This window comes from Mytilus galloprovincialis, chromosome 3 (assembly GCF_965363235.1).
Source record: "Mytilus galloprovincialis chromosome 3, xbMytGall1.hap1.1, whole genome shotgun sequence".
NCBI classification, from domain to species: domain Eukaryota; kingdom Metazoa; phylum Mollusca; class Bivalvia; order Mytilida; family Mytilidae; genus Mytilus; species Mytilus galloprovincialis.
The window spans coordinates 17,782,089-17,926,267 of record NC_134840.1 but is presented as its reverse complement, the minus strand read 5'-3'; the positions used below and the strand labels follow the sequence as shown (position 1 = coordinate 17,926,267).

The window sequence follows — 144,179 nt, the reverse complement described above, 5'->3', positions numbered from 1 at the left end:
GTTTCTATTTCATTATTGGATTTTCGTTTCCTTATTCGATTTTCATTTCCTTATACGATTTTCATTTCCTTATTCGGTTTCTTTTTCCTTTTCCAATATTCATTTCCTTTTTCGGTTTCTATTTCCTTTTTCGATTTTCATTTCCTTATTCAGTTTCCATTTCCTTTTTCGATATTCAAATTTTGAAAAATTTTACAAGTCCAAACTGATTTTTTTTTCTCCTTCAAAATTTTGTTTCGTCAAAATTTTTTTCCTCAATTTTTTTTTTTCCTCAAATTTTTTTTTCCTCAAAATTTTTTTTCCTCAATTTTTTTTCCTCAAAATTTTTTTTCCTCAAAATATTTTTTTCCTCAAAATATTTTTCCTCAAAAAGTTTTTTTCGTTTCCTTATTCGTTTTCTTTTTCCTTTTTCGATTATTTATAGTATAACTAATCGCCGTATTTGTATATCAAAAATAAGACAACGCGTGACCGAACGACGCATGGATTAAACGAGCTGATATTGATGTCTCGGGATGATACGAAATATGATACGGATTTTGCCATGTATTATACGCTTTATCATATGTTTCAACAGAAGAGTATTATATGAACTGTTTTCTGTTCCATAGCACTGGGTTACCTTCAGTTCTACTTCTGTCTTGTTTCAAAGGCCTTAAAAGAACTGCTCAATTACTAATCCGAAGAACCTTGGTTACCTTACAATTTGCGTGCTGTTGTTTTAAAAATACTTTGTTTATTTTTGTATTTTTTATAGTTGCATTTAGTGTGCCAAAAATATGAAAACTTGACGTTCGTGACGTCACATACAATATGAAAACGACGTTCGTGACGTCACATACAATATGAAAACGACGTTCGTGACGTCACATACCAAACAATGACGTCATTAAACAAAATTTTGAGGAAAATTTTTCATAAGCAAAAAAAATATCCAAAACTGACTTTATGTAAAAAAATAAAAAAAATAAAAAGTAGGGGTGTGATAAAGGGTAGGGGTGTGATAAAGGGTATGCGATAAAGGGTAAGGGTGTGATAAAGGGTATGCGATAAAGGGTGCGCACCAAAGTTGCGCGATACGGATTAAACAGCAGGCTATTTATCAAACATGCAAAACTACTGTATTTACTACTAAACATATGATAAAAGGATATATTGACCTGAAAGAAGTATATTGACTGAGAACGTAGTCCGAGGTCGATATACTTCTTTGGGTCGATATATCCTGTATTGACCTCATACAAAGGCTATATTTGTTATATTATTAATTTCCGACCATATTTGTATCAAAATCGTCATTTGATTTTGTTGGAATTTTATAGATATCATATTGTCTCCTTAACAATACAAAATATTAGTTGTTATTTCAATTGCTTTTTTTTTGTTTGTTTGTCATCTTAAGTATTTGAAGATTTTTTCCGTCAAATAATCGATCACAGATATCATCTGTTTCAAAACGTTAAGATCGTTTAACAATATCCTGAAATTCAATACATGACGTCACAAAGTTTATCGGTTTTTATATTTTCTAAAAATAACCGTGCAATATGCTTTTTGCCGTACAATATGCTTTTTGCTATCCGCCGTTTTCTCTCTACCTTCGAAAATATAGTTTAACATGTGACTATCCCTAAACGAATCAAATTTGTTAAAATATACAAATTAATAATATTATTCCGTATCATGTCTTTGTGACGTCAAATACGTTGACCCGGCCTTAATAACTTTGACCCTGACATATCAGCGACGTCATAATGTTTGAACCGACGTTAATAACTTTGACCCGAACTTATCAAGTCATCTTTTGTGTGCTGGTGAAACAAAGAAAACACTTCCGAAACACGCAAATATAGCCCGATAAATCGATTATCAGATTATCTGCATATTGATATTGTAAAATATCAGCTGCTTGACATTATATGAAGGCTAGTTGATCTCGTTCGCTACGCTCACTCGACAAAAAGCTTCATATTATGTCTCGCAGCTGATATTTTACGATATTGTATGACGTCAGAGAGTGAAATAACCACGTTTATTTCACATGTGAAATTATCGGTTTTTATTTAACTGGGAAATCAATGTAATTCATTGCAACCAATGTAATAACATTCCTTATTCGGTTTCTTTTTCCTTATTCGATTTTCATTTCCTTATTCGGTAACTTTTTACTTATTCGGTTTCTATTTTCTTATTTGGTTTCTATTTCCTAATTCAATTTTCATTTTCTTATTCGGTAACTTTTTCCTTATTCGATTTTCATTCCTTGTTCGGTTTCTATTTCCTTATTGGTTTTTTATTTCATTGTTATAATTTTAGATTTCCATTTCCTTATTGGGTTTCTATTTCTTTATTCAGTTTCTATTTCCTTATTCAATTTTCATTTCCTTAATACTCTTTATCGTTAAAAAGGGTTCACCAATTCAGACAAAAATGAGATCTTTCTAGTATACAATGAAAAACGAACTGGAAAGTCTATATGAGACATCAAAATGTTGTAACAGTGGCGGATCCAGAAGGGGGTTTCGGGGGCTGGAACCTCCCTTTTTCGGCCGATCAATGCATTTGAATAGGGACATATAGTTGGAACCCGCTCCCTTTTTAAAATGGCTGGATCTGCCCCTGTATAAGATGTGCATTTATATAAGCTGTTTCGTAAGAACAAATGTCCCTACGTAACAATACATGATAGATTATGAAATGCCAGCGTATTCCCGAGTTTGATATTACATGCCCCGTTTTTTACTCCTTTTACAGAAGCGACAAATGACAACCTCAGTAGCCAGGTCAATAATTTTCTATATATAGATCGGAATTCCTTCTAGTTATTTAAAAGACTCTGATTAATATCGGTTAGGGAAATTTTTTCCGGAACTTTATATAAATAAAAAAAGAATAGGATATAGATAGAAAGTATCGTGACTAAGTGATGAAAACATCGGGTTATTCAATGAAATATGACTTATAGTGGAGGGGGCATTAAGTTTTTCCAGCTTTGTCTGTGTGTATGTCCGTACGTCAAAAAATTTGTTTTTGTTCTTTTATCTTGAGTTTGCCTCAACAAAATGTTAAGAAACTTATACACAATCCGTATTACAACAAAATACAGATCACATTTGAATTTTGGTGGCGTCATTTATACCATTCTAGGGTTATGCGCCTGAACAAATTAAAAAAAAAATACTGATTTTTGTGTTTCCGTTTTCTTTCATAAGTTTGCCCGACATCAAAATCAAGACATATACACAATACATTTGCAGTAAAGAAACAGCGTCTTTATTGCTGTTCTCTTGACAAATACATTGAGATCTTTTACACAGAGAAATCACAGAGAAAAACTTATGGCTTTTTCTTAACTATTTTTAAAAGAAATTCCATGTATGAACAACCTGAATACCAAAACATATATATATATATCAAAATTAAAATACTCTACGTTGTCTTTTTTTATTTTCTCTGGACCTTTGCTATTCTTCATCCTCTGATTAAAGATATAACAAGTTGATTGTGCAGCAATGACCATTAGAGGGGTCACGGAGGACCTAAATGACAAAACACGCGTGAAAATTATGGAATAGCCAATTTTGAATAATGAAATGGATATTTTGAATAATTGAATGGAATGCTGTTACCCTTCAGCCCCGAATAATAGATAAACCTTATAACTCATTCGTAAGCTTATTAAGAGAGGAGCAAAAGGTATATAGTCAATATGTTCCGCAACGCATATAAGAGGAGTACCGACGGACTTAATATCGAAATACGCGTGAACATTGAGAAATAGCTTATTTTGTATAATGGAACGGACTGCTGCAACCCGTCAGCTCATGATTACGATAAAAATTATACACCAATAAAAAGCTTATTGATAGAGAAATACACTGATAATAAACAAGATGTGCGGCAATGACCATTAGAGGGGTTACGGAGGACCTAAATGCCAAAACACGCGTGAAAATTAGGAAATAGCCAATTTTGAATAATGAAATGGATATTTTGAATAATTGAATGGACTGCTGTGACACTTCAGCCCGTATTTACAGATAAACTTTATACCTCATTCGAAAGCGTATTAAGAGAGGAACAAAAGGTATATAATCAATATATTTCGCAACGTTCATAACAAACGACATTGTGTGTACTCGATTATGCTTTCAAACAACCGTTGCAAGTAGTAACCGTTGCAACGAACGGTTTGTGATTAAGATTTATTTCCCTTGAAATTGCACAGACATAAACAAGCTAAAAATAAAATATTTTCATATTTTTTTCAAATAATCGCCTGTTATACAGATACAACAGTTTAAATTGAATAAGTTGGCAATTTGTTGAAGTAGACTTTCAAAACCATGATAGAATAAGAGCTATTTTAACATATAAAATCGGCCTTATTGAAAATGTATATTATGATAAACATAAATACAAAACCTTTTTCAATACAAATGTGTAACAAGGACTGTGAAGGTCTTATAAATTCACAATTCTAATACAACATTTGGATGTTTTAATAGCCAGTGAAGGTCGTTGAAAACTTCTAGATGTTGTATTACAACAGTGAAACAAGGACTGTGAAGGTCTATTAAATTAACCAATTGTGAGTTTCCACTTAAACATAGTACAACATATGCGTACTGCATACGCGAAAGCTGAAACTATGCATTTTATTAGAAACAAATACATATTTAAGATAGATTAAGTCCGATGCCTCGTGTTAAGAGAAAGTCATGCTCTTTGTACGTTAAGAACCCTTACAACAACTCTTTGAGGGGTTCGTAGGTTACCTGATGCAAGGCAAAATTCATGTCCCTATCCAATATACCCTCATCTTCCTGTGGCAGTCAAAATTTCCCTAATCATCATCCCGGATGGCCTCAATTATTACGAGACCTACCTATTGTATTTATTGTTAAATTGTTCTCGTCCTGAATATTCATGAAATATTTGCCACTGAACGTTGAGAAACCAACAATCAATCAATCAATATATTTTCAGCATTTTCAAAATAAATCGTAATACACACGTTTGCGATATTTAACCAATAAAGGTGGAAGGAAAGCTTCAATTAAAAGATCGTTTATAAGATATTTAAAGAATACAATGTCAGTACAATTTAATTAATAATTATTCTAGTCTTTTTAATTCTATGATGATTAATTATTTAGTCTAGGATGCATAATTTCGTTTATTATTTGTTTTTGGCTTTGAACTAGCTGTTAATAACTGGAAAAACTCTCAGATATGTACCAGGCCATGTACACTCTGTGTTTTAGCAAGGTGTATTTCTATTTGTATCTCATGATCTGAGTTAAGTCAGGCTTAAGTCTTTTTCAACTGATTTTTATAGTTCGCTCTATGTTGTACTGTTACACCACTGTCAAAGTTACATGTTTAACGCTGCCACATTATGTATGTATATGTGCCTATCCCAAGTCAGGAAACTGTAAATTAATTCAGTGGTTCTCGTTTGTTGCTGTGTTACATATTTGTTTTTCGTTCATATTTTGTACATAAATTAGGCCGTCAGTTTTCTTGTTTGAAATTTGTTAGCACTTGACATTTCGGAGACTTTTAAAGCGGACTATGCGGGATGGGCTAATGTTGAAGGCCGTACGGTGGTGACACTGGTCTATTATAGTTGTTTATTTCTGTGTCATTTGGTCTCATGTTGAGAACACATGCACTTGCCTCAGACAAGTGAGGGCCCTCATGGGGTTTTTGATTATGTGATTACTTGGCCGTTTTTTTAATGATTATTTGATTATTAAGCCAAATATTTCATGATTATTTGATTACCTAGGACTGTATTTTTAGTTTATGATTATTTGATTACTAAAGATAAGCAAATATTTCATGATTATGTGATTATATTAGCAAAAAAATGGTGATTATGTGATTACTAGGACCCCCCATGAGGGCCTCACAAGTGCCTGTGGTGGAGAGTTGTCTCGTTGGCAATTATGTCATATCTTCCTTTTTATATTGGTGTTTTTCATCGACGACAGAATAGGCAAATATGTCTTATTTATCAATAAATTGTCAGTTACTTTTATTTGGAATGCATTTCAAGAAAAAAGTCTCAAGTTGTTGATAAAATAAAATTTCTCACTGAGTCAAAGCAAAATCTCAGGTTTCCAATCATCTAAACAAAATCTTTTGATGAAACGACTGAAATTTATTGTTTAATATTTAATGTCTAATTTCAAAATCATGCAAGAAATAATTATACAATGAAATTAACACAAATTTGACACGTTAACGAATATAGATAAGAAACAAAAGAATAATACCAATACCAATCACAAACGCAAATCTATATTTAGAATATTAAAGTCATGTCAACTCAGTTCGTTTAAGGTCTGTTTGATTCATTCTCTTATGTACCACTAAATAATTTCATAGGGAATCATAAACAAAGTGTTCTAGAAACGTTGAATTCGTTATCAAATAAAACGTGAAGCTAGTTTTTTTGCTGATATGCATTTCAATTCTTTTGATGTTATCATGATGAATGAAATGACCTCATTCATTAAATGATTTCTCCAAAACAGCACCAACCGTTGAGTTACGTACCAACCGTACCAGATACGTAGCAAATCGGGAAACCTCTAGTAGAAGAGTACCGACGGACTTAAATATCAAAATACGCATGAACTTTGAGAAATGGCTTATTTTGAATAATTGAACGGACTGCCTTAACCCATCTGCTCATATTATACACCAAATTAAAGCCTATTAGCAGCCGATCAAAATAGCAGCCACTTCAGTTTTTCAAAATTTGAATATCGAAAAAGGAAATCGAAACCGAATAAGGAAATGAAAATCGAAAAAGGAAAAAGAAAACGAATAAAGAAACGAAAAAAAGTCTTCTGAAAAAAAATTTGAGAAAAAAAAAATTTTGAAAGAAAAAATATTCAGTTTGGAATTGTAATATTTTTTTAAAATTTGAATATCGAAAAAGGAAATGGAAACTGAATAAGGAAATAGAAACCGAATAAGGAAATGAAAATCGAATAAGGAAAAAGAAACCGAATAAGGAATGATAATCGAAAATGGAAAAAGAAAACGAATAAGGAAACGAAAAAAAATTTTGAAGAAAAACTTTTCGAGGAAAAATATTTTGAGGGAAAAAAAATTTTTAGGAAAAAAAAATTGATGAAAAAAAATTTTGAGGAAAAAAAAATTTGAGGAAAAAAAAATTTTGAGGAAAAAAAAAATTTGAGGAAAAAAAATTTTGAAGGAAAAAAAAAATTCAGTTTGAACTTGTAATATTTTTCAAAATTTGAATATCGAAAAAGGAAATGGAAACCGAATAAGGAAATGAAAATCGAAAAAGGAAATAGAAACCGAATAAGGAAATAGAAACCGAAAAAGGTAATGAATATTGAAAAAGGAAAAAGAAACCGAATAAGGAAAAAGGAACTGAATAAGGAAAAAGAAACAGAATAAGGAAATGGAAATTGAATAAGGAAATGAAAATCCAATAAGGAAATAGAAACCGAATAAGGAACTAGAAACCGAAAAAGGAAATGAATATTTAAAGGAAATAGAAACCGAATTAGGAAATGAAAATCGAATAAGGAAATGGAAATCGAATAAGGAAATGAAAATCCAATATGGAAATAGAAACTGAATAAGGAAATAGAAACCGAATAAGGAAATGAATATTGAAAAAGGAAAAAGAAACCGAATAAGGAAATGCAAATTGAATAAGGAAATGAAAATCGAATAAGGAAATGAAAATCCAATAAGGAAATAGAAACCGAATAAGGAAATAGAAACCGAAAAAGGAAATGAATATTGAAAAAGGAAGAAGAAACCAAATAAGGAAAAGAAAATCGAATAAGGAAATGAAAATCGAATAAGGAAATGGAAATCGAATAAGGATGATAATCAAAAAAGGAAAAAGAAAACGAATAAGGAAATGAAAAAAAAATTAGAAGAAAAACTTTTTGAGGAAAAATATTTTGAGGGAAAAAAAAATTTGAGGAAAAAAAATTTTGAGGAAAAAAAAATTGAGAAAAAAAAATTTTGAGAAAAAAAAATTTTGAGGAAAAAAAATTTTGAGGAAAAAAAATAAAATTTGAGGAACAAAAATTTTGAGGAAAAAATTTTTTTGAGGAAAAACAATTTGAAGCAAAAAAAAAATTCAGTTTGGACTTGTAATATTTTTCAAAATTTGAATATCGAAAAAGGAAATGGAAACCGAATAAGGAAATGAAAATCGAAAAAGGAAATAGAAACCGAATAAGGAAATAGAAACCGAAAAAGGTAATGAATATTGAAAAAGGAAAAAGAAACCGAATAAGGAAAAAGGAACCGAATAAGGAAAAAGAAACCAAATAAGGAAATGGAAATTGAATAAGGAAATGAAAATCCAATAAGGAAATAGAAACCGAATAAGGAAATAGAAACCGAAAAAGGAAATGAATATTGAAAAAGGAAAAAGAAACCGAATAAGGAAATGAAAATCGAATAAGGAAATGAAAATCGAATAAGGAAATGAAAATCCAATAAGGAAATAGAAACCGAATAAGGAAATAGAAACCGAAAAAGGAAATGAATATTGAAAAAGGAAGAAGAAACCGAATAAGGAAAAGAAAATCGAATAAGGAAATGAAAATCGAATAAGGAAATGGAAATCGAATAAGGATGATAATCGAAAAAGGAAAAAGAAAACGAATAAGGAAATGAAAAAAAAATTAGAAGAAAAACTTTTTGAGGAAAAAAAATTTTGAGGAAAAAAAAATTGAGGACAAATTTTTTTTGAGGAAACAAAATTTTGAGGGAAAAAAAATTTTGAGGAAAAAAAAAATTTGAGGAAAAAAAATTTTGAGGGAAAAAAACATTTTTTAGGAAAAAAAAATTTGAAGGAAAAAAAATTTTGAAGGAAAAAAAAATTCAGTTTGGACTTGTAATATTTTTCAAAATTTGAATATCGAAAAAGGAAAAAGGAAAAAGGAACCAACTTGTGTCTGGTATGTTATTTAAAGTGTTTATAGGTAGGGCTTCTTAACTTGGAGAATTTACAACTTCCGTATGCATGTTTGAAGACAGTATGTTAACCCCGAGATTTTAGAGGGAAAAACATGTGAACGTCAATGATTGATTGAAGTATAGAAATGTGAAAATAGGAAGATGTGGTTTCATTGCTGCAAATGAGAGACAGGTCTCGATTAGAGACCAAATGACGTGAAAGTTAACAACTATAGGTCACCGTACGGCCTTCTACAATGACGAAAACACATACAGCACGTTACGCTATACAAAAGCCTCGAAATGGCAAATGTAAAACAATCCAAAGAGAAATCTAACAGCCTAATTTATAGACAAAACAACATGCAAACAAAGAAACATGATACACAGCAACAAACGACAACCAATGAATTACTAATTCCTGATATGTTCGTTGAGACTCCATCTCGTCTAGCAGTAAAAGTATGCTGAAAAAGAGGTGCGTCCTTTTTGATTGCTTGGATTTATTAATACGCATCTACGTCCGATCGATTCTCTTACGAAAATGCCATTATCTTTGCATGTCAAAGAACCCTTGACACAGCTCCTTCGTGGGTCCATATATGGTCTTTTTCGATTCAAAGAAATGCCTCTAAAAAGCTAATGTACCCTGTTTTCTTCAAAATTTCTCTCCTTCAACCCGGTTTCCCCACTTATACCTGAATATGCACGATTTTTTTACACTCAACGTTAAACAAACAACAACCAATTAATCATTTGTTTTAATTTTGTTGGTTGCGGTCTTACTTAGATTTACGTATAAATAAACCGAATGTTAACGTCTCCTTTTAATTGGAAATTAAAGATTATTATTAGTTAGATCACGTTTTTCATATTTTTGTACTCTATCCTTCATGAAACTACTTTTGTCTATACGTTTGACTGTGTGAGTACAGAGTTCACAAAACACAAGGGTTAATAAAAAGTAATTCAAGGTTGTTTTCTATCGTACAATTTCATTTTCGCTACGACAACGGGAAGGGGATGGGGTCTACTCATCCCTTATTTGAATCTACCATTGATTTTAACAATGGTTATGTAATTCTTTAGGCATAAAAATGGATATTTCAAACAAGTATAATTTATAATCCTGGATCATAATTGTAACCACAAAAAACATCAATCACACGTTGTCAATGTTCTGTCCTGGGGGCAGAAGACGTTGTAAAGATGGCCTCATGACATTCACCGGTATATCTAAGGAAGTATTTGAATCTGCACCATACTGAACGTAAGTTTTCATCTTTTCATCATTATGTTTTCATCTGTTTGACACCATTTTAACATCGATTTGATTTTTCGTGTAAATTATATAAGTTGTACATATGAGATATATTTATGCAATCCTAGTCCAGTTTAAACAACAAAACATCAAATCAGAAAAAGACACGTGGACTTACTAGACTTACAAAATGATAACAACTATCACAATTCATTATTAACATGCATGCATATAAAGAAGGTGGTTTTTATTTAACAGGTATATGTTTATAGTTATGAAACAAACTTATTTTTTTACAAAACCATAGTCATTTTGCAATCTTATTAAAATTAAATCTCTCACTTGCTCATTTTTTAATGCTTGGTCGCTGCCAAGGCTGGTAGAGAAATTGTCCATATATTTTACTCTGCACAACACTGAGGTACTTGGTGACTTGGTTGTCATCCCCCTTTTTCGCCGTTTAATTTATTTCAGTCTGTCATTTTTGTTTGTTTCTTCTATTAAAACAAATGTTCAATTATTTAAATACATATAACTAAAGAGTTTGGAGCAGAAATGTTTGAACTAAAACTACCCTCTCACTTCGCCATAAGGTAGGCAGTGGAAAGGCGATAAAGACGTGTATTTTTTTTTCAACAAGCTACTGTTTCAACATCCAAAAATGTTTATTAACAAATTTATGAAAACAAGGCAGTCTTTGTAGCCAAAATACGTTGAAAAAGTAAAGGAAAGGAATTTAGCCGAAAACGAAAAAAGGGGGGGGGGGGGGAGGGGGGGCGTAAGTTATGCAGTCAACAAGTACCAAAGTCTAGTTTAAATTTTTTTTTAAATGAAAGAATGAAATGTGACAGAAGCCTATTATATGTAAGCAAAATGTAAATTATATCTGCATTTACAGCCATTTTTATTTTTTTGTAATCTAGGGAAATGACTTCCAGCATCATATTACTAGTGCTCCTTGGTGTGTGCTATGTTTTAGGACATGGTAATCATGGACATGCTCCCCCTGCCCCAGGGGCTACACCACCACCAGCGAATACCATGGGGTTCCATGACACATCGTTAACACAGGATGAAGCGTAAGTAACCTAACCTGTCTGAATGTGTTGTTAAATCATCTCTTTTCAAATACATTATCTCAAATGTAAAGATGGAAGAGATTTGAAATTCGCCTTTAATTTCGTTGCAAATACATTCGACATGGTATAGCCTCTTTAAATCATAATGTCAGTTCAATGATAATTCCATTCATCAGAAATTATCTACTCGCGAAAAAGGATTGAAAACAAAATTGGAAAATTGACATATATAAAATTTTTATTCAACTTTTTCCTTGAATATGAAATATAACATTTTTTTCTTTCAGTCATATAAAGGAACATTTAAAGGATGAAATTGATGTCACAAAGAAAATGACACCGCAAGAATTGGAATTCCATTATTTCAGGTAATTCACTACTTGCATAAATCATTTGACACGGGACTTTACGCTATAAAAGCAATCAATATATTTTACAAGGAGACAGTTATGTTAAGAAGTTATACACAGCTTAAAGATTTATTCAAAACCGTTTATTTGGAGCTCGGATATTTCTTATTGACTATTATGAACAACAGAAAAACTGTGTGCTGAGCCTCATCCCAAAACTTAACCATACCAATAAACTAGTTACATCCTAACCCCCTTATGTAAGAAAAAACCAATGGACAAGTCGTTAAAGTTTAATCAATGTTAAGGACGGGTTTTAATGCAAAGCAGCCATAAAATGTTGTTGATTTGTACAAAGAGGGATGTGGAGTATACATATATATATAAACTTTGCCAGAAACAAATGTGCCACCACGATTAAAACTAGTAAACTGTATATGTGGACGTATTCCAGTAACAGTGAGCACCCAAATGTTATACGGTTATCAAATTCTATATATATAGTTTAAGTCTCTCAGCAGTCAAAACAAGCAAGATGAACACGAGGGTGAACCGGAGCCGTAGTTCCATTACATTCAAAACAGGAATTAAACAACAATCAAACTGAAAGTCTATATACATCTTTGAAAAAACACACAAAACATGTACAGAACTTAATCGGAACAAGAAAAATAAGCATAAACCAAAAACCTAAAAAAAAAATCAAATAAACCTTGCTAAATCAACCCCCGAACAATATTTAAATCGCTTAGAACGCTGTGTACGGCTGACAACATATTTTTGTTTAAAATTATTTCAACCTTTGTTTTAATAATTTTCTGTTATTTATTTTAGATTACATGACACAAACAATGATACCAAATTAGACGGTCTTGAGATCATGGCGGCTCTAAGCCATATTCAGCATATGTTTGAGATACAGCCGCAAGAGAAACAGGGAAAAACAGAAGCAGAAATAGAGAAATTGCAAGCGGAAAGGAAAGCTGGTTCACTTCAGTATTTTGCAGGTAATGTTTTACTTCAAGGAGTAATTGTATCATTGATAAAAGTCATGTTGACATAGAATTCCTTTATTGAACTAATCATGGGCCATGTTTCCAAGTCTATTCGACAACGTTTGCATTGCTTTTTTCATTGCTAATCTAAAATTCACAGCCCATTACGTCCTTTGCTTTGTTTAACTATTTGATAAAAGCTATACTTGAAAAAAATAATTTCGATTATTAGTCAAATAGTGAGAACTATAAATTTTAATCAGATCCCATTAAATGTACAGGCAAATAAAAAGGCAATTTGTAGAATCAGGGGTAAACGTATTTAAAAGTATGAGTCACTAGTGCAAATCTTGAATTTTACATTTTGCCACTGTTATTTCAGATGTTATTGACAACGTTCTGAAAGATGACGATTTCAACCATGATGGCTACATTTCATACCCAGAATACATGTCAGCAAGAAAACGTGATTATATCAAACAACAACAAGAAATGGCACATCATAACGAAGTGAATATGCAACAACAAGCTGCCATGCAACAGCAACAATACCAACAATACATGCAATGGCAACAACAACAACATCACCAACAACAACAGATAGGTGGCAATGTACAACAATTTCAACAAAATCCTCAACAATATAACCAACAACAGCCGCAGCAGCAACAACAACTACAATACAAACCAAATCAACAACAACAACAACAGCAGCAGTTTAATCCAAATCAACAACAACAGTTTCAACAGCCACAACAACAGCAACAGTTTCAACAACCAGCAGCATCAAACCTGAAAATATAACCACGTGGTCTGATTTGGTTGAATGAAGTCTTTCGTATGAGTGTTGGTGTGAATGAGCTGTAAATGTATGTGATCTCATTGAAGTATTTATGACTGTTTAGTGAATTTTGAACATTCCATACCATATTTGATAAATGTTGCATCTAGTATGACTGTGCGACATTTGTTTGACTCTTTAATCTGCTGAAACTCTACTAATCGTAAAATAACAGTATACTTAATATTCTCATAGTTTTGGGAATATTTGGGGAATTAGTACGCTGGATTCGGAATTTCATTATAAAGTTACAAACATTTTGTGCCATCGTATATAAAGTATCTGTTCAGCTGTGAAATAATAGATTCCAGCTTATTTTAATTAGTGATCATAAGGATAGCTAACACCTTATACTTTAGAAAAATGTTAGATGATCTTTGTTCTTTTTAAGTTAGTGATTATAAAATTTACAAGAGAAAGCTTTATAATATATATTGAGCTATTCTGAAGAGCATGCAGCCTATATTTCCTTAAGCATAAGTTATCGATAAATAGTGCAAATGTTGTGACATATAATTCAAAAGCAACAATTAAACATTTAAACTTTGTGTCGATTAGATAAACCAAATAATCAAAGCTTTGAGCGCAATTATTGAAAATTTCATTATTACTAAATATGTATGAAAAAAAACCTTGATTTTTTTTAAATCTAAATATCGAGTTGGCGAAGTTTTTTTCGAACGCGTTCGTTCTTGTCCATATGTTTTATACTTTAAGATCTTTTAATGTTGTAAGTAATACTGTTGTTTTTATTCTGGAATCGAAATCAGTCATTCAATTGTACAGAATTTATTTATGATCATCTGTTGTAAACTTAATAAATTATTAACAAATTAATCTACAAAGTTTGTTTTATTGATCAACTTTCAAAACTTAATTTCAGGACGTCATAATTATATAACCATCTAAACTAGACTTACCTTCACCATAAGATGCTCAGTAAAAGTTGGGACAGCCGTTCAGTTGTTGTCCATTTGTTTGATGTGTTTTATCATTTGATTTTGTCATTTGATTAGGGACTTTCCGTTTTTAATTTTCCTCGCAGTTCAGTATTTTTGTGATTTTACTTTTACAGACGAATAGCTGTCATATTAAGATCTACCGTGAAACGGACAGGTTGTGAAGTTGAGAAAAGCTTCTAGTGCCATGAGTTTAGACGCACAAAGTAAAATAAATGCCTTATAAGTCGAGGTATACGATACATTTTCGATCCCTTGGTGAATTTTTGGCGAAAATTTTATATTAGCTATTTTCATCTAGTTAATTGAAACAAGGATTTGTATAGTACTATACAAATCCTTGATTCAAATAGGTAATAAGATCTAATAAGGAATATACCTGCATTTGCTACTTCTCGACATACATACGTTTACTCAAAATTTCGGTTTCTTGGATATTTCTATCCTTTGTGACAGACCCCTTCATTTCAAAAGATAAAAACAATGAAGCGGTTTTTATGCCCCACCTACGATAGTAGGGGTGCATTATGTTTTCTGGTCTGTGCGTCCGTTGGTCCGTCTGTCTGTCTCTGTTCGTTCGTTCGTCTGTTTGTTCGTCCGTCTGTCCCGCTTCAGGTTAAAGTTTTTTGTCAAGGTAGTTTTTGATGAAGCTGAAGTCCAATCAACTTGAAACTTAGTACACATGTTCCTTATGATATGATCTTTCTAATTTTACAACCAAATTAAACTTTTGACCCCAATTTCACGGTCCACTGAACATAGAAAATTAAAGTGAGTTTCAGGTTAAAGTTTTTGGTCAAGGTAGTTTTTGATGAAGCTGAAGTCCAATCAACTTGAAACTTAGTACACATGTTCCTTATGATATGATCTTTCTAATTTTACAGCCAAGATAAATTTTTTACCCCAATTTCACGGTCCACTGAACATAGAAAATTAAAGTGTGAGTTTCAGGTTAAAGTTTTTGGTCAAGGTAGTTTTTGATGAAGCTGAAGTCCAATCAACTTGAAACTTAGTACACATGTTCCTTATGATATGATCTTTTTAATTTTACAGCCAAGTTAAATTTTTGTCCCCAATTTCACGGACCACTGAACATAGAAAATTAAAGTGTAAGTTTCAGGTTAAAGTTTTTGGTCAAGGTAGTTTTTGATGAAGTTGTAGTCCAATCAACTTGAAACTTAGTACACATGTTCCCTATGGCGTGATCTTTCTAATTTAATGCCAAATTAGATTTTTTACCCAATTTCACGGTCTATTGAATAATTGAACATGTAAAATAATAGTGCAAGTGGGGCATCCGTGTACTTTGGACACATTCTTGTTGTAGATATTTTAAAGATATAAATCATGGGGGCTTGAATTTATACTGATTTTACCACTTTTAAAGTTTTTCTATAACTGTTTTTTTCTTCAAAAAACCTGAGATAACTGTAATATGTGTTATAATAATCTCAGAAAAAACACATATGAAATAATGGTTCAGGGGATAAAATTTCTTTAGATAAGGAGTCTGTTGACAATCTCTGCCACAATGGCTGATTTGTTTCTTTGTTTCTCTCAATTATAATTGACGAATAAAATGCATAAAGATCTTATTTTACTAAACATTTACTATAATGTTACTATATATATATTTTTAGCTCACCTGGCCCGAAGGGCTAAGTGAGCTTTTCCCATCACTTTGCGTCCGTCGTCCGTCGTCCGTCGTCCGTCGTCGTTGACTTTTACAAAAATCTTCTCCTCTGAAACTACTGGGCCAAATTAAACCAAACTTTGCCAAAATCATCATTGGGGTATCTAGTTTAAAAAATGTGTCCGGTGACCCGGCCAACCAACCAAGATGGCCGCCATGGCTAAAAATAGAACATAGGGGTAAAATGCAGTTTTTGGCTTATAACTCAAAAACCAAAGCATTTAGAGCAAATCTGACTGGTGTAACATTGTTTATCAGGTCAAGATCTATCTGCTCTAAACTTTTCAGACAAATCGGACAACCCGTTGTTGGGTTGCTGCCCCTGAATTAGTTATTTTATGGAAATTTTGCAGTTTTTGCTTATTATCTTGAATATTATTATAGATAGAGATAAACTGTAAACAGCAATAATGTTCAGCAAAGTAAGATTTACAAATAAGTCAACATGACCGAAATGGTCAATTGACCACTTTAGGAGTTATTGCCCTTTATAGTAAATTTTTAACCATTTTTCGTAAATCTTAGTAATCTTTTACAAAAATCTTCTGAAACTACTGGGCCAAATTAATCCAAACATGGCCACAATCATCATTGGGGTATCTAGTTCGATAAATGTGTGGCGTGACCCGGCCAACCAACCAAGATGGCTGCCATGGCTAAAAATAGAACATAGGGGTAAAATGTAGATTTTGGCTTATAACTCTAAAACCAAAGCATTTAGAGCAAATCTGACGTGGGGTTTAATAATCTATTAGGTCAAGATCTATCTGCCCTGAAATTTTCCGACAAATCGGACAACAAGTTGTTGGGTTGCTGCCCCTGAATTAGTAATTTTAAGGCAATTTTGAAGTTTGTGCTTATTATCTTGAATATTATTATAGATAGAGATAAACTGTAAACAGCAATAATGTTCAGCAAAGTAAGATCTACAAATAAGTTAACATGACCAAAATTGTCAGTTGACCCATTAAGGAGTTATTGCCCTTTATAGTCAATTTTTTACTATTTTTCTAAAATTTTAGTATTCTTTTAAAAAATCTTCTCCTCTGAAACTACAGGGCTAAATTAAACCAAACTTGGCCACAATCATCATTTGGGTATATAGTTCAAAAAATGTGTGGCGTGACCCGGCCAACCAACCAAGATGGCCGCCATGGCTAAAAATAGTACATAGGGGCGAAATGTAGATTTTGGCTTATATCTCTGAAACCAAAGCATTTAGAGCAAATCTGACAGGGGATAAATTATTTATGAGGTCAACATTTATCTGCCCTGAAATTTTCAGACAAAACAGACAACCTGTTGTTGGGTTGCTGCTCCAGAATTTATAATTTTATGGAAATTTTGCAGTTTTTGGTTATTATCTTAAATATTATAATAGATAGAGATAAACTGTAAACAGCAATAATGTTCAGCAAAGTAAGATCTAAAAATAAGTCAACATGACCAAAATTGTCAGTTTACCCCTTAAGGAGTTATTGCCTTTATAGTCATTTTTAACAATTTTCATGAATTTTTTGTAAATTTTTGTAAATTTTTAGAATATATTTTCCACTGTTATTACTGGGCCAAGTTCATTATAGATAAAGATAATTGTAGCAAGAAGAATGTCTAGTAAAGTAAGATCTACAAACACATCATAATCACCAAAACACAATTTTGTCATGAATTTATCTGTGTGGTTTCATATGCACATAGACGAAGGTGAGCGACACAGGATCTTGAGAGCCTCTAGTTTTTTCTGCAAAAAAAAATATGATAAATTGATTTTTAAAAAGTCATTCAGGGGCAATAACTCCTAAATGGATGCAGCTAACAATTTCGATCTTGTTAATTTATTTGTAAATCTTATTGTGCTTAAACCTTTACTAATTACAAATTCTATATTTCTGTAATAGCTTCGAAAAAAAAGAGAAATGAACAAAATCCATCTTAAAAGGCCATTAACTCATGTAAGCATTCCGCAATTTACAGTTTTGGCAAGGTTTACTAAGAAGATTTTCAAATTTTTCTAACGCTTTTGCTTTTACAATTTTTATGCCCCATTTATGGGCATTATGTTTTTCGGTCTGTGCGTCCGTTCATTCGTCTGTCTTTCCCGCTTCAGGTTAATGTTTTTGGTCAAGGTAGTTTTTGGTGAAGTTGAATCAACTTGAAATTTGATACACGTTCCCTATGATATGATCTTGCTAGTTTTCATGCCAAATTAGAGTGTTGACACCTATTTAACGTTCCACTGAACATACAAAATGATAATGCGAGTGGGCATCCCTGTACGTTGGACACATTCTTGTTATCTATTATATTTCCTGCAGAAAAAAAAGAAGGTGAAAGATCTAGATACTTCATACTTTTTATATAGATGCCTTATGTAATGAACTTTCCGTTTGTCATATGTCCATTGTCCTTGACCTTATTTTCATGGTTCGTTGACTTCTTGAAAAATAGTTGAGATTTTTTGTTATGTTAATTTTTCTTTTATTATGAGTAATTGAATACTAGTAACTATAAATAGTATGTGCTTATTTTACAAGGTCCTCGTGTCTGCAAGACAGTTTTTATCTGACCTCGACCTCATTTCATTGATTAATGAACAAGGTTAAGTTTTCGTGATCAATTTCATATCTCAGATACTATAAGGAATATGTCTTCTTTATTTTGTATGGAATGATTGTAAGGTGTACATGTGTCATTTGACTTTGACCTCACTTTCATGGTTCAGTGGTTAAAGTTATATTTTGCTTATTTTTTTCAAATATTATTTTTTTTTGCAATAAGTCCACTAATTTTGGTGTTTGGAAATATTTTACGATGTACAAGTCAGTCTGGAAGGTTTGATTTGCCCTTGGCCTCCTTTTCATGATTCATTTCTCAGTGTTAAGATTTTATGTTTTGGTCTGTTTTTCTAAAATTACAAGCAATAGGTCAAATATATTTGGTCTATGCAATGATTGTAAGGTGTATGTCTGTCTGGCATTGTCATCAGACCTTGATCACATTTTCCTAGATCATTGGTCAATGTCAAGTTTTCAGGGTTAAGTTTGTTTGTTAATTGGTGTATTGAATGATTGTAAGATGTACATGTACTTCTGACCTTGACAACATAATCTTGGATCATGTTTAATTTATGTGGTACTTGTAGTAATGGTTTATATTTAGGACTAAAGGACTATCAACATAAATGCAATGGTCAGTAAAGCAGGCGAGACATTTCAGTGTGTGCACAAAAAATATTCAGAACCATGCCTTATAGGCAATAGGCTGTAAGGAGTCATCAGACGATTTCACCTATTTGAGTTATTGGCAAATCTAGTCTTGCTAATCAAATTTACCTACTATGAATTCGTAGGTATAACTAGAACTACATAGACTGAGGAAACTTGCATTTTTGTGGATATTTAATTTTGTGGTTTTTGAAGTAAATGGACATTCTAATGCAACAACATTTGTAACGTTCATTTTGATTGGATAACGTCACTAATTTTCATGACATCAATTGGCAATTGATGCAATGGATTGTAAGCTTGACGATATATGACAATTCTAAATACATCTTTTAACGTTTTTTTCTGTCAGTTTCATTAGAATGGAGATAACAATATTGTATTTTAAGCTCCGATGGCATCAATAACTTCTAATGCGTCGCCAGCAATCATAATTTGCGACCATCAAATCACCAATTGATGCTGTCGGAGCTTAAAATACAATACAGTTATCTCCTAAATGGATATATCTCATCATTCCAAACATAATTGCCACGTCACATTTTCGCTATTTATAGCGGTTTTCATGATAATAGACGAAACTTTTTACCCCTATGTTCAATTTTTAGCCATATCAGTCATGTTGGTTGGCAGGCAGAGTCTTAAGACACATTTAAAACTAGAGGCTCTAAAGAACCTGTGTCGCTCACCTTGGTCTATGTGAATATTAAACAATGGACACAGATGGATTCATGACAAAATTGTGTTTTGGTGATGGTGATGTGTTTGTAGATCTTACTTTACTAAACATTCTTGCTGCTTACAATTATCTATAACAGTACTTTCTGTGGAAAATGTTATTGAAATTCTTCAAATTTTAAGAAAATTGTTAAAAATTGACTATGAAGGGCAATAACTCCTTAGGGGGTCAATTGACTATTTTGGTCATAGTGACTTATTTTTAGTTCTTACTTTGCTGTACATTATTGCTGTTTACAGTTTATCTCTATCTATAATAATATTCAAGATAATAACAAAAAAACAGCAAAATTTCCTCAAAATTACCAATTCAGGGGCAGCAACCTAACAACCAATTATCCGATTCATCTGAAAATTCCAGGGCAGATAGATCTTGACCTGATGAACAATTTAACCCATGTCAGATTTGCTCTAAATGCTTTGGTTTTTGAGTTATAAGCCAAAAACTGCATTTTACCCCTATGTTCTATTTTTAGCCATGGAAGCTATCTTGGTTGGTTGGGCGAGGCACCAGACACATTTTTTAAACTAGATACCTCAATGATGATTGTGGCCAAGTTTGGTTAAATTTGGCCCAGTAGTTTAAGAGGAGAAGATTTTTGTAAAAGTTAATGCAGGACGACGACGACGCCGGACGCCAAGTGATGAGAAAAGCTCACTTGGCCTTTCGGCCAGGTGAGCTAAAAAGAGAGTGGTGGCCATACAGGACTCTTTTAACAAGAACTGTTCGAGATCAACTCATCGCTACTGGTTATCGTGCGATAAGACCATTTCAAAGACTTTTGCTAACGAACAGACACACAGTTTTGCTAACGAACAGACACACAGTTTTCCGTATCCAATGTAGTGCAGAGCTCGCCAAAGTTGGAAATTAGCATCGCGGAGGAAGATCCAATGTTCAAATGGAATTCGGTTCATCTTCCTTGGCCCGATTGTAGCCCGGATTTGAACCATATCGAGCATATTTGGGACACTATTGGGCGGAAAATGCGTGAAAGGACACCCCAGTTCAAACACGTCATGAAATAAACAATGCCCTTCATCAGAAATGGTTGCTGCTTCCTTAGCAACAAATTAGTCGATTTATGGCAGGAATCAGAAGACGTTTAGATGCGGTTATCCGTTTGAATGGAGGCTGTGCACAAAGTACTAATTCTTTGGCGTATAACGATCAACCATGATGTGAACAGTCATCTGAAGATTAATTTTGAAATGTCTGACATTGTAAAGTTCGACTACAGTAAAAGTTGTAAAATGCATTTTTTTGTTCTCCTTGTCATCAATTTCAGTATGACATTTTGAGGGGGTTTCCAAACTATCAAAACAAAATGATTGACGTGAGGGAATGATACTCTGGACAACCCCATTAGGGAATTGACGGCTTGAAGCCGTCTTTCCCGAAAAAATGTCCATAAAATGCCAAATAAACTTTTCAAATATCAATACATTTTACTTATAATTTTGTTTTAAACTTTTCCTATTTTTCTAGATTACTCTAATTATTAACTTGGATTATCATTTCTCCAACTGAAGGTCAGTGGTTCTCTCCTAACACTTCAGCTTTCTCCAACAATAAAAACAGACTTTCATGAAATAGCACATCAGTCCTGAAAGTGGCTATAAACACCAATCAATCAAACAAATATGACTGTAAAAAAGTTCCAAAACTCTCTCTATATATATAGCTAGTTTCCCTGTAAAGCATTCAAAACAATACATTAGCATTATATTGGAGTTTTTTTCTCTCTGATACTCGGCATATTAACTATGAGGCAATCCAACATATCTTTAATGTATTTCATTATAAACAGGACAAATAAAAATGCATATCACATAAAATACAATATAGTAATGACTAGCACTAAAACCAAAGTTATACTTTATAGTTATTTCATGTAAAAGTATGGAAAATACAGTTGTGAAACTATTAACCAGTTTTCTTCAAGTCAAGAAGTATATTTTTTGAACGTTTTCAGCAATATATTATGATGTTACTATGGCAATGTTATAGGTTACAAAAGGTGCCAAAAAGTGAAAACGACTTCTTAGTTCTAAAATAAACATTTGAGGAATGTGTTTCAAAAATGATAATATCTAACTTCAATATAATGCTCGAAGTAAGTTATTTCTATCAATTCAGCTAAAAGCTTGACATGTGTTTTAAAAATGATTTATTTAGAAATAAAAAACAGTAGTTTGATGATTTGGAGCTTTCTCGACTATTTCCATGTATTAAATTGATTGATTGTTGGTAGCTTAACATCTATTTTATGCAGTTAACATTGATACAATAATAATACACAAAATCTGCTTTCTCCGGCAGATGACTTTATCAAGAAAAATCATTCCCCAGTTTTATTCCAAATAAAAGGTTTTATTTCATTCTACTTTATTGGACGTGGGTATGAATAATGTGCACTAAATATAATTAAAATAAACACAAAATCTATTTCAACCTTATTTGAATACAACTATGTAGCTTAATAATACAAATATTCATTAAGTAGTTTGTATATAACTAAATAAAATGTTAAATCTGTGATGAAGTTTAAAGGGAATATCAATATAAATTGGCAATATAACACAGCATATGGATTAGATTTTGTTGTTATTCTTCAGTTTTGATGCTTCAATATACCGGTATACTATATCTATCATATGTAGTATACATGAAGTATAAAAAAGATAAGAATCTAAATTGTAAAATCTCTACATTTCATAAATGAAAAATTAAAGTATGGTTAGATTGAATCACAACCAGTTTTGTAATATGTTACATACAGAATAAGTCTAACATCATAATGCTATCATTTTTCTACAATGAAATAATTTTTCATTACATATTCATAAAATAATATACTCTTTGTTTTGAAGTCAAATAAATAAATACAAGAGGCTGTCACAACGACAGCAAACCGGATTTATTAATATTTATTTGTGTCCTGGCAATATCACAAGAACCATTACTGATGAATGGTGAAAGTGAAAATCGTCAATATCAAATTTGGCCTCCATTTTGTCATCAGTATCAACATATTAAAATTTGAAATCTTAGATTGAATGGTTCATGAGTAAATGCAACAACGTGAATGGAAACACCATTTTACAATCTTTCAAGAACCATAACGCCTGAACGGTAAAAGTCAAAATCGTCATTATTGAACTTGACCTCTATTTTGTCATCAGTAACAACATATAAAAATTTCAAAAGCTTTGGTTGAATGGTTCATGATAAAATGCACGGACACGACTGGAAACACCATTTTTCAATCTTTCAAGAACCATAACTCCTGAACGGTAAAGGTCAAAATCGTCATTATTGAACTTGACTTCTATTTTGTCATCAGTTACAACATATTAAAATTTGGGAAGCTTTGGTAGAACAGTTCATGCATAAATGCACGGACACAACTGGAAACTCCATTTTTCAATCTTTCAAAAACCATAACTCCTGAACGGTAAAAGTCAAAATCGTCATTATTTAACTTGACCTCCATTTTGTCATCAGTAACAACATATTAAAATTTGGGAAGCTTTGGTAGAACAGTTCATGCGTAAATGCACGGACACGACTGAAAACTCCATTTTTCAATCAAAATCGTCAATATCAAATTTGGCCTCCATTTTGTCATCAGTATCAACATATTAAAATTTGAAATCTTAGATTGAATGGTTCATGAGTAAATGCAACAACGTGAATGGAAACACCATTTTACAATCTTTCAAGAACCATAACGCCTGAACGGTAAAAGTCAAAATCGTCATTATTGAACTTGACCTCTATTTTGTCATCAGTAACAACATATAAAAATTTCAAAAGCTTTGGTTGAATGGTTCATGATAAAATGCACGGACACGACTGGAAACACCATTTTTCAATCTTTCAAGAACCATAACTCCTGAACGGTAAAGGTCAAAATCGTCATTATTGAACTTGACTTCTATTTTGTCATCAGTTACAACATATTAAAATTTGGGAAGCTTTGGTAGAACAGTTCATGCATAAATGCACGGACACAACTGGAAACTCCATTTTTCAATCTTTCAAAAACCATAACTCCTGAACGGTAAAAGTCAAAATCGTCATTATTTAACTTGACCTCCATTTTGTCATCAGTAACAACATATTAAAATTTGGGAAGCTTTGGTAGAACAGTTCATGCGTAAATGCACGGACACGACTGAAAACTCCATTTTTCAATCTTTCAAGAACCATAACTCCTGAACGGTAAAAGTCAAAATCGTCATTATTTAACTTGACCTCCATTTTGTCATCAGTAACAACATATTAAAATTTGGGAAGCTTTGGTAGAACAGTTCATGCGTAAATGCACGGACACGACTGAAAACTCCATTTTTCAATCTTTCAAGAACCATAACTCCTGAACGGTAAAAGTCAAAATCGCCATTATTGAACTTGACCTTCATTTAGTTGTCAGTAACAACATATTAAAATTTTAAAAGCTTTGGCCAAACGGTTCATGAGTTAATGCACGGACAACATTTGATTGCCGCCCGCCCGCCCGGCCGCCCGGCCGCCCGCCGAGCATCCCCAAATCAATAACCGACATTTTTGTCACAAAAATCCGGTTAAAAATTCTGAATAAAATTTTAAACAATATCTGTTTATACATATTCTACTAAAAAATTAGGTTTAAAACATCCTGGCATGCATGTTGGGATAATTTTGTTTTTAATGTATCACTTTTTCTCTTTGTTTACTGATTTATCTAAAATGGTTGGGCACATTCAGGACAAGAAGTGTATACAAAATGATTTTTTGTTACCTATATCAATTTTTAAATAAAGTTTATTGTACTGACATTAATAAAAAAAAATCAACTCCTTATATACACGTTTTGCAAAATATAAAAGGAATCTTCTTCTTCAAAGATAACTAAAACAAAACAATATTGTCACTACATTTGTTTGTTTTCACCTATTCTTTGGCAAAAAATATATAAAGCTCTTCAGCATGCATTTAAAAAACTCAATAAAGCAAAAATAAAAAGCTGCTTCTCTAATGCTTTGATTTCTTCCTGAAACCAGACTGCAGTACTAACAGTACCAATATTTCATTCAAAACGTAAATCTTTTGTTGCATCACATGGCTACATGAAATCTGGGTTAACTGGTAGTATTATTGCCTTTTCTAAGGACAAGCTGTGGGGAGGGTTTTCTGATAGTATAATTTCCTTTCCCAACATCAAGCCCTGAAGAGATTCCAGTCAGATGGCCATTTAAGTCATGATCTTTCTTTTATAATCAGCAATTGTCAGGTTCACCGGAGCTTTCCTCATCATCAATTGGATCTAAAGGTTCACTAGTCAGCAGTAATCCATGGTCATATAAAATTGATGCTATGGCAATCTGCAAAATGAAAATGGAGAAAATAGTAATTAAATAAATTAAATGCAATATTAAAATTATACTAAAGGACATTTGATAAGATCAGTTATGTGACACCTAAAATTGTAAAAATAGTAAACTTCTCCAATTGACCAGTTGAGCTTAAAAGTCAACAGGATCAATAAACATTAATTTGCCTTGTGATTGATTGATTGTTGGTGTTCATTGTCACTTTCAGCCCAATTGACTATATGGTGGTAGTCAGCTTTTGTTGGTGGAGGAAGCTAGAGAGCCCAGGGAGAACCATTAACATTCAGCAGCAAAATGAAAATCCTAATTAATTAGGATTGGAGTTGAATGCCATGTGCAGGGGTTAGAACTTAAGTCAGTGTTGACAGGATGGGGATACAGTAGAAAAAGTATATTAACCACACTGTCACTGAGGCACCATTTCATTTTGATAAATAAAATTGAGAAAGGAAATGGGGAATATGTCAAAGCGACAACAACCCGACCATAGAGAAGACAACAGCCGAAGGCCACCAATGGGTCTTCAATGTAGCGAGAAAGTATGCTTACAGTTATGTCTACAAACAAATGCCACCATTCCAACCTTCTCTCACAATTTTTTCTAATGAAATCTTACTTTTTCATCCAATGTTCCTAAAGGAAGACTGTCAACAGCAACATACTCAGGATAGGAGTGGAGGAGGTACTCTACTGCAGGTCCAGCCTGAAAAATATAACAAATATGTATAGGGATACTTTCAACAGAGACATACTCAAGATAGGAGTAATTGAAGTACTCCATGCCCAGCCTCGTTTGAATTGGGGTTTGCTCATTGTTGAAGGCTGTACAGTGACCTATAGCTGTTAGTTTCTGTGTCATTTAGTCTCTTGTGAAGAGTTGTCCTATTGGCAATCATACCACATCTTCTTTTTTATATATCCTGCTATGTGGTGCTTACAAATATCAGCTTCCTTAAGGAAATTCAGTTTAGGTGATAATTTACAGTCCATCACATATGCACTATTTTTATTTCTGTTATCTTTTTATTAGTATCCTTCAACATTCTATTCATGAATAGACACCATTCCCAGTTTATCTTCAACAATGGTTTGTTGAGATATCAGATATAATTATAATAGTATATCTCTTATGGATGATTTGGGGGAAAGAAGTCCAAAGTTTTAAAAGAAGTTATGATAATGGTAAAATGATTAGTATTGTTACAAACTGTGACAGTTTTAAATATTAAAACTATGTAAATAAAGTGATTCCAAATATCAGATGGCTAACTATAGGTTTGTCACTAGTAATGTAGATAGGTATTTGCTCTTATACTTCTTTTTTAACTTACCTCTGCAGATATTTCTATATATTGTGGATCAGATCCATGGTAGAGACGAGAATTGTCAAGTGAATGATAAATCCTCACATCATCATCCTCTGTTAGTAACCTGGAAACGATATTAAACCATTTTCAAAGTTCAGACAATTTTGAAAAAAAGGCCAAAACTTAAAGTTTATATATTATATTGATTACCTGGCAGTTGTATAAAAGACTCCTATTTCTGTCAGATTAAGAAAGGGTTCATGGTTCTTTGGTATATTAATAGGCATAACTTATATGTATACAGTATATTTCATACAAATATACTCATCAGATGACAGAGAAGTATCATACAGAGAATTTATCATCACAAAAATTTTGTTCCAAAATCGAATTTCAATTGATACAAAGGTTATGTTTTTCCAGACTTTACAAATAAGTATACTTCTTAACTTTTGAAGAGTAAAATACTATTACAGACTAACTATTTAGTACAATTTGTATAGTAGCAGATCTAATTTTTTTTGGCTTCTTCATAGTAAATTACATTCCACCTAACTTAAAAAAAATAATACCTAAGAACTCCTTTACGAATAATTTTGATCTGTGTATCAGGTTCCATTTCAGCTGTACCAACAACACAATTCTTACTTTTCTCCCATCGTTCTCCATCACCATGGACACTACAAGATTTTTCAGCTGAAAGTAAAAAACGATTTTATTGAAAAACTATGACAGATTTCCCTCTTGGATAAAGTTTTTCAGGATATCAACTGAATTTCAACATGAATGCAGAGTTAATCCAATTCTGGTCCACCAATGTTTAAAAATGTTTTATGTTGTGTAATGCCAAGAATATCAATAGAGTTATCCCTCTTTATACGCAACTTGCATTTTTTGATAATTGTGGTTAATCCGACTTTGTTTTTGTTTTACTCATTGTTTTTACACTTCCTGCAGCATGGCCTGATAAATTTTTGTACGAAATCACGCAGAATACTATCATTCTCCTTGTCCCTTGGTGAATTACGATGTAAGTAATAATGCCATTATGTCCCATATATTCTAGTTAAAGCTATTATTAAGTGATTTGGGGTATAAGTCATGAGAAAGCATATATAGAAACAGCGTACATTCTACGAACGATGACACTTGTGTAAATATTCATGTGTGAACTTTGTAATGTTTTATTTGTATCCGAAAACAGTATTATTTGGTATATTTCGAAGTCATATGTAATTTTATGAAGACAGCAATTTTTGTACAACTCTAGTCAAGTCAGTTTAGTACATTATCCCCCCTGTTTTTGTGAATTGTATTTTTCCATTGATATGAGTGTTTTCAATCATAGATTTTGGTATTTTATAACTACAGTTGGTAGTTTACATGTTAGTTATGAGTTTTTATTTTTTTATATTGTAGCTTTTCACCAAATGTATGTGGCTTCATGATCTGTCAGCTCCTGACACATTGAATGTTTTTATTGAATAAATGATCTACATATATATGGTTTAACTCTCTGCGCCCAAGGCAGAACATGTTGTCTCAAAGAGAACTGCCTCCAGGAAGATAAGAATTTTTGGCTGTACACATATAAACTGAAACCTGAAAAACATTTATGTAGCTACAGATCTTACACTGACTAATGAAAAGAGTCAATAAAATAAATATATAGATTGTCCAAAGTCTATATAGTAAACTTTAATACCTTCAGACAGTACAGGTGGTAAGCTATCATGTATGTAATGTTTAGATAGCTGATCACAAGCTGAGTCCACTGGTGCGTAACTGATCAATTTTGTCATCAACTGCTGAATCTTACGTAAAAATACCTTTCTTTGGGGATTATCCTGAAAAATATATCAAAAGTTAATGCAGAAAAGATAATACATTTATAGAGAATAATTGTATCAGTACTTCTTATCTGGAATAACTTGTAGACTCATTGTATAGATGACAAATCATTTTGCAAAGAATATTATCCATATCTACTTTTAAGGTCTAACATTACAACCATTATTTTTCTAAGGTCTAAGGTTGGTAATCTAGTAAACTAGAGGCTCTAAAGAGCCTGTGTCGCTCACCTTGGTATATGTGCATATTAAACAAAGGACACAAATGGATTCATGACAAAATTGTATTTTGGTGATGGTGATGTGTTTGAAGTTCTTACTTTACTGAACATTCTTGCTTCTTACAATTATATCTATAATGAACTTTGCCCATTAGTAACAGAGAAAAATATTTGGTAAAAATTTACATAAATTTACCAAATTAATGAAAATTGTTAAAAATTGACTATAAAGGGCAATAACTCCTTAAGGGGTCAATTGACCATTTAGGTCATGTGGACTTATTTGTAGATCTTACTTTGATGAACATTATCGCTGTTTACAGTTTATCGCTATCTATAATAGTATTCAAGATAATAACCAAAAACAGCAAAATTTCTTTAAAAATTACCAATTGGAGGGCAGCAACCCAACAACCGATTGTCCAATTCATTTGAATATTTCAGGGCAGATATATATTGACTTGATTAACAATTTAACTCCTTGTCAGATTTCCTCTAAATGATTTGGTTTCAGAGTTATAAGCAAAAAACTACATTTTACCCCTGTTCTATTTTTATCCGTGGTGGCCATCTTGGTTGGATGGCCAGGTCATCGGACACATTTTTCAAACAAGGAACCTCAAAGATGATTATGGCCAAGTTTGAATTAATTTGGCCCAGTAGTTTCAGAGGAGAAGATTTTTGTAAAAGATAACTAAGATTTACGAAAAATGGTTAAAAATTGACTATAAAGGGCAATAACTCCTAAAGGGGTCAACTGACCATTTCGGTCATGTTGACTTATTTGTAAATCTTACTTTACTGAACATTATTGCTGTTTACAGTTTATCTCTATCTATAATAATATTCAAGATAATAACCAAAAACGGCAAAATTTCCTCAAAATTACCAATTCAGGGGCAGCAATCCAACAACAGGTTGACCGATTCATCTGAAAATTTCAGGGCAGATAGATCTTGACCTGATAAACATTTTTACTCCATGTCAGATTTCCTCTAAATGTTTTGGTTTTTGAGTTATAAGCCAAAAACTGCATTTTACCCCTATGTTCTATTTTTAGCCGTGGCGGCCATCTTGGTTGGTTGACCGGGTCACGCCACACATTTTTTAAACTAGATACCCCAAAGATGATTGTGGCCAAGTTTGGATTAATTTGGCCCAGTAGTTTCAGAGGAGAAGATTTTTGTAAAAGATTACTTAGATTTATGAAAAATGGTTAAAAATTGACTATAAAGGGCAATAACTCCTAAAGGGGTCAACTGACCATTTCGGTCATGTTGACTTACTTGTAAATCTAACTTTGCCGAACATTATTGCTGTTTACAGTTTATCTCTATCTATAATAATATTCAAGATAATAACCAACAAGAGTGCACACGCTGAAATGTCTCGCCTTCTATACAAATCATTGATATTATGTTGATAGTGCTAAGTATAAAGCTTAGTTTTATTACAACTGTCTCATAAACTTAACATTAACCAAGATAACTGAAAAAAGACCAATGAACCTTGAAAATGAGGTCAAGGTCAGATGAACCATGCCAGGCAGACATGTACAGCTAACAATGCTTCTATACAACATATATAGTTGACCCATTACTTATAGTTTAAGAAAAATAGACCAAAACACAAAAACTTAACACTGTGCAATGAACCGTGAAAATGAGGTCACGGTAAAATAAAACCTGCGCGACTGACATAAAGATCATAAAATATTTCCATACACCAAATATAGTTGACCTATGGCATACAGTATTAGATAAAAAGACCAAAACTCAAAAACTTAACTTTGACCGCTGAACCATGAAAATGAGGTCAAGGTCACACGACATCTGCCCGCTAGACATGTTCACCTTAGCATCATTCCATACAACAAATATAGTATACCTATTGGATATAGTATGAGAAAAACAGACCAAAACACAAAAATTTAACTATAACCACTGAACCATGAAAATGAGGTCAAGGTCAGATGACACCTGCCAGTTGGACATGTACACCTTCCAGTCCTTCCATACACCGAATATACTAGCCCTATTGCTTATAGTATCTGAGATATGGACTTGACCACCAAAACTTAACCTTGATCACTGATCCATGAAATGAGGTCGAGGTCAAGTGAAAACTGTCTGACAGACATGAGGACCTTGCAAGGTACGCACATACCAAATATAGTTATCCTATTACTTATAATAAGAGAGAATTCAACATTACAAAAAATTTTAACTTTTTTTTCAAGTGGTCACTGAACCATGAAAATGAGGTCAAGGACATTGGACATGTGACTGACGGAAACTTCGTAACATGAAGCATCTATATACAAAGTATGAAGCATCTAGGTCTTCCACCTTCTGAAATATAAAGCTTTTAAGAAGTGAGCTAACACCGCCGCCGTAGCCGCCGTAGCCGCCGCCGCCGCCGCCGGATCACTATCCCTATGTCGAGCTTTCTGCAACAAAAGTTGCAGGCTCGACAAAAACAGCAAAATTTCCTCAAAATGACCAATTCAGGGGCAGCAACCCAACAACGGGTTGACCGATTCATCTGAAAATTTCAGGGCAGATAGATCTTGACCTGATAAACATATTTACCCCATGTCAGATTTCCTCTAAATGCTTTGGTTTTTGAGTTATAAGCCAAAAACTGCATTTTACCCCTATGTTCTATTTTTAGCCGTGGTGGCCATCTTGGTTGGTTGACCAGGTCACGCCACACATTTTTTAAACTAGATACCCCAATGATGATTGTGGCCAAGTTTGGTTCAATTTGGCCCAGTAGTTTCAGAGGAGAAGATTTTTGTAAAAGTTAACGACGACGGACGACGACGGACGCAAAGTGATGGGGAAAAGCTCACTTGGCCCTTTGGGCCAGGTGAGCTAAAAACTAAGTCACTTTAAACAAAGTTCTTACGTTATCTGTTATGACTAAAAACATAAGTTTGTCAACCAGAGAAAAAATTGTGATATGTTACTGTAATTAGTACATCATTATTCAATTAAAACAAAATCTGCAAAAGCTACAAAAACAAGATCAGTGATATTTACAAAGGCCATAAGACAAAGGTCAAAAGTATGTAAATCTCAAAAAAACTTGTATGTGATCTGCACCTTACAATACCAAACAAGTGATCACTTACTATATCAGAATTAGCTATTCCCATGACATCCATGTAATCTCTTGGAAGACCCTTTCTAAAGTCCACATCCTCTTCAATGGCAACTTGTAAGGCTCTTGGCATTAACTGAAATGCAATAAGTAATATTTAAACAGGCATTAACTGAAATGCAATAAGTAATATTTAAACAGGCGTTAACTGAAACACAATACATAACAGTTTAACAGGGGTTACCTGAAACACAATACATAACAGTTTAACAGGGGTTACCTGAAACACAATACATAACAGTTTAACAGGCGTTACCTGAAACACAATACATAACAGTTTAACAGGGGTTACCTGAAACACAATACATAACAGTTTAACAGGCGTTACCTGAAACACACTACATAACAGTTTAACAGGCGTTACCTGAAACACACTACATAACAGTTTAACAGGGGTTAACTGAAACACAATACATAACAGTTTAACAGGCGTTGCCTGAAACACAATACATAACAGTTTAACAGGGGTTACCTGAAACACAATACATAACAGTTTAACAGGCGTTGCCTGAAACACAATACATAACAGTTTAACAGGGGTTACCTGAAACACAATACATGACAGTTTAACAGGGGTTACCAATACATAACAGTTTAACAGGCATTACCTGAAACACAATACATAACAGTTTAACAGGGGTTACCTGAAACACAATACATAACAGTTTAACAGGGGTTACCTGAAACACAATACATAACAGTTTAACAGGGGTTACCTGAAACACAATACATGACAGTTTAACAGGGGTTACCTGAAACACATTACGTAACAGTTTAACAGGGGTTACCTGAAACACAATACGTAACAGTTTAACAGGCGTTACCTGAAACACAATACGTAACAGTTTAACCGGCGTTACCTGAAACACAATACGTAACAGTTTAACCGGCGTTACCTGAAACACAATACGTAACAGTTTAACCGGCGTTACCTGAAACACAATACGTAACAGTTTAACCGGCGTTACCTGAAACACAATACGTAACAGTTTAACAGGGGTTACCTGAAACACAATACATAACAGTTGAACAGGCGTTACCTGAAACACAATACATAACAGTTTAACAGGCGTTACCTGAAACACAATACATAACAGTTAAACAGGCGTTACCTGAAACATAATACATAACAGTTTACAGTTTAACAGGCGTTACCTGAAACACACTACATAACAGTTTAACAGGCGTTACCTGAAACACACTACATAACAGTTTAACAGGGGTTACCTGAAACACAATACATAACAGTTTAACAGGGGTTACCTGAAACACAATACATAACAGTTTAACAGGGGTTACCTGAAACACAATACATGACAGTTTAACAGGGGTTACCTGAAACACATTACGTAACAGTTTAACAGGGGTTACCTGAAACACAATACGTAACAGTTTAACAGGCGTTACCTGAAACACAATACGTAACAGTTTAACCGGCGTTACCTGAAACACAATACGTAACAGTTTAACCGGCGTTACCTGAAACACAATACGTAACAGTTTAACCGGCGTTACCTGAAACACAATACGTAACAGTTTAACCGGCGTTACCTGAAACACAATACGTAACAGTTTAACCGGCGTTACCTGAAACACAATACGTAACAGTTTAACCGGCGTTACCTGAAACACAATACGTAACAGTTTAACCGGCGTTACCTGAAACACAATACGTAACAGTTTAACAGGCGTTACCTGAAACACAATACGTAACAGTTTAACAGGCGTTACCTGAAACACAATACGTAACAGTTTAACAGGGGTTACCTGAAACACAATACATAACAGTTTAACAGGCGTTACCTGAAACACAATACATAACAGTTTAACAGGGGTTACCTGAAACACAATACATAACAGTTTAACAGGGGTTACCTGAAACACAATACATAACAGTTTAACAGGGGTTACCTGAAACACAATACATAACAGTTTAACAGGGGTTACCTGAAACACAATACATGACAGTTTAGCAGGGGTTACCTGAAACACACTACATAACAGTTTAACAGGCGTTACCTGAAACACAATACATAACAGTTTAACAGGGGTTACCTGAAACACAATACATAACAGTTTAACAGGGGTTACCTGAAACACAATACATAACAGTTTAACAGGGGTTACCTGAAACACAATACATAACAGTTTAACAGGGGTTACCTGAAACACAATACATGACAGTTTAGCAGGGGTTACCTGAAACACACTACATAACAGTTTAACAGGGGTTACCTGAAACACAATACATAACAGTTTAACAGGCGTTACCTGAAACACAATACATAACAGTTTAACAGGGGTTACCTGAAACACAATACATAACAGTTTAACAGGGGTTACCTGAAACACAATACATAACAGTTTAACAGGGGTTAACTGAAATGCAACAAATAAAACTAAAACAGATATACAAATTACCTATACTATAGACTATCTTCAAATTCATAAAATTGAGAATGAAAATGGGGAATGTGTCAAGTAGACAACAACCCAACCAAAGAGCAGAAAATAGTTGAAGGCCACCAATGGATCTTCAATACAGCAAGAAAATCCTACACCCTCAGCTGTGCTTCAGCTAGCCCCTAAACAAAAAATATGTACTTGTTCAGTGATAATGGGCGTCAAATGCCTTTTACTGTAGATCAAAATGCTTTTATGTTATTACATTACAACAAGAAACCATTGGGAAAACCAGGGTAACTTATTCATAGCACAACTAAAAATTGATCTATTATAACTTGCTTCTTATACTGTAAAATATAGATTCCTTAATTCTACAACTTTGAACAAATTTTAAAGAAATTATTAATGTCAAATGAAAAATAAATTTTACCTTTTCCATAAGATCTCCCCAGGTATTTTTCTGGAAACAGGAAACAGTAATATGCAATGAATGTGTATCTTCTAAAGCTTTACCCTGTGAAAATAAAAAGGAGGGTCATCTATATTCAGTTTTATGTAATATTATTTCTCAATTCTTTTTCTTCAAGAGTAATGCTTACAAAGTGTAACAGGCATTCAAATGGATAAAGACTTTTAATATGACCCTCAATCAATGGATAGAGAGGTACAACAAATATGAAATGACAGATACTGTGTAATTTCTCATAACTGTAATATTAAATTTATTTTTTAACAGCATGTTAATTATGTTAAAATGCAATTTTGATATTGTGTACTGAATTACTTCCCTTGGGAAGTATAACAATTCACCAAGTTCTAGTACCTACCTGATGAATTACTACCCATGGAAAGTAAAACAGATCACCAGGTTCCAGTACCTACCTGACGGATTACTTCCCTTGGAAAGTAAAACAGATCACCAGGTTCCAGTACCTACCTGATGGATTACTTCCCTTGGAAAGTAAAACAGATCACACCAGGTTCCAGTACCTACCTGATGGATTACTTCCCTTGGAAAGTAAAACAGATCACTCCAGGTTCCAGTACCTACCTGATGAATTACTCCCCATGGAAAGTAAAACAGATCACCAGGTTCCAGTACATACCTGATGGATTACTTCCCTTGGAAAGTAAAACAGATCACCAGGTTCCAGTACCTACCTGATGAATTACTCCCCATGGAAAGTAAAACAGATCACCAGGTTCCAGTACCTACCTGATGAATTACTCCCCATGGAAAGTAAAACAGATCACCAGGTTCCAGTACATACCTGATGGATTACTTCCCTTGGAAAGTAAAACAGATCACTCCAGGTTCCAGTACCTACCTGATGAATTACTCCCCATGGAAAGTAAAACAGATCACCAGGTTCCAGTACATACCTGATGGATTACTTCCCTTGGAAAGTAAAACAGATCACCAGGTTCCAGTACCTACCTGATGAATTACTCCCCATGGAAAGTAAAACAGATCACCAGGTTCCAGTACCTACCTGATGGATTACTTCCCTTGGAAAGTAAAACAGATCACCAGGTTCCAGTACCTACCTGATGAATTACTCCCCTTGGAAAGTAAAACAGATCACCAGGTTCCAGTACCTACCTGATGAATTACTCCCCATGGAAAGTAAAACAGATCACCAGGTTCCAGTACCTACCTGATGGATTACTTCCCTTGGAAAGTAAAACAGATCACCAGGTTCCAGTACCTACCTGATGGATTACTCCCCTAGGGAAGTTAAACAGATCACCAGATTCCAGTACCTACCTGAGGGATTACTCCCCTTGGGAAGTATAACAGATCACCAGGTTCCAGAACACTTAATGGATTACTCCCCTTGAAAAGTATAAAAGATCACCAGGTTCCAGTACTTACCTAATGGATTACTCCCCTTGGAAAGTATAACAGATCACCAGGTTCCAGTACCTACCTAATGGATTACTCCCCTTGGAAAGTATAACAGATCACCAGGTTCCAGTACCTACCTGATGGATTACTCCCCTTGGAAAGTATAACAGATCACCAGGTTCTAGTACAACATCCAATATAGGTTCTCCTATATCATCCTCAGAAAAGTTACCTGAAATTATACAATATTATAATTATACCAAATTCTTTTTCTTACAGCAAAGTTTTAATTTACAACCACTAAGGCAAAAGTATTAAAAACAAGAATGTGTCCATAGTACATGGATGCCCCACTCACACTTTCATTTTCTATGTTCAGTGGACCATGAAATTGGGGTAAAAACTCTAATTTGGCATTAAAATTAGAAAGATTATATCATAAGGAACATGTGTCCTAAGTTTCTAGTTGATTGGACTTCAACTTCATCAAAAACTACCTTGACCAAAAACTTTAATCTGAAACGGGACAGACAGATGGACGAACAGACCAGAAAACATACTGCCAAAAATGGAACATAAAAATTAGTGCACAAGAAAGGAAAAGTAAATTCATACTGAAAGTGTTAAATGCATATTTTATATATGTAATTGTTAAATGAATTCAATAAATACATACCACTGGATATTCTTGGCAATGTCTCTGCATCAGACCTGGAAAATAAACACATTCAATCTTATTTAACATATCATTCATAGATTCAATCAAGTAATACATTTTTTATGACTGAGACTTATATCATAACTTGTTTTTCAAGATTTCAAAATGTTCCAATATCTATTCTCCCATTAAGATATACTGAGGCTCTTATTAGGAGATTTAATGTTTAATTCAAGTAGCTATGGTTTTACCCACTACTCGGAAGGGGACGATAAATTGCTGACCTGTGTGAAGAGAGAGCCATATCTCTTGCACCTAAAAGACACCCTTGCAGATTTTGAAAAAGAGTAGGCTAATGCTGCTACAAGGCAGAACTCGCACCGCAAAGTGGAAAGGGATTAATATAAGTTGCAAAACTTGTTTCCCAATCAACTATAAATAAATATGTTTAAATTAAACTAACCCACTACTAGGGAAAGCAAAACACTGAATAATTGTCTGTAATGTATTACAATACCAACCTAGGGCTATACAATCGCCAGTATTTTTTGCCTTCTAATTGTAGAATAAATGCTTCTATATCATCATAATGTGGAGCAAAGCCTTGTGTTCCAGGTGGTGTCAAATACCTAAAGCAAAAATTATTATTATATAAAATAAATATATAAGTCTTAGATGAACAGGTTTTTTTTATTAGCTTTTATTGGCTTTGAACTAGCTGTCAGTAACTGTGAGTACTCTACCAATTCCAAAATGATTTTTTGTAAGGGTATCAATCTGATGAGTTTAGACCTTTTCAACTGATTTTGATAGTTTGTTCTTATGTTGAACTGTTACACCACTTGTGGTGCACTTTCAAACTAGTTTTACCCCACCACATTCTGTTTGTGCATGTCCTTAGTCAGGACCCTGTAATTCAGTGGTTGTTTGTGCATGTCCTTAGTCAGGACCCTGTAATTCAATGGTTGTTGTTTTTTGTTGTTTATCATATTTGTTTTACTTTTAACATTGTTTAAGGCTGTTGTTTTATTGTTTGAATTGTTTTACATTTGCCATTTTTGGGCCTTTTATTGCTGACAATGCAGTATGGGTTTAACTCATTGTTGAAGGCCCTACAATGAGCTATAGTTGTTTATCTTTGTGTCGTTTGGTCTCTTGTGGAGAGTTGACTCATTGGCATTCATACCACATCTTATTCTTATATACTAAATCTTATGATACATAGTTTTATTATTTATAATAAGGAAGTAAAATATAATGCAAATGTTAACATGGCAAACAATAAGCTTTTTGAAATTTAATTTCAGGTCAATTATACAAAAAACATTTATTATAATTCCTTACATACTTCCTCACTTTAGAAAAATATAACGGCAAAGTTCTGTCACAAAATACCAGATAAATGTAAGGACTTACACATTGGCTCCACAACAGCACCCAAAATATTCTTGTAAAACTGATAATAATTTCCAAACATTTCTGGAATATGTTTGAGGGTTTAACATTCTAACTGAGCAACCATTCTGTAAAATAAAGTTTTTAATTATCTATAAAATTATACAATAATAATAATAACATATAACTGTTCATACTGTATAAAGACTAAAAATAAATAGGTCTGTTTTCTGCCAAACACATATTTTTTAATGACAGTTTTCCTAAAGCATCATTAAAAATTCAGAGTTTTTTGGTTAAGCCCTGTTAAAGTCATGAAAATTTTCCTATATAGTCTATTTAAAATATATATATAAAAAAAAAAAAATACAGGAGAAGTAAACAAGTAAATTGTTTTTTGTTGTTCTTTATTTTGGGGAGGAGGACTTATGGACACTAGCTTCTGCTAATTCAATGTTACTTGATAGAAATCTATAGGAGGCACACATATGGCATAAATCTTAAGGCTATTCCAGAAAATATCAAACAGAATTTTTGGGGCAATTTAATTCAATTTTTGTTGGTTTAATGGTATCTGTTAAAAAGAATATTTGTCCATAGGGTACTATTCATCACACTCTCTATACATCATCTATAGCTCATTATGAACCATGGAATCTGATTGTCCTAATTTGGCATCACATTCTTAAGAGCATGTGTCCTAAGTTTCAAATTTCAGTTACCTGATAAAAATCCCATACAACAGGAGCATGGGCTCGTCCTGCAGGATTGTGAGTTTCTCGTTTTCCATCAGTGAATGTGGTCACATCTAAATTCACACCAAAGTGAATATTCTCCTGAAAAATATAATAATGCATTGTCATCAAAATGCTATTGATAAGATGTTGGTACATTCTTAGGACATAAATTCCAGCCGATTGCATTCAGTTGTGGATAAAGGTAATATCTTTGGTTAGCTTGCTTGCTAGCTGAACCGTGAAGTCATTATTAAAAACTACCCTCCCTTAATAGTAGACTAGTCCAACAGATAACAATCTATTTGTCTGTAGGAATAGGCTACTAATAAACCATGGTCTAATAATGACTTCATGGTTCAGCTAGCAAGCAAGCTAACAAAAGATATTTACCTTTACCTACACACTCAATGCAATTGGCTGTAAAGAGATTGTGTTTTAGAAAGAGTTTTATGCTTTGTTATGTAGCATTTAAACATTGATCTATGTGTGATTTTATATTTGTAAAATAACCATTAATCAATTATCAGAACTAATCCCTATTGCAATGAAAATAAAAAGCTGCGCCATGAGCCCATGATACGCCTTTTGTCTTGTGTGTAAGGTTTATGCAATAATCATCAATAGTTTCTGAGATACAGTGCAACATGTGAAAAAAAACCTTTTATAACAAAAAACTCAGTAACTCTAAAATAAAATTTTGAATCAAAACCAAAAAGTATAAAGATATTAAGATTAATATAACAAAGAAGTGCGCAAAGTTTTTTAAAAGCAATAATCATTAATTGCTTTTGAGATATGGCGCGACATGTGAACGCCCCCTTTTTTTTACACAAAGAACTCAATATCTCTAAAATAAACCAAAAAGTATATAGATCTTTAGATTAATATAACAAAGAAGTGTGTAAAATTTTTGGTTATAATCATTAATCCTTTTTGAGATACGGTGCGACATGGAAAAAAAAACTCCCCTTTTTTACAAAATATTCAATAACTCAAATTTTTTTTTTAATCATTACCAAAAAGTATACACAACTTAAGATTAATATAACTAAGAAGTGTCTAAAGTTTTAATTAAAAATCATACATCGTTTTTGGGATACGGCGCAACATGTGAAAAAAACACCACCCCTGTTTTAAATACAAAGTCCCATAACTCAAAAAGTTTTATTTTCCCCAAAAAGTATACAGATCATTTAACCCTCATGAGAAACAACTATATTAAGTCTCATGAAATTTGGATAAGTTGTTCTTAAATTACAGAGCGACATGTTTACGCTGGACAGGCGGACATTTGTATACCATAATACATCCCGTCAAAATTTTGACAGGCATATTAAACTAGAGGCTCTCAAGAGCCTGTGTCGCTCACCTGTTAATGTGTTTACTGATGTCGGCCATCTTCGTTGGTAGGCGGGGTCATTAGACACTTTTTTTTTAAATAGATACCCTAGTACAATGTATTATGATTGTAGCGAAGTTTGGTTAAATTTGGACAAGTCGTTTTAGAAAAGATTTTTATACAAGTTACAAAAATGACGAAAAGTTGTTCAATATTGACTATAAAGGGCAATAACTCCTTAAGGGGTCCTCTAACAATTTTGATCATGCTGACTTATTTGTAGATCTTACTTTGCTGAACATTATTGCTGTTTACAGTTTATCTCTATCTATAATAGTATTCAAGATAATAATCAAAAACTGCAAAATATCCTTAAAATCACAAATTTTAGGGCAGCAACCCAACAACCGGTTGTCCGATTCAACTCAAAATTTGTGAGGGGATATGTCTTATTCTGATGGACATTTAAATGTTGAAAGATTTGCCCTAAATGTCTTAGTTTCAAAGATATAAAGCAAAAACTGCATTTTACCACTATGTTCTAATTTTAGCCATGTCGGCCATTTTGTTTAGTAGGCTGGGTCATCGGACACATTTTTTAAACTATAAACCACAATGATAATTGTGGCCAAGATTGGTTAAATTTGGCAAAGTAGTTTTGGAGAAGAAGATTTTTAGAAAAGTTACAAAAAATGACGAAAAGTTGTTAAAAATTTACTATAAAGGGCAATAACTCCTTAAGGGGTCAACTGACAATTTTGGTCATGTTGACTTATTTGTAGGTCTTACCTTGCTGAACATTATTGCTGTTACAGTTTATCTCTATCTATAATAATATTCAAGATAATAACCAAAAACAGCAAAATTTTCCTAAAATTACCAATTCTGGGGCAGCAACCCGACAATGGGTTGTCCGATTCATCTGAAAATTTCAGGGCAGATAGATCTTGACCTGATAAACAATTTTACCCCCGTCAGATTTGCTCTAAATGCTTTGGTTTTTGAGTTATAAGCCAAAAACTGCATTTTACCCCTATGTTCTATTTTTAGCCATGGCGGCCATCTTGGTTGGTTGGCCGGGTCACGCCACACATTTTTTAAACTAGATATCCCAATGATGATTGTGGCCAAGTTTGGTTTAGTTTGGCATGGTAGTTTCAGAGGAGAAGATTTTTGTAAAAGATTACTAAGATTTACGAAAAATGGTTAAAAATTGACTATAAAGGCCAATAACTCCTAAAGGGGTCAACTGACCATTTTAAATATGTTGACTTATTTGTAGATCTTACTTTGCTGAACATTATTGCTGTTTACAGTTTATCTCTATCTATAATAATATTCAAGATAATAACCAAAAACAGCAAAATTGCCCTAAAATTACCAATTCAGGGGCAGCAACCCAACAACCGGTTGTCAGATTCATCTGAAAATTTCAGGGCAGATAGATCTTGACCTGATAAACAATTTTACCCCATGTCAGATTTGCTCTAAATGCTTTGGGTTTTGAGTTATAAGCCAAAAACTGCATTTTACCCCTATGTTCTATTTTTAGCCATGGCGGCCATCTTGGTTGGTTTGACGGGTCACGCCACACATTTTTTAAACTAGATACCCCAAGGATGATTGTGGCCAAGTTTGGTAGAATTTGGCACAGTAGTTTCAGAGGAGAAGATTTTTGTAAAAGTTTACGGACGACGGACGACGGACGCCAAGTGATGAGAAAAGCTCACTTGACCTTTCAGGTCAGGTGAGCTAAAAACTCATGTAACAGTTATTTTCAATTTTTTAATTATGTGATATTCTAAATCTAAGTGGTTGGCTAAGTGGCAAGGTTGGCTAAGCAGTTCGTCTATAGTTATGACTTGTCTGTCAACACTGAGGTTGTGTGAATTCTATTCCCATTTTGATCAGGTGCATTCAACTCTTGATCTTAATTGACTAGGATTGTCGGTTTACCATGCTGTAGGGTGGTGGTTCTCAGCTTTTTTTTACTTTAGGGGTCCCAACCCATTTAGAGCTATACTAAACTATCTTAAACCCCAAACTTTACCCTAACCCATACCTATACCTAACACTAGCTGTAACCATAAAAACTAACCCTAGCCTAAAACATCTCATAGCCTAACCATAACAATGAATGAACTCTTACTCTAAAGTATGGGGACCTTTAAGGTAAAAGAAGGCCTATTGTGGATATGCTATAAACTAAGTGTGCTGAAATAGGTGTTAAACAACAATCATCAATATACCTGTCTTAAAATTTTATCTAATTCAGTAGTACTAAACCATCCATCATTATAATTCTCTAAATGTCTTCTAACTAACAAAGGTTTCCTCTCCCAAAGCTCTCTGAAATATATAAATACATTTGTTTTAATAAAAGGAGTGTATCAAGTATATAATTTTTGTATGAAATACAGATTTCAATTATATTTATGTATGGCTAAACACCTTATTTTTATAGTGGTGTGAAGCAACATGCATCAAAACAATTCTTTTCCATGAAAAAGTTTGACAAATATGGATATCTGTTGTGAATGAAATTTTGCTTAATATGTATGACCTTTTCCACTCTGGATGCAAACTGAAAATCTTCTACTATAAATTCAGAAACTATTGCCAGCATTTATTATTGTGATTTTGTCATTTTGGGCTAAAATGAGATTTTCATTTTTGCGATATTGTGGAGATCCTGTTGATTTCATACAAAATAAATTTTAAAATTCGAGTTTGAATTATTGCGATTATAATCCTGTCACATCTTTTGCAATAATTTCTGAATTTACAGTATTTGATTAAACAAGACTACAATACTAGTTGTATACATACTTGAAGAATTTTTCAGGTTTTATGGGGTGAATAAGACACTCAAATATTTTCTTGGCTTCCTCTGTACTGTTGAACATGTAAGGTAAGTTATGGTCCCATACTCCTGTGTTGTTCTCGTCAGTAAAGCTCATCACTTGTTCTATATCCTTAGAAACAGAGAAGACATGATTTATATAAATCATCATTATCAGTATTTTGATTTGGCTTTCAGAGTCTACAAGAATTATTTCGTACAGTACTATTAAGTATTAGTATATAGTTGTACTCAAAAGCACTGTACTCAAAAGTACTGCAACTCTTTTTTTCTTGATATGTTTGTTTAAAAAGATAGTTCCTATTGTTGTAGTAATTTTTGCTGTACCAAATGTTATTCTACTGATCAAGAAAAAAAGGGGTTGATCAAGCACTGAATAATCCTAGATTATTGGGTTTCACTGAACTAGTATATATATTTGTTTAGGGGCCAGCTGAAGGACGCCTCCTGGTGCAGGAATTTCTCGCTGCATTGAAGACCTGTTGATGACCTTCTGCTCTTGTCTGTTCTATGGTCGGGTTGTTGTCTCTTTGACACATCCCCCATTTCCATTCTCAATTTTAGTTCTTTGTCAGGAACCTGGTCAGTGATTAAAGTGAAGGTTTTGACTGGTGTGTTGACCTTCCTGAATGTATTAGTTGTTGTTGTTTAAATACATGTCGAACAGATTTGATTGTTTGTTGTTATAATCTAAGTTTATGACTGGTGTTAAAATGGCCCAATGGTTTTGATTGTCTGTTGCCTAACTGTGTAGTCTTATCTGCTGTATTGAACTTGTCATATGGTTTTGCCTGTTTATTATTCATCTTTTTGTCTGTTGTCTATATTATTGTCCTATGGATTTGTTTGTAGTTATGTTTTGAAGTTCAAAGTCCTATTGCCTTATTTGTTCGTCTTTTCATATTTTTGTCTGTCGTCTAATTTTTGTCCACCACTGAGATTTCAAAGTTTATTGTTTAACTGTCTATTATTGCCTGTATTCTTGATCCTGTCCTATGAATTTGACTGTAAGTAAATTGTATATGTCTTTTTTGCGCAGTGCTTTAAACTTTCAATTCTTTGTAAGAACAAGAGTGCACACACTGAAATGTCTCGCCTTCTTTACTAATCATTGATATTATGTTGATAGTCCTAAATATAAAGCTTTATTACAACTGTCACATAAACTAAACATAAACCAAGAAAAACTAAAAATTGACCTTTGAATCATGAACATGACGTCAAGGTCAGATGAACCATGCCAGGCAGGCATGTACAACTTAAAATTCTTCCATACAACAAATATAGTTGACCTATTGCTTATAGCTTAAGAAACACAGACCAAAACACAAACACTTAACACTGAGCAATGAACTGTGAAAATGAGGTCAATGTCAAATAAAACCTGCACGACTGACATATAGATTATAAAATACTTCCAATCATTTATAGTTGACCTATTGCATATAGTACATGTAGTATTAGAAAAAAAGACCGAAACTCAAAAACTTAACTTTGACCATTGAACCATTTAAGTGAGGTCAAGGTCAGATGACACCTGCCAGATAAACATGTACACCTTACAATCATTCCATTCACCAAATATAGTAGACCTATTGCATACAGTATAAGAAAACGACAAAAATGGTGTTATCTTAAATAAATCTTAATATGTTAGGCGGTACAATAAGGTTACACATAACACTTTACCTCCATACTCTTGTCTTCTTTTCCAGTTTTTTTCTTTTTACTGGGCTCTGAGTCTCCATCTTCACGTTGTCTTTTCCCAGATTTCTCTGTACTCAAAGGCCTTGCAATTTGTAATGCAGCTACACCAAGATTTGGTGAAGATTTGGATTTAGGAGATGTTTTAATAATATTTAGAGAATTTTGTGATCCAGCATTTGTTGGTTTTTGACTCCTTGGAGGAAGGCCAATTCTAGCTGGCTTACTGATTGAAACTTTTGGCAAAGATGGTGTGTCATTGGTAGCACTGCTTACTACTGGAAAATTCAATTGTAATAACAAATCAAAATGAAAAAAAATAAATCTTATAGATATCTTATTTGTAATTGTAAAAGATTTAAAATATTAGGATTGTCACTGTGTCATTAGAGAATGTTAAACTGATAAATGTAGAATATCATTGATATGTAATTTAATCAGTAGTGTTAAAGCTAGGATTTCAAAAGGGCAGGGTGCCAATCCTGGAAAAGGACATTAACGTGTGATATGATAATATGAAAAGGGCATGTTTTAATAAAGATATTAATCAGACATTGTGTTTATTCATTAAATCACTGGTTATATATATACAAGAGCAACGTCATAAGCCCATATAAAACTCAATCTTTCTACTTTTTAGGCTGAAAAACTTGTCAAGCACCTTGTCACACAAGTTTTCAAAGCATGCATTGCTTGGCAAACTTAAGCTTTATATGCAGTATGTTTTGAAAGGTGTCCTGGTTCATTCTGTTTCTATGGTCACACTTTACAAGTTTTGCCTAGGAAAGACCCTTTTTTCCTCTGATGTGCTTAAAGGCAATACAGCACTGAACAGCTGTGCTCAGTAAATATACCATGTTAGGAAATAGTGAACAGTGAAAATTTGTATTAATAATAAATACAGAAAAAGATGACCAAGGCACCCTTCCAACCCTGCTACTAAGACCCTCTTTAATTTTTCCCATATTTTCAAAAGACCTAAACATATAAATTCTAAAGCCAGAAGTATGTAGACATATTTAAGAATATCTTAAGTAGGTAACTCAATGCTAGGAAAAATAAGATTGAGTTATTTTTCTTTATTCGTGTGTGCTCCTTCTTTGAAGGATTAAAAACAGTATGTAGAAGATGGTAAATTCGATTTTGTTATTTTTCGTATCAAAAATGAGGGCATTGAAAGACAAAAAAGTCTGAATTTGCTATTTATTTTACAGAAAACATGTAAAACGATGTTTTTAACAAGTTGATTATGGTTTTTTCGACTCTCTGTCAATTAGGTTTTCTCCATTAAACTACGGTAAACATTGCAAATAGTGCCAAAGTTGTTGTATGAACATTTCTTCAAAGACAAATGCCGACTGACCGATTCTTTTTGAATGAATTAATTCATTAATGACCCATCCGATAAACCGATTAGCTGTAACAACAGATTATGCCAAACGTTGTTTTGTTTGGGGTCGTTAACAAAGTCATAAACATGTCGCCAGGTAAAATTTAGTAATTGGCGGATCATATCAAAACGAACAAAATAATATGCAATCGATCTTCAAAAAAGGCAGGGCGCCCTGGAAACTGTTAAAAGGGCACAGGGCGGCAGGGTGGGCAGACCGCCCTGTGAAAACAGCCTAGCTGGAACACTGATTAGCTTTCAATTTACTAACTTTGTACTATTACATTTGTTAAAAGTACCTATTGTCTTTGGAGATCTTTTTCTAGTGACCATACCAGATGATGAAGTAACAGTCAACAGATCTGGATTAGACTTGACACTGGTCAAGGTGACAGAATCTGAGTCCCCTGCTACACCTTGATCCTCCACCATCTTTAGGATTGATGGCCTAGATTTTGGGGTACCTCTCATACTTTGCCTTAAGCTACCACCTTTCAACACTTTCTGAAATAGATATGCTCATCAAAATTTGATATCTTTAATAACTATGCAATGAAAATTTGTGTATATATGTCTTTTGATTGAGAGTTTAGCCATTTCAATTGATATTTAATAGTGTATCTTTCTATGTTGTGATGTTATACTGTTTTTTTAGGTAAGGGTGAAGGTTGGTACCTAATAAAACAACTAAACCCTCTGCATTTGTTTGCACCTGTCCTAAGTCAGGAACCTGATGTTCAGTGATTGTCGTTTGTTAATGTGGTTCAGAAGTGTTTCTCGTTTCTTGTTTTTATATAGATTAGACCATTTGTTTTCTGGTTCAAATGGTTAAACACTAGTCAGTTTTAGGGCCCTTTATAGCTTGCTGTTCAGTGTGAGCCAAGGCTCTGCGTTAAAGACCATACTTTGATATATCTATAATGGTTTACTTTTACAAATTGTGACTTGGATGGAGAGTTGTCTTATTGGCATTCATACAACATCTTCTTTTATCTATTTACATATACCTGTATTTATTAATAATTTTCAAGAAACTATACACATATGTTTAATTATAATTTAAATACAAATATTTACCAGAAGTTTTTTTCCTTTTGCACTCTTGCCATCATCAGTTTTTATAATTGGTGTACTAGAAGCTCTCCTTATGTTTCCTTTCTCTTCTTCATAACTCACTTTAGGGGTGTCCCCTTTTTCCTGTTTAAATGTAAAAGAGGAACAGTTTTTACAATTACATTTGTGGGCCTATTCATATTTACATTTTTATAAAAGGGTAATAAAAGCAGCATGCTTTGATCTTCATTGGAAAACAATGTGTTCACAACAGACTTGGGGTAATTGTAATCTTTAATCAGCTGTAATTGATTAAATTTCTCTATATCTGAAAGTGAGGTTAATATACAGATATATTTTTTTCTAAGACAAGTTTGTGCTAGTAGATGAATAAATGACTGGGAAGTCAATCCCACAGTAATAACTACATGTATAATATTGTAGTGATACAAATCAGTATACTCTGGTTGGTTATTAAATGTTGTATTGTTATATCATAGGCGGATCCAGGGGGGCCTTGCCCCCCCCCCTTTTGTGGGAAAAATTTGGTTGATTATATAGGGAATCACTAAAGCATGACTGGAGCGGCCCCCCCTTAGGAAAAGTTCTGCATCCGCCACTGCATATGTATAACCGACTTTAAATAAATCTTTTATGCTTTATGCTTATTTATGCTTAATATTTGTGTATAAATATAATTTCATACGTTTGAACGTATTGAATTAGAGTGAAATTATTTTCTCTTGTCTTTTCATGATGTATAGGTGTCGTACCTATCGTGTGGTCAGTTTCCCGCCGAAACTGGGGTTTCGGTCATTCAGCACAACAGTGCCAAAGCGAGAGGTTCTCATTTAACACTTGGTAAATTTTAATTTATTCAATTAGTCCCCCCTTTTTTAATTATTTATAAGATATATAGGATTGATAGGACTGGAGGGTTGTTTTTCTTTTTGGTATTATATTGTGTGAAGTATATAGTTGTGTATAATATATACATATGTGTTTTTGAATGTTCATGTGTAACATATTTAATAAACACAGCAGCGGCGTTGTCGTGTAGTTTTGCACTTTAATTATGAGTTTTGTATTCTTTATACTTTCACAGTAAATGGTTTTTTAAAGGCATACATTATCATGGGGTGACGTACATGAGACTAGTATTATGTAGTGAAGTTTAATACAGAGTGAAGGTTGTATCAAGAGAACACAGTTAGGCCAAAAAAAAATATATGTCTGTTTCCTGCTGCCAAGGCAAAAAAATCAGGGTCGGTAGGTCAGGATTTTTTTTTTTTTTTTTTTTTTTAAATTATTATTTTTGAACTACCTGTCAGATTTGCAGATGGTTAAATGTCATGTTTGGTTAGGGTCCTGTACCTTAAAATCATTTATGGTGACTTGAGTAACACCGGTATCACTCAGATTACAATTCTACCTTGACAGGTAAGTTTGTATTTAGCCTATAAAATACTTATTTAGCCTTGAGAATTGAAAGGTCAGTTTATCCCATTCATACAATAGAAGTTTACCTATAAGGGTCAGAATGGGGTTTACAGAATAGAGAACACATGTAATAGCAATTAAAAATAGAGAATAGAGAAAATGAACAACAAAATAAGGAATAGAGAATAATTTAATGCGGTGCAAAAGTATAAAGAATAACTATGCAAAATAAAAAGGTAACTTAGGTACAAATGTAACTGTAATGCAATACTGATAAAATAATGATCAATGTACAGAATTGATAAATAATCTTGTAACAGAAAGACTAAATAGTAAAGTCATTTTCATGAGAATTTTACAGAATGAGAGTTATTTTTAAGGCTATTAAAAGAAAAATGCTCTAAATATTTAAAGGATACAGATATTAAAAAAAACCCATGCAGGTCCTCATGTCATTTACATTGTCAGCCATTTTGATTGTTTGGGTATAGTAAAATACGGATCTGGATCGGACCGGAAACGAATTTTTCCGGACCAAAAACGATTTTTTTCTGGAATTGAATAAAAAGATCTAGGGGTGGGGGCTTTGAGTCAGGGTCGGTCGGGAAACAGGAAACAGACATATATTTTTTTTGGCCTTACAGTTACATGTATATTTCATTCTATTCTACTATTCTAATAATCAGGGATCTCAATGGATGAAAACTGAATGATGGAGAAACTTTTACCATGACATCTTTTCGCATCTACATCGTGTAGTATTTATTGAAGATGAATTAATAACAAGCGATTAGGAATGTTATTTTTCCCTCATTAATGTCTGTGTGTCTATAGATCGGTAACCATTCAAAAACATAGTTAGGTTAGTAGAAATCTCTGCGGCAGCAATACATCTGAATGCCCTCACAGTCATCAAGGTCAACGCGGAAAAAAAAAAGGAAGTCCCTATAAAAAAAAATTTTAACAGCAGAAAACTGGGGTGTTCCCTGGAAACAAGAAATGCCCCACTTTTCCTGACTAGTGTCAAACTGGTTGATGTTACTAGGAAACAATTCTTCTTATTTGGGTCAAAAAGGCTTCAAAAGCAACATAATTTCATAAATGGAACACGATTGGTTTTTTTTAATCTTTTTAAAAAAAAGACCATTATTGATTATTCAGAATAAAAGCAATTAGTCCAAATAATTATGACATCTTGAAAGGCTATTATATTTTTTTTCTTTGACGCCTTACATCGACGTCATAACGCTGAACTCATATTTTCAGTTGGACTTTGAGAGGGAATTTACTGCTTTATTAAATCAGATAAACGTTTTAAAAAAAGCAGTCAACAAGTTCCCGGCTCGGATGGAACTGTAACTTATTTTATTATTACTGTAGGGATTAATTGGAAATATTTTGCACAAACAAACACATAAAAGGTAAGAATTTTTATGTATGCAAAAAAAATTTAGCCTTCAATGAAAACCTTATGGCTAAATTGGGTCTCAAAGTTGAGGCGTCAACGCAAAAATTTAAAATAGCCTTCCAAGACGTCATAATTATTTAGACTAAAAAGCAATATGAATAAGTATTGACAAAGTCTCCTGTGGACGAAATGGTAGTGTAGCCGAAACGATCGACCTGTGGACGAGCTGGTAATGTGGACGAAATGGTAGTGTGGCCGAAACGACCTGTGGACGAGCTGGTAATGTGGCCGAAACGACATGTGGACGAAAGTCTCGTGTGGCTTAAACGTGTCGAAAGCGAGGATAAACTAGGTCTTTGATTTTGATGAATTTCAACAAGCTTCTCTATTCTGCGATAGTCGACTTTGGTATATTTTTACCCCCTTATTGATAGGATTTCAAACTCCTGTGATTCAATGACTGTAATCATAACACGTGTTTTATTACCTTACGTGAACGAAAAACAGAAAATGCAGACACTTTCTTCATTTTGAAATAGATATTATACTATGTTTAAATTTTCATTTCAACCCGCCATCCACATGGCTTTTTTGGAACGGAAGTTGTTACAAGGGTGAATCTATTATTTTGGGTGATATTTCTTTTCTTAAACCAACAACAATATGCAATATTCTTGTATTGGAATTAAGTTTAACGTTTAAAATGAATGTAGCTTAGTATTATATAAATAATGAATATTTCTATGGAATTTTTGTGAGAGTTAGAAACATTTTTATTTTTAATATTGTAATCAAATGACCTATCAATAAAAGTAGAATCGTCTGTGGAAATCGGAAGTCAGTTACCGGAAGTTTTGATTTTTTCACATACCAAAATGAATGTTAAAAGCTAGTATTCGTCCAGAATTCTTTCTTGAAATGTGACCTACACCTCTAAAAATTATCCTGTATCAGTAACTTTTAGGTGACGTCTCAATTGACCTGTTTGTCTTTGAAAAATTTGCTTTATTTGACTGTGTACTTCGTTTTAAAGTGAACTAGATAATTTGTTCGTATGATCACCATGGAAATTGTGTCAACTATCTGCAATTTCTGGTAATTAATTAAGTTTTATACAATAATGTAATAAGTAAGAAGTTTATTTCTAATTTATTATATAATTGTTCTCTATATAACATGTTTGACAACAAGGAAGGAGTTGATGGTTGATGTGGTCTGTTGGACTGTTGAATCCCTTTATTTTGAATCCCTGAATTTCCCTTTACCTGCATATGTGAATGCTCTTTTGTTCCGACGTTGGAAAGAGCAAACTAGCCGAAAAGTTCCGGAGGAATTTATTAACTAGTTACTTTGTTCTTCCTCTGGTTTAAAAGTTCCTCCGGATCAAAGTGACTTTTTTAAAAGCCCCAACGGAACATATCAATTTTTTTAACAAAACATTAATTGAAGAAGTAAAAATATTTTCGGACAGTCAAACAGCAATTGGAATTTTAACATTAAATTGGAAAATTGAAAATAACAGATCCACTTCACATGAAATTATTTCCCTTATTAAATGTATCCAAAAACACCATGGAATAAGAATTAATTTTGATTGGACCCCAGGACATGCAGATGTTAGAGGAAATGAAATAGCTGATAAACTAGCTAAAGAGGCAGCTAAAGAGGCAAATCAAATTCAGAAAGAAGCCCATATTACAGTAACTAAACAAGATATTAAAACAGCAGCAAGAATTTTAGTAAATAAAAAGTGGCAACATAGATGGGATAATAGTGATACAGGAAGATTTTATTATAACTTTCATCAGACTGTCAGCAATAAATCGACATTTAATTATCCAGATCACAAAACAGCAAAAATTATTAGAAATTTAAGATCCGGATACTACCTAAAAAATTATCAAAACAAAATCAATCAAAATATAGACCCAAAGTGTGAATGCGGTCAATTAGAAACTGTGGAACATTATTTACTATTTTGTGAAAATTATGAAGAGGATAGACAGAAACTTATACATGAGATATACTTCAACACAGGATCGTTACATATTTATTTGGAACTTTTATTGTCAATAGAAAAAAAACGACAATGTCTCCGTCTCTAATGAAACACTAATGCGATTGTTGGGTGACTTTATTTGCGAGTCGCGCCGGTTTGATTAATGTAATGTTAGATTTTTTTTCTTTTTTTTTTTTTTTCTTTCTTTTTTTTTCTTTCTTTTCCTTTAAATTTTCATGTTAATTAATAAATGTAGATATATTTTTTAATTTTTGGAAAAATATGTTAAGCACAGTTGCCACCTAATAGTATGTATTTTAAAGTACAAGTGAGTTGTTTACCAGAGTGAAATATAAATACACGCGAGATTTAAATAATTACAAGGGAGACAATCCAGTGTCAACAGCGACACCCGGCCGCGACACCTACAGAATACAGAATATAACATATCAACTAGTTAGAAAGTTCCTTTTTGCCAAATTAGTCAAAACCGGAACTAACAAACTAGCCCAAAAGTTCCAACGGAACTTATCAACCAGTCACAAAGTTTCATTTGGAGAATTTGATACAAAGTAAAAGCGCAACATATTATATTTGAACCTTTCAAAGGGGAACCAAGATACTGATTACAAAAGTCAAAAGGAACTTATCAACTAGCCCAAAAGTTCCTCCTCATGTGTGTAGTTTTAAGAATATCCTCAATTTCAGATTAATGTATAACAATAAATTAGAACTTATTCCGTTATGAAGGCAACATTCTGTCTGAATTAACTAGTTGTTCTGGTCCGCCAGAACTATTCAACGAGTTACATTGTTCCGGGACTTTTCAACTAGCTACTTTTTTCCGGAACTATTGACTGCACTCGGAATAAAACAACTAGTTGGAAAGTTCCATCGGAACATATAACTTGTTGAAAAGTTCCGCCGGAACAAAGTAACTGACGGAACATAGTGTCTGTTACAAATACACCTTATCGCTATTCCCGCTTGACCTGAGAATCTCATTCTGTCCCGCTTGAAGTTTTGATGTCATACAACAATCCCTTTTCCATTGTGGCATCAGATATTTTCTATTATGACGTCAAATTTTAAGGGAACTTTTGTGATGTTCAGTAATGGCGGACAAATAGCAATTTAAGGTGTATTGGCAATTAATGAAAGGATTGTCAAAATAGATGAAAGTATAAGCAATTTTTTTCTTCATCACTGGAATTTTAAAAGTAAAAAATAAAATTGTATGACATTTTACCAGGCAACATATGATTACAGTGGAATCCCCTAGTCTGCTCAGCTTGGGATATCTCGCATTACAAGACCATATCATATTCGACATGTACATCAAATAAAATTATTTTTGTTATTTTCTGAAGCATCAAAGTGATTGAAGTTGAAGAGCTCATGCAAAAAAATAATAATTGAAAACCTATTTTACATCACATCATCAGATAAAAATGGTTGTCAAATTTTTATCTAATTGAAAAAATATATTACTACCAATTCTTGACAGTCTGTTTCATTCAAACCAAACTATATTTCAATAATTTCATTGTATAAAAACTTTTCTGTATTCTAAATGAGCTATTTCCCTAAGGCATGCACAAAATCAAATGCATGACCAGATGAGTTTATCCCGGTAATTTTGTATGGTCCGATATTTATTTACCGTACATATTGCATTTCACTTGTTTTAATGATAAAATGTGAGAAACAAATTGTGTCATAATATTAATTACTGTATTTTACTGATAAATCCACTGATATTTTGTGAAATGATAAGAGCTGTATACATTTAGCATGTTTAGAGATATTTTACAATTTTAATAGACAAATCAAAGAGTTTTCCCATACTGTTGAACCAATTGGTGTTTTTTTATGCTAAGATGTAGTAATTAACTTATTCACATATATATTATTATATTCAGTATATATTAAATACATATATTATAATTTTAGGTTCAGTGACTGAATTATGTTATATTCAATTACAATAGTGTGAGTTTAAATCAGAGAAGGTTTATTGAAGAATTAACATAAAAATTAAAAGATGAATGGCCATAGTGATAATCCAGATTTAGAAGTAAGTTTAAATTGTAACTCCACTTTTTTATTCCATATTTAAAAGGCCTTTTAAATGGGGTTAAATGTGGACGAAAAGCACAAAAAAAACAAGCATGTTGGGTCATCATTCTTTTCTTCAATGATAAGGTCCCAATAGATACATGTACTAACAAAATAAAACCAGTTATAGATAGATATACTTGTTTATTCTTTTCAAAATGAACCAGATAAAGAAAGATTATAAGAAGATGTGGTATGAGTGCCAATGAGACAACTCTCCATCCAAGCACACATACAGATTTGAAAATGAAATGTTTGTGCTGATTTTTAAATTTTCTTTTCCAGGACATGGATCTTCATTTAAATCTTGAATCACTGGATACAAACAAATCACATTCACATAATTTTGAAATGTCTGATGAATCATCAGAATGGGAAGACGACCCTATGTTGATGAACCAGGAAGTGAAAAAGGAAAAATTACCTGATGAACTGTCCATAAACTTACAAGGTTTAAGCGGTGCTGAGGGAAGTGACAATGACAAGCAGCATGGAGGACTTCTACCTTATGGTAATGTAATATTATTGCTATTTGGGGTATTTTTCCTTTGATCTGTTTTGTAATTCAGTTTTCATTTATTGCTATTTTTTGGGGGATAAAATAAATTATAGTTAGTAACAAAATGCGCATGCATACGTGCCATTGTCATTGTAAAAATCAACAAGGTCATAGGCCAAATAGCGATAAACAGATAATCAATGGTCTTTCAAACTCAGAGATGTCGCCCATCAATACAATTGTAGCTGAGAAACATTTACTTAAAGCCTGGGTATCTTTAGTGAGCAGTAGAGCAGTTTTTACCTGTTATATCAGAAGTGAAGTTTATGTATTGATTTTAGTAAATAGGATGATGCTCTCTGTCAAAATAATGTATATTCCAACACATTAATTTTCTTTACATATTTTTGATTTCAACCACATATTATTATTAGGGTAAATATTGTTCTTTGAAAAATGATGATGATTATATTTGATGAATTGTAGAAGATGGTATTGATGTGGACAGTGATGAAGAAAAAGAAATAATGAAAGAAATAAAGGATGAGATTCAAAAACAGATCCGAGGGGAAATGAAATCTGAATTGGAATTGTACCAAGCCAAGGTGGCAGCCTTAGAAGCAGGTAGTTCTAGGGCAGAAGAGTCAGACAGGGATACAGGTCAAGAAGACATGGATCCTAAAATGAAAGAAGCCATTTTGAAAATGAGAAAGTTGGACAGAATTCTGTCCAAAAAGATAAAACGAGAGAGAGAAGTTAAAAAGGATAGAATGATATTGGAAAGGAGGTAAATAAGAATAAAGCTTGGTATGCACAAAATACTTAGAAAATTAGACTACCCACTGAACCAAAACTCACAATATTTAAGCATTAAACTCTAAAGCAACATTTATCTCCAGTCAATTTAAAATACCAGTCATTGTATCTCACTATCTGGTGAAAAATTTTGGTTGCTTACACACACATGTTTGTCTTATATTCACATTAATGAATTAATATTTTTCTTTGTCCTACAAATTTCCCATAGTAAAATACAATCTGTAAGATCGACTGATCCATTATCATTTAAAAACAAGAAACCGGTAAAAAAATTTCTGTGATAGACTGCATCCTTAGTTACATGTAACAAGAAAAATAGATAAAATTAGGATCTCTTAGTTGAATGAATATATCAGTGTACATTACTTACAATGGGTTCTTGGTGCCAATTCATCAAATACTGGCATGGTTATTGGTACTACCACTTAGGTGAAGATAGTTACGAGAATGTTTGTATATTTCAGGATAAAGTCTGAGTTAGAAGGTATCAACCAACAGAATCATGATGTCAAGTTAAACACAGAGAAATTTCTGGCTCTAACACTGCCACCTAGTCACAATGAAGGTATTAAATGTTTCTGTAACATAATGAATAAATAGTAGCAGTAACTGTATTCTTGGTACAGACTAAAATCTATCTACATTTATTAAAAGAATGACTCTTTATTTACCCCCTCTCCCCAAAAAAAGAAGAATTTAGACAAACACATCAAAATATACAAGTGATAAAATATTTATGATGAATATATATGTAGAACTCTAAAGTGCGATGGGGACGCTAAAGTGCGATGGTCACGCTAAAGTGATGGTTTACGCTAAAGTACGCTTGTGTCTCACGCTAAAGTGCGATGGTCCGGGAAAGTATAGACATACAAAATGTAGTTTGATTATGACGTTAACAGTTGTTTAAACAAACTAAAAATGAACACGCAGCAAGATAAATTGCAAACATTTGATTAACAATTTTTAAACAAAATATCAATGACTTAAACCTAACCATTCTTTGTCGTCTGAAGCAAATGTAATTTTTTCGGTAGCTGGAAGAAGAACTTGTATCCTGCACAGCAGTCGACCATTTTACTGTTTAGATACAAAATAGTAACCTGTTTTTATTGAAAGCGAACGGATACATTTGAATCACTGTTTATGTTGCAGTTTACTTTGCGGTCACCATTAAAATGTTGTCACTTTTATTGAAAAGTAACGTCGGCAAAATAAAGATACATGTTTTCATGCGTAAATTATAAATTGTCGGCTAAAACATTACCTGGTACATTGTGGGCAAATATAACATGGATGTGTAGTCTCTACAGAAAAGGAGAAATTAAGCTCGGCGAACATCATCTTTCTCTCATTTGAATTAATGCATAAACAAATAAATGTTACATATTCGGACAATAATAGAATTTTGTATTTGTAATTATTTACAATGGCAACTGTAAGGGGAGGTGTTCCCAATAGTGATATAGTGTGTGAACAACAAGCTACGCCAATTACCGCAATATTTAATACGTTAAAAATTCATTAACAATAAATATAGTATTTTATGACACTCAAATTACTTTTTTGGAAATCAATTTACATGGTCGGTCTTAGGACTTTTAAATAAAGAAACGATCATTGAATCCTACCAGTAGATTATAATGCCTGTCACATATTTGATAAAGGACTATACTTAAATTGAATGTTCTTTAAACTTTTTAAAATCCCTAGAACCTTATTCTATTGGTCCATCGCAATTTAGCTTGATGTATACCATAGTAATTTAACAAAAAAGCAACCATCGCACTTTAGCGTTAGACACCAGCGTACTTTAGCGTAGACTATCGCACTTTAGCGTGACCATCGCACTTTAGAGTCCTACATATGTATGAAAGGGCAAGGATTATGGGTGGAAATATGTCTTCATATTCAGTTAGTTTAGAAAAATCAACTGAATAAGTCTAAGAGAAAGAATATGTATGTTTTGTACATTACTGTGGTATTTTGATTTTAGGTTATATTGCAGGTTAGTTAAATCACCATGTCCTGCATGTCTGATAACAAACTGTCGTAATTGTTTGCATGTATTGTTTCAACACCTGATATTATTGGAAAAAAGGAAATACACACAAAATTCTTTCAAATTGCATGATATTTTGTGGGGACTTGGAAATACACAGTATGAATCTTTGATTTCCCTTTCAAAATTTCAAATTTGTTTCAAATCTGGTTGCAAGGTATACAGATGCAGTATGCTTCAGTTTGTCATATGTCAGTTGTCCTTGAACTCATCTTCATGGTTAAGTGGCTGCTTGAAAAAAGGTCAGTTTTGTATTTATGTAAATTTCTCAGTTATTATGAGTAATAGGATTATCAATACAAAATTTAGTTATCATAACTATTTTTAGTATATATGGGTTTCTTGTAAGGTCTACAAGTCTGCCTGATAGGGTTCACATGACTGGATCTAATTTCATGGATCAGTAATCATGGTTAAAGTTAATGATTAGGTTTGTTTCTCAGATACTGTTAGAAGTAGGTCAACTATATTTTGTGTACGGAATGATTTTAGGGTGTACATATCAGTCTGGCAGTGTTCATCTGACCTTGACCTCATTCACATTGATCATTGATATTGTTATTTTATGTGATACGTGTACTTAAACCTTCATAATGCACACTTTCAAGATAAGTGAAGCATGCAGCTGTTTTTTTCACTTTAACTTAAGTTACAAATGCACATATTGATTTCAAAATTGTAGTCCCATCTTTTTCTGAATAAAGAAGGCAAAGTTGTTCCAAACACTGCTTGTAATGAGAGCAATGTACAGCTTGATTGGCACTATCTTCATTACTTTCAACAATCATGTATTATTTACTAAAAAATCTATTAAGCAGGTACAAATCAGCCTCCCATGACTTTAGAATATAAAATGATTTATTGAAAGGAATTATACATCGATAACAAAATGACAGGCAAAAGGAAAGTTGAAAATGTACAAGTCTGTCAAAAATGTAACCACTGAAAATACTGATAAGTTATATATCATATTGTAGGCATTAAGTTATCAGATCTTCCAGATGAGCCAGTGTTTGCCACACAACTAAATGAACAGGATTATCCAAATCTGAAAAGTGGAGGTGCTAAGTCTAAAGGTTTGTATGTATAACTGTTAACTTCTTAACACAAATAATTTAAATTGAGTATTTAATGATACATATATTAACCTCATATAAAGTATGTAATTGATTTTGTCATTAACTCATCATATTTTTTCTTTGACTGCTATAAATTAAAATTTCAAGTAGAAAACAACTTTTAAATCTGTCTATTATATGAATGAAAACCTTGTTTTATGACTCCATTTTTAATTTGACAGGAAATTCGAGTAGAAGTGAGACTTCTCAGTCAGCTAAGAGTACAGACAGAGATACTATGTCAGCAAGTGATACTACATCTATGAATGGCAGCACGAAAGGATCAAAGAAGCATAAAAAGAAGAAAGATTTTATTAAAAGAAACAAAGAGGTATAATTTTCAGAAATTAAAGCTAACATTTTATTTAAATGCTTAGCTGCTTGTATTATTTTAAATGAATAATTCACAGAATTGATTTTTTATTGGTTTGATACAAAATATAGTATGTAAAAATTATACACACAAAAAAACATGTACAAATATACGAAAATCTCTCCAATATTCAAAATGTTACAAATTGGAAACACTGCAGAGGTCATTGCAAACTAATCGATGGAATAGTTTACTTTCTTTTCTATACTATTCGTTGGAAACTGCTAGCTGATCAAGGAGGATTCCGGTGGTTGGAATTGTAAATGTACTGTTTTGATTTTTTTTTTAAATATTTTCTTTGTTTTAGTTCTGTTACAATGCTTAGATTTGGGCTATTCAGGCTATTAAGACTGAACAGTATTCTGAGGATGTCAATCAAAAGAAAATGGGGAAAAGTACAAACCTTTACCACTAGTTGGGCTTGTTGTGATACACAATCATTACAATGAATCCAAATGTATTATAAGATGTAAATGACTTAATGGACAGTTCTAATTTTAATAACTTGTACCTATAGTCATATCTACTAAGGAGGAAATAAATTAATTGACCATATTTTATTAATTTTCAAAAATCTCCAAGTATTCTATTTCATGAATTAATCTTTACATAATAAGTTACTGATTATGATTCAAATAGTCTGAATTTAAATTATTTCTTCAATATAATCTTGATATAATTTTGTAGCTTGCTGCAGATGCAGAAAACCCAATACCAATGACCCAAGAAGAGAAAGATCGTGTTGAGTCTCTTTTAACTGACCTTGACCAACTACCAGAGATTACAGAGGATGAAAATGTTGATGTACGTTATAAACATGCTTATATTGCCTGGAAATCGTGAGATTTGAACACTCATTTTACATTATCTCGAAATTGTTTTATATGTTCAATTTACATAATTGTTAAAAGTTTGAATTGTGTGCAATCTTTATTGTTAATAAAGATTTTTAATTTGGTTTTGTCTTTCTTTTTGTACTATTATTGTGAGTTTTATAGATGTAAAAAAAGTTCTCTCAATGGAACTTTGTATGGCTTTAGCCTTTAAAATTATAAAACAGTAACATGAACTTCATACAAGTATAACTTTGAAAAGAAAAATAGAAATTAAAAGGAAAACAAAATAGAAAAAGACTTAAGAAATTGATAAACTATAGAGATACGAGATCCATAGTATGTATGCTTCATTCACAGGAGTTTAGAATTCCCAGATTTGAGTTAGCAGTACATTCTGGTGAAGGATTTGTTCCAGATGACGATGACCAGAAATCTTTAAGAAATATTGAAAGTAGACTGAAGGAAATAATGCCACCAGAAGATTTTGAATCTGTCATGCATACACCTTCTACACCTCAGGTTGGTTTATACAGCAGTTTATTGCTTCTTATTTGGCAATGTACTTACACTTCATATATGAACACATCACTACATGTTTTTTTTTATCATTTTGATGGTCTCATCGTGCAATGAACAGATGCATGCTTCAGAAATTAATTTGAAATGCATGAATTTAAAAAGAGAAATGAATGAAAAATCTTTGAAATACATGTAGTAACCAAACAATAATTAATACCAAAACTTCAACATTTATGAACAGACATTCATTTCCTAAATCTACTACTGTATGTTTTAACAAAGGCGGCATTCAAGTTAACATAAAAACTTTACTTCAATGAACAATTAAATTTGTGGTTCACCTATACTGGCTAATTGCTTGAAAAATTGTATGAATGATAGTGAATCAACAGTGTCACAGTAGAGGGTCTGTGTACAAATTGGTGTCATACAAAAAAAACTCAACTCCTTCTATTAACATTGATAAGCCTTTAAATAACATAAAAACTACAGGATGTACACTTATATGCTACATTGAAATGTTAAGATATTTACAATTCTGCTGATAGACAGTTCCCTATAGAATTTCTAATGGATTTGAATTTTAATTGTTAAATCACTCTAAAAATAATTGCTTGCTAAACAAAGACACAGTCACACTAGAAATTTTTATAGTGGAATTGGTAAAAACAGACATGATTGACACTCAGATTCTCTGACATTGTTGTTACTGGCTTTGGAACAATGTGTTTTTCTTAACATGCATCTCATATACATTTCTTTTATAACTGCATACACACTTTAGATAAAAGTTGTTTTTAAAATTTGTAAATCTGAAACTTTCAGGAGAGAATGTATTTTTAGATGGACAGAAATTTTCAATGAAATACAAAATTAGTGCTAAAACAAACAAAATATAGATAACATCACTGTAAATAAGGTTCACAAAATATAGATAACATCACTGTAAATTAGGTTCACAAAATATAGATAACATCACTGTAAATAAGGTTCACAAAATATAGATAACATCACTGTAAATAAGGTTCACAAAATATAGATAACATCACTGTAAATAAGGTTCACAAATTTCTAAACAATTGCAGCTTCAACAAACAAAAATTAACTCTTTATATGCACAAATGAATAAGCCTGACAAGATTGAATGAACTGTTGTGTACTTTTTCCTTATTTGATTTTCCAATTTTATTGCACAGTCGTATAAGTTATTCACACCAGTATCAATTAAATCTAACATGGACATAGAACATTTTGGAGAGAAAGCTTTATTAGAGTATAAAGATCAGCGAGAACTGAGAGAGAGGCTATTTGATGTAGATGAACAATTATCTAATTTGAGTAATCGAGATGAAGATGAGGTAAGTGGTAACTAGATTAGACTACTTGGGACTGAATTTAAATATCAGAACTTTAAGGTTAAGTTGTTAGTTGTTGGTAAACTTTAAAAAAGTTATACAGGAGATGCTATAATGGTATTATTGTCCTTCTCTACGCCTATATCACCTTGCTCAGTAGCTCTATAAAGCACAGCTTTGAGACGAGAGCAGTCTTTATTAGGCAACATCACAATGTCTGCTGAGAAGTTATCAGCGACGTCACAATGTGTGAGGAGACGTTATCAAGCGTAAAACTGACTTAAGGGTGGGGAAAACAACCAGGAGTAGAAGAATTAACTGCACTCACTTGCCAAAAAGCTTCACATTGTGGCTTGCTGCTGATATTTTATGATATCAATGTGTAGAAACCGGATAATCTATATCAATATTATCAGGTCAAAAGTTGAGAACAGAAAGCCAAACATTATGATTTTATTGATAATTTCCAATTAGACATTTTCTTCATACATATGTAACTAAAAATCAGCAACAGAAATCTTTATGATATAGAGCAAACGGAAATATTGTTATATATGATATACTACATATTGGTTTTGCTCATTGTTGAGGCTATATAGTTACATCCACATAATGTGGATTCAGATGTATAGTTTCTCGATTGAAATTTGAGACAGAGGCTTATTTATAATGAAGGTTTTAGAGGACACATATTTATTGGTAATAAAATTTAAATCATCTTCTATAAAATACAATACACACATTTGTCACTTTACACAGAAAATAGATTACCTTTATTTTGAAATATTCTTTTCAACATATTAACATGAACAATAAATTTTCTGTTGCTGAACTTTTCAAGACCACTAGATAATGCATATAATACTATATATTTACAAAAATTCTTAATCAAATTATATAATCAATGTTCTTACAATTTAAATTGAAATTTAAGTATCTCCTAGTTAAAAATAATCTCAATGACATTATGGAATAACTGGATAGCAAATTATATTATGGATTACAAATGTGTCGAGGTTTGTGATTGGATAACAACACAAAGATGTCAGTATATATTCAGGAAACTGCCAGGGTATATACGACGTTTTTATCCCCAATTGGAACCTCAAAAACGTCATCATAACACTGGTTACTATGACGTAGTCATAAGCTATCAGACTGTCAGAGGCTCACAGAGGGAAAATAATGACGTGCTTCAGTCAATAATACATTTTTGATACAAAATCAAGCAATTTACATACTTTAATTTAATGTTAAAAGTGTTATTATAGATTATTACATACACGATAAAATTATGTTCACAGCAAATTAGAAAATCCCTCACGTATGCCGAACATATCAGGTTGGGTTTTTCAATATATATGTGTTGTCAACAAATACCTGCACTGGAAAATAACATTAAATCAGGGGTAATCCGTAATATATGTGTAATTCAGGTCTCAGAAAGGGTATATACTGTGACATTCCCGGCTTAGGGCTTATATCCCCTATGCCTTCGGCTCAGGGGATATAAACTCTAAGTTGGGAATGTCACAGTATATACCCTGTCTGAGACCTGAATAACATATAATGTCTTGTGAAATATGAAATGGTATAATTTTTTAGTGCATATATATATTGAAATAGTATGAATTAAATTATTTTGATTTTTTACTCCTTTATATTTGCAGTTGTCAGAGATTTCAGGGGTTTTACCAAGGTCTCAACTAAATAACTTGTTAGATCAATGTGCTAGGTCAATATCTAGGACATCATATTCTGACTTATCTTCTAGAGTATCAGAAGCTGATTCAGAATCCACATTGTGTAACTCTTCTGAATCTACACCCAGGTAAGCACTTCTCTATCTCTAAGATTGGAGATAATTTGTAATACTTTGTTCCGAAGTTTTTTTAGTACTAAGAACGTTTTTGCAGACATTCATCAAGCTATGGTTTTCCTTAATTTGATGTCAGTTTGTGCAAAGAAGAATAATGAAGAAAACTATTTGAGTAATAGTTTTTGTGCTCTCATCATGATCATTAAAGCCATCTGAGCAGCCTCCCCAAGTTTTAAAAGAAATGTTATCGAACAGGAAATTGTTGCCAGATAAAGTGTATTTAGAAGATCTTTTGATAACTGTCTTTATCAATAAATGTACTAACATGGATTTTATTTCCATCATACACAAGTTAGCATTTTGCTATCGAGTTCTTAACTCTTATGATCATTCATTCTGTGGATACTTATAAAGGTCATGCTTTACCTAGACTGTGTATGACATACTTAATCCATTAGAATTTGGCATCGTACAGTAACTTGTACTGTCAGACCGATTTTTGTCGAGCCTGCAACTTTTGTTGCAGAAAGCTCGACATAGGGATAGTGATCCGGCGGCGGCGGCGGCTACGGCGGCGGTGTTAGCTAACTTCTTAAAAGCTTTATATTTTAGAAGGTGGAAGACATGGATGCTTCATACTTTGTATATAGATGCCTCATGTTACGAAGTTTCCGTCAGTCACATGTCCAATGTCCTTGACCTCATTTTCATGGTTCAGTGACCACTTGAAAAAAAAGTTCAGATTTTTTGTAATGTTGAATTCTCTCTTATTATAAGTAATAGGATAACTATATTTGATATGTGCGTACCTTGCAAGGTCCTCATGTCTGTCAGACAGTTTTCACTTGACCTCGACCTCATTTCATGGATCAGTAAACAAGGTTAAGTTTTGGTGGTCAAGTCCGTATCTCAGATACTATAAGCAATAGGGCTTGTATATTCGGTGTATGGAAGGACTGTAAGGTGTACATGTCCAACTGGCAGGTGTCATCTGACCTTGACCTCATTTTCATCGTTCAGTGGTTATAGTTAAATTTTTGTGTTTTGGTCTGTTTTTTTCATACTATATGCAATAGGTCTACTATATTTGTTGTATGGAATGATTGTAATGTGTACATGTCTAGCGGGCAGATGTCATGTGACCTTGACCTCATTTTCATGGTTCAGTGGTTATAGTTAAATTTTTGTGTTTTGGTCTGTTTTTTTCATACTATATGCAATAGGTCTACTATATTTGTTGTATGGAATGATTGTAAGGTGTACATGTCTAGCGGGCAGATGTCATGTGACCTTGACCTCATTTTCATGGTTCAGTGGTCAAAGTTAAGTTTTTGAGTTTTGGTCTATTTATCTAATACTGTATGCCATAGGTCAACTATATTTGGTGAATGGAAATATTTTATGATCTTTATGTCAGTAGGGCAGGTTTCTTTTGACCATGACCTCATTTTCACGGTTCATTGCACAGTGTTAATTTTTTGTGTTTTGGTCAATTTTTCTTAAACTATAAGTAATAGGTCAACTATATATGTTGTATAGAAGCATTGTTAGCTGTACATGTCTGCCTGGCATGGTTCATCTGACCTTGACCTCATTTTCATGGTTCATTGGTCTTTGTTTAGTTATTTTGGTTAATGTTAAGTTAATGAGACAGTTGTAATAAAGCTTTATACTTAGGACTATCAACATAATATCAATGATTAATATAGAAGGCGAGACATTTCAGCGTGTGCACTCTTGTTAGTCAATTATTGTTTAGTTGAACGTAGCCTATAAAATAGCTATTGATGATCGGGAACTAGGAGTGTTCTTAGATTATAACATTCGATTGGTTGGAAAAACATTACAGAATTCAGACCTTCCAAATTAAGATTAATGGGGGATTTCCCTTAAGAGAGGTGTTCAGTCTGTTGACCTGACCATTGAAATACTCTATTCTATAAACTGAATTCCCCCAAAAAGGCTTTCTACAGAATTGTATTAAAATGACTTGTTGGCACATATTTACTCTTTGAAAACCATAGTATCAGATTAAAGCTTTAAAGACATGTATAAGAGTATGAGTAGGTCCTCTTCTCTAAATCCACAGTTGTGATTTTGAAAGTTGGCAGTCTAATAGTCATGTAACAGCAATTAGGGGTACCTCATTGAATATGCAATTAGAAAACTCAAAATAATAAAAGTTTAATATGTCTTCTTTTTCTTTACATTGTTACATGTTTTATTATAGAACACCTAAGTCTTGCAGGGAAATGCTGATGGAAAATCCACCTAAACTATCGGAAGATGTTTTACATAAATTGTTGACTGATGCACATACAGCCCTTCCTTCAAGACTGTCTACACTAAGAGAGGAGGATGAAAATGGTTAGTTCAAAAATGAAATTCCATTTCTCCAATTACTAAGAATGTTAATCATTTCTTATTCCATGTAAAATTCAATTATGTTTCTATCTTTTTGTAATTTAAGAAATTTATGATGTCATGAGTCATAATTATTCCTGAGAAGTAGATATAAGCTTGCATATACAATAGGTGGAAATTACACTTAAAAATTTTACAGCTGACAAAAGACCTGTACAAAAATGCAAAATATAAGTTTAATTTAAAATGTTATTATAAAAAAGAAGATGTGGTATGATTGCCAATGAGACAACTATCCACAAGAGACCAAAATGACACAGAAATTAACAACTATAGGTCACCGTACGGCCTTCAACAATGAGCAAAGCACATACCGCATAGCTATAAAAGGCCCCAAAATGACAATGTAAAACAATTCAAACAAGAAAACTAATGACCTTATTTTTATAAAAAAAATGAACGAAAAACAAATATGTTACACATAAACAAACAACAAGCACTGAATTACAGGCTCCTGACTTGGGACAGGCACATACATACATAATGTGGCGGGGTTAAGCATGTTAGATTGTTTTAGAACAAAATTGCAATGTAGTAGAAGAAAATCCAATTCTATTTATGTCATAACTAAATTGATTTCGAATATTTCCTTTTTTTCAGATGATGAAATTGAAAAAACTTTCGTTGAGGATGTTTCTTCTCGGGTTGAACGATGGAGGAAGATAAGAGAGGATAATGAAATGTATAATGATGTTGAATTAAGTAACGAAATATCAGGTGTTCTGTCTGAACAGGCTGAAAGTGCTCGATCAGAAAGATGGAAAAAAATACAAGAACTTTTAATGAATATTGAAAATGAAGACAATGAAAATGACAATAGTCAAACAGACCGTCCATATACAGAACGTCCTTCTAATGAACCTAGTCAACAAACTGATTCAATACAAGAATACAGTTCCAGAACAGTAGAAGAAACTAATGGGTCAGAAACAGACATTTATCAAGAATGGGTTCCTAGTGAAAATTATCCAAAAGAAAATGTAGAACCTGTGTATTCAATGAATGAACCTTTTTTTCAAAGGAAGAATCAAGTGCTAAAAAGTGATAGTTTTAGTTTAGAGAGAAGTGATTTAGTAAATAGTGATTCTAAAACTCCATTTTTACCAGAAATTAATCGATCTGGTAGTCTTGTCTATCAGGATTACAGTAGAGTCTCAAGTGCTCAAAGTGGTAGAAGTTCTGCTTCTTCTGTGCGGACTAATATTTATAATTCTAAACACCAAGACTCTATAGAGATTATGTCTATAGATGGGGAATGTATAACCCCTAGGCCTCCTGATTCGGAGAGGCCATCAAGTAGTAAATCACGAACAGTTACACCTCTCAATAGGTGATGATATATATCAGTATTTATATACATTCCATTTCTAATCTGTGATCAAGTTTTTACAGAATATATGATTTATAGAAGTGTCTACATGAAAAATATCATTTCTGTGCATGAAATGTACAGTTTAAAGTGTTTTTGCTGCTTTCTTTCATTTTCATGTTAGCAACATAGCTTAATCACTCATTGTTAATTACGTAAACAGGATAATATTAATTACTTATTACCTTGATTCGTTTGATAGCAAATTAAATTATAAAAAAAATATTACAAATTATAAATACAAATTTGGAAAACATAACTCGAAATTTAGGCATAATTTACCATGTTTACAGCATTATAACATAGCTTGCTTTTTCAAGTTTTTCAATGTTTTATCCACAGAAATACTTATAATAAAGTATTTTGCTGAAAATGACTTAATTCTGTAGATGTACAAATCAGGAGAAGAACAACATTAACTTAGGTTTTTTTTTCAATATATATTTGATAACAAGAAAGTTGAAAGTTGGATGTGACATTTTTACCAAAATAAGATTCTAGATTTTTTTTCTAATACATTTTTGAAGAAGCAAATTTTGTTCATTTCAAAAATATATCACGTTTTGAATTTCCCACCATTGCTCATTTAGAAGGAAATAAAGTTCACTCAAATTATCTTCTTATTTCATTTAATAGAAAGAGGGATCAATTTCGTTCAGCAATGGTATTAGCCATTAGTATATTCTGTTAACGGGAAACTAAAAGAAGCAGTTTGATCCCATGGAAATATGACACTTTTTGAATTATAATTATTATGCAAAAATATATATAAAAGAATGTAAGTTTTACTATCAGCCTGACAAAATATTTCTTTACCGGAATTTTCTTTTTTTAACGACATTCAAATTTAAATAAGAATATACCACTATCCGTCCAATATACTATAAAGTGCTTTTTTTGCATTTCTTTCAATTGTCTGTCACAAATAGCAATAACCTTGAAAACAACAACATATCTTACAGTTTGAATGTGTATATGTCTGTTCATGCATATATCTATACATATAAAAATTAGAATGAGGGTAATATGATATCATTTTGTGATAAGAAAATTTTCTTCGCGGTAAAGGATAATATTTGCTTGGTACACATGTACTTACAAAGTTTGCTTCCTCCAATGTTATGATTGATAAACAAATTAACACTATAGAAATAAGGAGATGTCATATAATTGCCAATGAGACAACTATCCAACAGAGTCAAAATGGTGGTGATATAAACAACTTTAGCTCACCATATATATATGACCTTCAAAAATGAAAAAAAATCTTATACCTTATAATCAGTTATTAAAAGCCTTGACACGACACATCTGAACAATTCCATTTAGAAAATCAACTGTTGGATTTATGAGCAAACAATATTTCATTGGATTTTTTGGTTGCTGTCTTGTTGTGGTCAATTTGAAGTAGTACTCTCATGTGATACTGATAGGATGGTGCTAAAAATCAATTTTAATATATGGAAAAATTAGCTCTGAAAAATACAATTACATAATGATGGGAAACAAGGCTATAGGTTGAACAAATGATGCTACAAAGTATTGAATATAGAATTTTGTTATGATATGTTGTTAGTATTAAACACTATTTCTTTAAAAGAGAAAGGAATAATTTATGTGAAAAAGATAAGATTGAATGTTATACACTGTTCAATATGACTTTTTGTGTCTTTTTTTACTTCAGTATTTATTTCTGTATTATTTATTATGTTACCTATAAGTTAATGTTGGTTTTATGTAAAGCCAATTAAAAGATTTAACTACTAATGTATTTACAATTGGCCACGATACACTTATGGTTATAATTTCCCATTAAAATATTGTGAATATTAGATGTGAGGTATATATGTCAATGAGAACCCTACACACAAAAATTGGCATTTGGATATTGTCTTATGGTTTTCAACATAATACACAAGATGGTGCAAATATATACAATGCATCATACTGTACAGGTTAGAAAAGTTGTGAATGAATTGGCCTTCTTTTACTTCAAGTATCCCTATACTTCAGAGTTAAGGTTCATTCTTGGTTATGGTTAGGTATGGGGCTGTTTAAGGTTAGGGTTAGGTATGGGGCTGTTTTAGGTTAGGATTAGGTTTTAGGGTTAGTGCTAGTGTTAGGTTTATGTATGGGTTAGGGTAAGGTTCGGGGTAAAGAATAGCTTGGTAAAGCTCTTTATGGGTTGGGAACCCTAAAGTAAAAAAGGCCAATATATTTAACAAAATAACATCATTGGTCTTTCACCAACACTTAATTCTCTAAAAATAAAAACACCATAAAATCAGCTATGAAATGCCCTGTAGTATTGAATAGAAATTAGATCAAATCAATTACCTGTTAAAAGCATTCTGTTATGTCAAATGAAGAATCTAAGACCACAAATGATTTAGACATCTTAAACTTATTATAGATTCAGATTCAGATTCAATATTTTTTTAGTCTCAACACTTGTAGTACATATACATTGAATAAATATACTAATGAAGTTTTACTACCATAGTTGATAAATAATGTTTTTAACATCATACAAAGTAACATACTTAATCCTTGATTCTCTATTAAAATAAATAAAAAATAATCACCTCATCCCAAAATTTTTAAAAAGCAGATTTAGAATCTGGTATGAATGTTTTACACTGTGTAATATGACTTTCAATTTTGCCTAAATACAGGAGAGAGGATAATCATGAACAAGGAAACAAGATAACATGTATGCAAACAAAAAAAAAAGATTAACAGACAACCTACATATATAAATTAAAAAAAACACTACACAGTAAGCTGTACATTGAGAAACATTATATAAAAAAAAGATTTAAGTATGATTGCCAATGAGGCAACTCTCCACAAGAGACCAAATGACACAGAAATTAACAACTTCAGGTCATTATATGGCTTTCAACAATGAGTAAAGCCCATGCCACATAGTCCGCTATAAAAGGCCCAGAAATGACAATGTAAAATAATTCAAAAGCAGAAAACTAACAGCCTAATTTATGTACAAAAATTAACAAAAACACATATGTAACACTTAAACAAACGACAACCAATGAATTACATGCTCCTGACTTTGGACAGGCACATTCATACAGAATGTGGCGGGGTTAAACATGTTAGCGGGATCCCAAACCTGTTACCAAAACTGGATGGTGAACTAGGGTCATCTGCAACCATAATTATATTAACAGTTCCTAATCCATGAGCAGTTTATGTCTGATAAAAAAATCACATAAGGTGATGTCATGCCAGGAAATGAGGATGATATTGTGTATACAAAAAGTTGATCATATTTGTGATTCAAATGTTCCATATTATTCCACTGCATGTTGATTTTGATGGTGAAATCAACATTTGATTGGTTAAAACTATCACACGTGACGTCGAACAAAACTTCATATTCCCCTCTGAGTATCATATTCCCCTCTGAACATCATATTCCCCTCTGTAGATCGGGACCTCGTAATATGACGTTACGCGCGGTTAATGTGCATACCGTTTTGAAAGTCGTTTAATTAAAATAGCGTTAGATAAGTCATTACTGTGTTTAAATTTATTCAAGCGTTAAAATAAAAAGACTATTAATTTACTTTTGATCCGCACTGTTTATGCCGTGTTGAGCTATTAAAACAAGCAGATAAGAAAACAAACGTATACAAATTAATATAGTATATTCAGTAAGTAAACGAAGCATAGGCAGTGGAATAAAACATTCATTTCCCTAAGCTTCGAGAGATATGAAGATTTGTTCACCCTCGAAAAATCACATTTCCCTCGGGCAAAGCCCTCGTGAAATATGAATCTTCTTGGGTGAACAAATCTTCATATCTCCCTCAGGAACGGGAAATAAATGTATATTGTCCAACCATATTATGATGGTGTCTAAAATTTTTTAAGAGATGAACTTTGTTGTACCATGAATAACCCTCTGTGAGACAGCTTCCATAGATGACCCTCTATTCAGGAAATCATGAAAGGTAAAACTATAGCCCATGAATACCATAGCTATCTGTTTTCATATGCAGCTGTTGTTGGAATATTGCTACATAAAGGTTAAAATATAAAAAAAGAAGATGTGGTATGATTGCCAATGAGACAACTGTCCACAAGAGACCAAAATGACACAGACATTAACAACTATAGGTCACCGTACAGCCTTCAACAATGAGCAAAGCCCCTACCGCATAGTCAGCTATAAAAGGCCCCAAGAAGACAATGTAAAACAATTCAAACGAGGAAACTAACGGCCTTATTTATATAAAAAAATAAATGAAAAACAAATATGTTTAACGTTAATATTTAATACAATAAAATTCTAGTTTTTTTGTCTGCTTTTCTCAGACTGTTTATGACATCTTTCCACTGATTCCATCGGAGTATACCGTTTGATACTTCAGTTTGGAAGAAAATTATATGTTTATCAGTTGGTTGTGTCTTTTGTCTTTATGCTAGTAATTTTGCGCTTTGTATCAATCTAATTAGTCAACCATTTCCAACTGATTTTTACTGTTTTTTTTCTTATGATTTGATGTTATATTTTTATACAAGGTTAGAGAGATGGTTGAACACTCACAAACATAATTAACCCTGACACATTATGTATGTGCCTGTTAGAAGTTGTGAGCCTGTATTTCAGTGGTTGTTGTTGGTTGCTATCTAGTATAGAGTGTTACCATTGAACTTTAAGGGGGATATGGTTTTTTGTCGGAGTCAAAATAAATTAAAGCAATTTTTCAAAAATATATTTTGGTACTGGGAAAATCTGGATTCAGATTTTTTTGTTGTTATCTGCTTGACCACAACATTTATTTTCATCAACATTGGGGATCAGAATAATTTTTTAGGAAAAAAAATATGTTTTGGTTATTGTTAAAGACCCATATGTGACTTTTAATCATTGGAGAATGTTGAATAAATTCAGATGTGGATCCATGAATTTGACAAAGGAGGGGGAGGATGGGCAAAGAGCTCCAGGGAAACATTACCAGTGGGTCTTGTAAAAAGTCTTTTCAGGAAGATTTGTTCTGGTTGATCATCTATTTATACTGTTTTATCTGACCCCCTAACACAGAAATTCAAATGATTGTCCCTAAACAACAGCAAAAGAATCCCCCCTCAAATAAAAAATTACCAAACCATAACATAGCAATTTGTGTTATAAATATGATTTTTTTTTTTTAAAAACACATGTTTTATAATTCAATGAAAAAGGAAAAGAAAAGAGACCAGCAAAGAACGAATCATGAGAATATTAGAAACAATAGCGATGAAAGAAAAATAGAAAACTCGGAAATATACACATAGTTGTACCGCATTCGAGATGACACTTAAAAATTCCAATATGTCAGCTCCCATTAATTTTCACATGTAAAAAAATCTTTTGGTTCGCAGTACGTCTGTGTTTATTTTCAATCATGGAAAGAAAACAGAAGATGTGTATAGAGTTTGAAAATGACATCTTATCAAATAATGAGCCAAAAAACGTCGAAGAATTAAAAGATTTTGACGGTAATCTAGATTTGCAATGACAGTAATATTTGTTTATTTTCTGTATTGACTATTGTATGAAATTATGCAGCGTAGTAACCAGTAAAGATTTTATTCAATACAATAGGGTTCAAGATCAATCATTACTTTTTTTGAGAGAGAAAAAAATGTAACACTCAAACAAGATCAAGGACTTTTGCACAAGTTGACACAAGAACTGACAGCCTGGATGTGGATCTGCCTGAGTCTCCCTCCTTGGTATCCTTCAATGGGGATCTTTCAACACTCAATTTCTAGTCTTTTTAACTAAATCTGGAAGATTTTTGTAAATGGGAACTATCCCCATTAAAAGATAAAATAACCCAAATCATGAAATGGGATATCAATTTACAATTTTAAGGTTCATGTGGACCCTATGGCTAAAATGGCCGTATTTTCACCTTAAAATTTACTCTGAGTACAGACAAACCTGCGCATCTGTAAAGATTTTAAGGCATAGCATGCCCTAGATAAATAAATTTCAAATATGTTTTATGTTTTAGAAAAATAAAAACTTACCAGGATTTTGCCGTGCACTTTTTTTCATTCCTCCAGAAGGTGCCAAAATAAACTAAGTTGGGAAACAGGTTTGAGAACTTCCCCACAGGTAATTATTGTAGTGAGCTGTTTTGTTTGACATGGATATGAGACGGACAATAGATACCTGACAATAATTGGTTAATTAAACTGTGTACCTGAGTGGACCATATCAAGGTAAACTCAACTGTTTGTTTATTTTATCATCTTCTGCAGGGACGAAAAAAAGTGTACTGTAAAATCCAGTTAAGTTATGAATTTTCTAAATCATACAATGCATTTGAATTCTATTTATCTAGGGCATGCTATGTCTTAAAACTTTTCCAAATGCACAGGTTTGCCTGTACTCAGAGTAAATTTTGAGGTGAAAATACGGCCATTTTAGCCATAGGGTCCACATGAACCTTAATAAAACAATGTAAGAGGGTGAGAAGCAGTAATTCTAGTTTAAAGTCTTTGGTTTGAACTGGCTGGGTTCAAACCAAAGACTTTAAACTGGAATTACTGCTTCTCCACTAAAAACAGGACATCAATGAGTTAGAGCTAAGACTGATCTGCTCTTAGTCAGAATACTGTGTCTGGGTAGTCATGGTAGTGTAACATATCTTCCTGTGGATACTGATATCTGACAGAGTTAAAAAATGTAATTGTTATGTCTTGTGAACAATTTGTTTAATTTATAATGCTTGAGTTCAACTTTCTAGAAATGTAGCCTTATGATTTCTTCTTTTTGTTTTATTCTTACTCGTCATGCATGAACAAATGATCTGAAAAAATAGCCTTTGAATTAATTGTTTCTGGTAACAAATCTACTTCAGGTATGACTGATTCTGATCGAGACTTTTTAAGATATTTCCAACAATCCAGATTTGACAGTGTGTTAAACAGCGAAGTTTCAAGAAAAGTTCTTCGTGTGAATACAAACAACAGAGAAAGAATAGATCTATTGTTACAGGATAATATCCCACAGTTTATAGAAAATGGTGATAGAATACTGAGGTTAGTATTAAAAAAAAAGAGGATGTGGTATGATTGATAATGAGACACCTGCAAGAGACCAAATGACACAGAAATCAACAACTATATGTCACCATACAGCCTTCAACAATGAGCAAAACCCATATCACATAGTCAGCTATAAAAGGCCATAAAATGACAATGTAAAACAATTCAAAAGAGAAAACTAAAGCCTAATTTATATACAAAAATTTAGTGAAAAACAAATATGCAACACATAAACAAACAACAACCACTGAATTACAGGCTCCTGGCTTGGGACCGGCATATACTTACAGAATGTGGTGGGGTTAAACATGTAAGCAGGATCCCAACCCTTCCCCTAACCTGGGACAGTGGTGTAACAGTATACCATAAGAAGGAACTATAAAACTCAGTTGAAAAAGGCTTAACATATCAGATGGTTACAAATACAAATACTACAGAGTGGATGTGGCTGGGTTCTTGTATATCCCAACAACAAAAAGACAGATATGATATTACGCATAGTTACTGACAGCTAGTTCAAAGCCACTTACAACTAATAAAAAAAAAAATCATGCCTCTAAGACTAAACTATCAATCAGTGTTCATTCTTGTGCAGGTCAAGATATGAGGCAATTGTTTGATTAACACATACATGTACAGCATTTGATATTAGAAATTTTGGAAGTGAGGTTGTAAAGTAGGACCTATAACAAGTCCTAATTTAAACAGGGTTTGGTTAGTTTCATTGTACTAGCATGTCTTTGTAATCTTTTCTGAAAAAGTATATGTGGTTTGTTCATGTTGTTCTTTATTTGGATTATGATATCCAAAGTGAGCTGATCATTATGACAAAAAGGAAAATGAATTCTGTCAAAGTGTAAAATCTAGTTTGTATTTGATCATTTGTTTTATATACATGTAAAAAAATTTTGTAAGATAACGAATATAATTAATTCCCAGAGAACTAGAGCTGTTAGGGATAGCAGTTTCATGCTTGCAGACATTTGTACAGAATAATTGGTTAGGTCCAATCAACACAACAGACACATATGAATGGTTGTCATCTAATATCAAAGAGAAACGAAAGGTAAAATATAATGTTAGAACCACTTCTTTATAATGATTATGTAGATGAAGAATCTCGAGAATGTTATTAAAGATGAAAACAAAGAAAACAATATCAATAGAAATTATTTTTTAACAGACCAAGCTATATTGCTTAAAGTTGTCACTACCAACTATACCATCAAATAGCCTTGGATTATCAAAATCTGAATTGAAATATTTGTTTAAACAAGAAAACTCTATAATCAATTAATTAATTGTATATATATTATGGGAATGGAATTTTAAATAAGTGATTATTTATTTGTTTCATAATCCCTAGAGTAAGTTATATTTTGTTTCAATATATAGATAAGGAAACTTTGGAGTGAACAGGGTTGAGTATAAATCTATCTGTATATTCAGAGATAACATGATATTTGTCGTAGAAAGTTTTTATAACTGTAACTATAGTTATTGTTTTTCATGACTGGGGAATTGTCTCCCCTTATACAGATTTTTTTATTTTTATTATTTATGTTTTTTTTTTCAATTTTTGTTTATCTTAATGATATATTATTTCAGGACCATACATTTAGGACAAGTATAGAGACAGATTTATATGTGGATGGTGAAGAAATATACAGTAGATGTATTGGAATAGAATATCTATATATAGCCAGAATAATATTACTTGAACATAGGGAATGTATCAAATCTTTACAGGTAAAATTTTGATTTTACCTCTTGAGGTTATTTTAGAAATTTACTTTTTGATTTATTTATTGATTGATAGTTGATGTTCAATGTCATTTTCAGCACTTTTGGACAAACCATGGCAGTCAGCATTGATGGAGAGAACCATTGACTTTTAGCAGGAAAACTTGCAAAGCAATCTTTACTTTATATATCTTCAGTAAAAATATAAGAACCAACACCTGAAGTGGTGATTGTGCGGTAGGGTAAAAACTAGTGGATACCGCTAGGTATTCACAGTCATCTTGAAAAAATGAATATGTCGACAATAAAGACAACAACACTCATGTTTTCATCGCAAAGTATCTGTTTATTTGGTCTACATGTTTTGCCTAATCGATAGGCATCATCAGGACAATTATACAAAGAATAGACAGTGAAGTATGAATCTTGTGGTTAGCGGTTTAACCGGAAGTATAAGTTAAATAATGTAGTTATGGTGACGTGAAAGTGAAAGTAAAAGTAAATTAAAAATAGAATTAAGTATATAAATAGAATAAAATGTAAGTGTTAGAATGAATAAATAAATAAAGTTTGTAAGTTAGTTCTTTCTTGTTCTGTGTAGCACTGGATATTAAAATTTGTGTCTATTCCATAGATTTCTGTGTTGTGTTGATATTTTCCTGGTGTGTATCTGTATTCTCCTAGGCCTTGGTAGTGCAAATATTTGTGGAGTTTTACTGCTGTGTAATTTGGGCGGTGTATATGTAGTTGATGGGTTCTTCCTCCATTTCTTCTTCATCACTGCTTATGTAGAGGTCAGCAGCTAGGTCAATTTCTTCATTCTTATGTTGTATATCTGCTTGGGCTTATATATCTTCAGTCAAATTGACCTAGCTCTTGAACAAGGTTAAATTGAGGTTAAATATTCTTTTGCATACACACAGCAGTCATATCATAGAATAATCAGCAATGGCCAACATATTATATATGTATTTTTTAAATTGTTTTTCAATATAACATTATGTTTATATTCTGATTATTCAGAGCAATCTTTTACAATGCAAGCTTAACATTTGGTGTCTGTAAGTGATATGTTTGTGTTAAAAAGTAACACAAAGAAATGTATAAATACATAACAGTAATAGTAGGTAACAAATCTCTACCATTTATTATATTGAGTGTTTTCTGTAACTTTCAGACTTGGTCCTGGTGGTTAATGAGATGTTTAGCCATACATCAGTATATACTGGATGATAAATCTCCTTCCATCAAAGAAACATGTAAACAGTTAATGGATGACTGTAAGTAGTAAACTATGTTTAAAGTCTTCTTTTAAAATTGCATAAACAAAGTAAACCAGACTGATAATAGTGGTGTTATTTTTAGTGGCATATTTTTCATTTTTTACCATCTTCAGATTTTAATTAGACAACTAACCATTATTTTTGACAGGCATGACCTTAGCTAAAACCTGTTTGACCGAAATGACACATTGGTATTTAAGTCTTTTAAATTATTATTAACTTGAATCTTCGGAATTTTATTTCAATTCTCAAAATCAATTGAAGGTTGTTTGAATCATATTTTTTCTTTATTGTAGTATCAAAGAGAGAACCACTCCTTACAGATGACTCCAACAGGTATATAAAAAGTTAAATTTCTTATTTCTTTATCTATTTTAAAGACTGTACAAAGTTTTCTGAAAAAGAACAATATGAAAATAATCATTCCTTTCTCTTACAACAGCCCAAACATTAGTTTGATTTCCTGGCAATGGGACACTTCATATTCAATATTGATAAAGATTGAATCACCTTTTTTTATATCTTAGTTTAATTCCATTCATACAGTTGACAGATTTATATTTATTTTTTTATTAATTCTCATATAACATGTATAAACTACTGTGGCTTCATTATTATTCATTGGATACCAACTTTCATGAAATGAAATGCTAATGATTGACAAATTTTGTATAGACTTATAATCAGACTTTGTCAATACATGTTCAACACAATAAAATATCAACAAACGTGTAAGTTTTCCTTATTCTATGAAAATTGGTACCCACAAACATAAATGAATGCATAGCAATAAAAAAGAATAACATTTGTTTATGCTTCTGTTTTTGTTTTAGTAAATACAAGAAAAAATTTCTGAAAAATTATGACAAAAATTTCACATTAATTTTAAAACTTAAAAGTGCTTTTTAGGCAAACTCAAATAATACTGAGTAACAAATAATGATGATACATATTAATCAGGGATTGCATATGGAATGTAAACTTTGTTTGTCAGTTCAGGTAACATTGACAAGGAGAAACAACAATCTTATCAAGTATCTACCACAGTGACAATGATTTTGCCAGTATGATTTAAAGTCAGTACTTTCACAGAAAATTCAGTTCAATCATTAGTTAGGAAATAACTGGCGGAGACAGTAAACGGGTATTTGCGACTATCAAATCCCAAATTGATGCCGCCAGAGCTTAAAATACAATATTGTTATCTCCATTCTAATGAAACTGACAGAAAACAACGTTAAAACATGTATTTAAAATCAGTCATATACCGTCTGCCCTTGCACTTACATCCCATAGCATCAATTGATGCCATGCAAGAAAGTGACGTTATCCGATCAAAATGAACGTTACAAACGTTGTCGCATTAGAATTATGTATGATTTGAAAATGAATCATGAGTTTATGTTTGTATTATAATAAGATACTCATTATTAGTCAGTCTGTAATGAGCAATTTTAATAAATCTTTTATGTTTATTCCAGAGATCTGATTATTCAGTTTAATTTAGAAGCTGGGTATTTGTGTCACACATTTTATGAGTACAAGAGGGCCAAAGAACATTTTAAAACAGCCATTAAAGTAGCAGGGTTAACATTGGAATTAACAGGTAATGTCTAACTAGACTGTGGAAACTTTAGTGGGTAGTTGTCTCATTAGCATCATACCACATATCCTCATTTTAATATAGAGGAAATTGTCAGTTGCCTTCTTGAAAAATTAATACATTTTTTTTTTACATTAATGCATTTATAGAGTTATTTCACTTTTATGACAATGAAAACAAAATATCAAAATGGCATATTTTAACAAATGAGAAACTCAAGTTCTTAGAAAACTAAAGCTCATATTAATGTTCTTTTAATTAATTGCAAAAACTCTGTTTTTTTATTTTGCAAATAAAGATAACTGCAAGTGTTTTATTAAGATATGATTGACCTAGTATACAGAATTGAAATTGAACTTTCTTTCTATTTTAACAGGTTTAATGGGAAAAAGAACACGGTTCCAACAGGACAGTAAGTCACAGCTTGTATTGAGGGTTATCAGGGAAACAGATGTAATAAATGACACTGAGGGTCCTTCTAGTCTACCTAAGGTAAATGCATTCTTCTTGTACCAAAAAAGCTTTTATTTTAATGACATATTGTAAGTAATTCAGTTCAAACATATTTTTATGGGAATGAATTTTAACATTAAGGTGGTACCAAACACTACAGGGAGATAACTCTGTTAATTCAGCAAAACGTTTTGATTACGTTGTGTTGTTAAAGGAATATTAAGCTTCTCAATGATCAAAATTGGTGTTTGTCAAATTGCTATATAAAAAGTGTAATTTTTCTGACAAAACGGTTGGTTCATTTTTTTTAAATTTTTTATATTTTTGTTAAAGTGTCAAAGTAAATACTTTGACAAAGTTTTATGAAAATTAAACGAGTCAAATTAATTTTAGTGAAAGTGTTGGGTACCACCTTAAGCTTTATGATTGCAAGTTCTATGTGACTTATATGTGTAAATATTTGACATTTAAACCTATGAATTTATTTTTGCCTGAGTTTGTAACAGGATAAATTATGGTTAATGGTGTATAGCTATATAGACTTCAGTATTGTTAAAAGCTCTTATTTGAAAAAAAATCTTTTTTATTTCAGATTTTACCCTTAGATGATGAAACAGTAATGGATGCCATTTCTTTTGATGAGGGAGATATATCATATGTTAAGTTGTCTCCTGTAGAACAGTCCTTGATCATTGGCATGATGTAAGTATAAAAAAGAAGATGTGGTATGATTGCCAATGAGACAACTCTCCACAAGATACCAAATGACACAAAAATTAACAACTATTGGTCACCCTGCAACAATGAGCAAAGCCCATACTGCATAGTCAGCTATAAAACCCTCGAAATGACAAATGTAAAGCATTTCAAACAAGAATACTATTTGTATGACATTGGTTGCAATAAATTACCAGGATTTGCCTGTGGAAAAAAATGATAATTTCATGTACAAAATAAAAATCAATAATTTCACTCCTCTTACGTCAAGCAACAATGGGTGTTGTCAAGACATTTTCCATGACCTTGCATAAAAAAGGAATGACAACTCTTAAAAAAATATAGTTCTTTCCATTTTCTATCTTATTTCAATAAGTATAATTCCATGGTCATGTAATAAAAAATAACTAATCTGAGAACTAAAATAATATAAATATTCAACTCATGACTGTACAACACAGATAATGGACTCATAGTGCATTCATGAATAAATGTGCTGTTTGGTAACTTATTGACTATTTTCTTTTATATTTGAATTTCTATAATTAGGGCCCCGCCGACGGCGGGTCGCCCTATAGTGATCAGTCTGTCCGTCCGTCCGTCTGTCCGTCCGTCCGTCTGTCCGTCCGTAACACTTTCGTGTCCGCTCCATATCTAGAGAAACGTTATGATTTCAAACTTAATACTTAACATGATTATTAACCAACACCAGAGGGTGTGTCATGTTGTATGTACAACTTCCTAGGTCAAAGGTCAAGGTCAAAAACTTTGGTTTCAGTTGACAACCCCGTGTCCTGTGGTGAAGATCGTGTCCGCTCCATATCTAGATAACCATTATGATTTCAAAGTTTATACTTGACATCCATTTTAACAACCACCAGAGGGTGTGTCATGATGTATGTACAACTTCCTAGGTCAAAGGTCAAGGTCAAAAACTTTGGTTTCGAGTTGACAATCCTGTGTCCTGTGGTGAAGATCGTGTCCGCTCCATATCTAGATAATCGTTATGATTTCAAAGTATATACTTGTCATACATTTTAACCACCACCAGAGGGCGTGTCATGATGTATGTACAACTTCCTAGGTCAAAGGTCAACGTCAAAAAAACTTTGGTTTCAGTTGACAACCCTGTGTCCTGTGGTGAAGATTGTGTCCGCTCTATATCTTGAGAACCGTTATGATTTCAAATATTATACTTGACATCCATTTTAACCAACACCAGAGGGTGTGTCATGATGTATGTACCACTTCCTAGGTCAAAGGTCTGTCTGTCTGTTGGTCTGTCCATCGCTAACAAATTTGATCCACATTATATTTTGAGAGGACAGCTGTTATTATTTCATACTTTATACCTGACAAACATTTTCAACTTAACATATATATTAACCAACACAAGAGAATGTGTCATAATGTATGCATCCTAGGTCTAAGATCAGTCTGTCGGTCTGTCCATCCGTTCGTTGTTCTTAACAAACTGTGTCTGCTCTACCTCTCGAGAACCATTAATATTTCATACTTTATACTTGGTGGGTCATAATATATTGAAGGCATAATTCTAAAAATATGTGACAAATATCAATTGGGCAGCACCTTTAAACATATTGTTCAAACATCAATCCATATATCCAGAAGTCACCTTAGAGTAGTAAACAATGAGTTCACATCATGCAGTCATATCACTATTATACTATGAAAGTAAGATGAGAATATTTATCAGTTTTAACTTAAAATCTTAGATCAAAATCACACATGAGACTATGTAATAACTTCAAATAATGCTTCATATCAGATTATCCATACAACTTATTTACCCCACGTTATTGACAGCGGGGCCCACAGAGATGGCTCCCATCTCAATGATATCTAGTTAGTTTTAATTGTATAAAAAATTGTTCTTCCCTTCACCCTGATCAGCTTATCTAAAAATTCAGAAATACATTTAAATTCATTAGTCATCACATTTTCTTTGAAACCAGCTTATCAAGTCTCTCTCAGATTGTTAAACAAAGAAAATGAATTGTTTCAATAACAAACATTACACAAATTCATCTGTCATCACATTTTCATGATATATTTATTGAAAGAGATCTGCAGCTTGATATGATATGAAGCTTTTAGAGCTTCTTCACTAAATTCGTTTTCCAAAAAGCTTTACATTGTGACAAACATATAAATTTTTAATATAAATATGTCAAATAGATTATAATCCACATTTAGCTGATTTTTCTGTAATAAATCAAAGTCATTTGTGACTGCAAACAGATTTGAATGTTTATTACATTCTGATTTAACTAGAAAGCTTCTACTACTGAATGATTAGTGCTTAGTCAACATGATGCAAATACACATTTTTAATGTCTTTGGTTTTCACAACCAGAGATGAATACACTTTACCATGACATCACAGATGTGGTGTTTTATATATCTAGAACTGAATTAGCATAATTTGTGTATACATTTGCCTCCTATTTTGTAGAATAGAACTTAAGCATTGCTCTGTAAAACAAATGAGTACCCAATGTTTTATTTTTCAAAGATTTGAAACCAAAACTTATAGCTTGGCATGAACAATTTTATTTGTTAAAATGTAGAATCAATGCTAAATTTTCAAAAAAAAACAAAAAAACACCAACCAAACTGCTTAACAAGTGACAAATTCCCATTGTGTTATAAAACAAATATATAATAGAAGTTATATTTCAGGGAGGACCATAGAAGAAGTCAGGCTCATATGGAACAAATTACAGAGGAAGAAGTTATGGCTTATATTAATGTAAGAAAACGTGCTGTGTGATGTAATAGTACTTTCCTAGTATAGCCATGGTACTGTAGATTGCAAAACACATTGTTTTCATAATGTTGAAAGGAAAACCAGTAGCAGCAATTTATGTATAACTTTGTGAAAAAAGCTTTTAATAAGAACAACTTAGGCAATAGTATTTAGTTTGATATGTATAAGCATATGTAATCCTATTTCAATTGAGAGAGTTTAACCTTGCCGCATAAGTCATTATCAAATTAAAGAAGGTTTTTCATTACTTCCATGTAAACATTCTTGGAAAGTAACAACTTCTAATAATTACTGATTTGCGCAAGCATTGAGACATGACTAAAATAAGATATTTGGTAAACATCCATTATAGAACGATCCAACAATTTGTTGAAAGATTGAAACTGAATAATATTATTCTTTTCAGTATGTTCTATCACACAAGAAAAGTGTTGGTCAATTTGAAACTAGAAGATACTTTTATCTTTTCAGTATGTTCTATCACAAGTGAAGTGTTGGTCAGTATGTATAAGTGCTTTGTATCGTAGATGTTTACTCCAGAGGGGCAGGAGGAGAACAGTAGAGAGATCCATGATGCAACTTGAGGTATATATATATTTATTCTGAAGAACCTATGTTGATACAATGGTATACAAGGTATAAGAAACTTGATCATTATTCACATATGGATAAAAGGCTTTTAAAAAATCACAAAGATAAAGATTTTTACTTCTTAATAAACTTATCTAAACTAGTATGAAATTGTATGTCCCTGGAACATCTCTGATAGTATATAGAATGAAATGTTCAAAAAAAATTACTAACTGTTAACTTTCTGTAGTTTTTTCTTCAAAGAAGTGTATCCTTATAGAATTAAGCTTTAGACATTTTTGTCTTCAACGTTATGACAAAACTGGTGTAAATTATTGCCAAGAAGACAGTTTTTACCTTTCAGAGACTTGTTGTTCACTTAAACCATAATCAATGTACCAGTCAATATACACCTGCTTTTAATGTAAGACAGCATGTATAAAATTGTCACTAAAAATACAGGCAATTCTGTTGAGAATATTAAATACATTGTTAGGGCCCTGGATTACGGTTAGTTCCAATGATAGTAGTTGTGTTTACTGAAGGGTATAATAAAAAAAAACAGTAACATGTAGCCAGCAGCACTTTTTTTAAGGCCAAATAATTGTTTATTACTCACCTGGAATTGTAGAAATTTAAAATGATTTAAAATGTTCTAAATATTTATTACAGGAGCTTGTTAACCAGACTAAAAAACAAGACCCACCAGCAGGTGAAAGGTTACAACTTTTCTATAGTGCAGGTATTCCACCTGTCTGGATAGTACAGGTATGCATTTTTTAGTGCAGCTATTTCATTTTTAACCAGAATTACGTAAAAATAGGTTATTAATTTAGGGATTTTTGGCTGGCATGCATCCGGGCAGTGATCCGGTGGCTGCCAAACAGTGTCAGTGCATTTACTGATGAACTCCAGAAACATCCAAAGCTTATTAATATGTTGTTAAAGAAGGGGGACGAAAGATACCAAAGGGACAGTCAAACTCATATATCTAAAACAAACTGACAACACCATGGCTAAAAATGAAAAAGACAAACAAACAACATTGTTAATGATGACAAAATTGATGATTTTCACTTTTAAAAAGTTAAAAATCTTGTGAATCACAGAACATAGTACACATTCATTTTTCAAAAGTTAAATATATAAAAAGCAAAAATCGAAAATGTCGATAATACTGATTAAATTTGTGGCATGAATTTCATGTTATTAAATACAACCAATTATGTTTTCAAAAAAGTTTGATAAGATTTCGCTTGGGCAAAAGAGGGGAAATATTATATTTCTTCTATACAGGTTTTGGGGTAGGGAGTTGATTATAAATTTAACTTTAATGAAATATAATAAAATTTTCTTTGAACAGAAACATTTAGCAGACTTGTTACTGGATCTTGGTGCTACTGGTGCAGCGTTAGACTTGTTTGAACGTTTGGAATTATGGGAAGATGCAATAAAATGTTATCAAAGACTTGGAAAGATGGAAAAGGTAAATTTACATTAAATCAATTTAGAGAGCAATAAAATTACCCATAACAAGGGTCCTAAAAATATAATTGTGTTTTTAATGCTTGAGGATTAGGATAAAGGATAATCATGATAATTAGAGAAAATACTTTTTCTATAACTATTCAGGTATGAATGACTACCACTGTTTATCTGATAGTTTTGCCACAAAATTTAGAGTCTTATCCAAAAGGAAAGATCCGACATAGGTACTGATTTAGTTTTAATTGAACCAGTAATGTTTTTTAATTATCAAATATCTGAAAATTATTAGTTGTCTCCCTTTGATTTACATTGTTACATATTTATATACTGAGGTATAATGAAATGATGAAATTGGTTGATTTTGTCATGGATAATGCTAAAAGGAGTCATATTTAGACATTAAAAAATTATTCAGGCAGTGTTATCTTCATGTCTGATTTTAACTCCTTCTGAGGCTTTCAAAATGTCCCTTTTCAATATAGTATTTAATTCATTAATTGTATCATCCAGGATGAATTGACTGCTCTATCATGAAGAAATGACCTAACACTGCATAAAATCAATAAAAAGATGATGATGGGAGTTTTTAACAACCTTGATTGGCTATATCGCCCTAGCACAGTTGTCCCAGGCTTGTGCCTTTTTGGGCATTTAAATAATTTATTTTTACCATAAGGTAAATGATATAATTTTAAAATAAACTGAATTGTTTCCTATTTTACAGGCAGAAACAGTGATAAGAGAACAACTTCAAATCAAAGAGACTCCAAATATGTGGTGTTTCCTTGGAGATGTTACCAGAGATAAAAGTTTTTACGAGAAAGCTTGGGAAATGTCTAAACATCATAATGCAAGGTCACAGAGATGTCTTGGTTATATTTACTTTGCTGAAGAAAATGTAAGTATGGCTATGTATGGTGTTACTGTAGCCTTTAAAAAAGATGACATGAAAAAACTAAATGCCCCATTTAATAAATTATGCACAAAAGTTTATTATTGAACAATTACAATGGAGATCAGAAATATTATTCCGAGAGAAATGTTTAGTTAAAACAGGTATAATGATGATTCTTTTAAAAAAGGGAGATAATTTGCTTGCCATAAAAGTTCCACTATATTTATATTAAATCCAGTTTATCAAATCCTCTGTTAACACTTCTGATTAATTTATTGTAGTTTCAAAAGGCACTGGATTGTTTTGAGAAGTCATTGAAAGTAAACTCCCTTCAGGTAAGTGATACAAATCTTTGATTACCCATAATAAGTTAGAAAAGAAAAATATTTTAAAGTTCATGAACTAAGAATTTAAATTGAATTTTGATTGACAATATTTTAAAAAGCATAGTAATTTTTAAATCGACACAGATAATTTTTGTTGAGCCTGCAACTTTTGTTGCAGAAAGCTTGACATAGGGATAGTGATCCGGCGGCTACGGCGACGGCGGCGGCGGCGGCGGTGTTAGCTCACTTCTTAAAAGCTATATATTTTAGAAGGTGGAAGACCTGGATGCTTCATATTTTGTATATAGATGCCTCATGTTACGAAGTTTCCGTCAGTCACATGTCCAATGTCCTTGACCTCATTTTCATGGTTCAGTGACCACTTGAAAAAAAAGTTCAGAATTTTTGTAACGTTGAATTCTCTCTTATTATAAGTAATAGGATAACTATATTTGGTATGTGCGTACCTTGCAAGGTCCTCATGCCCGTCGGTCAGTTTTCACTTGACCTCGACCTCATTTCATGGATCAGTGAACAAGGTTAAGTTTTGGTGGTCAAGTCCATATCTCAGATACTATAAGCAATAGAGCTAGTATATTTGGTGTATGGAAGGACTGGAAGGTGTACATGTCCAACTGGCAGATGTCATCTGACCTTGACCTCATTTTCATGGTTCAGTGGTTATAGTTAAGTTTTTGTGTTTTGGTCTGTTTTTCTCATACTTTATGCAATAGGTCTACTATATTTGTTGTATGGAATGATTGTAAGGTGTACATGTCTAGCGGGCAGATGTCATCTGACCTTGACCTCATTTTCATGGTTCAGTGGTCAAAGTTAAGTTTTTAAGTTTTGATCTTTTTATCTAATATTATATGCCAAAGGTCAACTATATTTGGTGTATGGAAATATATTATGATCTATATGTCAGTCCCGCAGGTTTTATTTGACCATGACCTCAATTGCACGGTTCATTGGACAGTGTTAAGTTTTTGTGTTTTGGTCTATTTTTCTTAAACTATAAGTAATAGGTCAACTATATTTGTTGTATGGAAGCATTGTTAGCTGTACATGTCTGCCTGGCATGGTTCATATGACCTTGACCTCATTTTCATGGTTTATTGGTCTTTGTTTAACTATCTTGTTTAATGTTAAGTTTATGTGACAGTTGTAATAACGCTTTATACTTAGGACTATCAACATAATATCAATGATTAGTAAAGAAGGCGAGACATTTCAGTGTGTGCACTCTTGTTAGGTGAGGGAGGGTAAAATCTGACAGAAATAAGTTATACTTACATAGACATGAATCTACATGATATCTTGACTGTTTATTCTTAGACTATCTATGTGTTAATTGTTGGAGGTGACCTGGCTTACTTCTACATCATGTGGTCACTTGTGGAGAGATCTCTCATTATCAGTCATACCTGATCTTCTTATTTATATCTCTTTAACTAATTATTTTACAGACTCCTGTATGGTTTACATATGGTTGTTGTGCCACAGCTTCACAAGATTATAAGTTAGCTGCTAAAGCCTTCAAACGTTGTGTTATGATAGACACAGATGTAAGTCATACATTATTAAAGTTAAAAATAGAATATCACTAAAACCAGGAACATATATATTTAGACATGCTGTTCCCAGCTAAAACATATGATTTATGCATATTTGATAAAATATGGAGAAGAGTCCAAATATCTTCAAATATACATAAATTAGAACATTCTCCAAGTACAAGGTATATGTTATTGATTACCTTGTATTAAATTGTTTATATGCTGCATATTGCTTTTATAATGTTTATAGAGACAAACATTTTTCAAATCTGATAACATAGGTATTTTATGACATTTATATATTTTAGAATTATGAAGCTTGGAATAACTTAGCATCAGCATATATAAAACTGAAAGAAAAGTAAGTAGTTTTATCAAAAGTTTTCCCTGAGAAACATATCTCAATTATCTGTCTTGGGTATTCTTGGCATTAAGGGTCAGTCTTTGGTGTTCTTGGCATTAAGGTTCAGTCTTTGGGTTTCTTGGCATTAAGGTTCAGTCTTTGGTTAAAGTTTTTAGACATCAATAGATTTGTCAAACCTTCCAGAAATGTTATAACTTGGATACAAGCTTTTTTATGATCATAAAGCAATATCAAGGGCATAGTTTGATTCTTTTTCTGTATTTTACCGATAAAGTGACTTTTTTACTTTTTAAAGATACACAAAAGGTTTTAGTCAGCAATGCTGTTGTCAAATCTAAATGAAGTTTTATGAATCTTGGACTGAAACGTTTTTCATGATTTAGATAACAGTATCAAAAAACAAAGTTTGGAAACAAATATTTTTTGTGTTATTCTGTATTTTACCAATAAAAGGTCTTTTTTTTTATTCTTTTGCAGTTACCATGTAGTTACAGTCAGGGGTTAATGTTATCTATACATCAAATTATTTTTTTAGATCTTGTAGAAGCTTTTTTTATATGACCGCAAATAATTGAAAATTTTTTGGTCGTATATTGGTATGACGTTGGCGTCATGGTCGTCGTCGACGTCGTCCGAAGACATTTGGTTTTCGCACTATAACTTTTAGAAATCTATGAAATTTAAACACAAGGTTTATGACCATAAAAGGAAGATTGGGATTGATTTTGGGAGTTTTGGTCCCAACAGTTTAGGAATTATGGGCCAAAAAGGGCCCAAATCAGGGCTTCCAAAACGGTCATATATTCCGGACATTTGTATAATGTCCGTTAAAAGTCCGGCTGGGCAAAGCATGAAATGGTCATATACTTTTTTAGTTTTCAAGGCTTTTTCGGTCATTTTAACACAATTCACGATCTTTTTGGCCCAACCTTTTGCCTTTAACATCCACACATTTCCGGTCATAAAAGTGACATGATGATTAATTACTATCAAAACAACCCCTACTCCAATGCTTTCTAATTTTAATCAAGGCTAATTAGTTGTTGGACAGTTTAAATCTACCTGTTCAAGTGACAGGTGAACTAATCAGTACCGGACATTGTATAAATTGATTGGTCTATTCACAATTATTTTCTTACATTTCAGCGGTTTGTATCTAATTGATTTAGTCCAAAAGATTAAATTTATAAGAAATTAGTTTATCAACATGATTTAATGAAATATTTAAAAAGATTTTAAATGAAAAATCGTCGAAACTACGTTGTATGAACTAGAACACGTGTGCGCATGTGCGGAGGTGGGAAATTTAATTATGCATCCTACATTTCTTCAAAATGCTAAAATTATCATTGATACCTGTATCTAACGTTTTTTTTAAGTATTTTGTTGAAGAAATAACGTGGAAAGAGGTTCTTCACTCAGTCGTGCTTTGTAAACGTACACAGATTTTACGTATCCGTTTATGGTCCATGTTTTACCATTGTCAAGTCAACATCTGGTTTGAGAAAAAACGTGATTTTAAAAACGAAAGTAAAGATTCTAACAATGTCATTTTGCACAAATAAAGAGTCTAAGGCAGATATGAGCACGCTGATGTGCACACTTTGAATGAAACACTGCCAATTTAACAGTTTACATCCGAACATCAAATTCATATCAATGTAAAGTTTAAAATCGTTTTTTTTAGCTCACCTGTCCCGAAGGGACAAGTGAGCTTATGCCATCACTTGGCGTCCGTCGTCGTCTGTCGTCCGTCGTCTGTCGTCTGTCGTCGTCTGTCGTCGTAAACTATTTCAAGAATCTTCTCCTCTGAAACTACTGGGCCAAATACTTTCAAACTTTATCTGAATGTTCCTTAGGGTATCTTATTTATAAATTGTATCCGAAGTTTTGATCTATCAACAAACATGGTCGCCATTGCTAAAAATAGAACATAGGGGTCAAATGCAGTTTTTGGCTTATAACTCAAAAACCAAAGCATTAAGAGCAAATCTGACATGGGGTAATATTGTTTATCAGGTCAAGATCTATCTGCCCTGAAATTTTCAGATGAATCAGACAACCTGTTGTTGGGTTGCTGCCCCTGAGTTGTTAATTTTAAGGAAATTTTGCTGTTTTTGTTTATTATCTTGAATATTATTATAGATAAAGATAAACTGTAAACAGGAATAATGTTCAGCAAAGTAAGATTTACAAATAAGTCAACATGATGGAAATGGTCAGTTGACCCCTTTAGGAGTTATTGCCCTTTATAGTCAATTTTTAACCATTTTTCGTAAATCTTAGTAATCTTTTACAAAAATCTTCTCCTCTGAAACTACTGGGCCAAATACTTCCAAACTTTAATTGAATGTTCCTTAGGGTATCTTGTTTGTAAATTGTATCCGAAGTTATGATCTATCAACAAACATGGTCGCCATTGCTAAAAATAGAACATAGGGGTCAAATGCAGTTTTTGGCTTATAACTCAAAAACCAAAGCATTTAGAGCAAATCTGAAATGGGGTAATATTGTTTATCAGGTCAAGATCTATCTGTCCTGAAATTTTCAGATGAATCAGACAACCTGTTGTTGGGTTGCTGCCCCTGAATTGGTAATTTTAAGGAATTTTTGCTGTTTTTGGTTATTATCTTGAATTTTATTATAGATAGAGATAAACTGTAAACAGGAATAATGTTCAGCAAAGTAAGATTTACAAATAAGTCAACATGACGGAAATGGTCAGTTGACCCTTTTAGGAGTTATTGCCCTTTATAGTCAATTTTTAACCATTTTTCGTAAATCTTAGTAATCTTTTACAAAAATCTTCTCCTCTGAAACTACTGGGCCAAATACTTCCAAACTTTAACTGAATGTTCCTTAGGTTATCTAGTTTGTAAATTGTATCCGAAGTTATGATCTATCAACAAACATGGTCGCCATTGCTAAAAATAGAACATAGGGTCAAATGCAGTTTTGGCTTATAACTCAAAAACCAAAGCATTTAGAGCAAACCTGACGTTGGGTAATATTGTTTATCAGGTCAAGATCTATCTGCCCTGAAATTTTCAGATGAATCAGACAACCTGTTGTTGGGTTGCTGCCCCTGAATTGATAATTTTAAGGAAATTTTGCTGTTTTTGTTTATTATCTTGAATATAATTATAGATAGAAATAAACTGTAAACAGCAATAATGTTCAGCAAAGTAAGATCTTCAATTAAGTCAATTTGACCAAAATTGTCAATTGACCCCTTAAGGAGTTATTGCCCTTTAAAGACTTTTTTCACAATTTGTACATCATGTTGACTTACTTTAAAAAATCTTCTCCTTTGAAACTGCTGTATCAATTTCAGCCAAACTTAGGCTAAATGAGTTTCAGAGTATCTAGTATAAATTTTATATTTTATTTCCTTGTATGTCAAGAAACATAGCTCCTATGGCTAAAATAGAACATAGGAGAAAATGATTATTTTTTTTGGCTTTTGAAGAAAATAGGACGATCCAAAAAACATTTAAATAAATTGAAAAGCCAAAATAATCATTGATGAGAGATTTAACCAAAAGAATTAAGGTGAGCGATTCAGGCTCTTGAGAGCCTCTTGTTTAAATCTAATGTCAATCATTGGAATGGCCATCTGATTACCATAATTGTCTTTTGTGACTAAGTCTTAAGGGATTAAAATCGGGATCAGATATAAAATGTCCGGCTGGCTCAAATATTTTTTGGAAGCCCTGGCCCAAATAAGCATTTTTCTTGGTTTTCGCACAATAAATTTACTATAAGTAAACAGAAATCTATGAAATTTTACATAAGGTTTGTGACCACAAAAGGAAGGTTGGGATTCTTAATTTTTGGTCCTGTTTTTAAATTGGTCTACATTAAGTTCCAAAGGGTCCAAAATTAAACTTGATTTTAACAAAAATTGAATTCTTGGGGTTCTTTGATATGCTGAATCTAAACATGTACTTAGATTTTTGATTATGGGCCCAGTTTTCACATTGGTCCAAATCTGGGTCCAAAATTAAACTTTGTTTGATTTCAACAAAAATTGAATATATGGGGTTCTTCAATATGCTGAATCTAACCATGTATTTAGATTTTTGATATTTGGGCCTGGTTATCAAATTGGTACACATTGAGGTCTAAAGGGTCTAAAATTGAACATTATTTGATTTCATAAAAAATTGAATTCTTGGGGTTCTATGATACGCTGAATTTAACCATGTATTTAGATTTTGGATATTGGACCATAATAGGTAAATGTTCAATTTAAAATTTTAAAGTTTCTCAAGTTTAAGTTCTTAGGCCACATTCATTCTGTGTCAGAAACCTATGTTGTGTCAACTATTTAATCACAAACCAAATTCAGAGCTGTTTCAAGCATAAATGTTGTGTCCATACTTGCCCAAACTGTTCAGGGTTTTACCTCTGCGGTTGTATAAAGCTGCGCCCTGCGGAGCATCTTGTTATGATTTAGATTCACCTGCCAAATCTTGTTACAAATGCAAATCTTTCTAATATAAATATGTTCTATTGTTAATAAACTCTTCATAAATACTAGGATCAAAATTTTGTAGGATAAAAGGGATAAAATAGGTTGTTGAAGTCCTGATTTGTTTTTAAAACACAGAGTTTTTCTTCTTTTCAGGAGTAAAGCATGTGCAGCTCTTAAAGAATCATTGAAATGCAATTATGAAGATTGGAGGATCTGGGAAAATTATCTGTTGGTAATGTCATTACAAAAAATATATATATATATTTAAGGTGGTACGTAACATAACAGGGAGAAAACTCTGTAAAAAAGGGATGAAAGATACCAAAGGGACAGTCAAACTCATAAATCGAAAATAAATTGACAACGCCTGGCTACAACTGAAAAAGACAAACAGACAAACAAAAGAACACATGACACAACATAGAAAACTAAAGAATAAGTAACACGAACCCCAACAAAAACTAGGGGTGCTCCGGAAGGGTAAGCAGATCCTGCTCAACATGTGGCACCCGTCGTGTTGCTTATGTTATAACAAATCCAGTAAATAGTCTAATTCGGTAGGTCACATTCATTCATGTAAAAATCTGCTGAACATTTTAATTTTGTTCCATTGTTGAGGAAAGATTAATCTTCTGAATGATCAAAATTAGTGTTTGTCAAACTGCTTTATATACAATATAAGTTTTCCAATAAAGGGTATGGTTCAATATTTTGGAAACTTTGAAAAAAAAATTAAAATATTCAGAGACATTGTATACTGTAAATTCAGAAATTATTGCATGCATTTATTATTGCGATTTTGTCATTTTAGACTTAAATGCGATTTTTATTTTTACGATTTTGAGAAAAATCCTGTTTATTTCATATAAGATATTTCAAAATGTGAGTTTTAATCATTGTGTTTACAACTGTGTCGCATTTTTCGCAATAATAAAAATCTCGCAATAATTTCTGAATTTACAGTTTATGAATTTGATAAATATCCACAGAGACAGAGATTTGTAGACTTGCGAGTGCTTGCAATGCTATTTTCTATGGAATAGACATAAGTGACTCCTGTAAATTAGTTGATGAGTGCTAATTTTCTAACTTCTCCCAGTATATGAGTGGATTATTGGAAGTGTCCCAACTAACTTTTTTACAGAATTGTTCCCCCTTTGAAAATATATAAAAAAAAATTGTTATTGATGTCATGGCTATATTTCTTGCAGCATATTAAATAAAATGTTAAAAGATTATTTTTTTTAAAAGTTATTGCCCTTAGACAGATATTATATATGCAAATCAGGGGATATTGGAACTCTTTTCTTTAAATTCACAGGTATTAAGCTTCTTATAAGTTGTTCTGATTTATTGTTAATTTTTCAGGTCTCAGCATCTAAAAATATCATGCACTATTACCCAAGATTTCTCATAAGATAAATATATAAATGTTATATACTCCAGGTTTGTACAGACTGTGGTGAATTTGGTGAAGCTATTCATTCCTATCATAGACTGATGGACATTAAAGACAAATGGTTGGACCCAGAGGTATGTTGATGAAATATTAGAATACTGTTTCTGAAAAATGAAATGTTAATCTAATACAACACTGTTTTATTTTATTTAGATAGCACCAAACTTTTCGTGGCATCAATTCCACAATTAATAATCTGAATTTGTCAATGCAACCCCTGTTATCTTGATGTACAGCCGGTAAAGAATACAAAGGGAAATAACAGTATCAAAATCAAAAAAATAAAAAATCATCAAAACCAAATACTTGCAAACCTATCATAAGCCAAAAGAAATACTATGCATACTAAATGAATTGAATTTCATTGAAAAAAATATTGGGGAGAATTATTTTTTATTTAGAATTATAAGTTTCTGTTGTTTGGATTAGGATGATATAGGGGATTCTGATTAACAGATGGTTTACATTTACCAAGATGAATCGATTAGATTTAAACAAAAATGAAACCTTTTAACAGTTGTTAAAGAATCTAGTTTCAGGATACTTTTATGGTAAGGCTATATACAATTTAATAATAATTCATTGTTTTGATATCAGGTTCTAGGAGTGCTAGTGCAAGTTGTTGTAGAAGACATACCAGATTGTAATGGTAAACCAGGAACCAGTTTTAAACAGAAATTACAAGAATTATTTGGAAGAATCACATCCAAGGTAATTTGCTATACTTACCCTGAAATTGATTTTTATACCCCTGCACACATATATGGTAATCAAGCTGTCCAATCAAACATCTAATTCTGATTGTTTGTCCGTTCGTCCATCCGTCCATTCCTCCATCTGTCCCGCTTTGGATTAAAGATTTGGTCTTGGTAGTTTTCGGAATGATTAGAACTTGTTCTGGCACTGGCCTCCCTAACAATATGACAGGTTAGCTACTGTTACTAAATGTATTCACACTGAAATATAGTTCCCTATGATTCTCATGTATGTGCACATAATACACATATAAATTGAAAAAAATGGGTATGTTATGGAGCAGTTCATTCAAGAATGTATGTCATAAGGTGTGTTGATGTGCAGGCATTTTTTTAAAACAATTTGATTAGGTTATTGGGTATTGATACAATACTAGTATGATTGACAACTATCATTATCATTAAACAATCTGATCAGAGACAAGGTAGACCTTTAATTACAATGCCCCACCTCCTAAACTGTCTATCAAATTTACCACATTACTTTACATAAGACCCTGCAATATACATTTTAATATACAAATATTTGACCTCATAATTGAATACACACATGTATATGTTAGATGTTTGATATATATAAAGATGATAGATTTGTTTATTGCCAATTACTTTTGATCTACATTACATAAAGTGATTCTGTAAATTATATCTGAAAGATAAATGATTAATTGAATAACTAGATCTTTGAAAAAAAATATGAATATAAATATGAATATATAATAGGTATTCAAGTAAGGCCTATAATTTGATTGATAAATTTCCAATTTAGATTAGTTCACTTTTTTTTTATCAGGAATTGACTTGACTATGACATCAGACTCGGACTTGAACTGAATTTTAATGTGCGTATTGTTATGCGTTTACTTTTCTGCATTGGCTAGAGGTATAGGGGAGGGTTGAGATCTCACAAACATGTGACTGAACATAGAAAATGAAAGTGCAAGTTTCAGGTTAAAGTTTTTGGTCAAGGTAGTTTTTGATGAAGTTGAAGTCCAATCAACTTGAAACTTAGTACACATGTTCCCTATGGTATGATCTGTCTAATTTTAATGCCAAATTAGATTTATCACTCCCATTTTACGATCCATTGAACATGGAAAATGATAGTGCAAGTGGGGCATCCATATACTTTGGACACATTCTTGTTGTTAGTGTTATGTTCTTTTCACATTGGAAATCTTGGTGTTGTCTTTTTGTGTATAGAATGCTTCTATCTAGTCCATTTGGATTCCCAAAGATATGCCTTTTTGTGTTTAGCCCCTATCTGGTCATCAAAACTCTTCAAAGATGATTCAATATATCAATATAATCTTGGCTTATTGTTAGATCCTCATATGAATGTACTGGTACATACAAATCTATTGATTCAATGTTTATAAACACTGTACAAAGCTGACACATTGATAAATAAATTAATCTTTCTAACAGGTAACAAATAACTCAAAGATCTGGAAGCATTATGGTCAGTTAACTAATCATGAAACAGACAACAGTCCAGAAACACAACAAAAAGTAAGTTTTGTCTTTCTTTTTTTTTCAGATTTGTAAAAGATTTTTTTAAACATTATTCAGTATGTTTTAATGATGCAACACACAAATTTTCCAAAACTTATTTTGCCTTAAGATGTCTTATACATAGGAATGTTGTTTTGAGGAATTTACATGATTTACCAAAAAATAAAACTGGTATGTTAAATGACAGTTTTAGGACATACAGGTGGATTGTAAAAGAAATGCATGCATGGACACATAGGTATTACTATCAAGTAATGTATTACCTAATTCATTTATCATTCAAATTTCCGTTTTTTGAGGATATATACTATTTTCAAGGCTTAGACATAAGCTCTCTCCCACCCATCATTATTTGAAACTTGATATATTTACATTTCAGGTGTTACAGTACCTTCAGAAATCACACAGGTGTGTAGTACAAGATGTTAATTGGCAGGTAGATTTAGACAGGTGTAAAGAGGTAGCCACACAGTCTACAGAGTTAGCAGAAAGTAAGTCTGATGTAATTTCTATACCACACAAAGATGGCATTCTAGCTTACATAGTCATATATTGGTTATGTGAGCTATTGCCATTACTGGGAGTATATTATCCTCAGTTATCCATTAAATAAGTGAGAAAGGTATAGAAAAAGATATATGACCTTACATTTTCTACTTTAATTACATTTTTAAAGTCAACGTGAGAGAGGAACTATTCTAAAATATAGAATGTTGAAAAAAATATTTAATAAATGATGGTACAACACATTAATTCACAAATGGCGATGATATGCATATAATAAGGAACAGTTTTACACATCTGAATGTAAATAATTAGTAGTTAATAAATCTTTCAAAGGATCTATTCAAACAAATATAGTTCTTTTACATAAGCAAGGCAGAACTTAGTTTTATATAATAATATTGTTTGCTTCACAGAACTTTAAATATTTATTGCAGTGTATTCAAAGTGTAGTGAAAAAGCTTCAACAAGCATGCAAGGTGTACAGATGTTGTCGTCTGCTAAACTCATGTTAAAAGGAGTGGTCACAAAAATTAAGGTAAAATGTTTAATGTTTTCCTCAAGGCCCAATTAATTTGAAATAGAATGTATTATTACAGTGGTGTTTAATTTTTTTGCAAAACTCTGCTATTTAAAATCTCAAGGTGCTATTTGAAGATGCTAAGGGTGAACACTGATAGTTGAATCATCATTTTTGACTGATTGCACAATGTGCTAATCTGGTTTATAGTATGATGTACCTCACTCCTTTGTGTTGCTCATTTATATTATTGGTCTTTAATAGGTTTTAAATAGATGTTCCCTCAAGCAAATCAATATTAGTGTCCACTCTGTTAGTGTCAGTTTCATAGATATTGCCATTTAGATTACAAATCATAAGTATTGCAACACACTCATTGAGTGATTGACCAATTTATTGTTTCTCAAAGATCTTGCACAGTAATACTTAGTTAGAAAATTCAATCTGCATTTTTGAGCTTGTTGTAAACTAGTCTAACCTGTCTAAACTGAGATAATGTTTCAGGATACATAATTATTTTTCTTTAGTAATTTTAATGTTTGTCTATTTAGATAAGTTATTTCTATCTAGAAGGAATTAGATACACACAGGTTTCACTGTATTTAGATAAGTTATTTCTATCTAGAAGGGATTAGATACACACAGGTTTCACTGTATTTAGTGATAGGTTTTATAAACAGAATATAGATTGAAATAAAATCAAAACACATATTGGATGAAAGTCTAGTTACTACTATATTTGTTATGTTATCATAGATATTGCTATAACTTTGAGGTTAAAAGCAGCAATCAAAGCACTGCTCCTTATACTAGTAAATGTACCATTTTTGCCTGTGTAGCTATGGGTATTTTCAAGTAAATATAGGGAGAATTTAAGTCATAAAGAGGTACACATGATATGTCTTATCTTTATGAATCTTAAAATACAAAGTTAAGAGAATGCAAAAGAAGTCTTGACTTTTGTTTGTATCAGTTAATGCTATGTAATTATTTTCAATTGTTAGCTATCTTGTCAGATTTGTTTTTATTTATAATTTTTTTCCTTTCAGCAACAACATACAGATCCAATGACAGAAGAACTAAAGCCTGAAGTTAAAGATGTTTGTGATTCCCTTGATCAGACATTGACTGAAATTATAGATAAAATAACTCTTCTCAAGGGTAGCTGATAGATATAGCAAAATAAAATATTTAAAAATAATAATCAGCTGTTCTGTTAATTAGGCAAAACGGCCAACATTGAATAGGACATGTGAGTTTTTTGTGAGAAAGAAATCCCTATATGTTGCCCGTAATGATTACCAAATTTATCAGGAAAGAAAAAATTAGCTCATTTTCTTAGTAATAATGTAATAAAAGTTGTTCATTAGCTAAATGTTACCTATGGCCATTAGATTATTGTTTGGCCTGATGTAAATAACAATAACAATTTGAAATGTACCACCTCAGTGGTCTGTTGGTGGCTTGTTTGGTTTAGGTGCAGTAGTTACATGTTCAAACCTGACTTGGTCAAAAGACTCACTTTGAAACAAGTATTTGGTGTTTCTCTGCAAGACACACATTATTATTGAGCGAGTGGGAAAACTAGTTGGCCTTGCAGTCAGAATAATGATTTTGGTATGATGTCTTCCTGCAGACAGTTACCTTATGAACTAGCATGTTGGTAATCTGGCTCAGCGTGTCAGTGTAACACAAATCAGGGTTAATATTTGTAGTACATGTAAATGTCCTGAATATGCACTTAATTTGATACTACAGTTATACAGCAATCCATCATCATCATTAATTTGAAATGTCACCTTGTTCAAAACAAATTGGGCACATAAGTTATCAAGTTTGAAAAAAATTGATAAACTGCATTTAACAGGTGTCACAAACACAGAGTTCATGTTAAATGTCAGTGTTAAAATGTATAATTCATAAAATACGTTAAGGTACTCAATAAGAGAACGTTTAAAAGCAAAAATGATCAGCAAAACTAGATCTTCAAATAAGTATATGGCTGTAATCATCAGGAGTTTTTGCTTTTTATTGGCAGTGTTAACCAATTTTTAGTATTTTTCCTTTATCTTGAAAATTATTACACAATGAATTTGTGTAGGTCAAGACTTTTACACCCCTATAAAAGTGTAAAAAGGAAGCATCCAGTTCCTAATTTGATATTCCACCATCTATAATGACCATATCAAAATCAATGAATTAAAAAAATAGTGCATCATCTATGCTATATCAAAACGTCTTTGTACACCATCATACTTAATGGAAGATTAACATATGAACGAACTATCATTCACAAAACATTTCCATGCTTTCCACCTGTAATATTGATCATTGTGATTAAATCTTTTTTCTAAAAATACTTGGTATAATTTTAACCAGTTCGAATACTATTGGTCAGAACCAATTTACTGATGCTTAAATTTGAATTTTATGCAACTTTCATACAAGTTAGAGAATGAGCTAGCTATAAAACTGGTTTAATTCACAATTTTCTACATAACAAAATGGTTATGCAAAGTCAGGAATATGACAGTCTTTTTTTTTCCATTCGTTTGATTTGTTTAGGCTTTTGTCGTTTGATAATGGATATTCCGATTTGAATTTCCTTGAAATTCGGTATTTTTTGTTATTTTACTTTTTGAAACATCACATTATTGAGCTAATATTATCATGACTACATGATGACAATTCATTGATAACATGTGGTGTAATAAACTCGTATAAACTTGAAATGTAACCATTCAATTTTTCCAGTACAACTATTGCTGTAGTCTGAAATAAGATAATGCTATTTGAAAAAGTGATACTTGAAAACTATTTAGTTGTCTGCTATTCACTGTGAATCTAAAGTAGGAGAAATGTTAAGTCTTGTAAAGTTGTAAATTTAGGTAACACTAGTTTATCAATGTTTAATCTTCATCTGCTACGTAAATCTACACAGTCAAAATGTCATGATGATAAATATACAATAAGACGCTGGCTCTTTACGATAAACATGGTCAACAAATAATTTTCACATAACTTTAGAAGTGAGAGGTTGAGCTAGTTATAAAATCAGGTTTAATCAACATTTTTTTACATAAGAAAATGCCTGTACAAAGTCTGGTATATTACAGTTATTATTCATTGGTTTGGTATGTTTGAGCTTTTGAATTTGCCATTTGATTGTGGACTTTCTGTATATTTTTAATGTTAAGGCGACAGTAGGTTATTGATATTCAAGTCTTGTATATCGATTGAGAACAGACAAATCAAAGTAACAATAAAACAATTCAGGAAATAACATGATCACCAGCCTAGTAGTCAGCACTTCTGTGTTTACATGAATTATCATTGATATGTTAATATTTATAAACTTACTGTTTACAAAACTATGAATTTTTGAAAAACTAAGGCTTTTCTACGCCAGGAATAGATCACCTTAGCTGTATTTGGCAAAACCTTTATGAATTTATGGTCCTCAATGCTCTTCAACTTCGAAATTTATTTGGCCTTTAGCATTTTTTATTTGAGCGTCACTGATCAGTCTTTTGTAGACGAAACGCGCGTCTGGCGTGATTGTTCAAATTTAATCCTGGCATCTATGATGAGTTTATTTATGTTCACAAAATGAGTGTGACCGTGTGTGTTGACAGGGTAAGGGTTGGTTGCATTGCATGCATTGCAAACCATGCGATTCCAAACTCGGTCAAAATTTTACAATCGGGAATACGACACAATCGGTAAAATAACAGATCATAAGACTATATTGTAACTTAAGATTTAGAATAGTGGAAAACATCGTGCTAGTGAGTTGAGACATACATATGGAACGCCATGACTGCCTTATGTTAATGATAAGCATTATATGCAGTGCTCACAACATTATATGCAGTGCTCACACCATTATATGCAGTGCTCACAACATTATATTAGGTGCTCACAACATTATATTAAGTGCTCAAAACATTATATTAAGTGCTCACAACATTATACGCAGTGGTCCAAACATTATATGCAGTGGTCACAACATTATATGAAGTGGTCAAACCATTATATTAAGTGCTCACAACATTATATGAAGTGGTCACAACATTATACGTTTTTGTTGTATGATGAGATTGATGTATGATGAGATCATTCGGTAAACTTCGTTTTTTAGCGGAAATTACCGAATCCATAATTGGTAAATTACGGTAATGCCCAGCAAACAAATTTAAACAGTTATTAAAGTCATGTTATTATAGCGGGCAGTATACAATATTTAAAACTGATTGAAATAAGTAAGGAAAAGATGAAAATAAGAGGTGAATGATTGAAGTAGTTCTGTTCGTCGTAAGAAATACGAATGGCAAAATGTAAGTTAAATAATAAAAAGTTTATTTAAGAAATATCGAAGGAAAATTTGTATGATATATTCCTCGAGTTCACTTCCTACTGAAGAACTTTAGCAAGGTGCCACTTTATCGTCCGTACTCAGTTTTAAAAAGCTTAATTACCTTTTAAATAAAACAGTCAGCTTTCTATAACACATAAGTGCCATATTACGCTAGTTTATATATGTCATGATAGAGTCATTTTTGGCATCGATTTTCAGAATTTGGCATTTTTAAATGAATAAGTATGTAACAGATATGGAAAATGCAGTTTTATGCCCGCGTCACACTGTCCCGATTTTTATATACGATGGACACCCGAATGCGAAAATTGTAAGTTCGTACGAAGTTGGTCCCGATCTCGTTAAAATACCAAAAAGTGACCGAAGCAAGCACGATGAATAACGAAGTCTATACGATGGTGCCGAAATTATATACGATAGCAAAAGATGGACATACGAAGGTTAACCGAAGACGGATATTTAAGCTTAATATCTCAGCCGAAACCTACACGATGGATCACGAAGGCTACACGATGGATCTTTTTGTCTAATTCTTATAAAACTTAGTTTATTATCCCCTCGCCTACTACATGTAAGTTGCGTGTAGATAAAATTGTTATTGACACTCTAGAACCAAAATGCTCAAAACTTGGTATGGTGTTACTCGTTAGGAATATCTTAAGCGCTATCGACTTTAAAGTTCAAAGGTCAAGGTCACAGTGGCAGTTGTAATACAAGGCAATATCACCCTTGTGGACACTCTAAAACCAATATGCTTCAAAAGATTTTAACCACATTTGGTATACTGTTCGTCCTTGTAATGATCTGTCATTTTTTACGTTCAAGGCCAAAGGTCAAGGTCATGCAGATGGACTTGTTTTTTCTCCTTGAAAAGCATAATACACAGGAAATTGGTTGCTCATTTTTTTACCTGCTGGTTCTAAAGACAATATTAAAGGTATTTCCAGTTACTGAATGTTTTGATTGATTTCTAAATAGTTTATGTATCAAATATGCATATTCAATTTACCATTTTCTGCATGTGTCATATACAAATATAGGGTCCATATTTGTCCCCAATATGTTACATACGACGGGATGCCACGCTCGGCATTGCCTTGTTTGAACTGTCAAATGTATGCACTAGTCTGAATAATCACCCATAATTAGGCCCATGTTTACTGATCTATCTTAAAGGTAAGGTAATAGGTTCGTTGATCCCTTTTATTCAAAAAGAGCTCTTTCCAGGAGAATATTATAATAATATAGACAAAAGGAAGGATGTGGGGAAAGCAACAAATGCGGCAAAATATGTCATATACAAAACAAAATGGTTATGGAGTAAACATTCGTGTGACAACAACTCAGACGATACATAAAAAAATCAGAATAATGAAGAAAAAGTTGGTTTCCCTATATACGTGTACCTGCAGTGTTGGTGTACGAGGCGCGTTTATGATTTTCATTATGTTACTTGATATGAAAAATTGACAAAAAATAATATTTTACTTGTAAAAGTAAATCCCGAGCCTGTAATAGCTGCTCTTCTTGTTCCATTTGAATTAATAGAAACAACGCTGTCGCCTTTCTTGTTCTCATAGAATCATATGATATGAGCTCCATGTTTTGTAAACGTCTTTCTTAACTGTCGTATTAGACTGACCAGTGCATATCGCGCATGGCACTTTAAATGTATTTTAGCGAGAAAATTAACTTACATTTAGCTGGATTTATTGCCGTCGTAGTTCCATCTTGTCGCCTTCGTACTTTTATTCGATGGCAACACGACGGGATTACGAGGTCTTCACGAAGTCGTGTTGCCATCGTAAGACCTTCGGGTATCTTCGTGATTCATTCGTTTAGACATCGTAATGTCAAAACTGCCCGATGCAAACGATGGAAACACGAATGCAATACGATGTGCAAAGATGCATGCCCGGTGACATTACGATGGTGAAGATGGTGATACGAACTCAATACGAACCCTCAACATCGGACGCACCTTCGGGGATTTTTTAACATGTTAAAAAATTTAGAACCCTTTCCGAAGTTGTCCCCGAAGCCTAGAAAAAGTGGCCGATGGTTCTACGATGGTTAAAGATGGCACTACGAATAGCCCGATCTAGATACGATCAGTCCCGATTTTGAAAATTTCCATTATCGTGTTGCCATCGGCGTAAAAATCGGGACAGTGTGACGCGGGCATTAAGCATTTCATTGTAGGTGTTTAACATAACTTTACATTAATTATTCCATTTTTTTACAAGCTTTTTAGCACGCCAAGTAGTTTGTCTTCTAAAGATGATCAGCAGTCTTATATAGAAATATAAACTTTCATAAGAAAAATTTACCCTTTCAAGACCCAGTTTAACATTTTCATTTAATGTTATCATCTCTTATGAAAACTGAGTTTGTGGGGATGAATAAAACGTTTACTACGTTTGTTCGTCAGTTTGCACGGTTAATGTATATATAAAAAGTGGTATGCTTGCCAATGAAACAACTTTCCACAAGAGACAAAATGACATCACAGAAATTAACAACTAAACGGCCACAGCACGGCCTTCAACAATGAGCAAAGTTACTGACAGCTAGTTTAAAGCCACTAACAACTAATAAAAAAAAAACATGCATCTAAGTTTTGCATTTAGGTAAAGATTGAAACAAACTGTGAGTAAAAGAGAATGATTTACTATTATTGGATAGTAACGATTGTCCATGAAAAAAGAGTCATTTTCAATGCTCTTCAACTTTGTACTTGTTTGGATATATAAATATTTTGATATGAGCGTCACTGATGAGTCTTATGTAGACGAAACGAGCATCTGGCGTACTAAATTATAATCCTGGTACCTTTGATAACTACTTGACCTAAATTAATTCTGGTTAAGGTACATTAAGATACAAAATATAATCAACTACAAGTTATAGAAGAATAATATCTTTTAGATCGCACTTCTTTGCTAACAATGGACCTCGAAAAAAGATTCAAATTTGTGTTTAGGTCCAGATGATAGCAACAACACATAAAAGAGGAATGCTATTTGTTGCTGAGCACTTCTTTGATTTTATTTAAAGTCCACACAAAATTTTTTTTTTTGTAACAGAAGCACAAACAAAAACCGATACTTGTTATTATGTCAATATATAATTGTAATATACATTGTAATTGTATTAATGGAGAACTTCTAGTATTGTTTTACTGTGAATTCTTCTCGTTGTTGTTATTGGCGTTCTAATCCTTCTCACATACAAGCTTGTCTATAGTCTGGTGATTTTTGTTATTTTTGCTACCAATTTTTTTTCCATATCCCATGTTAGGATCAATGTAAAAGGTTGAAAATTTCATATCTGTATATTTTTTTATCATTATATGGAAAGTTACTTTTGACAACGGATCTTGATTGTTTCTGTGGGGCTTCTTTCTCATGGATATGGATCACTCACGGAAAAAAAAATGGAAAATTGTCGAAACTAATTTGACTTTTATGTATAGCATAGTCCGAATTATATTATTAAAAGAATTTAAATTCACAAACTAGTTATTTTGCACCACACATTGCTGTGACATGCCTTATTAAAATATGATTGAAAATATTAAATGTTTAAGTAAAATTCTATTTGCAATTGCTGACCAACATTGATAAAAAAAAATGCAATGAACAGTATACTTCTGACAGATATTTGGTTCTCCTTGAAAAATACTGGGTCATAACATATATTAACTACAATCCCTAGTAATCTGAATATATTTATTCAGAAATGCACAATATATGTGTATAAATCTACATGTTTTAATATGACTGCAAAAAAAAAAAAAAAAAATTATAAAAAAAAAAATGGTCGTATATTGCTATCACGTCGTCGTCGTCAGCGTCGCCGAAGACAGATGTTTTCCGGATAATAACTTTTGTATAAGTAAAAAGAAATCATTTAAATTTTAACACAAGGTTTATAACCACTAAAGAAAAGTTGGGATTGATTTCGGGGGTTATGGTCTTAACTGTTTAGGAATTAGGGGCCAAAAAGGGGGTCGAAATAAACATGTTTGTAGTTTCCAGTCATTAAGTGTATGAATCTCTCTGAAATTATACCACAAGTTTCCAAACTACAAAAGGGATGGTTATGATTTGCTCGAAGGGGTAGGTGGGGGGAGGTGTTATGGCTCAAACCGTTTAGGAATTAGAGGTAAAAAAGAGGGGAAAACAAGGGTTTCTTGGTTAATGGTCAATTAAGACAATTTGAAACCAGTGTAAGGAAGGTAATCCAAATATATTGAGGTAATCCAGACATGTTTGATTACCTCCCTTACACTGCTTTAAAATTATGTGTAAAGATTTTTTTTCCCGTATCAGATTTCAGAAATTAAAAAGAAAAAAAGTGGGGGATACATTTTCTTTTCTTGAGGTTGGGGTCAGTATGCAACAGCATAGTATATTGCACAAAACAACAAAAAAAGGAGGGTATTTTTTTAATTTTTTGAGGGGGTGGGGCAATTCGCAACAGCGTAGTGCAAAAGCAAAAAATTAAGTATAAATTCAAATTATATAACCAATTTTTAGTTCTTTGACTACAGTTATTCTGTGTCAGAAACCTATTATGTGTCAAATATTTAATTACATTTCAAATTCAAACCTGAATCAAGCGTGAATAGTGTGTCCATTTTTGTCCGAACGGTTCAGGGTTGGACCTCTGCGGTCGTATCCAACTGCATTCGGCGAAGCAATTTAATAAACACTTAAATATATATACATATTAAGTTGTGAATATGGTGAAACTGATCCTCAAAATAAGTTTAAAATGCCCTGGTGTGGAATAAATTTGTATTAAATTGATCACACTTCTTAATTGACTTATTTCAATCAGTTTTGAATATTGTATACTGCCTTAATGATAACATATATAACAATACTGTTTAAATTTGTTTTCTAGGCATTAATTTACCGTAATTTACCAATTATGGATTCGGTAATTTCCGCTAAAAAACGAAGTTTACCGAATGATCTCATCATACAACAAAAAACGTATAATGTTGTGAACACTTCATATAATGTTGTGAGCACTTCATATAATGGTTTGACCACTTCATATAATGCTGTGACCACTGCATATAATGTTTGGACCACTGCGTATAATGTTGTGAGCACTTAATATAATGTTGTGAGCACTTAATATAATGTTATGAGCACTGCATATAATGGTGTGAGCACTGCATATAATGCTGTAAGCACTGCATATAATGTTATGAGCACTGCATATAATGTTGTGAGCACTTAATATAATGTTGTGAGCGCTTAATATAATGTTCTGAGCACTTAATATAATGTTGTGAGCACTTAATATAATGTTGTGAGCACTGCATATAATGTTGTGAGCACTGCATATAATGGCGTGAGCACTGCATATAATGGCGTGAGCACTTAATATAATGTTGTGAGCACTTTATATAATGTTGTGAGCACTGCATATAATGGTGTGAGCACTGCATATAATGTTGTGAGCACTGAATATAATGCTGATCATTAACATAAGGCAGTCATGGCGTTCCATACATACAGGTAGATGTATCTGATGGGGCAATCAATTTGTTATGGTGGCGTGGTAAAACTTATGTAGTATTCATTTCAGTCGTTCTTCTTAAGAGGTAGATTGTTTGTGGGTATATTTCATAACTGTACAGACCTTTGTATAAAATAAGGGGAAAACACATTCCTTTAATCGCACCATGTTTATAAAACGAGGTTTCGTCACATCGAGTATCACATTTGGTACCTTCAAAATATGTTTTAGAGCTGAAATAAATATAAATATGGGATCGATATGTAACGGATAACGACAGTGTATTACAAGGCAATATGGTACACGATTAAGACGAAATGATCCGCACAAAATCTGTTGTCATTACTATGTAATTCACTTATTGATTTCACATAACGTAAAATGAAAAAAACAACATTATTTCATTCATAAAACTTTACGGTGACCTAAAATAAGGATACGTGTCACAGCGCATGACGTCAATAATCCTACGTAATATGAATCCCCAATATGTTGAACATAAAAAGTATACACTCGTTAATATTGCAGATAGATCAATAAGGTTAATTTCGTATGGAGCAGCAGACTCAAGATGATGTTCAAAACCTTATTTAGTGAACATCAATTGTTTTACGCTAATAACGATCTAAGTTATGCAAAGGACATCAATGAATTACCAGACGAACTTTTGGCGCGTATTTTCCGTTATCTTCATCCAATCAAGGACGAATTACCACTTCTAGCATTTGTTTGCTCTAAATGGCGGGATGTTTTGCAAACACATGGTATTCTATGGAGACAAATTCATGTTGATCCGAACTATTTCGCAATGTATCATTTTAGTCTGCTTTGTTCCATGTTTCGTAATTACGGATATCATATTCAAAGGCTCAGTTGGCGGGAAAGCTCTCCAGTGTTTCGCAGTGTGTTTTCACTGATACCAACGCTTAGTAATTTAAGAAGTCTCCGATTGCCTATTCTATGGACACCTGAAGTATTACATAAATTGTCTACCCTATCCAATCTCGAGCAAGTTCAAATAAATGGTGGCTATGAATTAACAGATGACGAACTTGAACAAATTATGGTGTACTTCCCAAACCTGAGAGAGATTTCCCTTAATGCTTGTTGGAGAATAACTTCTATTGGAGTGAAAAGATTGCTGTCAAAACTTCCTTTCCTAGAAACTGTAAAACTGAAACTAAATTCTGGATTAGATATAAACGACAGAAGAAGTGATGATGCAATTGCAAGAGGGTTTGGAATTGCACGTAACATTGTTGACAACAGCACTGTACACTTGGTTAAAGTTCTCTGCATCCATTTCTTACCTATTGAAGTGGATGAACTATGGGAAATAGTGAATAAGTTACCATGCTTGAAGAAACTTAGTATAAGCAACTGTGAGGTAAGAAATACACTATGTAGTATTGTAGTATTGTTTAATAAGCACATTTTGTCCCTCAATTCCAAATTTGTCTTTAATTTCCTTGTTTAAATACGCGGTCTTCCTTTTGGTAGCTGTACAGTGCTATTTTTACCGTATGTTTTACATTTAACTATAAATGGTCTCGACAGGCAAAAGGGGATGTTTGTGATAATGTTGAGATGGTTTAACCTCACCACAATTTTACGATAGTATCAGGTGAGTTTATCTGAAGCATGTTTGGTTTCTTTGCTTGTACGTTAGGATTTTTTCAAGGAGAAGGCATGTGTTGATTGTTGGTGGGATCTGTTCTGCTGTCTAATATTTTGGTCATTTCTAATACCCTTTTTATGCATTCCTTATTCTTTTTAACATTTTGTAAACATCAATAAAGTTGAATCATATATGAAATTTTATTAAGTTATTTTGACATTTGTAACATATGTCACAACTTACGTGCTTTACTATCAATTGACGCAAATAGACTGCAACATATGTCTAAGAATCCATATTTTCCCACGCCTATTTAAGGCTTTCCTTATACGGATAAGATGAAATCAATTCTACATTAAAAAAATTTGATAGGGTTACATCAAAAGCTACTGTTTTAAGGTTTTCTAACAAAGAGTTAGCATTTCCAAACACCAAAGTTCATATTGTCAGAAATAAACACGTATTTTGACCCACTTGCCTTTTCAGCGTATGAAAACATAAACATTTTTATCTGCTATCAATTTAAGCTTTGACGTCATTAAACATTCCCAAGATAAGCCGTTAAAAGTAAGCCACAAACAGTTACTCATGTATCCAAAAAGACTGAAAATTCCAAAGAGGTAATCAAAAGCATTGAAGCATTAAGAAGAAACATACAATTCGTGTCAAAAGAAAAAACAAAAAAGCGAATAGACAAAGTAACACAGAACTTTACTCAGAAATTCGACAATTACAAAACAAATTACGGTGGTGACTTGCACTTTATAGTAATACCCGTATCTAGATGTTCATAAAAAAGAAACGCATGCTTTCAATACCAAATTAAGGTCAATTCTATAACATTTTTCTTTTTTTATGAATAATGTGTTATTTCTTTCAGTACATCCACGGTGTTAGACTGCTGTCCGATTCCTTAGTAAAGGTATGTCTGCACAACCTTTGGAACGTTTTATTTGTCAGTCTGGACATTTCGTCTCTACGATTCCTTACCGTTGATGTAGGTTTGGCGTCTATAGAACACTTAGAAGTTACATCGGATAATCTAAGGAAGGTTACTGTCAATGGAAGTAATGTTCTACGAACCATGAAAATCAAAAGTCAGAAGTTAACTTTTCTAGAATTGAAACAGTGCGAAGAAATTGAGATGAGGTCATTCAAGGAGACTCTGAGAAACAACGACAAACTGGTATGTCTACGTTTAGGGTGTATATCACATGACAGTCTGACACTCGATGAATACACAGTACCAAATTTGCAGGAACTTTGTCTGCTTGGAGATTTTGCATGCGAGACTCTGCATATACGAAGTCCAACTTTAAGATTCATTCATGTGGAAGCAGAGATGGATATCGTGACCTTGAATCATATGTACATTACAGCAAATCATTTATGTAGAGTAGCCTTAGTTGGGATGCCAGCGTTGAAAACGCTCACAATTCAATGCGTTAGTGTGGATTCGATTGAAATGAATCTCTGTAGTGATGATCAGTTGAATCTAGAATCCTGTGTGATTCATGCAATGAATGCAATAGGATTTCTCCGATTCTTTGACTGTAATGTAAACCTTCTATGCATCTCTACCCCGCTAGTAAAGACAGTTGTTTTATACCGATGTCAAATGACGGATTACACGCTTCAAATGGTTTTGGCGGGATGCACAAAGATTGCTCATTTGAATCTAGAAAAATGTCGACGAGTTACAAATGTGGCCATAGCGTCGCCCCCTTTGAAATTTTTGAATATGTATGGCTGTAATGATTTACTCCAGTTGTCACTAAACAACTGCCCTCAGATGATAGCTGTTAATCTTGGCCAATGTCCAAATGTGAAATTATTCATTAGAGGTATCGAGCAAGATCTGACAGCACTCTGTACCTCTCTTCAGATTGTACACCCGAAGGAATTTGTTCGATGGAGCCACGACTTTCCACCAAAACCATATATTTGTCCAATTGAATATTAATGACTTCGTATTGATTGATAGCAACTTTTAGGAATGATCAATTGAAAACTTTTTGAATTATATAATAGCTTCTCTTAAAGATTTGTTAGATGCAATGATTGTTGGACACATGGAGTAAAGACTGTTCGAAAAAGGGACATGAAACTAGTGTTATCCGTCCAAACTATCAATGCAAAAAGATTGCGCCAGTCCAATTTTATTAAAATATGTGACTTTCATATGTATTTTTGTACAGTGTGCTTAATTTTGTCATTTCATAGAAATATCATAGAGTCGTCCATTTTTAATTTATTTTTATCTTGGTGATTTCTAAGATAATGATCAATAAAGTGTTATTGAATAATGTGCTCTTTTGTGATAAATGGGTTATAGTGAATGATGTGAGTTCGATTGTTTTGATACTTACATGTATGACGTAAATCATCTTTGGTGTGTTGAAACTTTTCAACATTTTTTAAAAATCATATGAAAAAACTTTCTTGAAATAATAAAGTTACGAACATTATTATTTAACCAATGCATGTATGTATTAGTATACATAACCAATCATTTGTATATTTACAAACTAAGTCCTCTATTAACGATTTTGAACATTTATTAGGAATCCATAACATCTAATCTACAAAATGTATTTAATTCAGTGAGTTTAGCTGCTAACTAACTTCGTGATATGTTGCCGACGTTTACCGAACTTAATGAAAATATTAACAGTCAATCATGTTTATTTTGTTTTACATTAATAGTTTCCATGCGCTCCTTTAAGTTAATCAAACGTTGTCATAACAAGACAACTTTCGAGTTTGATGCATTTCCGTCAAAAACTTTAGGTTTTAGTGCGTTTATATGCAGCGTCACATTCGTTCTAATGTTGAGCGAGTGGTTGGAAAACTGTTATGCTATATTGCACGAATGATACGGCAAATTGAATTCTCATAATTGACAATCAGCACTGCTGTCATTAGGGAATTGTGATTAAGTACCTACGGAACAAACATTATTTCTAGTTTAACCTACACAATGACGGTCACGAATACGCTTGATGAACGTTAAAAGTGCAGGAATACAGGCGATCCCCTCCATCTGGTAAATGACGTCATAAAGGCGCGCATAATTAACGATTTTTTTCGATGAAGGACAGCCTCGAAAGTGGTCTATTGTTAAATGATTTTTGCGTTTAATTTTATTTTCTTTCTTCAGAAGCAAATAACTTTATCTAATTTCCATGTTCGTTTACCTTCTCTTTCCCATTTACCACGATTCTCCCTCTCACTTGCGCTGTGCTATTGCGGAAGAACTAATACGAGTACTCGCATTTAAGTTTATGGTATACAGAAAAGCATTCGGCGAATAATATGGAAACATAATATTTCAATAGCACTACATATCTTATGTTTTCTTTTAAAATAAAGTCCTTGCACAAGATATTTATAGAAAAACCTGGTCATAGTATATATCTAACATATGCAACATTTTTTTTTTATTTGACGTATCATAAGAATATACTTATAACAATACTTACATTGATCTATGTTTTTTTTCTATATTCAATATTATTGACTATTCATGTGTATAAGTTCATAAAGTTATGAATGAGCTGGTGTCATTTTGTATTTGGTGTATGTGTTGTGTTTTTGGTTTAGTAATTTTATACACAGTTGTATGAGGGACAGGATTTGTTACATTAAATCATATCAAACCAATTACAAATCTTGTTGGTATATATTGTCATTTTATGGAAATCCCATTTAATAACAGCTTTCAAGTTGTACTAAAGTAAAAACCAGTGTTATTTCATTGTTAAAACTTTCAACAAAAGAAATATTATTTCATAGTGATAGCTTTCAACCTAAAACAATATTTAGTGGTTTAGTTTCGGCCAAGACATTTAATTAACAATATAAAAGACATTGAAATTAGATTTTTTACGTTATGATATACCAGTTATATATCTGAAAAAAAGTTTTTTTTTTTTTTATTATAGATCAACTATATATAGAGCCAGTTTTTATGTTCTTTCTGAAATCACCCCTAGTTTTGGTGGGTCCGTGTTGTTTTTGTACTCCTATTTGTGACATTTTGTTCACGCATCATTGTCAATATAATGGAATTTGATGCGACTGTCGTACAAGTGAGAGGTTTAGCGCTATAAAACCAGGTTCAATCCACCATTTTCTAAATTTGAACATGACTGTACCAAATCAGGAATATGACAGTTGTTGTCTATTCGTTTGATGTGTCTTTTTCATTTGATTTTGCCCTTTGATTAAGGACTTTCCGTTTCGAAATGTCCCCCGAGTTCAGTATTTTTGTGATTTTACTTTTTACATATAAAGCCTTTTTATCTATGGGCATATTCATTGGCTGATCTGTGCATAATATAAAATACAACAAAATCAAACAGAAAAGAAATTCATATATACTGGTAACATCTGTAAACTTTCTCACAGGGATTACGAATGATAATATAACAGTAGAAAAAAATCAGAACTATACCTTCCAATTGGTTACAAATAAAGACAGGCAGCGAAATTCACGAAAGCCAATATTAACAATATTTGAAAAAGTGAAAAAGAATCTGAATAAGATCAACCATGTATAATTGAGATTACGCAAATCACTATCTCATTGCTAGGATGCCATTAAGTACCGATTGAATTTTTAAAAACTTTTGATCAAACTGCAGGGGAATGATCGATTCCAAAGCAACGAAATATTTAAAACTGAGCAACAAAATAAGAAAAATCTGGTATGTTGAATACAATACAACAAAATAAAAAATACAAGTCAAGTATTTCTAAATCGTTTGTACAGTTGCAGAATGAGACCATGCAAGAAAATTGTCATTTTTTTTTAAACCACATCATAGTATATTTTATTAGAACAACATCAAACCTTTATACTATACTTGCTCCTGCAGTATGACATTTAGTTCGAACAAGATGATATTTTATACTATCTAGATATATATCTTGTACTCAGTGAAAACTAAAGCAACTAACGACTAATAAAAAGTACATATAGAAAGGTCAACATACCGTCTTCTATACAATATCCAACACTGATCTGTAATTTGGACAAGTTGTGATATTTTTAATAGAGATTTTGAAAAATATGCCATGCACACCAACTTATGTAGATGTCAAACATTAAACATAGCATGACAACATTGCACCGTAAGGTTCTGACAGACACATAAACGAATGGTTTGGTTCATTTCGTGTTGACATGCATATCAATTATGTGGTCATTTTTTAAAATTTCCTGTTACAAAACTTTGAATTTTTCGAAAAACTAAGGATTTTCTTATTCCAGGAATAGATTTCCTTAGTCGTATTTGGCACAACTTTTTGGAATTTTGGGTTCTCAATGCTCTTCAACTTTGTACTTGTTTGGCTTTACAACTATTTTGATCTGAGCGTCACTGATGAGTCTTATGAAGACGAAACGCGCTTCTGGCGTATTAAATTATAATCCTGGTACCTTTGATAACTATTCATTGTTTGTTCCCTCATATCTAAATGCCCCTTTTTATATCTCGATCGCTTGAATAACAGCATTATAATAGCAACGTACAGTTTTGATATTTCTATAAACAGCTTTGATACCAGTGTAATAATGTGCAATAAATATATATAACTCGGAACCGCGATGGTACTCCGAACCGCAATGATCACGCTGAAGTGCGATGGTCTACGCTGAAGTGCGATGGTTAACACGCTGAAGTGCAATGGTAACATTGTGACGTTAACTTGTTGATATTTACGCTGAAGTTCGATGGTGGTTACGCTGTAGTGCGATGGCCAACTGTAGACGAAACGCGCGTCTGGCGTATATACTAAATTTAGTCCTGGTGTCTATGATGAGTTTATTTAAGACTTTAAGTAAAAGCAAAATGCACATGGGCTGTTGTAATAAAATAAAACCATTAATAGTTGGCTGCTAGCCTCTTATTTGGAAGATGTTTTAACTTCTGTTTAGATCAAACCAAAGACTTTAATCTTCGTTTTAATCAAATTTTCCAGGTCTCTAATCATTCTTTTAGCACGCAAGAGTATGGCATAAGGTGTTCAAAGGAGAAATAAAAAAAAAAGATTCAGCGTGTAGGTCTTTATAATAGCACTAAGAAGTGTCCATCTCATTTACTTAAATATTATGATAAAACTTTGTTATTGCTCAAATTCTTCTTCAATATATATATACATGTTGTACCTTGAATGTCGGAACAGAATCCACGAAATAATAATACCGACAAGTAAATTTATGCTTTACTAATAGCGAAGCTTGTCAATTATTTCACGAAAAACAAAGATGAGGATGATAAATTGGGAAGTACACGTACGGTTTAGTCAGGTGAATTTCTGTCTGACATGTTTTAGACTGAAACCATAAAAAAAACAAGAGCGACGGTGTTCTTTCAAAACAAAACAAAAATATCTCGGGAATAAAACAACATAATATGAACTTGATATAGTAAAATCATTGAAACATTGCTAATACTATCATATTTTTTCTAGTTTTCAGATTGCCCACATAAAATCATGTGACGCCTACCGTAAGATAAATTAAGATTAATATTTTGATTAGTATACTGTATTTATCGTACAAAAAGTCTGTTGCATAATTCAGAATACTGGTTAGCCCATTTGATGACCAAGTTCATCTTTCAGCCGTTTTGCTGCCTAAAATGTTTTAACATATTTTTTTAACCTCAACATGTAATGCTTAAAACTGTTCGGGACGAGAATTGTTTGTTTCTTTCTTATTTCCTTACTTTTCTTTCTTAACATGACACCTTCATCTACAAAACCCTATTCTCCTGCCTGCGAATCCATGTTGTATTTTGAAAACGTCATATTATTCGAACGTCATACACAAAACCATCGCACTTCAGCGAAAGGACCATTGTACTTCGGCGTGGACTATCGCACTTCAGCGTGACCATCGCACTTCAGCGTCCCCATCGCACCTCCGAGTCCTACAATAAATATCAATAACAACCAGTTATATAACTAGCAAGTATAAACACAACAGTGGTATAAATACCAATCAAACCCGTTATAAAACTGAGCAGTTCAAACACGACAATAAGAAAAAATGCCATGTCATGCAATTACACATAAGAAAATGCCTGTACCAAGTCAGGAATATCATAGTTGTTATCCATTCGTTGGGAAGAGTTTGAGCTTTGAATTTTGACATTTGATTAAAGACTCTCCGTGTTGAAATTTCCTCAGAGTTCAGTATGTTTGTGATTTTGCATTTTTTCTTAAACTGCTAATACAAAAATCGTGCTAATGTATGAAACACTTGGCATTGGTTTCATAAAGACCCGCTATGAAATTTAAAGATAGACATGATACTGCGAATGGCCGCAGGTCATCTGTACATAATTCCAATGTCAGAAAAGAACGAAAATACATAGTTTTGTGCATGCTAAATAAATACATGTAATACTACCATTGACCACTTTGTATTAAATTCCTGCAAATCAAAATGGAATTATACTTCCACAACAATTCCTTCGATTTACAAACGAAATCGTGGTAAAGTTTTGATTAATGTATGATAGATATAATACCTATATAACTGTCAATGAAAATTCAGACGTCACTGAAAACACATGCATATTGAACCTTATTCGGGCACTTGTCAAATCTATTCTCATCTGGAACAGACGAGGCAATCATACTCTTAACACTGTCGTTTCTATCTTACTAATGAACAAAATAAATCAAAGTAAGTTAACCTTCGCATGATAGGGATAGATGAAATGCGACCAACATTTCTTTGTTGAATTTTTATAAAATTCTAGAGTTATGCTTCTTGATCAAGCAGAAAATAATTGTGTAAAGATTTCCACTATTTACTTTAGAACGTCTCTGTAGAATATGGAAATTATTATGGTATAAATATTTACATTAAAGTGAAAACTGTATCACATATAGTGGAGTGACCAAGTCAACAATTTTTTAACTTTAATGGACCACTCTACCTGCAGGCTAAATTATGACTTTTTTGAAAGAGAAATGTTTATTCTTTAATTTTGCAATTGATTGGATAGAACAACGTCGAAATTGTTTGTTTTGAAATGCTGTTAAAATTTACAAGTTCAATGCTATTTGTTTTTATCTCTCATCAACTCTTCATATACGCTTTTATACGATTGTTTCGATACATTTAGGTCTATGTTCTTCATTTTATGAAATATATGCTACATTTATTTTGATCCTCTCTTCAAAACAAAACTAAACATCGTTATAAAATATTGGATCAAGAAGACAGACAACATGTGCAAATAAAGGCAACACTAGTATACCGCTGTTCAAAAAACTCATAAATCCATGGACAAAAAACAAAATCGGGGTAACAAACTAAAACCGAGGGAAACGCATTAAATATAAGAGGAGAACAACGACACAACACCGAAACGCAACACACACAGAAACGGACCAAGCAACAGACAAAACACCACGAGAATAACAAATATAACATCAAAACCAAATACATGAATTTAGGATAGACAAGTACCGTGCCACGTCTTATCTCAAAAATAAGAGAAAACACAAACGACTCAACGTTAAAATGCAACACACACAGAAACGAACAATATTATAACAATGGCCATCTTCCTGACTTGGTACAGGACACTTTTAAAGGGGAATAAAAGTGGTGGGTTGAACCTGGTTTTGTGGCATAACGTTATTAGATTTCTTTATTTTTTTCATATTTCAAATAGCTTACTTCCAAGTCAGAATGCTGTTATATAGCCCTTCAACAATTGTAAAAAAAAACATCTTTTAGTTTCAATGACTATTTTATCGAATATAACCTTCCTGGTTTTTAAAGGACTACTTAACTGTGCAGTGTAATAACATAAACGGTACTAATTTACTACACAAGACGCATATTTCGACAAAACATGTCTCCTCAGTGATGTTCGAGGCCAAACTATTTGAAAAACCAAAACTTACACACACACGTTGAAGAAATTATCATTACTGCAACTTGGTAACATGAAATTCTAATAATCTATTGCATCATATATTTGTGTCATTACTGTTAGCAACCGTTACAACTTCAACTAGCTTCGAGTGTATGTACTTTTCAGTTATCTGTCTATATTTTGGACAATACATCCAGACATAAAATAATGAAATTGAATTACCTTGAATATTAAATCAGAAACATGTCACAGTTCATATTTTCAATACGTTCCACTGTGTTCCTGGATTAACCTGTATTCAGGTAGACTCGAGAGCACAACTTCATTAAGTCAGTTAAATATGACAATTTTTTTTTCAGTCGTTTCCGTGGGTTGATTTCGATTTTTCTTCTGAATTTGGTATTTTTGTCATACTTTTTTGGAAGATCAAAAAAATATATAACATCAAACTGTTATTACCATCAGTGGTCAACTTTGCCTTAAGGGGTTGCAACTGTTGATTAAATGTACTTGCACAATAAATAATATTTACGAGAAATATTTTAAGGTATATCAGTAACTTTTAGACTAGCTTCTGGTCCGAGAGTATCAATGGGGACTCATATCATTGTGAACCGATAATCTTGTTGTGTGTTTGAGATTTTGATTTTGCCATTTGGTATGGGACCTCCGTTCTGAATTTTCCTTGGAGTTTGGTATTTTTGTTATTTTTTAACTAGCTGCGACACCGACCAAGCTTCTGGGCTAATTGTAGCTGTGGGGACTGATCGTCGATAGTATCATCGGGAACTGATATTCTACTAGCAGTGAAACCGAACAAGCTTCTGGACAGATGGTAGCATCGGGGACTGATCGTCAATGGTATCATTGGAAACTGACAGTCTACTAGCAGCGAAACTATCAGCTTCTGGTCTGATGGTAGCATTGGGGCTGACAGTCAATGTCATCATTGGGAACTGATAGGCTACTAGCAGCGAAACTATCAGCGAAACCGAACAGCATTCTGACCGGATGGTTCTAAGCCACTTAATTACAGGCTCCTGACTTTGAACAAATACATACAGAATGCAGCTGGTTTGAAGATGATTGCTGGTATCAGAACCTTTCTTTTCATGTGAAAGGGAAGTGTTGTAGTAGTACAACTTAAGAAAACACTATAAAATCGGTTAAGAAGGAAATGTTTGGCTCTCTAAGCTCTTCAACTTCGTACTCTATTTGGCCTTTTAAACTTTTATGATTTGAGCATCCCTGATGAGTATTTTGTAGACGAAACGTGCGTATGGCGTAAATATACATTTTAATCCTGGTATCTATGATGAGTTTGCAACCACTGGGTCGATGCCACTGCTGGTGGAGATTTATTTCCCCGAGGGTATCACCAGCCCAGTAGTCAGCACTTCTGTGATGACTTGAGTTATCATTGATATGTTCATATCTATAAATTAACTGTTATCAAAACTTCGAATTTTTGAAAAAAAAAACTAAGGCTTTTCTACCTCAGGAGTAGATTACCTTAGATATGTTTAGCTTAATATTTCGGAATATTTGGTCCTCTTAGCTCTTCAATTTCTTACTTTATTTGGACTTTTTTTTTATTTGAGCGTCACTGATGAGTTTTTGTAGACGAAACGCGCGTCTGGCGTAGGTATAAAATTTTAATCCTGGTATCTATGATGAGTTTATTTACCTGATCAGATAGACTCAAACCACAACCAGTAATTAAAACACAAAGTACAGAAAGTATCTGAGTGTAATTTCAATTACGGAAATCTAGTTGAATGACGACAACAACTAATAAAACATCCTGTATCTTAAATGAAATATCAATCATCTCTCATTTAACATCCAGTGTACTTGTCATTAACAGTTGTGAAGTGACAACATATAGGTATCGACAGATTGTAGGAGCTTGAATGTATATATGCGTACAACAATAATATGTAGTTGCGTTTTAATTTATTGATAAGTACATTAATATAAAATTGAGAATGGAAATAGGGAATGTGTCAAAGAGACAACAACCCGGCCATAGAGCAGACACCAGCCGAAGGCCACCAATGTATAGTATTCAAAGATCTAACTACAATGTTGAATTGATAACCGAGTATATTCAACTAGGTGTGGCATAGATCGATCATATTGATATTGATATTGTAATATAGCTGCTCTAAACAATATGAACTTTTAAACTTGTTTGCTAAGCACACTCGATAAAAACAGTCATATTTCATATTGTGACTGCAGTTGCCATACAAGGGAGAGGTTTAGATAGCTATATAACCAGGGTTATTCCACCTTTTCTGCATAAGACAATGCATGTACCAAGTCAGGAATGTGGCAGTTGTTTTCCATTCGTTTGATGTGTTTGGGCATTTGATATTAACAATTGATAACGGGCTTTCCGATTTGAAATTCTATTGGATTTCGGGTTTTTTTTTTTTTTTTATTTTACTTTTTTGTATTTATCAATATCAATATGAAAGATGACTTTCTGGTTAAAACTATCAGCGACACAGAAAAAAAACATGATTGTATAATAATATCAGGGATTGAATGTTTGGATAGATAAATTATAAAACATGAAAGCATTAAATCGGAATGGGCCCAAATAAACTTATCATGAGAAGGTTGTAATCTGAATTGTAAGTATATTTCACAACAATTGACATTGGTCACCAGGATTTAGCATTTCTTAGACTGTTTATGGTGCTTCAATCTATGTCAGTCACTTGGAAAACATGCTTAATCTGTTAGCTGGATTTGTTTTTTATCTGAGTCATCTTAGATCTAAACTTTGTCTTTTGCAATTTTGTCATTTTGTTTTTTTTGTGATTATAGAACAGTTCTAATTAGTAAACACCTTTTCAATGTATTCTTGTAGTAGGTTGTTATTTTGTGCTGTAACAACACTGTTCTTCGTTTAACCGTGAATAGAATCAGAAATATTGAGCGAAGATAATGATAATATAAGTACCTCAATTTTGGATTTTTTTTTTAGTCGAGTTTTTAGTCGATCTAAATCATTTACTGTTAAAATGTTGACAAGAGCCATCTTCCCTTTTCTTTGTATCGTTGATTTTATTTATTTTCTCTGAAAAAGACCAGTTAACATATTAATTGAGTAAATACTATTAAGAAATCCACTCTGGCCAACGTTAAATATTTAGAATCTGTGTTTAATCAAAATTAAATGAATTTCCTCACGACGTAACGTGAACACAACCAATCTTTCAATGCTTGATTATTTTCTTTCTAAATTGAATTAAGATTTTGACAAAGTAATTATGTGTTAATGCAACATGCTAATGATTCTATCCCTATGTATACATGAAATATAAACACAAATCTTTTTCAGTGTTGTTCGTTCCGACTTTGTTTCCGCTTGTTTATTTCAACAACTCTGTATTTTCAAACTGTTACAAGTAATTTTAGTCAAGCACTTTAATTGTTTTCCCACAGCCGAAGCATCTGGTCGACCACCGCGATGATTTATGTTCAATAAAGTTAACGTATAATACCGATGTCTGTGCGCATGACGCGAAATTTGGAATAGTCTCTATCACGTACACTTGATATAAAAAATTAAAGGAGTGACGAGTCAAACAAACAAAACATCGAAAGCCATATATTGTTTTAAGATAATGGAATAGAATAGACAAACGATGGCCACTACACATAATTTAAAGATGCCAGAAAAACTAACAATTCATACTGTCAACACGGAAGAAAACAAAAGACAATAATTATTTCATAATAGCAGAATAACTCTTTATGCATACCCATTGAAAACATTAATAATCGTTGAATCAGATGAAAAAGCAAAGATAATTATCTAGAAAAGAAACAAATTATCTTATAAAAATCTTTCTGCTTGATACAACAAAAATATATAAGTAAAGGGCGTCTGTTAAGCATTTAATTTTGGTTTTAGTTTTAAAAGAATGGTTTAATGGTGGATTCAAATGACGAAGGAATTTCGTCTATAAGTTGGATTTGACCAATTTATCGATGAAACATCATTTTTCTTTACTTTAAACATAACATATGCCCGAAATATGTGAATGTTACTGGTAACAAATAAATGGTGATAACTTATCAAGTAAGTGTTCAAATGTCTTAGTTACAAAGGCGTTAAGAACATGGATACCTTTTTCGTTGCACATATCAATTGTTTCATCTCCAAAATTGGGTAATAGCAAATAGCAAGAAAACAACAAATAAACCAAATAGAATGAACCGACAAAAAAAGTTTATTGGATGTTTCGATAAGTTTGAAAATAAAACCTGTAATTTATGTCTCTAACGATTTTTTTAGGTCTAGTTATTTACAAAAGTTTTTAATAAAAATGACATTATTTTAGTATCAAACAATTCAGGCATGTTATTTTGTCTTCAATTGTATATAGTTCAAAGAAAACGGTGAATCTAAATCATCTCATTTTAAAGTAGTCCAACTCTTCAATATTGAGGCTTTCCTCAGGATGGTAATAAAGATAATAAAGGCACAAAAAAGTTATTTAGTCAAAATTTAAAAAAAATTATTTCAGCAATTATCATAACAAAGTTTGCCGGTTCAAAGTCAGTATCATAGTTCTTTTCCATTTGTTTGATGTGTCTGAGCTTTTGGTTTTGCCATTTGATTACGGAATTTTCGTTTTGAATTTTCCTTGGAGTTCTGTATTTTTTGTTATTTTACTTTATACCAACTATTCCATTCTACCACGAATAAACATCTGGCTTTAGAATTACAGCTAAATTACCGGTTCTTGCACTTCTGTGTTCTGTTATTTCGTTGTTTTCCTCTGATAGTTGAGGTGTTTCCCTCGGTTTTCGTGTTTAACCCGGATATGTTTTCTTTCTATCGATTGATAACTTTTGAACAGCGGTATACTACTGTTGCCTTTATCTAGTAAAATATGCCGAAATGTTGATTCTCAACATAAAAAGAACTACCTTAAACAAGGTATTAAATAAAACTGGAAATCAACATCAAGTTTAGAAAACCTCCGTTTCTTCTTACCGCCTAATTTCATGATGTTAGTTCAATTATTTTTTAATTTGATGTAACTATCTTTTTTTTTCGTTTTAGTTGATTTTTTCATATTCAACCTATTTATTATGATTTAAAGACATATTGTGCATTATAATTTACCTTAAGAAATAAATTGCAAACACTTGATAGTATGAATTAACTTTTTTCATGTTATGTAAACATGAAAACTATGGGACTAAGCTTACTCCATGCATGCATGGACGAAGGCAACTAACGTTAACTTGGTAGTAACATCAAATTAAAAAATAATTGAACTAAGATCATGAAATTAAGCAGTAAGAAGTAATGTAGGTTTTCTAAACTTAATGTTGATTTCCAGTTTTATTTAATACCTTGTTCTTAGTACAAACCACAAAGATGCCAACCCATAAAATTGGTCTTCAATACTCGACTAACTTGGCTTGAGCTGCATTAACTGTATGATCAACAATCAAGCATACTATACTATGTGAATAAAATTGTAATTAATGTTGAAGTTATGACACTGCAGTAAAATATAATCGTTACTCGGGGAACACAGATGCTGGTCCATATTCCCACTGAATACCATCAAGTGTCTCTTCACATATAACATACATCTGCAAGGGTGATCACTTCATACTCATTGACGTGAACATATTCTGACTCCCACCTATGTATCATCTGTGTGAGTTTTAACACCACAGTCCAGTTAAAGATTTTTCAAACTAGCAATAACTTTGTCATTTTTAAAGACAAATGATTTATCTGATATTAAATGAATGAAAGATAGCGATTTATTTTTATTTTTTTTTATTTCGAACACCATTCCCGTCAAGTTTTGGGTTGATCAAATTAAGAAATTATTGTTATAGCTGCAAAGAAATATAAAATCGTCAAGTTTTACTTTTTCGAAATATTTCGGTTTAATTCTGGCCAGTTTTAGGTTAAAACCATATTTTATATTTCAAGAGTTCGTCGTAAAAACAGATGAAATTTTAAACATAAAAGATATATTTTCATTGAAATTTTGGTAAAGTTTTCACGTTTAAAGTTAAATAAGATCAAATAATGGTAAAATCATGCAAATTATTGGTGACTGAATGCCACAGACAGTTTTCCTTTTCATACAAATACATGCTGAAGAGTTCTAAAGTTGATTTTTACTTGTAATTATATTAGGTCCATGTGCTAGTTTTATTTTTAAATAGAAAACCACAACTGTGTACTGCTGTAGATAGCATTTCTGCTTTCGGTTCGAAATACTTTCGCAGTGTATTGTTAATCCCACACCGTCCTTTAATCATTCCCACATTATACAACAACGAATTTAATGAATCTCTGACTTTCATTTAATATGTCCAGTGAGTTTCATATGCCACGGTCAGTTTTACATGCTTCTGTAAACAGCATCTCTAAAGAATGATTTTAAGTTCACGCAACTTTTAGGATGACGTCAGTGTGTCCGGAACATTTCCATGCATATAATAAGAAAAGCTTAAAAATAATGCGTTTATCTAAGACGAGTTTTTATCTGTGTCTGCAACTTATTGTATGCACTTGAGATATACTTTTTCATCTTAAAGAACATTAAAATACTACAGTAACATTTTTTTCGATTTTGAATATAAGGTCTAGATAAGAATAATCAACTTTTTTTATTTAAGAATTATTATGTCACTCAAACGAGAATGGATGCAGCAAATATTCCGTAGTAAGACAATGTTTTACCTTGTTTCCTGTGCTTATTTGTGCAAAGTAAAACTGCATGGTTATTAATGAACTGAAGTGCTCCGAAAGTATGAACTTTCGAAAATTATTTACATTTTCTCTCAGTATGGCTCTGTTTGATTATATTCTCTCATCAGAAGAATGAGTAGCAGTGTGGGTAATATTGCTACTTTGGTATTTAATACATAATATGGATATATCTCAGGAGATGACAAGGGCACAGTTTTTCAAACATTTCAAACATAAGTAGTTGCATTATAAAAATGTTGTCCCTATTTATTTAGTACAAAACCCTGTCGGTCAATGTCTATAGTTAGTAACATCTAAAAGTCGTTGTCATTATTTCTATAATAGAGTTTGATCTAGGTACTTTTGTTTTAGATTATGTTTCAGTTTTGGCAGATTATGATATTTTTCGAATTTTGAGTAAAACGAAGATTTTACAATGTCATGTAGTGCCAAAGGCATATATCGATTCAATTTTATAGCGGGCATGTTTGCTACATGACATTGCAAATCTCCATCTATATATACCAGATAGTAACTATATATATGACGTTAATCATACCTATTTGTGTGATTGAGGTAAACATTAAAACACAAACGTTTAAGTTATCACATATAAATAGACATTTCAACTGTTAAATAAAATGGAATCTTCACACACAGTCTCGTTAACATTTAAGTTAATAAGTTTCCGAGAACTCGTATTTAATTGCAAGAAATTGCTATAAATTGTTATGTTACTAAGGAAGAATATACATTGACTTCCTTGTTGTTATATATTGTTGATATACACATTGTACGATACCTTGAGGATATAAATTCAAATTAGAAGGGCCCAAAAATCTTGCACATCTAAAATGAAAGAGAAGGAATGTCGTGAATCATCGTCGATTCCCTATCCTCTAACTGCGAATATTTGTGTAGAAAGGAGAAATCGTAGGATTTTTTCTCCCAACAAAAATGCATGGATTTTGCTGATAATTGTACCAAATAGTTATCTAATATTAACATAATACAAAATTGCTCTACTTAATCAACGTTTAGACTAAACCCACACGATTGTTGATCAAATTTTGACAATATTTGTCATAAATTTTAGGCAGTTTTTACTCTGCGTACGTTTTCTACGATGCATATATATAGCAGCGAGATTGAAATCGCGCAAATATTTTGCCCAGCCTTAGCAAATACGCCAGACTTAAAATTGTGTACGTCAATCACGCAATTCGTCTACAAAGAACTTACCAGTGACGCTCGTATCAAAAAGATACAAAATCCAAATAAATCTCGAAGCTGTAGTGCATTAAGGGTCTAAAATTTTGAAAGGTTTTGTTAAATACATCTATGACAATCTATTCTTGAAGAAGTTCCCATTACTCTATTAAAGGATAATTGCAAAATTTAAGGTAACAAGTAGTTACCCAGTGTTCAAAATTCAAAAATAAAAACAGCAAAAAAAAATATCACAAAAATACTGAACTCCGAGGAAAATTCGAAACGGAAAGTCCCTAATCAAATGGCAAATCAAATAATAAAACACATCAAGCAAATGGACAACAGCTGTCATATTCCTGACTAAACATTCGAACAAAAAGATACATTTTCATACCAATTTTTGGTTATCTGAAGTGATAAGCTTAAAGAATAAGGTTAAACTGTTGTGAATATTTTTGGTGAGCGTTACATATCGCAGTCGATTTTATGTTTCTCATTAAAAGCATCTCTATTTTCCTTCGGGAATGATTTCTAATTTGCTTAACTGACTTGATGACGTCAGTGTGTTCGTTGAAATTCGCATGGTTAATATAAGATAAAACGCGAAAACATCGCGTTAAAGATGAGATATTATCTCACACTGCTATCGTATTCCCTAACAATATGAGAATCGTACGTCTACTAAATGGTAACGAGCATACACATTCTACAAGAGTGTGTCTCCGATTTTAAGTATAATGTCCAGTTAGGAAAAAATCAACTTTGTACAACGAAATTTATTTGGTCATTCGAACGAAAATAGATCCAAAAAATATTAAGAAATAGGGTACAATATTAGAAATCTATTAGAAACTAAAATTAAAAATCATACAATACTAACAAAGGCCAGAGGCTCCTGACTGGCGCAAAATTGCGGCGGGGTTAAACATGTTTACGAGATCTCAACTTTCCCCCTATATCTCTAGCCAATGTAGAAATGTAAATAGTGCAAAAGTCTATCTTTAGGGGTTTTATGGAATTGTTTTAATTCAGCAGGCAAGTGAGTTTACAGACATTGCAAATCTTAATCTTTCTATACCTGATGACAACTATATATAGGACGTTAATCAGACCAGTTTGTGTGATTGAGGTAAACAGTGAAACAAAACTGTTTACATTATCACATATAAAATAGACATTTTAACTGTTAAATAAAATGAAATCTCTACTCACAATTTCGTTGAAATTCTACTTAATAGGTTTCGAAGAACAGCATTTAATTGCAAGAATCTTCTTTAAATGGTTATGTTACTAATGGATAATATAAAAACGAAATTGTTTGCATTGTTGCTATATTGTTACAGGAGATCTCACTATTATACGATAACTTTAGGTTATAAATTTCTATTTTAGAAGGGACTGAAAAATCATCCACATTTTAAACGCAATTGTCGTGAAATCTTCATCGATTCTCTATCATCTTACTTCAAATCTTTGTGCAGAAAAGATAAACTTATTGAAAATCGATTATTTTTTTTTTTATAAAAAGACATGGATCTTGCTGATAATTGTATCAAACATTTAATTCATATTAACTTTTAAAATACAAAATGCGTACTACTAAATCAACATTCGAACACAAAAGTTTTGCTGGGAAAATTGAGACAGTATTTATTAGATTTCGTTATCATGTATCATACAAAATTTGTCGAAATTACCCCGGGTTTGTTTTATTCTATGCATATATGTAGCAGTGTGTTTGAAATCAAGCAAATTATTTCTCCCAACCGTTGCAAATAAACTTTTCATAAATACCAGGCTTACACTTGTGTACACCAAAAGCGAAATTCATCTACATTTTTTAAGTATTTTAAATAGTTTGAACTCTGTACGCCAGACGCGCATTTCAATATTCCTCATCAGTGACACTCGTATAAAAAAGTTAAAGAGACACATTAAGAAGTTGTAGTGCATACTGAGGGACTTAAAGTGTTTTGCCAAATACAGCTAAGAAAATGTATTCCTAGGTTGGAAAATCCTTAGTATTTTCGAAAGTTCTAAATTTTGTAAACTTGCAAGTGATCGTCTTGATTTTGCAGAGAGGTGAGACTGTTTTCTCCTTTTTGATATTTAATTAAGTAATATTTCACTAAATATCCTGGAATTAAAGCGGTATTCTATAGATACCCATTTATTTAGAAGTTTTTAGAAAATGTCAAAGTCATACTTCATTCATTTGAAATTAACATAAAAAGGACAATCTGTCTTTAAAAGAATCCTTACAAAGAACGATATATATCAAACAGGGTGGTCAAGATCATCTACTAAATATCTTTAGTAAGTTCTCACCGCAATTTTTTCAACAGTGAAAGATGTCCTTCAAAAATGTTGTGATGTGGTTAGTTATCAAAGGTCCCAGGATTATAATTTAGTACGCCAGACGCGCGTTTCGTCTTCATAAGACTCATCAGTGACGCTCATATCAAAATATTTATAAAGCCAAACAATTACAAAGCTGAAGAGCATTGAGGATCCAAAATTCCAAAAAGTTGTGCCGAATACGGCTAAGGTAATCTATGCCTGGGATAAGAAAATCCTTAGTTTTTCGAAAAATTCAAATTTTTGTAACAGGAAATTTATTAAAATGACCACATTATTGATATTCATGTCAACACCGAAGTGTTGACTACTGGGCTGGTGATACCCTCGGGGACGAAACGTCCACCAGCAGTGGCATCGACCCAGTGGTGTAAATAGTTATCAAAGGTAATTTTCTATCGGTGTTGTCATTCAGAATTTGATCTTAAGAATTCAAAGAGTTACACCATAACCTTCAATTACAATCTTACAATCTTGAAGAATTACCAACCGTTTGCTTTTCCTACGGTTTACAGTACTAATCCCTATGCTCAATTGAAAGATCGATTAAGTCGTTCCATAAATTAAATTGACAGTAATTTATCGATGTACAAATTTCGAAAAAATCAATTAGAAAGAAACAAACAAAAAACCGAGGAAGTCGCTGTCTCAAAAAAAAACTAAAACCAGATGATGTTTAATGCCGAATATATAGAGTCTATAACTTGTACCATGCTAGCTAAAGAAATGTGACAAAAAAGTTAAAATATGTGTTAGACAATCAAAGGAGACAAAAACGTGTCAAACGGTATAGCATTATCAGGTGAGGATTTATACAAAATGCTAAAAAGCTATGACTTGTAGTTTCAGAAAAAATGATAAGGACAGACGGAGAGAGGAACAGAGGTGACCAGTATATCTCTCTTAGCAAACGTCGTAAATAGAGAAGAAAGACACGATTTAGTGCGTAGCCGCGAGTAAACCTAAACTAAAGGTCATAATCGCTATTTTGTGCATTTTTCCTTTGATCTTTTTTTGTGATCATTTTCATTACTTGCTACTCGCTAAGGAGGCACGTGGCGTTGCTCAGGAAATAAACGTGAAATTGACATCGTCGTCATAGGTAAACTAGCGATAAACAGATTACCATTGGTCATCTGAACTCGATTGCTTTTTTAGCTTTCGCCGTACCGGCTCAAGCGAGAAAATGTATCTCGTTGAGATGATCAACGATAATCTATTAATACAGAAAAACTCAACTCCCCAAACAGGTTTTTAAGCAGTTGGTATGTCATTTTGACTTAGTTTGCATTTTGTTTTATAGGTTGCTTGCATTGTATTTGAGGATCCACTAGTTTTAGAGTAAAACTAAAGCACAAAATACATCTAATAAATAAACTCATTATAGATACCAGGATTGAAATTTTATATTTGCGCCAGACGCGCGTTTCTTCTAATTGATCATGAAACTACTGCAACAGATCGACACAATATCGCGAACCTTACACAACCGACAGCTGAAATCAAACGATACAATGAAAAAAGCGAGACAACCCATGCGAGAATTGATTGCAGTCAAATATTTTAATTCAACATAACTTATAAAAAACAATAAATATTGATAACAGTGGTATTGAAAATATTTTTCTAAAACAATAATCATAATGACACAAATAAGGAAAAGAAATACTCTACACCGATTGTCTAATATATTATTTACGTTAACTATCTTTATAAGTTTCTAACTTTGTCAATCGGGTTTTATGATTTTAACATTAAAATTTCGTTTAACAATGAAACTTATTCCACATACACGTGTTTCGTACGAAAATAACCAATGCAACTTGGTCGGAACCACAGACTGGTAAATGACGTAAATAATTAGTCCCCGATAGTACCGTCATTCAAGATACCGATGATATGGAAATGGTATTGGAATGTTTGTATGATACAATATTATAATTCTAATATATATATGGTAACTTTTGTAAAATATTTTTCTGTAACTGCGACGCTCATAAACATTCTTTGTGTGCCTCTACCATATCATGTAATTGTTTGTTTGTCGTTAGTTGTTGTTTTTGCTTTATTAGTTTTTTGTTCTTTATTCTGCATAAATCACTTGTTTTCTTCTTTTGAATTGTTTTAAACTGTGTAATGCTAAGGCATCTATAGCTAACTATATGGTGTGGGTTTTTCTCATTGTTCAAGGCCTCACTTTGTGACATTTTTGTACTGGATCGAAAAATTGTGTCAGGTTAATTATTCGATGTGCTTTAGTAGATTTTAGTCTCTGATGCATGTTTTTTTTTTATTATTAATTGTTATTGGCTTTTAACTTGCAGAACAGCAGAATGATTGGACGAGAGGTATTTCTTTGTATTGGATCAAAAAATTAAATGGTGATTCAGATTCAGATTCAATAGTTTATTAAAGTCTCACCACATACAACATGATTAAAACAAGATACAATTATAAAATAAAGTATACTGTAAACATAGTTAAAACAATTAAATATATGTATGTGCCATTCTTAAAAGAGTTATGAGAGGCTATTAAAATACATATAATACTTATTCATTTTATAGAATACTACAAATGCAATAGTTAATGATATAAAATACTGTTTCTCCTTGTTAAAATGTTATTGCAGGTTTTGGCAACAATATTACAAATATTGGTATTTTTAAATATATATATAATTTTTTCTTCATCAGACAAGTTTAAAAACATATCATTATGACACAATATATCAATAAAAAGTGTATGTCTTAGATCTTCATACAACGGACAATTTAAAAGTACATGTTTTTCATCCTCTAAAATATTGCAGTTAAAACAGACTCTTTCGTCTAGATTTTTTTTTTCATATCGACCAGTTTCAATTTTTAATGGTGCTACACCACATCTAAACTTAGAAAAAAGCACTACGATGGCGCTGTAGCATTTTCTGTAGCAAATATTGCTCAGTGCTATAAGTATGTTTAAAAAGTTTATATGTTTTCAATTTACAACCAGTAATATATGAAAAAATTCTTGTACACCAGTCTTTTTTATATTTATCAAACATTTTCTCTTCTAACTGAGATATACTATAACTATCAAGAAAATTTTCATTTATTTTACAATACCTTTCAAAATCAAAGGATTTCAAAATCCCCATAACTTTGTAGCACCAATTTTTTAATTTAAAACTACCTTTCATCACTGACCATTTAAAAACTTTATAATTATTTCTATTCTTGTCCATTTTTGTACATTTGGACCAGTGTCTAAAAATATTTGTCCACTGTTTAACACATGGTGGTTTCCAGCCCATATCACCTGACACAGCATCGTTTGGGGTATATTTACCCACACCCATGTAGAAACCTGGTGTCAGGTTAATTATTCGATGTGCTTTAGTTGATTTTAGTCTCTGATGCATGATTTTTTTCTTTATTACTAATTGTTTTTGGCTTTTAACTATCAGAACAGCAGAATGATTGGACGAGAGGTATTTCTTTGATGTAAAAGATAAACATCAATGAAAAAAAAGATAACCTATATTTTCTTGTTAATTTGACCTGTTGATACTATTTGTAAAGCTTTTTTTGTTATTTAATGTTTACTTATTCAGGGTTACATCTTGTCTATATAATAGCTTTGATAAGTGTTTGGTATGACTGTAAATGTTCACTTCTTCTAACTATGAATAACAAAATTATTAATTTTGTAAAAAAATATTTCCTTTTTCCATTTTAACTTTACAATAAAATTATTTTCATTTACCTTTGTAGATTTTTGTTTTTTGGCATTTGTTTAAGATTGTCTTTTTTTAAATTGTTTAATATCTCACAGCGGTATACTATAAAGTAAAATCACAAAAATACTGAACTCCAAGGAAAATTCAAAAAGGAAAGTCCCAAATCAAATGGAAAAATCAAAAGTTTAAAACACATCAAACGAATGGATAACAACTGTCATATTCCTGACTTGGTACAGGCATTTTCTTATGTAGAAAATGGTGGTTATCTGGTTTTATAGCTAGCCAAACCTCTCACTTGTATGACAGTCGCATCAAATTCCATTAAAATGTCACCGATGCATTAACAAAACAAACAGACACAATAGGTAAAAATGTCAAAATTAGGGGTACAGCAGTCAACATTGTGTTATCATCTTAATCACTATAAAAACAAGAAATGTAACGAAGAAGCACAAAAAGGCATGCATCAAATTTAACTTTTTTTTGCTTATATTATACGATTTTATTTATCTATGTAAAATGCACCCATACAGGATGGAAGGTTTTAAGTACTGTTGTAAAATTGCGCGTTTGAAATTCGCACAGGTAGACATAAAATAATTTTGTCGTTCAAAGTATGACGGGATACATAAATTCAGTCACGTAAAATAGATATAACAAAAAACAGACTTAACAGGAAAAGTAATAATAATAAATAAAATAATAGAGTGACGGGATACATAAGTACTGAGTCACGTCAACTTTAACTTTAAGTTATATTTACCTTTACTTTTTCACCCCTTATTTTATTAATTTTGTGTTTACATTGTATCATAAATCAAATTTATTCGTTCAGTGTATGTTCACTTGTGTTAATTTGTCTTTTTATTGAGTCCTATGTTGTGATTTTTCACTATTGTTTCAGATAAGGGCGAAGGTTGGTACCTATTAATACGTCTAAACACGCTGCATTTATTTGCACCTGTCAGGAACATGATGTTCAGTAGTTGTCGTTTGTTGATGTGGTTCATAAGTGTTCCTCGGTTCTCTTTTTTTATATAGATTAGACCGTTGGTATTCCCGATTGGTTTTACACTAGTTATTTTGGGGCTCTTTATAGCTTGCTGTTCGTTGTGAGCCAGTTCAAAGTACGGTCTTCAACACGGAGCCTTATAGTGATGTACTTTTAAAAGTGACTTGGAAGGAGAGTTGTTTCATTGGCACTCATAACACATATTCCTATATATATTTAAAAAGTAAAATCACAAAAATACTGAACTCCAAAGAAAATTCAAAACTGAAAGTCCCTAATCAAATTGCAAAATCAAATGTTAAAAGACATCAAACGAATGGACAACAACTGTCATATTGCTGACTTAGTATAAAGGTATTTTGTTTTAGAGAAAAGTCACATGTGATTGCAGATCGTACATTCTTCGTCGCATAGAATACTGTATAACAGGTAATGAAAGGATTGTCAAGTAATAAGTTCGAAACACTTGTGAAGTATTTCGCAATATGTGGCTATATTTTAGACCACTTTATGTCATATGTTTATTGCAATCCTCGGTATTTATTGAACTGTTTAGGTTTGAGTTTTCTGATGATGGTAAATACTGTGGATTCATTTATTTTCGTGGGTATCAATTTTCGTGGATAGAGAAAAAAAGACGTTTCGTGGTATACGTATATTCGTGGATCGCTGATTACAAAAAAAAAAATTCTGATACGTAATTCGTGGATTTCTTTTTGATTTAGTAGATCATTTAACCTCCTTGGTTTGATCAATAATAAAACAATCAAAAAAGAAGGAATTCATTGAAAAAGTTTTGAATTGTCAAAATCCTCGCTTGGTCATTTTAGGTTAAAGTGTTCATTGAAAACTTCTATTACAATAATGGACAAAGACAACTAATTATTTGTTTGTTTTACAATAAATGCTTGTCGGAATTCTATAAGGCAATCAAAACTTTATGATTGAAAGCTCATTTTCCTAATCACGATACAATAAACAGTCATATAAGTAAAAGGTGTGAAAATAAATGTTCCTGTCATAAACAATATTACCTACGGGCAATATCCCCGTACTTAATCCTATTGATTTTCAATCACTAGTAAACCAAACTATGACACGGTAATTAACAACTTGCAGTTATTTTCCATGAACAGTTTTAGTCAATTTTAAAAAGTAAATTATCACTGATATTCGATATTTTAATTATTGATTTAATCAAAATACTTGTATCTTCTTTTAATAAAAAAAAAAAAAAAACACGTGTTATGTTACAATGTTTATCGCTATTCAACACTATACTAGAATTGCATAACATAACCGGAAATAAACATCCGACTCCATACATTTTTATCGGGATTATTCTTCGTTGAATTCTTAAATTCGTGGTTCGCTGTGACCCTCGAAACCCACGAAAATTGGTATACCACGAATAAAAATGAATCCACAGTACAGAAAATCGGTTACATTAATCATAAAGTGTTCTTGTAACTCAACATGCAGACATCTTATACGTTCAGGTATTTCACATCCAAAATTTTATGGAAATATTCTTTATAAAGCACAAAAATGTCAGTATTCTCCTCAGAAACTAACAAAACCTTTAAATAGACTTATTAAAAGGGGATATAGTTACGATACTGTTGTCAGGTCATTAAAGATTGCATATTTTGGCTTTAACATTGATTCACTGATAGGGTCTTTGCATCGAAACTAAACACATTTATTTCTAAAAAAACAGTTGTTGGCATGACACGGGTTATGTTCTTCTCATATATTTTATGATAGTATGATACTAAACCCCTAACGGGAGGGATTGTACCTGATATTCATATGATGAAGACATAATCTTTCAATCAGTTTAATTGAGGTCTGGAGCTGGCTTGTCAGTTAACTGCTAGTAGTCTGTTGTTATTTATGTATTATTGTCATTTTATTTATTTTCTTTTGTTACATCTTTTGACATCAGACTCGGACTTCTCTTGAACTGAATTTTAATGTGCGTATTGTTATTCTTTTACTTTTCTACATTGGCTAGAGGTATAGGGGGAGGGTTGAGATCTCATAAACATGTTTAACCCCGCCGCAATTTTGCGCCTGTCCCAAGTCAGGAGCCTCTGGCCTTTGTTAGTCTTGTATGATTTTAAATTTTAGTTTCTTGTGTATAATTCGGAGTTTAGTATGACGTCCATTATCACTGTACTATTATGCATATTTTAGGGGCCAGCTGAAGGACACCTACGGGTGCGGGAATCCTCGCTACATTGAAGACCCATTGGTTGCCTTCGGCTGTTGTTTGCTCTATGGTCGGGTGGTTGTCGCTTTGACATATTCACCATTTCCTTTCTCAATTTTATTGTCAATTACTAGCGCAGACGGTAAACAGTTAGTTCCCGAGGGTATCACCAGTTGATAGTCCGTGCAACAGTATTCAGTGGCACGATTTATAAAATACTTTCTTCAATTCTTAGTGGATAAGTTCACAATTATTAAGAAACTAAGGTTCCAAATATCGCAGGCAAAGTTGACCTAAAATCAATTGCCTATTTCTTTTAGTTTCTGTTTGTTCTTATAACTCCTCTTGTTTTATGCATTTATACTTTCTTGCATTGACTTTCAAATGTTTGGTTTTCGGTTCATCGTGAAAGTAAATAAGGACGCAACATTTGTAAAGTGTTATTTTAATATCCATTGAAAGCTGCAAATCAGAAGGTGTGTTGGTTTATAAATAGTACATAGCTTCTTTTGATCATTATTTCAAAGATGATCTATCTGATAAATTAAAGCTGTCACATGATCTGTTTATGAATCGGTAAAAATAACTCGAATAGACTGCGGGGGAAAAATATACCAAGGAGTGCAATATAAACCAATAAATGCTACATCTAAACACCAAATGATTGGCGGAGAAGCAGAAAAAGACAAACGTAGATTGTTTTAGTGAATGTTTTTCTTTTGTTTCGATAACAATCAAATGATATAAATCATATTACAACTTTGACATGTACATTGCTTTGTGTACCTTTCTTTTTTCTTGTTTTATTATTTGTTTATTAACACACATTTGATTACTTTATTTTTTTATTAATTGTGTGTACGCATGTACAGGTTTTAGTGTACTACGTATGATGACTGATGTACCCATATTTTTACTATTTTATTTATTGTGTCTGTTTAGCTAACGCATCAATGTAAATATAATGGAATTTGATGAGACTGTCATTAAAGTGAGAGGGTTAGCGCTATAAAACCAGGTTTAATCCACCATTTTCTACATTTGAAAATGCCTGTAGCAAGTCAGGCATATGACAGTTCTTGTCCATTCGTTTTTGATGCGTTTTGTTATTTGATTTTGCCATGTGATTATGGACTTTCCGAATTGATTTTCCTCTAATATAAAAAAGAAGATGTGGTATTATTGCCAATGAGACAACTATCCACAAAAGACCAAAATGACACAGACATTAACAAATATAGGTCACCGTACGGCCTTCAACAATGAGCCCATACCGCATAGTCAGCTATAAAAGGCCTCGATAAGACAATGTAAAACAATTCAAACGAGAAAACTAACGGCCTTATTTATGTAAAAAAAAAGAACGAAAAACAAATATGTAACACATAAACAAACGACAACCACTGAATTACAGGCTCCTGACTTGGGACAGGCACATACATAAATAATGTGGCGGGGTTAAACATGTTAGCGGGATCCCAACCCTCACCCTGACCTGGGACAGTGGTATAACAGTACAACATAAGAACGAACTATAAAAATCAATTGAAAATGGCTTAACTCATCAGATAGACAAATATACAAGTGGCCGTAGCCCGGTACTTATAGTTCAGTATTTTTGTGATTTTACTTTTTGGTTTGCAGACACACGTCGAATTGCACTATGTCTTATATTTTTTTGTAAGCATAAAAAGTAAAATCACAAAAATACTGAAATAATAGGAAAATTCAAAATGGGAAAATCAAAATCTTAAATGAATGGATCAACTGCCATATTCCTGATTTCGTACAGGCATTTTCTTATGTAGAAAATGGTGGATAAACCTAGTTTTAAAGCTAGCTTAACCTCTAACTCGTAAGACAGTCGCATCAAATTCCGTTATATTGACACAGATATGTAAACAAAATAGAAGACATATTACTAGGTAAAAATGTAAAAAATAGGGGAACAGCAGTCAATATTGTGTTATAATCTTAATCACAATAAAAACAAACATATATGTAACAAAGAGGCACAAAATAGCATGCCGTAGTAGAGCAAATTTACCATTATACAATAACACAATGACGGGATGTACAGAGCCACGTCATATATGTATGAAAGAAACACAAAAGGCATATAGACAAAGCACATTAGCAAAAATGAAAGTCAAGAATACATATATGTTTAAATAAAATAAATAAATAATCTTTATTTCAAGAGGATGATCCCATTAGTTAAAACTAATCTTCCTGAGAGTCCTCAAAATAATAATAACATATTTATAAGTACATAGAGTATTATAAAGTTATATTATACACAATATACAATTGTATTTAAATAATAATGAAAAAGCATATTAATTTGCACAATTGATGAAAAATTTGTAACATTTTGTTTTAAAAGATACAAGTGTATTACTCATTTTTATTTCATTTGGTAAACTGTTCCATATTTGAGAACCTGAATATGTAAATGTTTTCTTTAAAAAATTAGTTTTTGGTTTTGGAAGATTTAATACTTTTTCATCAGCTGAACGTAAGTTATAATTTTGATTATCAGTAAAATGAAAATTTTCTTGTAAATAGTTAGGAACCATACCATTTAATGATTTAAATACAAGTATTGCCTTTTGGTATTGAATGCGTTTTTCCACATTTAACCAGCGTAAACTATTAAACAATAAACTGGATGATGTCATTATGTCAGCTTCTACTATAACCCTAGCAGATTTCTTTAATAACTTATTAAGTTTATTTATTCCACTTTCACAACAGCTTCCCCATATATTGCAACAATAATCAAATAATGGCAGAATATAAGCATTAAAATAGATAATACGTATATGCATAGGTAAATATTTTCTTATCTTTTGTAATAAATTGATTCTGTTTGATATAGTACATGACATTTTATCTATCTGCTGATTCCAATTTAGGTTTTTGTCAATATATAAACCAAGAAGTTTTTCACAATCTACATTTTCTATTTGTTCATTTGAAATATTGATATCTAAACTGTTTCCAGTTGAACAAAGTCTTTGTTTTGAACCAACAATCATTGATTTACACTTTTTGGCATTTAATTTCATACAATTTTGCGCACACCAGTTTTCAATTACATGAATATCATTTTGAAGGTTAGAAGTTAACTGAAGTAAATTATTACCTTTACAATGTAATGTAGAATCATCTGCATATAAATCTATTAATGAATGTTCTATATTAAGTGGTAAATCATTGATATATAAAATAAATAACAAAGGGCCCAGGATAGAACCTTGTGGTACCCCAGTTTTTATGCATTTAGTATTAGACATGACGTTATTGACCTTAACTTGTTGGCTTCGTTCAAACAAGTATGACTTAAACCAGTCTAGTGTACAATTTGAAACATTATAATATTCAAGTTTTTTCAATAAAATTATATGATTAACCAGATCAAAAGCTTTCTTTAAATCTAAAAATATAACTCCGTTTATCTCTCCATTATCTATATTTGCCAACCATTCATCTACTAATTTAGTAAGTGCAGTAGTACACGAATGTTTAGGTCTGAAACCTGACTGTGTAGTATTAAGAAGGTCATTACTATTTAAAAATATATACAAACTATTAGCTATATGTCGTTCTATGATTTTTGAGAGACAAGGCAAAACTGCTATTGGTCTATAATTATCAGGATTACAGGCATCGCCACTTTTAAAAATTGGGCAAACTCTTGCAGTTTTAAAAATACTTGGAAATTTACCACTTTTGATGCTTAGATTAAATATATATGTCAAGGCTGGTGCAATGACATCGCTGCACATACTTAAAATATTTGGTCCGACATCATCTAAACCAGTTGCTTTAGACTTGTCAAGTTTTTTTAAATACATGTTTACATCTAAAATACTCATTTCTGGTATAATGAATTTTTCACTACCCGTTTGTAACTTTGATTTTACAAATTTATTGAGTGCATCAAATCTGGCACCATCATCATTATTACATAACTTGTCATCAACTATACTTTCAGCAATATTTGTGAAATGCACATTAAATGTATTTGCTATATCAACATCATTTTGAATTACACTATTTTTATATTCTAAATGCGTGATATTATTATGTACTTTTTTAGGATTTAGACTTTTGACATACTTCCAAATAGTTTTACTATCTTTACAATTTGAAATAGCATTTTGGAAATATTTTTTCTTTGCCTGTTCTATTAAAAATGTAACCTTATTACGCCAAATTTTATAATTATATATATCACCAATTCTTTGAAAATAATCTCTTTGGTGTCTAGCGCTATTTATATCAGAAGTCCACCACTCTGGTTGTTGGGTATTTTTCACCCTTTTAATTTTCTTAGGAGCATGTTTGTCTAGGGTGCTCAGAAATAAATTATACCAATAATTAGCTGCTTCATCAACATCTCCAATCGATTCAATGAGATAAAAAGGAGTATTTGTTAAATTTTCAATAAATTTATTTTTATCAAATTGTTTGAATGATCTATATTCTATGGACAAATGCTCCATTTTTGTTATTTTGAGGTTAAGTTTTCTTGTTACGCAAACAGGATAATGATCACTGACAGCATAACTAGGCACCTTTACTTCTATAATATGGTCTACATCGGTCGTATATATATGGTCTATGGTAGTTGCACATTTATCTGTTACTCGTGTCGGTTTATGTACAATTTGTTGTAAACCATACAAATTAATACAGTCCTTCCATTTTTGATTTCCGACAACTGTATGATTTATATGTGAAAAGTTTATATTAAAATCTCCTAAGAGTATAATTTCTTTATTTTCTGCAGACGCTTTATCTATTTCTTTTTCAGCTGAATCAATCCAAGATTGAAATGAACTCGGTAAACGATAAAAAATGCCTATTAAAATAGAGTTTGTGTTTGGAAATTTAATTTCAATCCATAAAGATTCAATACTACTTATTTCTAAATCGATTCTTCTCTGATGACATACACTATTTCGTATGTACGCAATCACACCTCCGCCATAATTAATAGCTTTTCTATCTTTTCTTTCTATTTTGTAACCTTCAATTTGTAATGTTTCGGTACCAATTTCATCATTTAAAAATGTTTCTACCATACCAAATATATCAAATAATTGTTCATATTTTAATAGAAATTTTATTTCTTCAATTTTTGGTTGTAAATGTTGAATATTTAAACAACCTAGTTTAAACCCTTTTTTAAACAACCAACTTGCTTCATTATTTCTACTTTTATTTACAGAACTAGGTGTTTTATTTTGACTCTTTCTATGTCTCTTTTGAGATTTTCTCCAATTATTATTATTACTGTTGTTTATATTATTAATGTCTTTTATATTACATGAACATTGTATACTACTACATTTATCACATAACAGATTTAAAATATTATATCTGTTTGAAAAACTAGAACAAGCTAAATGCTACCTATGAACATAATCTGACTTACGTACAGAGTTTGGTGAATGATAGTTAAAAAATGGTGCTCTGTCTACATTTTGTCTATTTAGCTCATTATTGTTTTCCCACGAGTCACGAGAGTTCATATTGAGATCATTCATGTCCTTTACGTTTCTGGGGTTGATTCCTGAATGGTTGAAATTTCTTCTGTCTGTTGTAATCATGTTGCTCCTAGGTTGATATCTTTGTTTTGTAGGGCTCCTTCTGAAGTTGTTTGCGTAATATTGGTGACTGGAACTTTGATATCTATTTCTGTTTTGTTGGTTCAAATGATGCTGTATTTGTTTTCCCTTGAATACTTTAATTACTTTATTAACATTTGCCAACAACTTTATTGTTCCATATCTATTTAGATGAATGCCATCTGTGGTGTAAAATGATTTAGCTATATGATCATCTTTGTAGACAAAAGATTCATAATTTGATATGAATTTGACATCATTATAATGGCACATTTGTTTTAGGATTGTGTTATACTCAGTGACATCACATTGTATCCTTGGTAATATTCCAGATACAATTGCTCGACAGTTTTGACATCTTACAAAGTTAATCATTTCTTGAAAAATGTCCACAAATTGTTGTACATTCATTTTGCTACTTGCATCATTGCCACCTACATGAATTATAATTGTATTGTATGTACTCAGATCCATATTTCTTATGTCTTCGTATAAATCTAGTACATTTGCTCCTCTGTGAACATGGACATCTATATAATCTTTTAATTTAGATGGGTCAATTCCTTTTAGGACTGAACTTCCGGCAATTAAAACCCTACTTCCTGATAATGGCAGTTTTGGTTGGGTATCATAAACAGGATTTTGTGGTTCTTCATTTATATCAGCATTTATTGACTGTTCTATTTCATGTGAATGTTCTTGTAATATTGTTTCACATATTGTTTTACAATAGCACAATAACGGGATGTATAAGTACACGTCGAATGGGTATCATTAAACATACTAAATACACACGTTTTAGTGTACTACGTCTTGATATTGGTTTGTAGGCATTATTTCTATTTTTTTTTTGTAAGCATAGTACACTCGTTCTAGTGAACTATGTCTGAGTATTGGTTTGTACACACACGTCTTATTGTTCTGTCTGATAACTTGTTTGTACGCATACACTCGTTCAAGTGTACTTCGTCTGAGTATTGGTTTGTACACACACGTCTTATTGTACTATATAAAAATAAAGAAGATGTGGTTATAATTTCCAATGAGACAATTCTCTATAAGAGAAAAAATGGCATACCATTTAACAGCTTTAGAACACCGTCCGGCTTTCAACAGCAAAGCAAAACGTTTAACAATGGCAAGCTATAAGAAACCCCGACTTTACATCAAACAAGAAAACTCACAGCCTGATTTGTGTACAACATAATTTCAAAACACGGTTTTAATGGCCTACTTGTTTGTAAGTATGCCTATATATGACCCTTTGGTGTCGATGTCGCAGTTTTACTTTTTTCTTGATTATGCCATTTTTTTTACCATCAGCGTAAGTAATAAACTCTTTAATGATGAAACCTGTATAATGACCCTTTCTATATACAGTTCACTATTAGAAATATTTTCGTCTAACATTGTAAAATTCATTAGTAGCCATGTCTCCTCATATAAGTAAATATTATGCCTATGTCGTAATATTTCCTTTTGTATGAAGAGCTTTAAACGACATAAGAACTTTGTTGGTGACATTTCCATGTTCATTTGATAGTCTTTTCATTACTTTCGCTAATGATTCTGTAAAACCTTAGATTTGTTGTGCGACGATGGCACATCAACAACAAACAAATTACATCTTAATTTTATTTATATCACTGCTCTGACAGATTGTAATTGAAAAGTTTCAACCAAACTATCTCATTTAAATTAATACGCTCTTATATAACATGAATGATGAAAACATGCTATTCTAACATAAACCTATCACGCAAAAATACGTTCCTTATAAAAATCTGTTGACATTGAGAAATCAAAGTGTCTTTGAACTAATAAAATCAAATTATAACGAGCTACTTTGTCCTATATTTGTTAAACTGGGAAAACTTGATGCACCATCCTATTCGTTTTTAGAAAAAAATATTCAAATTTTCGAAAATGTATGAAAACAAACATGGCAAACTGTTTTATCGGAAACCTACAGAACTCTATATATATTTTATGGCTGTTTTGAAATATAGTTGAGACTTCAATACATTTCTGTCCCTAAACTGCAGAATCACTGAAATTGTAAATATATGGAATTATAGTTGATTTAGCATGGCTTGCATGAGAAAATGAAATCTTAACTTGAATGGTGTTGCATCGATTCCTATACGTTACATCGCTATTGCATAGTCATTTTATTTTTTTATTTTTTGTTGGTGAGATTCGCTTAAAATAATTTGGACCTTCCTAATTCTTAAATACATGCAAAATCTACGATCAGCTATTTATTTCTGACGAAACCATCGTAATGTTATTAATGAAACTTGTAATGACTTGGTCCTTCTTTTATGTCTTTGTCTAAACACACATAGTTATGAAGTCATTAGTCTGTAATAATTTAATGTTTGTCCGTGGTTGCTTTCAGCCATATTATTTTCGTTTATTGTTTTAGCATAATTTCTTTTGATTTGTTTCCCATTTTGTCACGTTCGGAACTGTTACAGTATAGTTTACTGTACTGTATGGATTTTGCTCATTGCTAAAGGCCTTTTGGTGAACAATAGATGTTTTCACCTCAAGTTCAAGTTCAAAGCTTTATTTATAGTCGGCATGTTACATAACAAATAAACATAAGCTCTCTGAGCTTTTATAACCGACAAATGCATACATTTACATAACAAACATACACAATACAAATATTAAAACATAAAAGACATAAAAGGCATAGAACATACATTTCTTGCACATAGGCTGCACTATTTAAATACTATATTCTATACATGCATAAGAATAAGCACTAAAAGCAAACATAAAAACTAAAGCACAGCATTCACAAATTATAAAAAGCTAAGCAAACATTCACAAAAAGCAGCACTATTATATTTCAAGCTGTAACATAAAATAAATAAAACTTAAGCACATGCATTGCAATGGCATGAGTTGCCATTCGATGAGTTTATTAGACTCTTGAATTGGGTAAAAGATGTTTCAGTTCTAAAGTGGTTTGGCAACTCATTCCATAGTATAGCAGCAGAATATCTGAAAGATTTCAAGCCATACCTTGTTGTTCTGACGTCAGGTATTTCAGCTAAATTTTGGTATCTGAAAGAATATTTTGTTTTTTTAATATTTATAAGATCATGGAGGTACACTGGATTTTCATGATTGACTGTTC

At 32.3% G+C, this 144,179-nt stretch overlaps 5 protein-coding genes across 8 annotated transcripts; 4 read left to right on the top strand and 1 right to left on the bottom strand.

The window, feature by feature from the left end:
* Positions 1-10,090: 10,090 nt before the first annotated feature.
* On the top strand, positions 10,091-14,333 carry LOC143067305 (uncharacterized). 2 transcript variants are annotated; one of them, XM_076240444.1, is made up of 5 exons: positions 10,091-10,240; positions 11,155-11,310; positions 11,598-11,678; positions 12,495-12,667; positions 13,038-14,333. In XM_076240444.1, the coding sequence occupies exons 2-5, from the start codon at positions 11,159-11,161 to the stop codon at positions 13,457-13,459; spliced, it is 828 nt and encodes a 275-aa protein (XP_076096559.1). In that variant the 5' UTR covers positions 10,091-10,240; positions 11,155-11,158; the 3' UTR covers positions 13,460-14,333. The 2 variants fall into 2 exon arrangements, with proteins under 2 accessions (XP_076096559.1, XP_076096561.1); XM_076240446.1 differs by lacking the exon at positions 10,091-10,240 and adding an exon at positions 10,330-10,489.
* A 10,565-nt stretch (positions 14,334-24,898) lies between these two features.
* LOC143067304 (ribosomal oxygenase 1-like) lies at positions 24,899-50,879 on the bottom strand. The gene is made up of 18 exons (XM_076240443.1): positions 50,762-50,879; positions 47,451-47,570; positions 46,673-46,877; positions 44,969-45,261; positions 43,246-43,391; positions 42,666-42,765; positions 39,063-39,176; positions 38,362-38,468; positions 37,467-37,574; positions 36,964-36,998; positions 36,425-36,519; positions 34,869-34,952; positions 32,004-32,108; positions 28,502-28,643; positions 27,369-27,492; positions 26,821-26,920; positions 26,106-26,192; positions 24,899-25,480 (listed from the first exon to the last, which is right to left on the bottom strand). The coding sequence occupies exons 1-18, from the start codon at positions 50,801-50,803 to the stop codon at positions 25,376-25,378; spliced, it is 2,112 nt and encodes a 703-aa protein (XP_076096558.1). The 5' UTR covers positions 50,804-50,879; the 3' UTR covers positions 24,899-25,375.
* A 236-nt stretch (positions 50,880-51,115) lies between these two features.
* Positions 51,116-69,416, top strand: LOC143067302 (uncharacterized). Of its 3 annotated transcripts, none has more exons than XM_076240441.1 (14): positions 51,116-51,238; positions 54,227-54,350; positions 54,677-54,902; positions 55,377-55,677; positions 56,174-56,274; positions 57,706-57,717; positions 58,749-58,847; positions 59,072-59,220; positions 59,950-60,066; positions 60,456-60,617; positions 61,814-61,975; positions 63,643-63,803; positions 66,022-66,158; positions 66,816-69,416. In XM_076240441.1, exons 2-14 carry the CDS (start codon positions 54,318-54,320, stop codon positions 67,547-67,549), a joined length of 2,394 nt encoding a protein of 797 aa, XP_076096556.1. In that variant the 5' UTR covers positions 51,116-51,238; positions 54,227-54,317; the 3' UTR covers positions 67,550-69,416. The 3 variants fall into 3 exon arrangements, with proteins under 3 accessions (XP_076096556.1, XP_076096555.1, XP_076096557.1); XM_076240440.1 differs by having other exon boundaries at positions 51,123-51,369; XM_076240442.1 differs by lacking the exon at positions 57,706-57,717 and having other exon boundaries at positions 51,123-51,369.
* A 3,494-nt stretch (positions 69,417-72,910) lies between these two features.
* On the top strand, positions 72,911-98,878 carry LOC143067301 (tetratricopeptide repeat protein 27-like). Its single transcript, XM_076240439.1, has 24 exons — positions 72,911-73,092; positions 74,466-74,646; positions 75,592-75,718; positions 76,261-76,401; positions 77,573-77,675; positions 77,975-78,014; positions 79,160-79,284; positions 79,658-79,773; positions 80,327-80,436; positions 83,155-83,224; positions 83,714-83,827; positions 84,485-84,580; positions 85,176-85,298; positions 86,025-86,198; positions 86,477-86,530; positions 87,991-88,089; positions 88,389-88,441; positions 93,075-93,153; positions 94,368-94,454; positions 94,978-95,091; positions 96,564-96,647; positions 97,030-97,141; positions 97,592-97,692; positions 98,724-98,878. The coding sequence occupies exons 1-24, from the start codon at positions 72,999-73,001 to the stop codon at positions 98,841-98,843; spliced, it is 2,517 nt and encodes an 838-aa protein (XP_076096554.1). The 5' UTR covers positions 72,911-72,998; the 3' UTR covers positions 98,844-98,878.
* Positions 98,879-108,146: 9,268 nt separating this feature from the next.
* LOC143067300 (uncharacterized) lies at positions 108,147-112,842 on the top strand. Its single transcript, XM_076240438.1, has 2 exons — positions 108,147-108,977; positions 110,089-112,842. Exons 1-2 carry the CDS (start codon positions 108,162-108,164, stop codon positions 111,169-111,171), a joined length of 1,899 nt encoding a protein of 632 aa, XP_076096553.1. The 5' UTR covers positions 108,147-108,161; the 3' UTR covers positions 111,172-112,842.
* The last annotated feature ends 31,337 nt before the right edge of the window (positions 112,843-144,179 follow it).

Bases quoted from the DNA above. Each gene is read 5' to 3' on its own strand.
- LOC143067302 (XM_076240441.1), top strand. From the start codon at position 54,318: ATGAATGGCCATAGTGATAATCCAGATTTAGAA. The intron at 54,903-55,376 runs GTAATGTAATAT...GATGAATTGTAG, and splicing joins TGGAGGACTTCTACCTTATG to AAGATGGTATTGATGTGGAC. The intron at 60,618-61,813 runs GTTGGTTTATAC...TTTATTGCACAG, and splicing joins ATACACCTTCTACACCTCAG to TCGTATAAGTTATTCACACC.
- LOC143067305 (XM_076240444.1), top strand. From the start codon at position 11,159: ATGACTTCCAGCATCATATTACTAGTGCTCCTTGGTGTGTGCTATGTT. The intron at 11,679-12,494 runs GTAATTCACTAC...TATTTATTTTAG, and splicing joins TTGGAATTCCATTATTTCAG to ATTACATGACACAAACAATG. The intron at 12,668-13,037 runs GTAATGTTTTAC...CTGTTATTTCAG, and splicing joins TTCACTTCAGTATTTTGCAG to ATGTTATTGACAACGTTCTG.
- LOC143067304 (XM_076240443.1), bottom strand. From the start codon at position 50,803: ATGAAGAAAGTGTCTGCATTTTCTGTTTTTCGTTCACGTAAG. The intron at 43,392-44,968 runs GTAAAGTGTTAT...TCTGTTTCTAAG, and splicing joins AAGAAGACAAGAGTATGGAG to GATATAGAACAAGTGATGAG. The intron at 26,193-26,820 runs GTAAGTTAAAAA...TATATTTTTCAG, and splicing joins ATATAGAAATATCTGCAGAG to GCTGGACCTGCAGTAGAGTA.
- LOC143067301 (XM_076240439.1), top strand. From the start codon at position 72,999: ATGGAAAGAAAACAGAAGATGTGTATAGAGTTTGAAAATGACATCTTA. The intron at 73,093-74,465 runs GTAATCTAGATT...AATCTACTTCAG, and splicing joins AGAATTAAAAGATTTTGACG to GTATGACTGATTCTGATCGA. The intron at 95,092-96,563 runs GTAATTTGCTAT...TCTTTCTAACAG, and splicing joins TTGGAAGAATCACATCCAAG to GTAACAAATAACTCAAAGAT.
- LOC143067300 (XM_076240438.1), top strand. From the start codon at position 108,162: ATGATGTTCAAAACCTTATTTAGTGAACATCAATTGTTTTACGCTAAT. The intron at 108,978-110,088 runs GTAAGAAATACA...TATTTCTTTCAG, and splicing joins TTAGTATAAGCAACTGTGAG to TACATCCACGGTGTTAGACT.